We start from the raw sequence: 112378 nt of genomic DNA, 5'->3' as shown, positions 1-112378 counted from the left end.
TGAGAGCTGCCATGGGTTTGGGGGTGAACTTGGAGGGTAGAATGCATCGTTTAATCAACTGTCTGCTAAGTGCCCGGCAGTGGGCCTGGTCTAATAGCAGGGGTGGAGGACACAATCATGAATGAAACAGACAGGATCCCTGGCTTCAGGGAGCTTTCAGGCCACTAGAGAATACGGACCTCAAGCAATCCTCCCCAAATACCAACTCTTACAAACTGTGACAAGTATCATGAAGGAAACGTTCAGGGTGCTATGAAAGAACGTGGTAAATCTATACTGGGTGGGGGGAGGGGCTCAAAGGCCATTTGGAGAAAGTGACAATTACTATATTCCTGAGAACTGAGTTGAGGGAAGAGAATTCCACATAGAAGCAACTGTAGGTACACGCACAAAGACCCAGAGGTGGACGAGAACGCGGTGTGTTGGGAAAACTGAAAGGCAACCCGCGTCTATGGCTCTGAGTATGCTGGGGCATGTGGGCAGGACAAGACTGGCCTGGTTGGCTGGGGACGGTGGCAGGTGCCTTGTGGGCCATGGTAAGGAGCCTGGATTTTTTGGTTTAACTTTTTATATGGAAATAATTTTGAAGTTACAGAAAAGTACGAAGGGCATCCGTATGTCCTCTACTCCAAACTCATCTGTTAAAAATTACTTGTTCTCCCTCTATATGTAGTATATACATGTGACTTTTATTCTGAACTATTTGAGAATAAGTTGCGTACATCTTGTTCTCTTACCCTTAAATACTTAGAATTTCCTGCCCCAGTGCAGTACAGTTATCCACTTCACTAAATTTAACATTGATGCAATATGGTACCTAATTTACCATTCGCTTTGTCAATTGTCTCAATAATATCCTTGATGTAGTATTTTCCCCTCTAGTCCAGAATCCAGGTTAGAAACGATGTATTGCATTAAATTGTCATTTCTCTTTAGTCTCCTTTAATCTGGAATAGTTAGCCTTTGTCTTTTATGACATTGACATGGTGGGAAAATGCCGTCTTCCCCTTTAATAGAATGTTCCTCATTTGAGCTTTGTCTACTGTTTCTTCATGATCATATATGGGTTAAGAATTCCCGGCCGGAAGACTGCATAAATGTTGTCATGTCCTTCTCAGTGTGACAGCAAGAGGCACACCATGTCTGTCTACTCCTCCTTAGTGGTTTTGTCTGATTTCTCCGATCTCTAGTTGAAATTTTCCCCTCATAACTGATAAGCCGTCCGGGAGATACATTACAACCATGCAGCTGCCCTATTCCATAGATTATTAAATAGATGAGATTGACTGTCTCTTCATGATTCTTGCCTGAATCAGATCAGTCTTTATTACGATGGTTACAAAATGATGACTTCAACTCCAGGACTCCCTCCACTTGACATTCTTCTGCCTACTTATTTAATATTTATTATTAGTAGGGACTTTGAGATTTATATTATTTTCCAATAGTTTTATAGTTATTAACCTTACTTATTTTGGTGCTCAAATTGCTCCAGATCTGGGCAGTGGGAGCCCCTTAAAACTAGAAGCCTGGTTTTTATCCCCACTTCAGTGGAGTAGCATGATTCTGTTTGCACATATGACCACCTTTTATTGTGTGACAGTGTGTCGTAGGGGCACAGACATAGGGAGACCTGATGGGAAACTCTTGTGTAGTTCAGGAGGGAGACGTGGCTTAGACTGGGGCGGTGACATATTGGATGGAGAGAATGGATGGACGCTGGAGGAACTTTGGTGGTAGAATCGGCAGGACTTAGCAGGTGCGGGTGGGGGGTGAATGTGTGAGCGGTCAGAGAGGGAGAAGTTAGGAGTGACCGAAGTAGCTGCGGGGATGGTGGAGTCGTTTACTGACGTGGGGAAGACAAGCAGAGTAAGGGGGTCGGGTGGGATGGGTATTTTAGACAGTTGAGTTTGAGATGTCTTTGACATCTGAGTGAAGGAGTCAAGTAGACAACTGAATATATTGTTCTGGAGCTGACGAGAGAAGTCCAAACCAGAAGAAAATTTAGGACTGCCACAGATGGATGATTTCTGAATCCACGGTCCTGGATGAAATGCTGTGAGAGGGAAGTGTAGAGGAGAGAGAGGGGTCAGGCAGGAGAATCCTGAGGGAGTTCACTGGAGGTGCGCAGCAGGAGATGGCAATGGACGGGTCTGTGGGGTCAGATCCCATGGAGCCTGGAATGTCAGGCCAAATCCTGAAGGCTCTGGGAAAGCACTGAAGCGTTCTGAGTAGGGAAGTGAGTGACAGGGAATGATTTGAGTTTCAGAAAGATCGTTCTGAGAGCCAAGTGAGGATGATTTGGAAGGTCATGACAGTAGCTAATGCTACAGTTCTTTCTAAAGTAAATCAGTTTCTCTTTTGCCACTGGAGCTTGCTCAGATGGCCACATGCACCTCAATGTCCTCTCCTTGTCCATCTGGGCACAAAAAAAGATGATCCAAACATCTGCCCCAGCTGCTCTTATCAGTCCCAGGTAATGTGACAGCAAACCCCCATCTCCTTGCCTCATTTTGGCTGAAGGCTTTTTTTGGGGGGTGGGGGGTTTGAACCTTTTGAGCCAGGCAAAGTGTAGGTGTGCAGGGGATGGTCTCTGAGGTTTGTGAGAGTCTGTTTAGGGACCGTGATCCTCTGACCCAGCCTGCTTTGAGTTTAGCGTGGTCTCTGTCCCCCGGGCAACTGCCCATTTAAACCTGTATGTTGTCCCCTCCCCACACCCACACATGCAGGGGGAGGTGGGTCACGTCTGGAAGAACATCTCAGTGCATCCTCTCCTTAGCAGGGGTGGTGCTATGCAGGGGACCTGCAGTTCTGCCCAAAGGGTGTCAGCACCTGTTTGGATGGAGACACAAACAACCAAAAGCGGACATTTTAAGAGGCCAGAGGGAGGGGCAGATGCTCTGGAAGCCCAGGAGAGGCAAGATTGTTTCTAGTTGGAGAAATCAGGAAAGGTCCCCTGAGAAGGTGGCATTTGAATCAGGCCTTGAGGGTAGAGGATTATTCAGTGGAAAAGAGGAAATAAAAAAAATCAAAGTCCTGCGTCCCCATATTTTATTGACATTGTCAACACAGTCGTTATTGGTTGCATAAATATCCTGTTAGGCAGATCCTCCATTGTTAGTTCTCTGACTGTTGGAATAATTCATACCAGGCCTCGTGACATTGGCTTGGGGCTTGGGGCTGGGCAGTGGGGACAGAAGCAACTTGGGACCAAATGCAACTCAGGAATCAGTGCTTGAGCCCACCCGCTCATTCCTCCATTCAGCAAGACCCACCACATCCCAGGCCCTGAGGCTACGACGACAATGAGGAGGCCGTGGTTCCTGTTCTGAAGACCTCACGTCGCTAGAAAGGGCGTCACAAGTGGAGAGAATTTATTGTAGGGCGCGGGTACATGCTGCCGTAGAGGCACAGCGCATACAAGAAGCGGTGCTGACACAGAGAAAGCGACTGAAGGGAGCTGAGGCCTTGGGAGCAGATGAGTATATCAGGCAGAGTGGCACAGCGAGAAGTGGGGGAGGTTGGAGGACACACGTCAGAGGACCAAGTTCACGTGGAGCACAGCAACATACTTCTCTGTCCACAGGTCGGAAGGCACATCTCTCCTACTCTTAGGCTCCTGGGCATTCATTTTTTCTGTTTTCTATTTCAAATATTTCCTTTCCCATTTTGGGGGTGGGGGACTGTTTTATACTCTTTTCCAAAATCTCAACTTGCATGCTTAATTCATTTGTTTTATTTTTCTCTTTTTGACACTAAAAGCATTTAATGCTATTAATTATGCCTCTGCAGATAGCTTTGACTGTATCCTTTTTTAAAAATTATTATTATTTTCTAAATAGTTTGCTTTTTATCCTTGATTTACTTCTTGTCCTAAGGGTAATTTGAGATGGTATTTATGTTTTTCAATTTCTGAGTGGTGTGTTTTATGTAATTGTTAGTTCTACTGCATTTTGATCCGAGACTGACTTCTAGAATTCCCACTTTTAAAAATTTACCAAAATATTCTCTGTAGCTTAATATTTATTGAATTTTGTCACTGTCCATGAAACTTGAAATGAAGGTACACTGTTTTCAGGGTCAAAAGTTTATATGTTCATATCTTTTATGTCCTTATTTATTTTTTGATTATTTGTTTGGAAAACGTGTTAGAATATTTCCAATAAAACTGTTTCTCATGTTTCTTCTTGTATTATGAAATATTTGATTGCATGGATCTTTGTTGTTATTTAACACATAAGAAATTAAACCCCTTCACTGTGAAGTATACCTTTTATTTTTAATTTTATTTACTTTTTATTGAAGTATAGTTGATTTACAATATTGTGGAAGTATACCTTTTAAAGAGTGAGGTTAAGAGCTCATATTCTGGAGTCAAGACAGCCTGGATTCACACCCCAGCTCCACCATCTCTCAGCTTAGATTCCTTATCTGCAAAATGGAGCTAATAATGGTATTTCCAAGTTTGGATTTTTTAAGCACAAGCTGCCTCTTCTCTTTGCTTGGCCCTGCAATTTTTTTTTAAAAAAATGGTATTTCCCTTGTCTCTTGTATAGTTGTTGGATTAAATGAGATGATGAATAGAAAGCATTTAGAATGCTGCTTGGCACAAGGTAAGTGCTCAATAAAGCCAGAATTCACTGTTACAATCATTGTTATGTTGCCTGGCTGACCATTCCTGGCATTCGAGGCCTCTGTTGTGGAGAAAAGGTCTCTAGGAACCTCTTTCTTTTTCTCCATCCAGTAAACATTTGGTAAACAGAATGCTTCTTCATGCAGAACTTTAGAAGACATTGTGGGGAATTCCCTGGCGGTCCAGTGGTTATGACTCCGCGCTTTCACTGCCAAGGGGCGAGTATTCAATCCCTGGTGGGGGAAACTAAGATCCTGCAAGCTGCACCATGCGGCCAGGAGGCACTGTGGAAAACAGGAAGAAAAAAAAAAAGCTGACAACTTCCCAGCATGCAAATGCAGTGACACACTTTGGCTTTGATGGTGGGATCACTGGGTGAGTGTCAGTGGCCTGCTGCCACTAATGTGGGGGTGGGGAGGGCAGGTAGGACGGGAGAAGAGGGGGAGGACCCAGCCTTCCCTGGATATTGTATTGAACACTACTGTCCAGCCCTCAGAGCCTCACATCCCTTCCACCAGGGCTGTGAGCCGGAACGCTATAGGATTCCTGTCAATAGCTTCCACCTGCAACCTTCAGATGCTTGCCCTCAATGCTGGAGCCACCTTCCCCATGGGAACTTGCACGTCACCATGCCCTCCCTCCCCCAAGGGAGCTTATAGCCAAAGACTGGTGTGAAGTACAAAAGCCCAGCTCCTTGGCCTGAAGTAGGACAAACTCTAAGGTGTTATTTATATCCCAGAGCTGCTAACACACTTGCTAACCTGCCTACCTCACTCCCTTACTAGTTTTTCCTGGGAACACTTCCTTAATACATCACCTGTACTTTATTTATTTATTTATTTATGTTGGCTGCGTTGGGTCTTTGTTGCTGCGCACGGGCTTTCTTTAGTTGCATCGAGCAGGGGCTACTCTTTGCTGTGGTGCGCAGCCTTCTCATTGTGGTGGCTTCTCTTGTTGCAGAGCACGGGCTCTAGGCACGTGGGCTTCAGTACTTGTGGCACTTGGGCTCGGTAGCTGTGGCTCGCAGGCTCTAGAGCGCAGGCTCAGCAGTTGTGGCGCGTGGGCCTAGTTGCTCCGCTGCATGTGGGATTGTCCCAGACCAGGGATCGAACCCATGTTCCCTGCATTGGCAAGCAGATTCTCAACCACTGCGCCACGAGGGAAGCCCCCATCACTTGTACTTTAATCCTTGGCCCAGGTTAAGCTTCCGGGAGAATCTGACCTAAGATAAACTGCTTCACTCCCTCCTAACAGGAGGAATCCGGATGTGGAGAGAACATAGTAGTCAGTTTTTGTCCCTTTGGTTGCAAGGGACATAAAACCCCAAAGGTACTAGCTTAGACAAAAGGGGGGAGTGGTTAGAAGGATGCTGGGATTTTTTTTTTTTTTTTTTTTAATTTATTTTTGGCTGTGTTGGGTCTTCGTTTCTGTGCAAGGGCTTTCTCTAGTTGCGGCAAGCGGGGGCCACTCTTCATCGCGGTGCGCGGGCCTCTCACTGTCGTGGCCTCTCTTGTTGCGGAGCACAGGCTCCAGACGCGCAGGCTCAGTAGTTGTGGCTCACGGGCCTAGTTGCTCCGCGGCATGTGGGATCTTCCCAGACCAGGGCTCGAACCCGTGTCCCCTGCATTAGCAGGCAGATTCTCAACCACTGCGCCACCAGGGAAGCCCCTGGGATATCTTAAGTAATCACAAGGAGGAAATGAGTACACCTGGGCCACAGAAGCATCTGGAATCAGGACATTCTCTCCCCAACATATTTTTTCTTTTTGGCCGCACCACGTGGCCTGCAGGATCTTAGTTCCCTGACCAGGGATTGAACCCGTGCCCTCAGCAGTGAAAGTGTGGAGCCCTAACCACTGGACCACCAGGAAATTCCCCTTTCTCCAACTTTACTTATGCTTTTACTCATGTCTGCTTTATTCCCTGAGAGTTGTATTTCCAAATAGCTGGAAATGAGGCTGCAAAGAGCATCTCCACCTCACCTTCCTCAGCTCTGCCCCTGGTTTGTCCAGCATGCTACCAAATGGCCACAACTGGGGATAAGGAGTCATCTAGTCCCCATGAATCTCTTCTATTCCTAGTGAAAGAGGGGCTGTGACCAGAAGGAAGGAGGGGTGCTGGACACAAAACAAAAACAAAAACAAAACAAAAACCTAGATGCCCACCACACAGTTCTTTTGATGAAGAATGAAGTTAAAAAGGCATGGCTTACTTGTATACCCATGTTCACAGCAGTACTATTCACAAACCAAAAGGTGAAAACAACTCAAATGTCCATCAACAGATGAATGAATAAACAAAATGTTGTATATACATACAATGGAACATTATTCAGCCTTAAAAAGGAAGGAAATTCTGATACATGCTATAACATGAATGAACCTTGAAAACATTAGGCTAATGAAGTAAGTCAGACACAAAAGGACAAATATTTGTTATGATTCCATTTATATGAAGTACCTAGAATAGGCAAATTCATAGAGGTAGAAAATAGAATAAAGGTTACCAGGGGATAGTGGGAAGGGGCATAGGGAGTTACTGTTTAATGAGGACAGAATTTCTGTTTGGGGTGATAAAAAAGAAGTTTCAAAATGGATAATGGTGATGGTTGCAAAAGACTGTGAATATATTTCATGCTAATGAATTGTGCACTTCAGAAGGGTTAAAATGAGGTGTTAGGCAGTGTTCTCCAGAGAAACTGAACCAGTAGGATAGAAATATATATAAAGAGATTTATTATATGGAATTGGCTCGTGCAGTTATGGAGGCTGAGGAGTCCAGACCCAGGAGAGCTGATGGTGTAAGTTCCAGTCTGACTCTGGAAGAATCATGGAACAAAAAACATATGACACACATAAAACAAACAGCTAAATAACAGAAGTAAATTCTTTACCAGCAATCACACTAAATGTAAACCCTTCTATTAAAACACAGATCAGGACTTCTCTGGTGGCGCAGTGGAATCTGCCTGCCAATGCAGGGGACACAGGTTTGAGCCCTGGTCCGGGAAGATCCCACATGCTGCGGAGCAACTAAGCCCGTGAGCCACAACTAACTGAGCCTTGTGCTCTAGAGCCCGTGAGCCACAACTACTGAGCCCACGTGCCGCAACTACTGAAGCCCGCGCGACAAGAGCCCATGCTCCACAACAAGAGAAGCCACCGCAATGAGAAGCCGGCACACCGCAATCAAGAGTAGCCCCTGCTCACGACAACTAGAGAAAGCCCGTGCTCAGCAACAAAGACCCAACGCAACCAAAGATAGATAAATAAATAAATAAATTTATAAATAAATACAGATCAGTAGCTTGGATTAAACAAAAACAAAAACAAAACAAAAAAAACCCCAAGGATCCATCTATATGCTCTCTACAAGAGACTCACTTTAGATATAAGGACACAAAGAGTCCTTTAGAAATAAGGACTCACTTTAGATGAAAGTAAAAGAATGGAAAAAAAGATATTCCATGCAAGTAGTAACCAAAACAGCTCTGGATTGGCTGTATTATTATCAGAAAACATAGACTTTAAATCAAAAAAAGGTAATGAGACAAATAAGGACATTATATATTAATGTTTTTTGTTTAAACAGGGTATTTATTTACTTATTTATTTTTATTTATTTTTGGCTGCGTTGGGTCTTCATTGCTGTGTGTGGGCTTTCTGTAGTTGCAGCAAGCGGGGGCCACTCTTCATTGCAGTATGTGGGCTTCACTGTCGTGGCTTCTCTTGTTGTGGAGCATGGGCTCTAGGCACAGGCTTCAGTAGTTGTGGTGCGTGGGTTCAGTAGTTGCAGCACACGGGCTCTAGGTGCGCAGGCTTCAGTAGTTGTGGTGCAAGGGCTCAGTAGTTGTGGCTCACAGGCTCTAGAGCGCAGGCTCAGTAGTTGTGGTGCACGGGCTTAGTTGCTCCGCGGCCCGTGGGATCTTCCCGGACCAGGGCTCGAACCCGTGTCCCCTGCATTGGCAGGCAGATTCTTAACCACTGCGCCACCAGGGAAGTGGCTAAGAGGTTTTTTTGTTTTGTTTTGTTTTTTTAAAGGGAACGCTATTTATTTATTCATTTTTGGCTGTGTTGGGTCCTCGTTTCTACGCGAGGGCTTCCTCTAGTTGCGGCGAGCGGGGGCCACTCTTCATTGTGGTGCGCGGGCCTCTCACTGTCACGGCCTCTCTTGTTGCGGAGCACAGGCTCCAGATGCGCAAGCTCAGTAATTGTGGCTCACGGGCCCAGTTGCTCCGCGGCATGCGGGATCCTCCCAGACCAGGGCTCGAACCCGTGTCCCCTGCATTGGCAGGCAGACTCTCAACCACTGCGCCACCAGGGAAGCCCTGGTGAAGAGTTTTTAATTTCAGTTATTGTACTTTTAATTTTTAAAAGTTCTATTTGATTCTTTTCAAGTCTGCTTGGTCATTTGGTGGCGTTATTATTTCCTGCTCCTTGGCAGATATTTTAAGTCTATGTTTTATTTCTTTAAACATAATAATCAGAGGTATTTTATAATTTGGGTGTGATAATTCCAATATAGGAAATGTTTGCAGGTTGGTTTCTTCTTTTGGTTATTTCTCTGTATCCTTGGATATTTCTATCAGTATTTTCTCCTTGAAAACTTATTTGGGGGAATTTGTATTTGCTTCTGCCAGTGCCCAAACACAGGCAATCGACAGCCAATTTAAATTTACAGCTTGATGTTTTTGCTTTTGACCACACAAGTGAGGTGATCTGGAGCTACATATCCACCCCAGGGCTGGCTTGTCATCACAACTTCTCACAAGTAGTTTCTTCTCCCAGCTCCTGGTTTACTCCTGTTTGATCACGGCAGGGGGTGTCTCTCCGTAAGCACCGGGCAGACGCAGGGCTTGAATTTCTGTTCTGCGAAGCCTGCCAAAGTTCATCTAGTTTGGCAAATGCTTTCAGTGTAAAAGCAGTTTGTGTTCAAGTTCCTCTCTGGGTTCACACTTTCAGCTAGATTTTAGTCTGATAATTCCTTCTTTGTTCTTCAGTACTTTTAAGAAAATTTATTATTATTATTATTCCTCATTTGTATTGTTTTCAGCGAATAGATTGCTCTGAATAGCCTGCCATATTTACCAGAAAGCGTTCTATGCTTTCAAGCTTCAAAAAATATTATTTATCTCTTATCTTCTCTCATTTCCTCTCTAGTTCTCTTTGTCTTGTGTACTTCAACCTGTTGAAAAGGTCTTTACTTTCATTTTAAAGGAGTTTTAAGAAAAGTCAGAGATAAAGTGCCTACAGACCACCATATTTAACCAGAAGTCTCCCATTAACGTCATTGTTATATAATTTTTACAAATAAAATAATAAAATTCTAGAGGCTGGACAGGATGCTTCTCTCTGGTCCTGTCACCTGATGGCTAAATTTCAACTTGGGGGAAGGAAATAGTTGTTCCACAAGATGAGCCCTTTACTAGAGAGTAGATACCCTTCCCTCCCTCTGTCTTATCAGCCTCAGTCTTCCTTGCTGGACTGACTGCACACACCACTGCTCGCACCACTCCTTCCCCCGCCCCTCACCATAATCAAGATTTGGGGGAATAAAGATTGCCTCCGTGGTTTAGATTGAAAAGATTTCCCAAGTGATTCTGATACGACTTCATCATTAATTAGAGAATCACTGGGGTAGCTTACATAGGTGAGAGGAAGATTTCTTGACTCTCAACTAAGTTAACTGAACCCTGTTATGTGCTCTGATCACCCCTGTGTTTCTCTGATTGAAAAACTCCACCTGTAAATATTGATTTTCCCAAGACCCCAAGTCTGGTCCACCCCCGGCCTTTTCTATGTCAATTGATGGCGATTCCTTCCGTTGTTCAGGCCACAATCCTTAGAGTGATTCTTAATTCCTGTCTTTATCTCATATCCCATTTCCAATTTGGGGGGAAACCTTTTGGGCTCTACCTTCAAAATATATCCAGAATCTGACCACTTTTCACCACTTACACCACCACCACCCTGGTCCAAACTACCCTCATCTCTTACACACTAACATGCTTTTTTTTTTTTTTTTTTAACCAAGCTGCTTTTATTTTATTTTAATGTCTATCTATTTGTTTATTTATGTATTTGGCTGCACAGGGTCTTCTAGTTGCAGCATGCGGGATCTTTAGTTGCGGCACACAGGATCTAGTTCCCTGACCAGGGATGGAACCTAGCCCCCTGCATTGGGAGCACAAAGTCTTAACCACTGGACCACCATGGAAGTCCCTTATTTTATTTTTGGCCATGCTGCTCAGCTTGAGAGATCTTATTTCCCCGACCAGGGATGAACCTGGGCCCTCGGCAGCCTGAGGAGTGTGGAGTCCTAACCACTGGACCACCAGGGAATTCCCTAACATGCATTGTTGCAATTACCTTCTAGCAGACTTCCTTGCTTCCATCCTTGCACCTTCGATTGATTACCAACACAGCAGCCAGAAGGGTTATTTTAAATATGTCTCGTAATGTCACTCTTCTGCCAGAAACCCTGCAATGGCTCCCTATTTCAAAGCAAAAGCCAAGCATACAAGACCCTGTAAGATCTGCACTCCCTGTCCCCTCAATCGTTTCCCACCACTCTCCCTTCACTCACACGCTCCAGCCACAGTTTTCTCCTCGCCGTTTTTCAGTAATACCAGTCAGATGTTCCCTCTTGCCTTGGATACTCTCCCAGATAGTCCACTGGCAAACCGTCTTGCCTCCTTCAGTTCTTTGTTCAGATCTCACTCTTGCACTGGTGTCCAACCTGGCCACCTCGTTAATGATGCAACCTGCTCCATCTTACCTTGCTCTACTTTTTTTTTGGGGGGGGATGTTATTCATCTTTTTATTGTTAAATTGTAAGAATTCATTATTTATTATGACTCCAAGTCCCTTCAGATATATGAGTTCCAAACATTTTCTTCCATTCTGTAGGTTGTCTTTTCCTTTTTTTTTTTTTTTTTTTTAATTTTTTTTGGCCGGGCAGCACGTGGGATCTTAGTTCCCCGACCAGGGATCAAACCCGCACCCTCTGTGTTGGCAGCACGGAGTCTTAACCACTAGACCGCCAGGGAAGTCCCCCCTTGCTCTACTTTTTTTTTTTCCCCACAGCCTTGTCCCATCTTCTAACACACTACGTAAGGTATGATCTCCCCTCGTTAGAATACAGCCTCCAAGAAGGCAATAATCAGGTTTGCTCACTGAGCCCAAGCACCTAGACCAGTGTCTGGCACCCAGCAGGCGCTCAATAAATGTTCAATTTAAACATTAAATGCTTGTATTCCTCGCAATACTACTACCACCGAGAAGTATAACTAACAACATCGGGTGGTTTTTGGACTCCCACTACCTTCGCCCACACCTAGGAGAGCAGCTACTTCGAATTGGAAACACGGAATTTTCAGTTCACCAAAGTTCTTTCTCTGCTCAGCTTCTCGAAAGTGTATGTCCCAGGCTCACGGTTTCCAACCTGGGCGAGGTCCCAGTCCCCAGCCCCAGGGTCACGCCAGTGATTGTACCCGACTCATCCAACCAACCAATCAAAAATCGCCGTCCTTTTTTTCTCTTGCCCCCGTAAAGGACTTCGCTTTCCGATTGGTTGTGCCAAGAAGGGCGGGACGAAGCAATTTTGGCAAGGGGGTGTTTTACTTTAGGGCGGTTGCCTAGGTCACCGCCCAGCTTTCCGGAAGCTGAGAAAAATGGGCGGAGCGAGGACACCCCGCCCCTATTCACGACCTGGCTTGGGATAGATTCGCAGCTTGAGGGCCACGCCCCTAACGCGGACTCGCACCGCGCCCCAAGCGGTCTGCTGCTCCGGGCCGGGTTACGAGGAGATCCTGAAGGCTCCTCCCTGGGAAGGGGACCCCAAAGGCCAGGACACCTGAGCCCCGCCACGAGTAATCGCCCCGGCCCGACGCAAGTAGAGGTGCCTCTGCCGGCAGGAACCCCTAAGATCACATTCATTCATGCTACAGTGCGAGACCGTAGGTCTGGATCCAGGTCCAGTAAATTCCGAAAAACCTGGCCGGGGCCGGCACCTCTTCTAAACCGCTGTTAAAAGAGGTTTTGGATTCTAGATGACCTCCAAGGAGCCTTCCCCGACTGACAGTCCCTATTCTTCATGGAAGTCTCTGGGCTCCAGCTTCCTCAAGTGTAAATGAATAGTGCCCCGCTATGGCAGTCACTTGCTGTTTGGCCTTAGACAAGTTATAACCTATTTCTAGTCCTGTTTCCTCATCTTGACGTGAAGGGACTGGACTAGATGTTCTCCAAGGTCCCTTCTAGTATTCCTTCCTAGCTATGAAACAGCCCAGGTAACACGTATAAAAGTTCTTCATAAATATTTGACCCGTTATATAAATTGTAAGCAATTTACGTCGCTATCTTCTCATCCTCCTTACTTTCTGTACCCAGCGGTTCCAGGACTGGAGGAAGAGTCTAGGGTGGCACCTAAAAATGAAATACGGACTGTCAACAGATATGGAAAAGGCTGACTGCCTGCCGCTCAGGAGATGATGCTGGAGAGGAGGGTGGAATAATCTTTAACCCCCTCATTTTACAGAAGAAAAAACTTTGAGAAGAGCTGAGTCAGGCTGCTAATGGGAAGAACCAGGTTTCCTGACTTGACTCCATGATTGGTCCCTTTACACTTTACAGTGTTGGCAAAGAGAAGGCATAACTGTGTTAAAACAGGTTAAAAAAATTGTTCACAGAAATAAAAGCAGACGATGTAATCTGCAGCACTTCCCACTTTCATTTACTTAGGATTCCTCTCCTCCTGACATTTGGGGTGACTTACAAAGAAGAAACAGAGCAATAAAAAATAAAACAGAAGCAAGTTATTTCCGTCTTCTGCTTTTCCTGTCACTTTTGTCTCCTTGGAAGAGCTTCTCAACTTCTAATGTTCCAAACCCACCTTTGTAAGACTCTTCAGTGGTCACCCACCCACCTCCCAAAAAAAAGGGAAAAAAAAAAAAGCCAACTAAAACCAAAACCAAAGTGGGCCATTTATACAAAATGTCCAGCCTAGGCAAATCTACAGAGACAGAAAGTACATTAGTGGTTGCCTAGAGTGGAGGGGGTGGGAGTGAAAGGGCAGGGGGGAAATTGGGAAGGGGGCGGACAAGAAGTGACTCCTGATAGATAGGATGTTTATTTGGGGAGTGATGAAAACGTTATAAAATTATGGTGATGGTTGCACAACTCTGTGATTAGACTAAAATTCACAGAATTGTCCACTTTAAGTGAAGTATACAGTATGTGAATTCTACCTCAATTAAGCTGTTATGACAAAAGAGGCATACCAAAAAGCAAAACTAAAACCAACCAACATGTGCCTTTGCTTCTTCCCTAGGTTCTGTGTGTTTAATCCTCTCACTCTTAGGGGATCTGGGCCATCTGGCCCTGCAGATGTTTCCTGAATCTCCAAATGTGTCACCTCCAGGGTTGCCTGCCTCCTGCTCCTGCCACCCCTTCACATTCTGCAAGGCTCCATGTACTAGAAGGAAGCATGCTAGTTCCCCTGACCACCTGCTCACCCCCCTCCTCTGCCACCTCATTTCTTGGCCACTCTGGATGGCGCTGGGATAAAGAAAGGAAGGACAGACAAGGCAGAATAGAGGTGAGTCTTGCAGGAGATGGGAGAAGTGAGAATCGATCTAGGGCAAAATGAGAAGAAACAAAGGGGAATGTTGAGAAGGAAAAGAATCAACTTCACTTTTTGTGTTTTCTTTTCCCCCTCCTGGAATACTTCAAGGATAGCAGATAGCACCTGAGTCGCTTTCCTTGGTCTAGGTTGTCTTCTTTCTAGAGTTCTTGAAGGCAGCAGCAGACAGGCAGTCGTTACACATCTGCTTCCTGTCAGTCTTTCACATGAAAGCTCATCTTAGAGAAGTCCCCGCCCAGCCTCCCTCTCCAAAACTGCAACAACTTCCCTGACCCGGACACTTCCTAGCCCCCTTCCCACTTTGTTATTTGGTTTTTCTGTCTTCCTTAGAATTTAACCTCTGTGAGGGCAGGACTTTTTATTTTTTTATCTGTTTGAGTCCCTGGGTCTGGCCCAATGTCCTCCTCAGTCTCAGATTTTTTTTTTTTTTCTTTTAAAAAATTGAGCTAAGGGACTTCCCTGGCCATCCAGTGGTTAAGACTCCACGCTTCCAATGCAGGGGGCATGGGTTCAATCCCTGGTTGGGGAACTAAGATCCCACATGCTGTGGTGAGGCCAAAAAAAAGAAGAAAAAGAAGAAAGAAAGAAAAAAAATTGAGTTAAAATACACACAACATAAAATTTACCATCTTAACCATTCTGAAATGTGCAGTTCTTTGGTGTTAAATAGAGCCTCAGATGTTTGGAAGGAGCAGAGTGCTAAGCTCAGAAGCCCTGCAATCAACCCACATGGACTTAGCTCCTGGCCAGCCTGTTACTATGTGGCCTTAGGTGAGTTACTCAGGCATTAGAGCCTTGGCCTTCTTTCTGTGAAGAGGAGATACTCACAGTATTGACGCCATGGCCCTGGAGAGGCTGGAAGGCCATGGGTGTGAAGCACGGGGCAGTGCCTGGCTCAGAGGGAGCCTCAGTACATATGAACCATTGTTGTTATTCTAGAGCTTGGAATTCAGAATCAGAATCAGGTTGGGTTTCACTCACAAGGTCACATGGATACAGCTCGGTCCTAGATGTAGCTTTAGCTGAATCCTGAGCAGAGCCTCCAGGTTGAGGGGTCTGTGAAGTGCTCCTGGCTTTCAGGACTGAGTAAGCCTCTGCTCTCTCTCCTCTGGGGCTGCCTCTCCATTCCTCTGGGGCTTGGGGGAGCAGGGGGTGCTGCTTCCAGCCATGGGACTGGACTGAAACTCGGTATTTATTGCTTGTCTGGGGCACCTCCTTATGGCACCTATTTCCTTAGCCATTACCACGTGTCTGCTATGTGCCGGGCACTGTAATGGTTGCTAGGGCAGTGCAAAGATAGATCCAATTTAGACCCCATCCTCGAAGATCTTACAGTTCAACCAGGAGGATAAGGCATGTGTGACTGGGCCATTTATCAGTTGATAGTTACTTATTGACTGCCTACCATGTGCAAGATGCTGTATAAGACACTGATTCAGGCACAGCCATAGAAATCCAGGGGAGGGAGAAATGATGGTGGTTTAGTCATACTCATCTAACCTAGTGCCTGGCTTCCAGAAATGCTGATGAGACGGATGGGGTTGGTTGGATGTTTGGTTGTCAGGGAAGGTTTCACAGAATAGGAGAACAAGCCGAGGACATTGCTGAATAGAATCTACTCACTGGAGAAGATACTGCAAAGATATGGTCCTCCGGTTCATCTGAGAGGCTGTGAGGCAATCTAGCTGGATGTGAGGGTTCCTGTAGGGCAAGTGGAAAATTCAAATGGAAATAGGGTCCAAGAAAGAAAAGGAAAAGCATGAAGGATGCTGGGAGCTTACTCTCTCTGTTGTCTTTACACAAAGGTCCCTCTGGGTTTACTTTCCATTTGAGTCCTTTTGATAGAAACCCAGGAGCCAAAACCTACTTCTCTATTCTAGGAAAAACATCAGTGCAAGCACAACAGCTGATCCTCAGGCTCAGAGACAGGGAGGATTCGGGAGTGGACGGGACTAGGGTGAACTGGGAAACACAGCCCTATCTAAAAGGGGGCAGCCACTGCTCGGTTCAAACTAGATGTTGGAGGCAAGAACCTGGGCCGACTGTTTCCAGCTCTTTTGATGGATCGAAAGCTGGAAACCTGTTTGGTTTTTTCTTTAATGGAAACTCCCAATGTTAAGTATCAACTCAAATTTTGTTAATTTTATTTCTTTTTTGGCCGTGCCACGCAGCGCATGGGATCCTAGTTCCCCGGCCAGGGATAGGACCTGTGCCCCCTGCATTGGAAGCACAGAGTCTTAACTACTGGACCGCCAGGGAAGTCCCAACTTGAATTTTGAAAAGAAACTCTGCGACCATTGAAACACATTTTCCAACTGTAGCTACCAGTCTATAACCTCTATTTAGGGAACCAAGAGAGATCAGATTAGAAAGATGGGCTGAAGTGAAGTTTCAAATGGCCTTGAATGCCATGCTTATAGAGGTCTGACTTGAGCCTATAGACTTCAGTTTAATAGACTAAAAGGGTTGTTTGAACAGGGGAGTGGCTTGATGCAAGGGTTTCGGGGCAACTGGAGTAAAGTGGGGAAGTGTGGCATATGAAATAACAGGGGAAGCAGTCAGGATTGAAGGTTACTGCAACAACGCAGGTTTGCAACAATTAAAGCTGAAAGATGGTGGCAGTGGGACTGGAAAGATAGGTTGGGAAAAAAAAAAAAAGGCAAAGACTAACAAGATGATAAGGAAAAGATGGGGGAAGCAGAGGGGGTGGCAGGAGAAAAGATAACTGGGAGTTCCAACTCGACTTAGAATGAACCAGCTCTCTCGCAAAGAGAAAAGGCCAACCAGCTTGGTTTCAGGCCTGCTGAGTTGAAAGAAGTTAGCCTGATGCTAACCCACCACCCGAATGCTGAGCCGGTAATGAGTCCGCGGGCCAGAGCACCGCGGCGCGGTCCTGGCTCCGCTCCTGGCCCCCTGAGGGTCTGGGACAAGCCCGTTTATAAATTGACTTTATAAATCAGTCGCCTACAAAATGGGGGTGATGCCGCCGGCTTCTCAGGGCGGTTGTGGGCGTTAAGCAGGAGGCGGACGGGGCCGCACTTGGGAGCGGGGAGGAACGAGCGAGCGCATTCTTACCCCGGGCTCTGGAACGTTCGAGGTCTTGGGGAGAGGCCGGCGAGGGCCCCGGCGGGCGACCGGGCTGCTGGCCCTTCCAGGAGAAACGGCCGCCCGCCCCGCGCCTCCCCCGACCAGCCTGCGGCGGAGAGACCACAAGCCTCCGGGGCGGCCAAGTTCAGGGGCACCATCCCCCCACTCCCTGCACCCCGGGGGGCCCCTGGTCTGCGCGGGCCGGCCCTCCCCTCCCCAGCTCAGTGCCCCCTTTCTGGAGCCCTGCCCCTCCTCCCGTCCGCAGCTCATCCTCTCCGCGGGGAGGCCCAGGCCGAGGCGGGGTCCGAGCGCCGCAGCCCGGAGCCAGCCCGCCCGATTCCCGAGTCCCGACACTGCCGGAAGCGCATTTTCCTCCCGCCCCCAACGCGGCCTCTCTAGGAACCCGGGGTGCGGGCTTCTCAGTGGGAATAACCCCTTCGGCCCCGGCAAGTGAAGTCGGCTTCTGGAGGAATTGGTACACTTGCTCCCTGAGAAGGGCTGAATTGCCTGGTGCTCACTCTGGGGGACGTTTTGATGATTCTGGTGCCTAGATCAGGAGGGCGAAGCCCAACTGCCTGTTTCTATCCCAGCTCGGCTGAGGTCATTTCACCTCTCTGAGCCTTGGCTTTCTTATCTGCAAACATAACCAAGCTAGCTCAAAGGCTTGCTGTAAGGATTCAATGAATTAATACATGTAAGCACTTAAAAGTGTGTTTGACACATAATAAGTGCTCAATAAATGCTAGCCAACGTCATTATTATTACTATTATTACTGCTGTCTTTTTAAAAAGGTCTGTCGGTAGAGGGTCAGTTTTGTGACACAAGAATAAGGAACACGGTAGAGACAATAGTAAGGGCTGCTATTGATTGAGGACCTTCTTGCTAGGTTACCTACAGACCTTATCTCTATGGCCTTAGGGCAATTCTGTGAAGGGAGTATTATTCTTTGTCCCATTTTATAGGTAACTGAGTGTATGTCAGAGTCTGATTTGAACTCAGATCCCTCTGATTCCAGGGCACATGCTCTTCTTCTCCACACTGTGTCTCTGATTTTGAAAACTTTTTCTGGGAATTCCAAACTAAAGCATCAAAACAGACATGGATGTCTAGTTAGTCCAGAGCTGAGGAGGCTGTGCAAAATCACCTAATTCCTCCGACAGGACAAAAGTCAATAATGAAGGGTACTGCCCCAGGATGGACACCATCCTTGCCTAAAGAAAAAGATCTTGTGACCTTAGAAAGAAGCAAGTTGCGCGGATTCCCCTGGAGGTCCACTGCAGGGGGTACTGTTCGATTCCTGGTGCCGGAACTGAGATCCCACATGCCATGTGGTGCGGCCAAAAAATAGGAGAAAAAAAAAGCAAGTTGTAGACGTCCAAAGAAAGAAAGGCATTGAGCATACATTTTAAGGATAAATTAAAACCATGTTTTTATGTGCAAAAACGATTACCATCCAGCCCGACCTTTCACACACCCTGTGGAAACCTCAGGGGCCAGTCTGACTGGCCATTTCTTCCTGCTTCAACTCCTCAGGGTCCCTCTGGGCAGTTTTCACTGGGCTCTAGCACTTAGTACTACTAAAGGTCCTTAGAGTGTGTGGAAGCCTGGAGAACATGGGCGGCTGTTCTTTCTTCCTTTCATGCTCTAGGGATTTAGCAACTAGACAGGCATGCAGGAGAGCAGCCCAGGAGAGGGTGGGCCTGGAAGCTGTGAGTGAAAGGGGTGAGAGGCAATGGGAGATGAGGAACAGGAGTTGGTGGGCATCAACTTTCTTCCCCTCCGCCTCCCCATGTCCTTAGCCACGCTGCTCCCTCTGCCTGGTTGAAGCTTTGAGACAGCTAGACATTGTCCATCCTGTCGCTTCTGCGAGAAAGTGTGGGGCTTTCCCAGGATCACTCCACAAGTTAATGGTTTAGTCAGGACTGCTTAGGACACGAATATCTCATTTAACATACCCAAGGCAGGAAAAGGAGCGTGAGGCCACACTGGTACAAAGACCATACACACTTTCTCCAGTAAGGAAAACCATGTCCATACAATACAGGGGAGATGTTTTCTAATAAGATTTCTTTTACATTTTTCCTTTTCACTTCTTTTTATATTTTGAAAAAAATTCAAATGGTATAAAAGTGCAAAGCCAGCCGGCCTCCTGCCTCTGACTGCCCCATCCCCTACCAACATCTGCTGAGGTGAGCATGTTACCAATTTCTTATGTATCTTTCTAGAGATACTTTATGCGTATGCAAGCATCTCCTTGTAGAAAAACATAAAAATGATAGCACACTGTAGATACTTGCTTTTCCCCTGGCTTTTTCACATAGCAACATTTTTTTTAAATAAATTTTTAAATTTTATTTATTTATTGTTTCTGGCTGCATCGAGTCTTCGTTGCTGTGCACGGGCTTTTTTCTCTGGTTGCGGCGAGTAGGGGCTACTCTTCGTTGCGGTTCGTGGGCTTCTCATTGCAGTGGCTTCTCTTGTTGCAGAGCACAGGCTCTAGGCGTGTAGGCTTCAGTAGTAGTGGCACGTGGGCTCAGTAGTTGTGGCGCATGGGCTTAGCTGCTCCGCAGCATACGGGATCTTCCTGGACCAGGGATCAAACCCCTGTCCCTGCACTGGTAGGCGGATTCTCAACCACTGCGCCACCAGGGAAGCCCTCACATAGCAACATATTTTGGAGAATGTTTTGAGTCAGTTTGTACATAACTAGTTCATTTATTTTCACAGCTGCTGAGTATACCATTATATGGATACACCATAATTTATTTAATCTGTTCCCCTATTGGTGGACATGTAGGTTATTCACAGTCTTTTGCTATAAAAACAACATTTCAGTGCATATGATTGTGCATACATCTTTGTGTGCACGTGTCACCAAGCCTGTAGGATCTAGAAGTGGAATTGTTGGGTCAAAGGGTGTGGGCATTTTGAATTTTGATCAGTGTAGCAAATTTTTCCTTCCTCCAAAGAGGCAGTGCAGATGTATCCTCCTATTAATCATGTTTGAGAGTGTCTGTTTCTCCACAAAGTATATAATCAGACTATTTATATTTGATAACTTCTTAGGTTAAAAACAGTGTTTCATGGTTGTTTTTATTTGCATTACAAGGGGTTTTTTTAATAAATTTATTTATTTTATTTATTTATTTTTGGCTGTGTTGGGCCTTTGTTGCTGAGCGCGGGCTTTCTCTAGTTGCAGCGAGCAGGGTCTAGTCTTCGTTGCAGTGCACATGCTTCTCATTGAGGTGGCTTCTCTTGTTGTGGAGCACGGGCTCTAGGTGAGCGGGCTTCAGTAGTTGTGGCATGCAGGCTCAGTAGTTGTGCCTCACGGGCTTATTTGCTCCGCGGCATGTAGGATCTTCCTGGACCAGGGATCGAACCTATGTCCTCTGCATTGGCAGGCGGATTCTTAACCACTGTGCCACCAGGGAAGTCCCTGAGGTTTGTTTTATAACCAACACTGGTGAGAGAAAATTGAAACCTGACATTGGAGGTGTGAGATTTTAAGAAAGCATCATGCTGCTTTGAACTAAGTCACATCTGATCTGACTTGGACGAAGAGAATGAGAAAATTTGCCAATGAGCTCTAAGCCACCTGACTCCTTGGAGAAGAGGTACAAAAGACAGACAAATGAAATCACGATTTTCAAAAAAGGGGAAAGATATCAGTAACACAAACCAACGGCCAGGAATCTTGATGTTTAACTCAGCTGGAATTCTAAACCAGACCATCAAATGGATGATTTGTGAGTACAATGGCATGGTGTAGGGAAGAGGAAGGACAGTGAGTCCTATCAGACTGCAGTAATCACAGCTTTTACCTAACAGGGTGACCTTGGGCAAGCTACTTCATATATCTCTGAACTTCTACTTCTTCAGCATAAAATAGGGACAGTAATAGCCATGTGCCAGAGTTATGGCAAAAACTAAAATAACTCTTGGAAAATGCTTGGCACAAAAGATATCAGTGGGAGTTCCCTGGCGGTCCAGTGGTTAGGACTTGGGGCTTTCACTGCCGTGGGCCTGGGTTCAATCCCTGGTCCGGGAACTAAGATCCCACAAGCTGCACAGTGTGGCTGGAAAAAAAAAAAAAAAAAAAAGATATTAGTTAAAACGGAAGGAAGGAGGTCAAACCTGAGCCCTCTGAGGTTATAGGCCCTAGACATCTGAGAAAAGGGGAAGAAAGCTGGACAGATGATCTGGAGATAGAACAGCTGTAAGCCAGAGCAGCTTGATTGCCCCTGTAAAAGGCAGTCTTTCTCCAAATCTAGTGATCAGATCTCAAGGGTGAAAAACCAGACAAACAAAACCTCCAAATACTATCCCCCTTAAAGCTTGAAACAAAACCATCTTCTTATCAGTTGGGTATTTCTAGGGCCACCATGTTTCATTCTTTGTGAATGGCCCCTGGAGATGACAAGGAAGAGATACTGTGTATCTAATCTACCAACCCCAGAAAGCCCAAAGACGCATGTTGTAGTTAATCCCCTTATTGGGATTATGACTGGGATGTGTAATTTGTAATAGTGTCTTTAAAACCGGCTGAAGTTATGGCAGCCATGCTGCTTATCATGCCCCGTCGGGGCTTTGTTTGCCATCTGTCTCTGTGTTGGACTGGATCCAGAATTAGGGGATGGGTTGAAGACATGGCCCTTGGCATCTCAAAATGTCATCTTGATGAGGACTCACAGGAGAACTTTCTCCCAAACCTCATGTGAGTTTTGTAACCAATATTTGCTTGGGCCTCTAGAAAGCTCAGCAAATCTGTAACCCACTTTTAGTAGTTGTAAACAGAGCTTTATATATATGTATTGTATACCAACCCTGGATTCATGTTATCATTTCACCCCTTATTTTCCCTTTGCCATTTTATTTTTTATCTTGATCGTGATACTCTACTACTGCTACTGTCAGTAATTATGGCCAGCGTTTTAGCGGCTGTGAGGCTTACTAGCTGCCAGGCACCTGTTGCAATGCTTCAAGTCTTTGTTGAAACCAAGCAAGGTACAAATAAAGAAACAAACACAACTGCCAGATTCCCTCATCTCCCTTATGGTACCAACTTAAAGGGGTCGTTTTAATATCTGAGGCCATAAATCTTAGAGAAAGGCTGCATATCTTTGACTTCATAGTTCTGCTTATGAACCTGTATTTGGAAATAAACAGACCTACAAAGCAAAACAAGAACCTCTCAGCAGTCAGAAGGCATCAGTCAGGGAATTCCCTGGTGGTCCAGTGGTTAGGACTCTGTGCTTCCACGGCAGGGGGCCTGGGTTTGATCCCTGGTCGGGGAGCTAAGAGCCCACAAGCCGCTCACTGTGGCCAAAAAAAGAAAAAGAAAAATGAGTCAAATTGAAGGAAAAATATCAAATAAATAATAGTACAGTGGGTACCCAGATGTGGCAAAGATGTTAAGTAGAACTTAGGAATCCCTGAGGTCAGACCCAGACAAAGGTGAGGGCAGTTATCTAGGAGACACTGTAGTCAGGGAAGGAAGAGGTAGGATTTAGCTGGATTTCAAAGGAGAGAAGCCCCAGTCTTAAAGCTGGGAAATCCAAGACCCCCAGATCCCAAGATTTCACAGTTGATCTGTGGCCTAGAACATGTTATCTGACTTGTTTGAAGTCCCATTCCCTTGTGAGTAAAAAGAGGATGATAATACTTGCCTCTCAAAGGTATCAGTAGAAACAAATGCCTTCATGTGAATGAAAGTGTAAGTTGTAAAATGCTTACTCAATGTGAGCTACTATCAGGGCCTAGATTTAAGTTGGCTGGTATTTGATCAGGACCCTGCAGACAGACCAGACTCAGCTACGTGGACAGGAGGAGGGGAAGCGCTTTAGAGGAGGGGGAGGGAGTCAGGACTTGGTGAAAGGCCCAGAAGCAGGACAGCCCTTACTCTGTCAGGGGATGGGTGGGGTGGAGCCCTTGGGTGGGGATTACCTGTGAGGGAGGCAGAAAGGCTGTGTTAGGATAGGGCCAGGCCCTCCAGGGGTTTGAACTTCACTGTTCTACAGGCACAGTTCTAGGTTCCTTGAGGGATGTCAATGGTGGAATCAGGCTTCAAGCTTTTGAGAGCTTCCCGATTTTTTTAAAAGCATTTTAATGTGTGTGACAATATAATACTCTCCTCCATCTGTCTTCAGCCTCCTTTCCCTTGCTTAGGCCCCAGTAGAGCATTTGTTCCCAGGGCTGACAGGAACCTCTCCAGAAGGTTAGTCCATGCGTCACATATGGGTAGGAAATCAGTTGAATCGACTTAATCTGACTTGGATTAGTACAAACCTGAAAAGGAAATCAACTTGTTTTTGAATCCCACAATCTCCACTCCTAACCTTATACTCTAAATATTTGCCATTCAAAAAGTGCTTGTTTTTTTTTTTTCTCTAAATTGGAAATCATCAAACAGAACAAAAGATTACAAAGCTAAATCTTGCTCTTACTTGAGATTCTCAGTTCTCCTCCCCAGAAGCAACTACTTCCAGATACTTATGCACACTCCCCAGAATAGTCAAGATATACACTAAAGTTATTCACAGAGTCGGACTCTTGCGGTTGGAGAACATCTGAGCGACCATGTCATTTTGCAGAGGTGGTAACTGAGGCCCTGAAAGCTTAGCGACTAGAGTTAGTTCAGATCATACCTTAATGCAAATATTTGGTTTCAACACAGTATACAAAGATTTTGTTTCTCTTCATTTGTATTATATATATATATATAATATACACATATATATAATATACACATTTACTTAATATATAAGTTAATTTTATTTATGCAATGATATATGTGGTCTTCAGTAGCTTAATCAAAGTTATTTTAACTTTATAAAAATAGAAAAGTTCTGTAATTTCCAAAAATTAAAAAAAACAAACCATCTCTGTTGAGAATGAGGACCATGGAGTCATTCTGAGGGCAAACACTGCAGTGCCTTTGGGGAGACCCATGGGCACCAGATGGGCGGGGAGAAGTGAAGGACACTGGAAGCAGGACAGCCGCCTGGAAAGTCACTGTGGTAATTCAGGAATGAGAACCAGGGGGCTGCAGTGGCCTGGGGCAGGGAGATGGAAGAGGTGGATGGACTCAGCAGGGGTGCCATAGGCCTGAGGACCTACTGGCTAAGGGGTACAGAAGATGGCACCCCCCAGGCTTGGTATTGTGTAGGGAAAAGGAGCCAGTGAATCTGGGATGAGGGCAAAGTGGATGGGTCTGTTCAGCAAATGGAGAGAAAGAGCTAAGGCTTTGAGGACGGGGCAGAGCTGGGCAGCTAACAGCTAAGGATTTGGAACTGACCACATGCAACAGGAGATTTCTGAGGAAGAGAATGTAAAGGAAGGACTTGGTTCTGAGCCTTAGGGGACATGGTGGTCGGGAGGCACCAGGAGGGAAGGACTTGTTGTGACAAGGCTTAGGAGCCACCATTGGCTCTTGAGCAGTTCCTGCGTCTGGAATCTCAGACTCTCAGAGGTGGAAGGGACCTTCCAGGTCCCCAGACCCAGCTCTTGTCCCACATTTGAGGACCACATTCCTGAATAGCAGCTCCCAATATTCCCTGTGGGCATGCACATCTCCAGGGAAGAAGGCCCCATCTGTTCCTGGTGGCAGCGTCTGGCAGCCTTTCTGCCTGTGGTTAGACAGCTGTCCTGGTGACAAGGTGCCTGGGGTGGTGAGGTGAGTGGCCTCCTCCGGCTTCACCTTCCCAGTCCTTGCATCATGCCCTGAGAGCGTCCCCATCCATAGAGCAGGGGATTGGAGTGTCTAGTCGTGGCCCCAAGTCCTCCCAGATTACTCAGGACATGGTTTCCAGACTCCTGGCTCTCCTGCCCACCAGGCTGAGGGCTGTGCCCTCTGATGAGGAAGACTGAGGCAGACCTGGCTAGAGCTGGTCAGCTCCAAATTCTTGCATCATCTCATTTAACCCTCCAGTCCCTTGGAAACCAAGGCTCATCCTCTTTCCAAAGAAGAGGAAGTTAAATCTCCAAGAGGCAAAGTGAGTTGCCCAAGATCATACTGGCAGTGAGGATGGAGCAGGGTTTGGATCAGGATCTACCTGAGGACCTCACTGCTCTCAAAGCAACCTGGGCCTCGGGGCACAAGGCCCTGTATTAAGGGGCCATGTGGGAGGCTCGTGAGCTGTGACCAAGAAGAACATGGCGGTGGGTTGTCCATGAAAGGCGGGGAGTCAATCCAATCCTCATCCTTCCAGGAATCCCCCTGCCAGGAGGGTCTCCTTCATGGCCACTGTGCCATCTGACTATAGGCAACAGGACAGCACACTGTCGTCTATAGTCAGAGCGCCCTTTGCCTCCCTAGAAGCAGGACAGGAAACTTTCTGGAAAATGGCTTGGCCCACCCGGAGTGCCCTGCCCTTCCCGATTCCTCTCCCCAGCTTCTGGAGCAAGATGAGGAGAGAATGGCGGGGCTGAGAGGCTTACCCTGTGGTCCCAGAAACACATACACACACAGACACGGACACACACACAGACACACATACACACACAGCCAACCTGAGCCCTGATGGTTCTGAAGTCAGCATGCCTGGGTTTGAATCCATCTCTGTCACTAGTAAGCTGTGTACAAGTGACTGACTCTATCCTCAAATAATAATTATATTGGTTTCATGAGCTCTTTTGAAGGTTCATGGAGTTACTACACGTAAACCCTTGGAACAGTGCCCAGCACGTAGTGAATAATCAAAGGAACTACGTCAGCAGACATCATCCTCCTATTTATTACTCTGAACCTGGTAGACACAGATCAAGGGGTACAGAATCAATAGCTACAGTTAAGTGGGTGTTGGAGCATCAACAGTGAAAGATGATTAATATACTGAAACCACCTTTCAGCCTCACGGTTGGGGAACACAAGAGGAGTGACAAGTACTGTGACAAACTGGAAAGCCAGTGCCTCTCTAAAGAAGGAAGCTACCGCCCAGCCAGTTGTTGCCATGTGAAAATTTGGGTGATGTTGCCACATCTTTGGATTTTCCAAAATTTGAATTTTTATATGAAATGTACCAATTTTTAAATGTGGCAATTAATTCAGTTTAAAAAAAACCCCAAAACCTTGTAGGCCAAATTCAACTCTTCTGTGAGCCTCCAGGGTACAGCTTTCCTGTTGACTTACTGCCCCAGGGCCAGGTCAGGCTTTTGCAGCCCTGGGAGGGCAGAAGAGAGCCCTGAGGGCCGGATCTGCCCACAAGCCTCTCTGATCCCAAGTCGGCCTCATTCTCACCTGTCCCTCAGAGCAAAGGGGAGAGTGGGGATGTCTGGGAACGAATGTGATTGTGCAGTGGAGGCTCTGCCCAACTCTGCCCCATCTGTCCAGCCTAGGGATTAATCCAGAAACAGATGGAAGAGGCAGGAGGATGACTTCATTCCACGCACTGAGCACCTACTACCTGCCAGTTACTGTTCTAGGTGCAGTGGAGACAGCAGTGATTACAAGAGGCCAGGCCCTTGCCCCGATGGAGCTGATCTTAACCCCTGTGTGTGCGGGAGGGGAAGGCAGTGCCAGAGGTGATACATGCTTCGAGAAACAGAGCAGGGGAAGGGGGACCAGGAGGAGCAAAGGCCCTGAGGCGAGACTGAGGTGTCAAAGGTGACAGAAGCCAAGGATCAGATGGAGATATGCCTGCTAGGGAAGGTGGAAGGAGACAGCTCTGATAAAGAGCAGAGGCAGGGCCAGCAGGGCCTCTTCGGCTGGTCACACTCTCTAAACCGCAGATGTAGGCCCAGAGGAGTTGCGTGCCCTTAGTAATTTCTGACAGTTTGTTCCTCCCCTCACTCCCTCACATCTCTGGACAGATAGCCCTTTTCACATTCTCTCTGTGAATGTGATTTGTAATTCCTTTGTGTTTATCACACACACACACAAACACACACAATCAAACCCCTTGAGTTCTTGAGGGTAGAGAGCCCAATTTTTGTTCAGCTCTGAGGTCTCCCTGCCGTTATGTTCCCCACAGTGCCCAGAAATAACAGGCTTCCATATACCAATGTGTTAAACTGAAATAATGGCATGGTCTTAAGCACGTTCCCTCACTTCTCACACCTTAGTTTCCTCTCCTGTAAAATGGGGATAATCATTGATTGTGGTGAGGAGGAAAAGAGAAAAAGGCTATAAAAACTGGGGGCCTAGAAAACCTGGACTTGAGGCCACCAGGGTTTCCCTCTTGCTCTGAGCTGGGTGCCACTGGAGCTACTGGGAAACGTTCTTGCCCTCCTCCCTCCTGCCACCACGGGGCCTCAGTTTCCTCCTCTGAAGGGAGCTAACTGGGGAAGAGGGGCCAGCACACACGTCCCAGTGAGGCTGGGGCTAGGGACACAGGCTGCCACAAATCTCTCCTGGCTGCGCTGGTCCCCTCAGCCCAAATGCTTGTTGCTGTGACTTCTTATTTCACCTAAGCCATTTTTGGTCTGTAGGATGTTCCGTCTCCAGGTCTGTCCTGCTAGCCCTGGCTCCCACCCCACAATCCAGGCATCCAGGACCCATGCCTGGGTCTGAGTCCCAACAAAGGCAGGCCCCGGAGACCAGCAGCCAACAAATCTGAGATAGGGCTTTCTGGGAGCGGCAGGCGGAGCCCCTGAGAAATGGAGGGTGGCCAGAAATCCGGAGCCCCTCACTGGTATATCTGGGTTCCCCCGAGAACTGGCTTCCACTGGAGACGGAGAGAGGGGCGTCGTCTCGGCCACCTCCCTGCTTCCCCGTCCTCTTTTTCTCCCAGGCTGTGGGAGGCAAAGGGTTAAATCCCATAGAGCTGATGCTCTGACTCCAGGCTAGAGGGGCCCGGGAAGCTGGGGTCACTTCCTGCTCCGTCCCAGTCACCCTGAACTGGTCCCCGGGTCCTCAGCCTGGGATCACCCCTTGAGAAGGACCCCAGAGTCCTCGGCATCTAGCCCGCCCCCCCGAGGCAGGGCATTCAAGGGGTTAAGTCCCCTGGGGCTGGATTCTGCCTTCCGGCCTTTCCCAGACCCCAGAGCCGTGAGTTGGGGGCGCCTGGGTTCCCGGGGGGTTGGCCCGGAGGGCCCGGGACGGCCGCCGGGGAACAATGGGGCGCGAGAGGCAGGGGCCGGGCGCGGGACTGAGCCCCCTCCCCCGCCCCCGGGCCGCCCGGGTTAGGGGTGGGGGCCGGGAAGGGGCCGTGAGGGCCGAGGATTCTGGGAAGAGCGCGAGGGTCTGGCTGTGGGGGAGGGGAGGGCGTGAGCATTCTGGGAAGAGGGAATTCGGCCTGGCGGGCCGGGGGCCGGGGCGCCGCGGGAGAGCCGGGAATCCTGGGTGCCCCGGGCGGGGGAGGGGAGGATGCCAGGCTCGGGGTTGGGAGCCGGAAGGAGGGTCGTGGGGACCGGCTGGAGCAGAAGTCCAGGGTCCGGGCTGGTGTGGGCGTCGGGGGGCCGGGGCCAGGGTGGCTGTATTCCCGCGGCTGCCTCCATGTCAGGGTCACCCTGGGCCGCTCTCCACACCTCTCTGTGAGGCAGCCTCCTCCTCTCCTTCCCTCCCTCCCTCCCTCCGCAGTGGGGCTGGCCTGAGGTCGAGGCCGCTGCAGGCCCAAGCACTTCTTGCCTCCCTCGGTCTCCCCACTTTCATACTCCATGTCGGCCTTGTCATTAACCCCTTCCCTTCTACCCTGGACCGCTGAGTTTGAATTTCTCGAGAGACGATCATGGTACATAAATTCTTACCTGTCCTCAGCAAACACAGCAGGCCTCTTCAACATAGTCAGGCAGCCCCCAGCTTGGCAGAAGTCCCTGCTTCCACCTTCCCAAAGACACTTACAGATGGGGGTGGGGGATTCTCATAGCCTAAGGAGCTGCGGAGATGAAGAAATTCATTTACTTCCTAACATCTAAGTCCTGTCTCTCCTACTGCTGTTTGGCAGGCTTCAGCTAGCTCCTGCTTCACTTTGGTCACCACGCTGCTGCCTTCTCACAAGTCCTTGCACCACCGCCCTCATACACACAGTGGTCATCCCACATGGCCACTCAAAGCCCAGGCCCTCCCCAGGGTCTCTCTTAAGGGTCTAAACTTTGTGGGGAGTTCTCCTCCTAGCACTTAGCTCCTGTGGCCCTGTTCCCTCATCATGGAATCATATCACTGTCTCTGAAGTGACAGCTGCCTATGTTTTACTCTGAACTCCTGCTCCTCTGCTGCCATCCCCTTTAAAGGCATTGGACCAAACAGGTTTTCTAGGAGCAAGGGGCATCTCATTCATTCATCTTTCGTTCATTCAAAATTTACTGAGCACTTATTACGTGTTAGGGATGGGATACAGCAGTAACAAAAGATGGATTAGAAGAAGGGGTACCAGGATGGGAGTGGTAGTGGAAGGCTTCAGTGGGGCAGTACTCTGTTTCGAGTTCACAGCTACAGATTGTCAGGATCCAACCCCTCCTTTTACAGCCAGGGAAACCTCTTGATCCCAGGAATTTCTCCATCCCGTTCCCATGGCCAGCAGGCTCTGTCTGAGCTTCTTTCCCCAGCTGCCCACGTTTATGAGTTTCACATGACTTTCAAGGTCATTTCCCTCTCTTAGAGGCTGCGACAAGCCAGACACAGAGCCTGGCATATCTGGTCTTAGCTCTGCCACTTCCCAGCCTGTGACCTTGGAGAAATCTCCCTGGGCATTGATTTCCTCATCTGGAAAATGGACAACCTGATTCCTGGGTCTCCTCACAGGACTGTGGGGAGGATCGGGTGAGACAATGAGGACAGCACAGCAGGCACTGTGTCAGCTAGCTGTCAGCTGCCAGGTGGTCTCCACACACTCATCCCATCTCTCTTTTCCTTTCCAATTCCCTCTCAAGGTAGTTCCTGCAGAAGCCCCCGATGGCTTTAAACTGCCCCCTCTCCCTACCTCTGGCCCGAGCTTCGACCTTCTTTCTGTGCTTGGATAACGGGAAAGTGCCCCAGTCTTTTGGAGGGCCCTGTCCCCTCAGGGAAATCAGGGTGGTTACTTTCTTTTTTTAACTCTTTAAGTGTTCCAGGCAGTCTTGATTGTCTATGGGGCTCATAAGGAAAGTTTATTGGTCCCAATTAGCAGCCCCATTAAGGAGGAAAATTAGAGTCTTTAATGAACTTCCTCTGATTAGCAAAATAACAGGTTTCCCAGCCTCTGGGCATCAGAGGGGTAGGGTGAGAGCCTGCTTCCCCTGTGGGTGTCAGATAATACCTCCCCAGCCCCCAGTCTGGGTTCAAAGGGTTATGACTGATGAGCTTTTAATTACACTCTTAAATTCACCTACTTGCTTAGTTGTGATCTGAAGATCTGGAGCAGGAATCTGGCCTGCGGGGGCGGGGGGTGGGGAGGGGGGGTGGGCGCGGTGAGAACTGATGCCCAGAAAAATGGGGAGGTAGGAGACTGCAGTTCAGATCAGGAGAAATAGGGGCTGGGGGGTGGGCAGGTGGGGAAGTGGGGCTGGGGGAGTAAAGGAAGGCGGGAGGTCAGCTCCCATGGTGTGCTCTCTCCCCTCCCCTCCCCAGGGTCCCTGGAGCACTGGGCAGTCCTGAGTTCTGGGATGGAGCCCGAGGCAGCGCTGTGGGGCCCTGATCTGCAGGGTCCTGAGCTGAGCCCCGACGATGCTCATCGAGGTGAGGGACACAAGAAGGGACTGCGGTCCTGACAAGACAGTGGCCCCAGTTCAGGGAGGGGCGCAGACTCTGGGGGAAACCCAGGGGAGGGAAGTGACGCTCGGCCCGTGTTCTGAAAGGAAATGGGGGCTGGAGACTCCCTTTCTCTCTGTAGGTGCCGACAGTGGGAACGAAGAGGAGAGCCCTCAGCAGGAAAGTTCTGGGGAGGAGGTCATCTTGGGAGATCCAACTCAGAGTCCAGAATTCAAGGACCCACCAGAGATGCCCCTGGAGACACCCTCCCAGGATCCCTCAGTCCCCCAGGACCCCCCGGCCCCGCTGGGTCACTCCAACCCCTCAGACCACCAGACCCCTCTGGACCCCCCCACCCCCGAGGTAGTCCCGACTCCGTCTGACTGGACCAAGGCCTGTGAGGCCAGTTGGCAGTGGGGGACTCTGACCACCTGGAACAGCCCCCCGGTGGTCCCGGCCAACGAGCCCAGCCTGCGGGAGCTGGTGCAAGGCCGCCCTTCCGGGGCCGAGAAGCCCTACATCTGCAACGAGTGCGGCAAGAGCTTCAGCCAGTGGTCCAAGCTGCTGCGGCACCAGCGCATCCACACAGGCGAGCGGCCCAACACCTGCTCCGAGTGCGGCAAGAGCTTCACGCAGAGCTCACACCTGGTGCAGCACCAGCGCACGCACACGGGAGAGAAGCCCTACAAGTGCCCCGACTGCGGCAAGTGCTTCAGCTGGAGCTCCAACCTGGTGCAGCACCAGCGCACGCACACGGGCGAGAAGCCCTACAAGTGCACCGAGTGCGAGAAAGCCTTCACCCAGAGCACCAACCTCATCAAGCACCAGCGCTCTCACACGGGCGAGAAGCCGTACAAGTGCGGCGAGTGCCGGCGGGCTTTCTACCGCAGCTCGGACCTCATCCAGCACCAGGCCACCCACACGGGCGAGAAGCCCTACAAGTGCCCCGAGTGCGGCAAGCGCTTCGGCCAGAACCACAACCTCCTCAAGCACCAGAAGATCCACGCCGGCGAGAAGCCGTACCGCTGCACCGAGTGCGGCAAGAGCTTCATCCAGAGCTCGGAGCTGACCCAGCACCAGCGCACGCACACCGGAGAGAAGCCCTACGAGTGCCTGGAGTGCGGCAAGAGCTTCGGCCACAGCTCCACCCTCATCAAGCACCAGCGGACTCACCTGCGCGAGGACCCGTTCAAGTGCCCGGTGTGCGGCAAGACCTTCACGCTGAGCGCCACGCTGCTGCGGCACCAGCGCACGCACACGGGCGAGCGGCCCTACAAGTGCCCCGAGTGCGGCAAGAGCTTCAGCGTCAGCTCCAACCTCATCAATCACCAGCGCATCCACCGCGGCGAGCGGCCCTACATCTGTGCCGACTGCGGCAAGAGCTTCATCATGAGCTCCACCCTCATCCGCCACCAGCGCATCCACACCGGCGAGAAGCCCTACAAGTGCTCCGATTGCGGCAAGAGCTTCATCCGCAGCTCCCACCTCATCCAGCACCGGCGCACGCACACGGGCGAGAAGCCCTACAAGTGCCCCGAGTGCGGCAAGAGCTTCAGCCAGAGCTCGAACCTCATTACGCACGTGCGCACCCACATGGATGAGAACCTCTTCGTGTGCTCCGACTGCGGGAAGGCCTTCTTGGAGGCGCACGAGCTGGAGCAGCATCGGGTGATCCATGAAAGGGGCAAGACCCCCGCCCGAAGGGCTCAGGGCGACAGCCTCCTGGGGCTCGGGGACCCTGCCCTGCTGACCCCACCCCCCGGAGCCAAACCACACAAGTGTCTCGTCTGCGGAAAGGGGTTCAATGACGAGGGCATTTTCATGCAGCATCAGAGGATCCATATTGGAGAAAACCCCTACAAAAATTCAGATGGCCTCCCTGCACACCCCGCCCCCAAGCCGCCTCAGTTTCGAAACCCCAGGCTCCCTTTTGGAGGAAATTCCTATCCAGGTGCTGCGGAGGGCAGAGCTGACCCCCCAGGACAGCCCTTTAAAATGCCTGATGGGCAGGAGAGCTTCAGCCAAAGGCTGGGTCTGCTGTCCTCCAAGTCCTATATCTGTTCCCACTGTGGAGAAAGCTTTCTGGATCGCGCTGTGCTCCTCCAGCATCAGCTCACCCACGGCAACGAAAAGCCCTTTCTCTTTCCTGATTATAGGATTGGCCTAGGGGAAGGGGCAGGGCCCAGTCCCTTCCTAAGTGGAAAGCCCTTTAAATGCCCCGAATGCAAAAAAAGCTTTGGCCTCAGCTCCGAGCTGCTGCTGCACCAGAAAGTCCACGCCGGCGGGAAACCCCAGAAGGGTCCGGAGCTGGGGAAGAGCTCTTCGGTCCTCCTGGAGCACCTCAGGAGCCCGCTGGGGGCCAGACCCTACAGCTGCTCAGATTGTGGGGCCTCCTTCCTCGATCGCCTAGCCCTCATCCGGCACCAGGAGACCCATAGCCAAGAAAAGTCCCCCAAACCTGAGGACCCCCTCCCAGAGCCAGGCACCCTGTCCACAAGCCAGGAAAGTGAGGAGGAAGCCCCCGTCCCCACAGAGAGCAGCAGCCATGGGGAAGGCGGAAGCCCCAAAACCCTTTTGGAAGAAAAGCCCTATTTGTGCCCCGAGTGTGGAGACGGCTTCACAGAAGTCGCAGCCCTCCTCCTCCATAGGAGCTGCCACCCAGGGGTCACCCTGTGAAATGGGTCTGGAGACCAGGGGCCTCTCTCTCCTGAGAGGAACACTGGATCTCCCCAAAAATTATGTGGGGAAAGGAGGAAAACTCTATCAGATTGTAGAGAGGCAGAGGATAAAGAATGGTGGGTAAAAATAGTGCTTTTACATCAGTGATGAGAAACCCTTTAAAATTGTTGGTGGGAACCACTTATAAGGCAGTAGAGAAAAACTGTTGGGTTAGAAACCCTATAAATACGTAGGAAAAAAAAGCCCTTTAAGTCTGTAGCAGAAAAACCCTATAAACCATAGTGGATAAAAGCCCTATTAATTGTAGGAAGAGGTCCCAATATGTCTCTAGACAACCCTATAAAACTGTATTGAAATCCTTGTGAAACTATAGGGTCAAGGAAGTGCAGGGAATATGACAATGGCGTTGACTTGGGAGGAGTGACCCTTAGAAGGTGTAGAAGAACCTCCCATGAACTTGCTCCACAGCATTCTCTCCCCTTGGAGTATGGGAGGGAACCTCTCTCCCAGAGCCGTGGACAATTACACTGAGGAAACTGCTCGTCTGGGGAGGAGCGCGGGAATGGGGTGGAACCAGAAAAGGAAGAAAACAGGAGAAAAATAAGTGATGAGGAGCCCTCAGATCCACAGAGGAGAAATGACCCAGGAACTAGGAAGAGAAGGTGTAGCTCAGGACACTGGGGGCTCCTTGGGGTACGAGGGCAGTCTTAGATGATTGTGTGTGTGAAAGGAAGAGGCCCATGGAATTCCTAATCAGAAAGAACCCAAAAATGGGGAAGAAAAAAATATCCAGCCTTTTTAAAGGCTGAAGTTTGGGGTGCATAAAAGCTTTAAGTATAAGGAGACCAGAAAAATTAGGGAGGAAGAGTAGGGGGTTTGTTAGAGTGCTTTGAGGAAAGCAGACCAAGGTGGAGAAACTGTTCCGATGGAACCCAACAAACTCCAGGCTGCCCAGTCTTCCCTGTCTCCAGGAGCTTGTTAAACTGCAAGTACAAGCAGATCCCAGCTCAGGCCATCAGGGTTCCCCCCACCCCCAAAGCAGGCAGGACTCCCCTCTCCCCAGCCCAGCTGGGGACGTCTACTCTCAGAGGCCTCCAGGGATGGAGGGTCCCTCCTGCCACGTTCTCAGGTCTCACTGTCAGGAGGCTTCTCCTGAAATCTAACTGCCACCAGTCCTGCTGCAGTGGCAGCCCGTTTCCTCAAATTCTGTCCTCAGTCGGAGAGGGAGAACCGCTGCTAGTCGACCTCCAAAGAATAAAGCCCTTCAGAGACTCAAGGCCTGTGTGTGGTTAAATCCTCCCCAGACTTCTCTTCTCCAAGTCAAGAGAGCTATGTGTGGGCTCTCTGTGGCAACGAGGGACAGCAAGTTGACAGAATAGAGAGCTTTCATTAGCCAGCAACCTGATTTTAAACCTCACTCTTTCATCTGAGCTGTTAGCAAGGCTGCTGGCAGGACAAGCCAGCCTGCACACTGTGATGGGTGTCCAAACACCCCACAGACTGGACCGTGGGTCTCTGAAGAGTATATGGAGACCCGACCACCTGGCCACCTCACCCTGGTACCTGGAGCCCTCTGAGGTTGTTAACAACCCAGCCCGACTGTGGGCTTGCAAAGGGACAGATTCCACCCACTTGGCTCCTCTCCTCCTTAGCCAGAAACCTTCAGAGGGAAATGGAAGGATGAGAAACACACCCCCTGGCCAGGCTTGTCTCCAGTCCTCACACACCACACACAGTGACATACTTTCATTAACCCAGCCAAACCCGCTCACATGACTGCGAGTGTGTGGCAGGGGAAACAGACGGTTTTCTTCTAAAATGGTTGAAGAGAGAAAACTCTTGAAACATCCGTAACGAGAACCCCATCCCCTAACCCTGGATACCCTTAAAGAAGGAGAGGACTCCGTCCAGTGCTGGGTTCAAAGGAAGTGCCCACTGACCCCAAGCTGGCCCCAGTAACGCACTGTGGTCCTGAAGTAAGAGGACTGAGATGCCAGGTGAGGAGTCACATCCCTGGAGAGGGTGACCCAGCTTCCTACAAACCTGTGGAAGAGGCCTCTGATTCCACTACCTAAAAGTTCAAAAGGTGAAAGTCCTTCACCCTTCGTCTATCCTGTTCCCAAAGGGATGACCCTCAAATTCAAAGATCGAAATCTAGAACGCTGTAGGAGGAAAAAGGGAGGCCTGCTGGGGAGAAGGAAAAGGCAGGCCTTGGATGACTACGGGGAGACCCTTGTTAACACCTGCATAAAGCCCCACCCCACCCAAGTGCCAGGTCAGAGAGCACCACCGAGAGGGGAGAAGAAGGCTGCCTGCCTCTACTGACAGCATGGACCAAGATGGTGTCCCTCTGAGACTGAGGAAGAGGAGACGATTCTCCAAGCAGGTTTTTTTCCCTGTAAGATGGCAGCAAGAAAGAAACTTCAGTTGTAGAGACAAACCCCTTGTAAAGCTAGAAGCAGATCCTCTCAGAAACAGGTCTGAGGAATCTGTCTCCAGAAGGGTCCTGGAGAGCCCTTGGGGCTCCAGGGTCAGTCCAGGGGAAGATGGTCAGTGTGGTCAAAGGCCGACTGAAGGCCAATTGAGGACTAGGGTGTAGCATACGTAGTAGGATGCTCGCATGTTGTAGGGTGAGGGCCAGGGGTCTTGGCTCCGGTACTGAATGGATGATGTGGACACAATTAGTTGGGGTCTGGGGTTTCATAGCAAGAAAGGGGGCAGAGTCAGAGACCTTTGGGGTGTGACCTGTTCTCTGTTGCCCACCTCCCCAAACTCTTTTAGCTGGGTACTTTCCTCCCACAGCAAGCTACATCTTGGGAGGAACTAAGCAGGGAACCGGCTGGGGGAGGTGGCAGTGTCCAGAGTCCCTCTGACCAGCTCAGGCCAAGGCCCAGGGGTCGTGGCACTTTCCCACCAGAACTGGGTCTGGAAGGCAGAGTGTAGCCAAACCCTCCCGTTCAACTCCACGCAAGCCTGACTCTTAAGAAGTGCCCTCGTGGAGGAGTGCGACACAGGGTCACAGCGTCATTGGTGAAAGCAGAGGGGAGAGTAGAAACTGATCTGAGCTTAGGCTGAAACTTGAAACTGCTATGGATATGGAGGTCACAAGGGAGCATGGGCATGAATCCTGAATGGTGGGGCAACTCGAAACCATCACAACCAAGAGGTGGGTTCCATGGCACCCGCCCCTCAGGTGAGCAGCCCCGACTCCTTTGCCCCCGTGAGGGAAGCCCCACTCACCTGACTTGTCCCCCTGGAGTGAAGAGAGGCCCCACTTTTGAGTGTTGTGTGTCAATAACAGTGTTGTGTCACTGGTGGTCATGTTGATTAGTTGAAGAGAATAAAGGGAATAAGATTTCCCAGGTGTTTTCTGTCTTCTCTTTCAAGCCTAGAGCCGGCTGAGAGAGCCCGTCCTCTCCCAGGGCAGCTTCCATGTGTAACCTCAAAAGCTCAGCCCAACCCCAGGCCGCCCTTGCAACCCTCTTCCCAGAGGCCTAAAATCCCCATCCAGAGCTTGCTGGTGGGAGCCTGAGGGTTTATGGAGTTTTAAAATCTGCCCCCTTGGGAGACAGGGGGAGAAATGTGTTGAGAAGGTGGCAGAGCCAAGCAGCACGACATGCCGACTTCTGGATGGCAGCCTGGTGACTCTGGCACTGGCTGACTCGGGTCCAGCTGTGCTGCCCCAGGGAGGCCTCTCGGGCCCCAACACCCGCACCCTCCCCAGATGGCCACAAGGCAAAGTGCCTAAGATTCTAGTTCCAGAAGCCGGCAGCCACCTCCCGTGGTTCGCCTGGGTCCTGGACCTGGCCCAGCCCTTCCTCTGGACCAGAGCCTCCTAGACCCCGGGGAGAGGTGGGTGGAGACCTGGCTCGTCCTCTCACTCTCAGGATGTAGCCCATGAGCCCTCAATGTGTGGACAGGCCGAGGCTAACAGGAGGCAGCCATTTGCCTAAGATCTACTGCAAGGTGGTGAGGGAAACCAGAATGGCCAGGAGCAAGCTCTGCACCCAACCAAGCCTCTCCTCCCCCACCGCTGGGCCTGCCTGGGCCTGGCCTGGGCTCCACACTATCTGGGCCAGGCAGGGGTTGCTCCGCTGAATCCGCCTTGCAGGCTTGCCTCAGCGCTATCTCCTGAGCCTAGACCTGGCCATGGCCCCTGAGTGGCTGCTTGAGGTCAATACTTGCTCTGACCCGTTGCCTGCCTCTGCCCCAGTCTGCCGGGGGGCCCTGCCCCAGCCAGGAAGCTGTCTCCCCACCTTCCCTGTGCTTCTCTGACCCAGACTCCCAAGGCAGACTCAATTGTCTCTCCTTCCCCTTTTCCATCTGGAAAGCAAGGGGAGGGGGCAGTGGGGAAGGGGGAAAGAGAGGAGGGAATTGCGTTTCATGTAGAAGCGAGTAATGAAGGCTATTCTATATTCCCTGGGGACACTGAGGTGCCTCAGCACAGGAGGATCCTCAGCAAAGTGAGGGGACTACAGGGGAAGAACAGACACTGGAGCACACTGCTTCATACTTAGCAGAAGGGGCTGTGGATCCAGACGTGGTACCTGCCACAGCAGAAGGTCAGGAAACTGGCAGAGGAAGTGACCTGAAGGTTGAGGGCTGCAGGAACAGGAAATAGTAAGTGTAGAAGCCAGGGGTGTGGTGGGGGATAGAGGGTGCATAACAGTTAGGTGTAGGCTTAGAGCATAGTGGAGTGGGAATTGAGAAAAGGGAGAGAGCAGAGCCTGGAGTGTAGAGCATCCTGTTTGAGTAACTTGGGAATAAGGGCACCATTGGCGGGCGGTGTGGGGGGCTGGGTGTTAAGGAGAGTGACATGATCTTATCCCCCTCCCCCAACCCTGGCCACGAATGATGGTGATTTACCAGGTCTGGAGCTTAGGAAAGACAACTGGGTTGGAGGAGTTGGGCCTTAGCAGCCTAGCTGTAGCCATGGTCCTGGATAAACACACCCAGGGAGAGCAGTAGAGTAGAAAGGAGAGGGTCTAGCTTATAGGTAGAGGAGGAGGACCATGAGAAGATAAAAAGTATGAGGAAAAGCAGGAGAGTGTAGCACCACAGGGCCCAAGGGAAGTTTTAAAGAGAGTGGTTAATGTCAAATGCTCCCCTGGACCCTGTGGCCAATCACAGACAGTAGCCTTAATTCTGGCTAAAACACGTAACTTTGCCACTGAGGCCAAACATCTGCTTACCCCCAGAGGCCAGCCAAGGTCAAGATTCAGGAGGAGCTTTGGCTTGCCCATCTCAAGGGCCCAGGGCATCACACAGCCACTGAGGTTACTGGGGGTTGTAAAGGGATCAAACATCCTGAGTGGAAGGGCCTGACCAGCCCCTAAGGCAGATCCTCCCAGCACCGGGCAGGCTCATTGCAAACCAACGTTTATGGTGAGTTTACTCTGTTCTTCCTGCAGCATCAGTGCTTGCTCCTCCCACAAATTCTGGGATTTTTATTCCACTCCCTTGGTCTGGAGCTTGAGAAAGTGGTTTGGTGCCGACTTTATTAAGCATGGGGACTCAGAGATTTTAGCCCTTCTGGATATGGAGACTAGCCCAGGAGAGATATTTGGAGAGGTGTTGCAGTCACTTGCATTTATTAAGGAGCCCACGTGGAGATGACTCCCGGGAAAGAGGGTAGTGCTCACAGAAGATTGGCTGACTCCGAACCGCTCCAGGGCGCAGCGCTCCTCTCAGAGCCAGGCGGCATCTCTATGATGCAATATGCTGCGTTTTTTCCCACCCTGGCCACCACTGCCAGGGGCCACGGACACTTCCTCGACGGCCCGATGCCATCTCCCGCCACGGCTCGCGCCTCGGGGAGCGCATTCTCTGCCGCCAGCCCTGCGCCGGAAGTCACTGTAGCCCGCGTCTCCGTCTCCGGTCCGACCTGGTCCAACCGCTGCGGCCCCGCCGAAACCTTGGGCGCCAGGTGCAGCCCGAAAGCGGACAAGGCCGCGAGCCCCAGCGAAGGTGCGACCTCTGATAAAGCCGCAGCGTCGCGCAAGGGCGTGACTGCTGACATGTCGGCTGCCGCTCCCGTCGCCATGGCTGCAGTTCCAGCTCCAGCTCCGGCACCAAGCCCGGCCCAAGCGCGAGCCCCAGTGCAGCCTCGGTGAAGGCTCCGGCCGCGGACGCGACAGCACACTGAACCCACAGGCGCCGCTGGACACACGGTTCCCGAGAACAAGGCCAGTGGCCAGTGCAGGTCGCAATGAAATAAGTCACCCGCTGAGGCGTCCTGGCTGTCCGTCCGACGGGGAAGGGCGGCTGAAGCCACTGGGGAGAGACGGCCCACAGACTGGGTCCAGGCCCGCCTCTGGCCAGCACAACCGGGGACCCGGCTCTCCCCTCCGAGAATCTTGCCTACAGGTGCCAATACGGAACTACATTTCCCAGGATGCACTTCGGGGCTCCCAGCATCCCTGCCGCCAATGACTGCGCGGGCTGTAGCGAGCCCGCACGGACGAGGCCGGCAGAGCTGCAGAGATCCAGGGTGTGTCAGCCTTTCCCCATGGGAACAGGAAGGGCCGGCTGGCGACAGAGTGCTGACCAAGACGCTTTCTCCCTGCAGACGCGCCCCTCCCACGGGCCCAGTCTGGGATGACGGACGACAGTATAACCAGGTGTTGGGAGTGGGCAGGAGTGGGGTCTCATCTGTGCAGGCCCTCCAGGTTCACATGCCAGCCAGGGCAGCGCCGGGAACAAGTGTAACAGCCAAAATCCAGAACCACATTTAGGTCAGGAAGCCTGGCTACTCGGACTATAGGCTGAGGGTTGGACGTTTATTCAAAACAATTAACAGCCTATACAAGACATCTCTAGAGCAGGGGCTGTGGGTCCGAGTGGAGCCTTGCACCTCTCAGCAGCTCCACCTTCCAGGCCCCTGCATACTGCCTTCACAGCCCATAGTGTTTGCTTGGGCAGGCAGCACAGGAAGCATTGTGGGTATAGGCTCAGTCACAGGGTGTTAGATGAAGCTCTTCTACCTGGAATGATTGGAAGTTGGCCCAGCAGGCTACGTCTGTCCCTTTCCCCCTGGAAGTTCGGCCTCCACTAAAGTTAAGGCCACCAGGATGAAAGCAGGGTCAGGGCTGGGGACCCAGCGGAGCCCTGGGAAGCATCAGGTGGGTTTAAGTGGGGCCTGGGAGTGAAGTAGAGATTGGGAGGGGTCTGATTAGAATAGAAACTGATGATCTTAGTTCAGCACTCCCAAGATGAGTGCAAGGTGACTGCAGCAACCTTAGAGAGCTTCCCAGAAGAAGACAGTGCCCCAACCAAGGAGGTGCTCTTAGTATAAGACCAGACCAAAGAGCCCAAGGAACTCCACAGGAGGGAAGGTCTGCCCAGGCCTGGGGAGCAGAGGGTAAAGAAACTCCCTGGGCCCCAGAGCCCAGTCTCAGAGCAAGGAGCTGAGATCTGACCCACCCCTGCTCCTTACTTGTGGGTGTGTAAGCAGGTAGTGAACTTCCACTTGCGTGGGAAGTCACAGCCTGGGGAATTTCCCCTTTAGGGCTGGGATGGGCCCGTGGACTCAGTTGGAGAAGGTTTAGGGCCAGGTTCCAGGAAGTTCCGTTGTGTGCTCTGGGCCCCTCAGGCCTCTCACAGCAGACCTTTCGTGCAGGGGAAGTGCCCCCTAGGCTGTAGTTCTGACCTTGGGGAAAAGGTGAAACTGAGCTTGGTTAATCCCACTCCCACTAGCATGCACTGGGGCCCCCAAAACCAACTACATGGGGAGGGGCTGGGCCCACAGGGTCCGGAATGGAGGGTGGGGGCCACTGGGTGTGGGGTGGGGAGGGACTGGAGGCACAGCCCCCAGGGTCCATGGGTGTTCCAAAGTCCCCTGAGTAATGGGTTCAGCTGATGTAGACACGGTGGAAGTCATGGGCACCAAAGGCTGCGTTGCACTTGGGGCACTTCCTCTGGCGGGCCTCATAGCGGCCCCGTACACACTCGAAGCAGAAAACGTGGAAGCACTTGGTGAGGACTGCATCCTTCTTGCGGGTGTTACAGCAGGGGCAGGTCAACCGCGCCTGGGCAGGGCAAAGGCATCAGATCAGGAACAATCCTGACAGGGCCCGGATCCCAAGCTGATAGCAAGAGGTGGTCCAGACTAAGGCCACCACAGAGCAGACTGCACCTAACTCTCACCATAGCCCTAGGAGGTAGGGATAAGCACTCTCCAGATGAGGAAACTGAGGCTCAAAAGCCCAGGTTTCAAAACTAGAAAGTAGCACAGTCTAGACTCTAACCTGGATGGTGATGGCCAGTGGTCACATGTCCCCTCTAAAGGTCAATGACCCACAGGCTCCAACCTGAGCTCCTCTGCCCTGGGGCTTCATCTCTTGCCCCTCTGGCCTTCTCTGGCAAAACCCCAATCCTGGCTTAAGCCGACTGTCTACCTTCTCTCCACCTGCACCTGGTAAGTCACAGCTGGGCATGGCAGTGCCACTAGAAATCTGCTGTTCTCAACCCTCAATTGGGTCCATCCCTAGTGCTGCCCAGAGATCCTGCTGTGGGTCCCGGGATTCATTTCTCTCTAAGGAGGTTTTACAAATCTACTCTCCTATCTTGAAACTTCCCACCTGCCACCAGGTCTCACTTCCAACTCCAGACAGGAAATTCCCTCAACTCAGCATTCCCAACATTCATCCTCTGCCCTGCCTGAAATCCTAGCCCAGCCGCCACCTCAGCAACTCCCCACAAGCATCACCTCTTCCCTAGCTCTCAGAACCCTACCCATCAGCATGTGAGAGGCTGCAAAGTCTGCTGCTTCTCCAAAAACCCTTCCCTGCTCCCTCATGGCTGCCTCGAGCTGCCTCTGCCCCTTCAAGGCCAAACTGCTTCAACAGGTTGTCTATTTACTGACTCACTCTCCACCCTTTCCTCACTCCAGTAGGTGAGGGTCCAGGTGATCCGACCTCCACCTCCACCTCTGCCCAAGAACTCCCGCCAAGACTGCCAAATCCAAGAGGCATCTCTCAACACTTGCTTCATTTGCCTTCTTGGCAGTTCTGAGCTCACCCCTGCCTCCTTGAAACTCTTCCCCAATCAATTCCCTCTAGATCGCTCTCCTTCCTCCTAAGCTACAGGCTTCTCTTCCTCTGTCCATCATTTAAGTTTCCAGGCTCCTCAGGGGGAGTGACCCCTGTTCCGTGTCATGCCACAGACCCTCCCTGGGTGACCACAGTTATATGTGTCTTCTACCTTTGCCTCTGTTGACAATCCCCCACAAACTCCTGTCCTCCAGACCAGCCCTTTTGCTTTGAGTGCCTTCCCAGACAGCCTCCCAAGAAGTCCCACAGGCACCTCATCCTCAACATCCTTGAGATGTCGCTCTCTCCACACTGACTACAGGATACGCCAAGCAGCTCAACCTGGTTTACAAACCCTTCAGGATCTAACACTGCCCAACCCCCACCAGGCTTGTCACTCACCACAAAACCCATGTTCTGTCCTCCAACTACGACTGTCCAGCTCTGTCCTTTGTCAGCACGCCTCTCTCAACCAAGGGCCTCCACCTCTGCCTTTCCCTCTGCTGTAACCCTTTCATCCCCATTCATCACGGCCAACCCTGACTCACTCTTCAGTTTTCCTTTGGATGATATTCCTTCCAGGAAGCCTGCTGACCACCAGGGCTGTTAAGGGGCTCCCCTGATTTCCCACAGCCCCTCTGGCCTCTGCCATCACACTGCTCATCACTCAGATGGGAGAATTCCTTGGCTGCCTCCTCCAACAGACTGTCACTTTCAAGAGATCTGAGACCAGGTCTAGTGCCTAGCCCTCTCACACCTAGCCAGGAACTCTGCCTGGCACATAGTATGTGTACCATACTTGATAGTTATCTGATTCTCCACAACGGGTTCTGCCCAGGTTTTGCCATCCTGCCTTATTTCTGGGTTCCCCAGACTACCCACCAGAGCTCTCACCAACCCCCCATCTAAGATTCCTAGGTTATGTAAGATTCCTGGAGCACAACCCAGCCCCAAGGCCCCACCTTGTACTCCTTGATCTCCTCCTGGAGGATTTCATCGGCATCTGCGTAAACCTCCACCTTCCTCTGCTTCTCCAGCTTGCGCCGCAGCCGTGAGATGTCCTCCTGGGGCAGGAGAGGGGCTAGGCTGAGTGCAAGGGTCCTCAATCTGAACCTCCTGCCCCCACCCCGCCCCCACCCCCTGCCCGCCACACACCTGAGCCCTCTTGAGGTTGAAGCTCTCTTTCTCACGGGCAGCCCGGCTCTCTGCCAGGCAAGGCTGGATCTCTCGCAGCCGTGTCTGCACGTGCTCCAGCTGCACCTTCAGGTCCTCGGCCAGCTGAGCTGCTTCCACAGCCTGAGGTGGGTGGAACGGGGAGGAGGGGCACCGTTTGCCCGAGCCTGGGGAGTCAGGCATGTGGAGCCATGGCCCGCAGATGCTTGTGTCAACCATCCAGTGATTCCTGCTCTCGGGATAAGTCCAGTATCTTCACTGGAACTGGTTCTGGCTCCCGACCTCTGAACCCTCACCTCCTACTAGTCTACCTCATTCCCAACACTCTCAGTTCCTCACCTGCATAACGCTCTCTCCTGTCTTTGAGGCTTCACCGGGCTCCTCTCTCTGCTCCCCTCAACTCCCTCAACACACGTATTTTTTTCCTGCAACCCCCTGAGGCCTCAGCTCAAATGTCACCTCCTGAGACAGGCTGTTCTATTTTTCTTTCATCCACCTCTATTTCCTTCATAAGACACACTGTGAGTTCCCTGGTGGCCTAGTAGTTAGGATTCCAGGCTTTCACTGCCATGGCCCGCAAGCTGTGCAGCGTGGCCCTCCCCCGCCAAAAAAGACATGCTATGACCTGTAATAATGTTACTTTATCTGTGGGATTATTGGCTTGCTATCTGCCCCTCAAAACTGGAAGTTCCCACTTCCAGCAGGGCGTTCTTGTTCCCGTGATCTCCCCAGCACTCAGTGCAGGTCCTGGTATGTAGCAAGGGTATGACTAATACTGCTTAAATGAATGAGCCAAATGGAGAAGAAAAAAAGTCCAGGAGGGGAAAAAAGATGAAAGTCAATGTTAATCTTAAGCCTTTACCATAAGCTAGAGGAGTGACGTCACCAAGAGGGTGCCACAGGTCATTCCTAACTCTGTTACCCTCAGAAGAAGAACAACTACCACAAGCTAAACATTTCTTAGGTTTAATACAACTACATGACAGAGACCACCATGACCATTTCACAGCTAACCAATGCAGTGGTCAGGACGTGGGGCTGTGGAGCCAAGGAGACCTGGGCCCAAATTCCAGTTCCACTCTTGAGCAAGTCAACTACCTCCCTGAGCCTCAGTCTTCTCACTTATGAAAGGTAACAACGAAAACTGTTGTAGGATTATTTTCAGACTGAAATGTGACCAAGCATGGAAAGTCCTCCAGCACACAGTCTGGAACACAGTTAAGTGTCTGAGACATGAGCTGGGCTGTGAGATGAAGCAGAGCCAGACTTTGGCCCAGGTCATCTGCTTCAAGTTCTCTAGGCAGAGTCACAAAGTGAGGCTGTGAGCCAGCATCCCAGGTTACCGTCCCCTCCCATAGGTCTGGCCTCACCTTCCTCTTGTTGAGCTCCAGGGCCTGGCTGCGCAGTGTCAGCTCCTTCTCCACACCCCCGAGGCTGCCCTGCAAGGCCCGCTCTTTCTCCTCCAGCTTCTGCACGGTCAGCAGCTGGGCATCCACCTGAGGACAGGGGTGGGGACTCAGTGCTAGGGAGCCCCTGCCTCTCCAGCTCCACCCTAACAAGCCCAGGGCAGCCATACCTGGGACTTGAGGCCAAGAACCTGCTCGCCCAGCTCATCCTTCTCCTCCCGCAGTAGCTTATGAATCTGGTTGGCCTTGATCCGCTCTGACATCAGCTTAAAGTTGGCATCGTCCTTTTCCCGCAACTGCTGTAGCAGCCGCCCATTCTGCTCCTGCATGTCCTCAAAAGCCTGGCCTGTCACATCCATCTCTGAGAGCAGAGCCTCCTCCTCCTGCAGCAAGTGGGCAGGGACAAGACGGAATGTAGTAGATGGACGACAGTGGGGAAACCACAGGAAAACATGGCTGAGCAAAGAACCACAGAATGGACCCAGGCCATGTGCTAGAACAGGAGGTTAAGGGAATTTCAACATTCAGAAGCAAGGGGACCAGAACGGGGTTGCACCTGCTTGGTGGCACCCAACTTGCGTTGCAGGTGTTCTATCTGCTCCTCTGCCTGACGAATGCGCCGCAGGGCATCCTCATCCGCGATCTTCTTGCTCTCCCTCCGATCCCTCTCCTCTAATTCCCGGATACGGCTCCGTAGCTCATCGACCTATAACCACCAGAAGGAGGGAGCTCTCTTGTCACTGCTTCCTGCTGACCTAGGGCTCTGCTCTGGTTACAACCCCCCTGGGCAGCCTCTCTGCACACCCCATAGGCCCTACCTGCCCTCACCTCAGCCTTTGCCTTGCGTTCCGCTGCCATGAGCTGCACCTTATCCCGCTGCTCCTTGGGTGCAGACTTATACATGTCCAGCAGCAGTTTCATCTCCTTCTGACTTTCCTGGGCCTTCCTGGGGGAGGCACAGGAGGAAGGCTTGGTGAGTAGGGTTGGAGGCCACTTGGCAGGGGTGGGAAGGAGAAAGGAACAGGGCCTCACTTGAGCTCTGCTCGTAGACCTTTGAGGAGCTCTGACTCCTTCCTCTTGGCCTCCTCCACCTTGACTTTCTCCCGATCAGTCCTTGAGAGAGCTGAGGCTACAGATGGGGGTCCCAGCCCAGGCCCTTCCCGCTCCCGAAGCTCCCGCTTGGGTTTGGCCTCAGGTTCTCGGCCCCGGGAGGAGGGGCCCTGGGCCCCGGGGGTCAGGGCCTGGGCCTCTTCCTCAGAAGGGACCAGGTCTTCCTTCTTCACCAAGGAGGTAGTAATGGCAGAGCCAGGCATTGAAGCCATCTCCTTTCTGGCATCAGGGGCACCAACAGGGCCTGGCCCACCCTCTTCTTTCCCTGCAGCTGGGGCACTCAGGCCAGAGTCCTCTGGGTGGCCCAGGGTGGGGATGGAGTGGGTAGAGCCACTGGCCTGGGCCCGGAGCTGCAAAGCAGAGACAGAACAGGGCTGAGGTGAGACGTGCTCACTGGGGTCTAGCCGCAGCTTTCCCCAGGCAGCCCCCTCCTCACCTTGGCAATCTCAGCCTGCACTTCCCGCAGCTTCCGCTTGTATCGCTGAGCGTCCCCCTTTAGCTGGTGGTTGTGGTTTTGGAGGCTGCTGATCAGGTGGCGCATCTCCCGGTTGATGGGCCCTGGAAGAGGACAGGAAACCAAGGCTGGACTGGTCCCTGGGTTAGGGGCCCAGCCCCTCAGCGGGGGAAGAGGCAGTACCAGAGCCATCACTCTCATTACAAAGAAGATAACAACTGAAGCCTTATGTAGAGTGTGTGATCTCATCAAATAAACGAAGAGAATTCACCTGAACATAACTTGACACTGCCTATGTGTGTTATTTCTGCTAATACAGATTTTTTAAATATTTCCAAATTTCCTCTCGAAGGAACACATAACTAACTGTAAATTCACAGAAGTAAGTTAGTCCACTTCTTTTAACTTTTTAAACAAATATCATCTTCTTAGTTACATTTCCCTGGCATTTCTCATAATACTTCCTGTCTTCCCTCCCTGCTTTATTTTTCTTGGTATATTTGTCACAACCTAATACACACGTTAATTTTTTCCTCCTTTGTTGTCTGTCTTCCCTCACTATAACACTGCTCCACAACAGGGATTAGTCGTGTTTTGTTCACTGGTATCATCCCAAAGCCTAGAACTGAGCCTGGATCATAGAAAATGTTCAATAATTCTGTGAAAAATGAATTAGTATCTCAGAGAGGCACCATAAGGCCAGAGAAGCATGGATGAGGGTGAGAGCTCCCGTTCTGGCTGAGTCTGCTCCATGAGCCACCTCATCTGGCTGTAAGCCTCACTGCGCCTTTGAGCCAGGTGGTGTGGTCCCCATTTTCCACAGAGAGACGAGGCTCTGAGAGAAGAAAGGACTTAACCTCCTACATCTGGATAAGCATCTGGCCACACCAGGGGCCAGCAATCCCAGATAAGGCCCCACCTCAACCCTGTCCTCACCACATACCCGCCTGCTCGTTGGCCGCCAGGTTCTGTTCAAACTCGATGCGCAGCATCTCGTACTCCTTGCGTACCTGGGCCAGCGTATCCTCCAGCTGGATAACCTCTGTGCGCAGCTTCTTCTGCAGCCCCAGCTCATCACTCTGTGGGTTGAGGCATTAAGGACCCACACAACCCCTTAGCTACCGGCAAGCCCCCCCTACCTCAGGCCTCAGCAGCTCAGGAAGAATTTACTCCCAAGGGACCTCTGGCAGGCACATAGGGCCTCTGACACCCTTGACCCAGGAACAACCTGACCCTAAGGGTCTGGTCTTTACCCCTGTCCCCGGCCCCTGTTCCAAGGGCATACCTCCATGTGCTCAATGTGCCTCAGGTGGGAATTCTTGGTGGCCAGCAGCAGCCCACGGGCCTCGTCCAGCTGGGTCTTCACTTGCAGAGACTCATTGTAGAGCAGTGAGAACTGCGCCTGCAGCATTCGGTATTCCCCTGTCTCCCGTACCACCTCCTCAGGAAGGCTCCGCAGGGCTACCTAGGGGTAGGGATGTCCAATGGCAATCAGCAAAAGGTTTCAGAGCCAGCTCCTACCGTGTAGGCTCAGTACCCTCCCAGCCCCAAACACAGCTCACCTTGAGGCGCTCATTGGTCCGCACAGCCCCCTGAAGTTCGGCCTGCAGCTTCTCCAGCTCTGCCATGCGGCTATTGGCCAATTCCTGGTTTTCCTCCAACTCCGCATTCAGCATCTCAAACTGTGGAGTGGGAAGGGCCAGGCCAGGATGCATGCTTCCCTCATAGCCCCACCATATGCCCTACCCAAGCTCCCCTCTGCAGAGCAGTGATGTATTCTGAAGGCCCAGGGACAAGCCGGACCCAGGCACTTTCCTAAGGGCTCCCAGGCAAGTAGGAGACAACTCAGTACTGTCTGATCAGTGCTGGGAAGCAAGGCTTGTAACTGACAGGGGGTCAGGGAAGCCTTCCTGGAAGACCTGAAGAGCAAGCTGAGCAAGGGGAGACAGGGCCCAGTGACCCTGCAGCACCAAAAAAGTGTGCAACGACCAAGAATTGAGAGAGCAAAAGCAGGACAAGGAATGAGACAGCGGCAGCAAGGCCCTTTCTCAGCTAAACAACTGAGAATGCCAGTTGACTCCAACATACCCCAACATCTCTTTTCTAAGTGGTACTTTTAACCAGCTAATGTACGACCTTACCTAATTGTCAGTTACCCAAACTAGAACTTAAGCTCCATGAAAGGTTTAATTCCTGTTTCGTTCTCCAAAATGCCTGCTTCCTATACAGTACCTGGCACTTAGTGTTCAGCAATTATTTACTGAATACACATATGAAAGAATGAAATAAAGAGCACTGTGAGTAACGGGGAAAGACCTCCGAGACCACAGTTGGACGTCTGTCCTTAATTCTGAGGGAACGTTCAAGGGTAGGGTAGAGAAAAGGTTGTAGGAGGGACTAGGAAGAATGCTGCTGCTCACCTTCTGCATGCTGAGTGTGATCTGGCCCCCATGAAAGCCTGAGGAGCTCCCAGATACATAGTAGCCAGAGTTGAGCTGTGGAGAGAAGACAGAGGAACAGACAGGTGTGGAGGAGAGAAGCGAGGGCCCCAAGTACCCTGCTCTGGCTCCATCTGACCCAGTGTCTGACCCTACCTGCTCCAAGGCCTCCGCTAGGTGCTTATTGAGCTTTTGCTCACGCTTCCGCAACTTCTCAATGTCCCACTGCAGGTCTTCTACTGTCGTCTCCATCTCCAGCACTTTGGTCTCTGCAGATGTCACTTTATCCTGGAGCTCAGAGTACTGGGGACAAGGAAGGGGATAGGTGCTTAGATAAGAGACCCGGCTCCCTGAGATCCTCGGGTGCCCATCTAATCCAAACCCTGCCCTGGTTCTAATCCCACCCTAAAAGCCCAACTCCCACCTCCAACGAGATGCGGTGGTGCTTCTCCTGTAGCTGGGTGGCCAAGTCCTGTAGTCGTCGGTTCTCACGGCCCAGCTCCCGGGTGCGTGCCCGAGCCGCCTCACTGGGGGGCTCACTGTCCCCTGGGAAGGCAGGGCTCGGGTAAGAGCCAAGTCCAGGGCAATGGGTCAAAGTACTAACTCATTCTGGAGTCTGCTATGTGCCCAGTGTGATCCACCAGCTGTCTTGCCATTTTCTCATGACAAAGCCAGGAGTCTTTGTCCCCACTGCACAAAGGAGGAAACCAGCTCAGAGAGGAGAGCCATCTGCTCAGAACGCCCAGGCTGGACTGACAGAACTAAGGCTGGGAGAAGTCAGTCTGCCTGCAAAGCCTGGGCACTTGCTGCTATGCCTCGTGGATCAGCAACTGCCGCCAAGATTTGTGCACAATGCTCCCAAGAGGTCTCCAGCCACAAGGGGGAGGCTCCCCCAGCACCAACAACTCCTCCCACCCATCTCTCTAGAGCTCAACTCCAGGAATCAAAGCAAGAGCCACCATCAAGCCTAACCCTTCCCCTGAAAACATGGCTGATTTATTCCTTGCGGAACCGTGGCTGCCTCTGGGCCAGAAGCACTGAGGAGGGGATACCATGAAGATGCAAATGGAGTTGGACACCTCTGGGGTGGGGGCACAAAGAACTAACCTCGGCTGTATACTCGCTGACAGAGTTCCTCCACCTGGCGCTGTAGGCGGTCAGAGGCCTCCACGACACGGGACACAGCTGCCTTGGAGAATTCCATGCGGCCCTGCAGCTGCAGCTCCACCTCCTCACTACTGCTCGCACCCAGGGCCACCACAAAAGCCAAGGCTGGCTCACTGAGAGGTGGCCGCAGCTGCATTGGCAGGGGCTCTGGGAGGGACGGACAGACCCTCATGAGGATAATGGTAACAGTTACCACCACTCTGTACCAAGTTTCAGATCGCCTCCTTCAACTCTCTATAGCTCACTGAGTCAACATAACTAACACCTGTAATACTATGTTATCCCCGTCTTAAAAGTGAAATAACTACAGTTCAGTGAGGTAATTTCCTCAAAGCCAGAGAGCTACCAAATCACTTCCTCAGGGAAGGTCTTCTCTGCCTTCCCAAGCTAAACTATGTGCACACACACTTAATTCCCATTCAGAGACTCCTATACTTTTTTCTTTTGGTTTATAATCACTTTCTCCCTAATGGTTGGGGCAGTAAGTATTTCTTTCTTATTTTGTTTGTCTCCTCCAAAGCTACAACAACGTCAACTACACAGTCAACGTTTAATACTTTTTTGAACGGAGTATCAAAACATGAATTGCACTCTTAACCATGTCACTCAGATTCCAAAACGTGTGTTCTTACCCACTGCCCTTTGCTGCCCAGATATGAAATCAATTTGTGTGTGTGTGTGTGTGTGTGTGTAGGCAGAGAATTCAGTAGCCTAATGTCAAAGTCCCCTCCTCTCCAGGACCTTCCCCAGAACTTAATTAAGCTTCCCAGATCCCAGGGCTCTGGCCCTACCCCTCAGCTCCGATGTCCCTGGCTCTGTGAGAGGGGTCTCATCACGTGTTGGCCCCTCCTGGGTCCCAGGCGCCTCTGTCCCTGAAGACAGGTCCCCCTGGTTCTCATGGTGTCGGAGAAGGGCTTCCACAGTTTCATCCAGCTGAAGGGAGAAAGCACCAAAAATGTTATGAATCCCTCAGGTGCTTCCCAGCATGATACTCCTTTCCTAGCAGAGGAGTCTGAGGATTGGCAGCTGGATCAAGGCCAGGTCTTGGAAAGTAGAAGGGCATCCACCTGGGCCCAGTAGCGATTGACAATGAGGAGTGTGGCATCATCTGTGGCCTGCCGCTTCTCCAACTTCTCAATTCGTTCTCGGAGTTCATCTTCACAAGCCTGTCTCTGTTCCAACCGCTCTGCCAGTTTCTTATTCTTGAACTGCAAAACCTTCAAGTCCATCTCCTCCTACCAATGAAACAAAGGGGCCGAGGAGATGGTCAAGCAGGGACCAAGAACCCAATCACAGCAAGAGACAAAGAAAAGCAAAATGGAATGGGTGGGAGAGGGGAGTATCCCCAGACTAACTGCTAACAGGATTTAAAGAGGCTCAGACACCCACAGAGAAAGCGTCTCGGTTGTGAGGAGGGTCACGTTCTGCTTCTGCCTCTTCCTAACTCTGAAGTCTTTGACAAGTCACACGCCCTCTGGGAACCTGTTTTCCTATCTGTAAAGGGAAGGCAGATGTCGTGTCCTCGGTTTCTTTCAACAGAGTGTTCTGAAAAGTGGATCTTGCTAAACCTGGGGAACTGGGAGTAAGGTTCTGGACGACGTGGACGGAGAACAGAGATGGGAGTTCTGGCAAGTTGTGAGGCCTGAAACAGGAGCCCACGAACCGTGGAAGAGATGCCCCCAAGACGAATGGGCTCTATAAGCGTGGTTGTGGTCTTCTCCTCGCGACTCAGCTTCTTCTCTGGGGGCCCCGAGCCCCCATCGCCGGCGGCGCGTTTGTTGCCGGGCCCAGACATGGCCGCGGCGGCGAGGAGCGGCGCAGGCTCTCCCGAGGCACGTCAGGCAGACGAAGGCGACGCTTCCGTCACCTGCAGAAGACAGAGAGCAGAGATGTGGAAGCGGCCGAAGCTCCGTGGCCCCGAGCCTCCCCCGCACCCACCCTCTGGACCCCGCCCCGCCGGCCCCGGGCCCCTCACCGGCAGCAGAATCAGCCCAGCACCGCCATCTTGGACTCCCCTGGACGTCACTAGCCTCCCCAGCACAGAGCGCAGGCGCCACAGGCAGTACCGGATGTGGCGAAATCTTCTCCACTTCCTGTTTCTATTGGTCGCGCTTTGTCCCGCCTTTCGGGTCCCGTTTGGTGTCTTTCTGAACACCGCCTCTTTCTCTCAGTGATTGGCCAGTAGACAGTTTCTATGGTAACCGACAACACACTTCTACTCTTCAGTCCTAATGACATCGCCTGCCTCAGAATAGCAACTTTGAAGCGAGGGCACGGGGGCGGGCCTTGCAGCTTATTACGCACGCGCATTCCCTTCTCACTGATTGGCGAGCGCCGTACGCTTTCTCCCTTGCTCCAAGAACCCCCTTAGCAACGGTCACTGTTGAGACGGAGGAAGACGCCCCCAGCGGATTGGCTGCACCGGGCCTCTCTGCAGCGTAGATTGGCTGAAGCGTCGATAGAGGGCCAGGCCTTGGCAGCCACTGCCGGAGAACCGGCTGTCCCAGAACCGAGGCAGGACAGAACCTGTGGTGCCCCGCGGCACAGAGGAGCGAAAAGATGATCCGCCGGAAGTCCAGCCAATTCCAGGGACTGAAAATGCAGTCGGAGCTTGAACAGCACTACGAACTGCGGAGAGAACCCAAGAAAGACCTCAGATCATTGGATGAATCGGCCACGCGGATGGGAACAGGTGTGCATACCGAGTCGGGGACCGCGGCTTCGGTGAATGCGGATGAAGATCCTGCAGCCAACTTGTTCCCGGTGAGGACTGGACAGAGTGGTCCACTCATGAATGTTTATAAAAGGGTTCCCCAGCAGGGCGCCACCCGTCGTTATGCTTTCTAACGTTCAAGACGTTTCCCGGGCTGCCTTGGTGAAGAGACAGGGGTGTGTGACTCCCCCTGTTAATATGTTCATGAATAGTACTTAGGGGTCGCTGAAGCCTAGCCCGCCAGCATTGCTCGTAGCTTAGTCTTTAAGATGAGAAGGCAAGTTAGCGCGTTCTTAGGCCCGCTAGAGATTCGCAACGGCTCAAGAACTAGGGGCCATGAACAACACAGCTCTGCCTTTCCCAATCCGCTTTCTCTCTGCAGCCGCCACTGCCCCAGCCCCGGATCTGCATATGGTGAGTGTGAAGAGCTTTGGGGGAAAGTTACCCTTCACACTTGTATTATTCCTTTAGGGCTTCCCCACAATCCTGTCAACAGCGACGGTATCCTCAGTTTACAGATGAGGAGACTGAGGCCCAGAGATGCAATTACCCGAGATGACTAAGTCAGGTCTCCTGCTGCCCCAGTCCAAAGAGAGTGTGAGAAGAGGGGAGCCAAAGACTGAGAATGTAAATGTAGTATCAACGCCTCTATGGAGCATTGTACAAATGGGGACACTGAGGTTCACAGAGGGAGACTTGACCAGTTATACAGTAAGGGAGTGGCAGAGACCAGAACTCAAGGTTCCTAACCCTACGCTTTAGAAATGAAGAGGATCATAAGAATTCATTTTGGCCATACCCTCTGTTTACAGATGGAGAAAGTGAGGCCCAGATAGGGAAGTGACCTGCCTAAGGTTACACAGCAATTTAGTGGAAGGGCCAAACCTCTAACTCAGGTCTCTTGGTTCCCAGTCCAATGCTCTAGCCATCATAGCCCTGTCATGAGATTAATGCATAATGGCCACCAACACCTTTTCCCCTCTTTTCCTATGACAGGAAGTACCTGGACATCCATTCCATGCACAGGCTGGAGAAGACAGCCAACGTTGAGGAGATGAGGGAGTATGCAGGGGGAGCAGGGAGGGGAATAAGAGCTAGCTCTTGGGGAAGGCTTGGGGGTGGGTGGGCTGGGAAGGCATGAGGAATGCCTGGTTCCAAAGCCTGCTGTACACTAGTGTGGGGCGGTGAAGGGAGGCTCCGGTTGTCACTCATTCCTTCCTCTCTCCCTTCCAAGGGTGCTGGCCGAGCTGTTGGGGCTAGGCTCTCCTGCGCAGAGCCTTCGGGACGCCATCACCCTGGACCTCTTCTCCCATGCACTCATCTTCTGCCGCCAACAAGGCTTCTCCCTGGAGCAGACATCAACGGCTTGTGCCCTGCTCCAAGATCTTCACAAGGCCTGTATTGGTAAGAGGAGGCCCCCGAAGGCTTTGAGTCCAGGGGAGAGGAGAAGGCTGGCACAAGTGACCAGGGGAAGTAAAAGCAGGATTAGCACCTGAAATCTTTGTTCCGTCATCACTAGCAGCAGAATCACACCCAAGTTATTTCACCTTTGAAATCCTCTATTTCCTTATCTATAATAAGGCTACAGCACTAACATTAGGAAACTGTTCTGAGAAATATTATATATAATATATGTAGATATATGCACAGTGCTCAATAAAACAGCTCTTGCTTTACTCCTGGAACTAATTTTCTACAGAATGTTTAACGAGGGCTAAACTATGTATTTCTTGGTTTACTGTCCGTCACTTCCACTAGAATATACGCTTCTTAAGGGCAGGAACTTGTCTGGTTCGGTGCCCAGAACAGTGCATAGTGGGTACTCAATATTTGTTGCCTATATCTTTCTACTTCTAAAGCTCATGCTCAATAAGTAGCTGTTGAGTGACTAAAATGAATGATTATCAGGGAGGGTACTCACTGTCACATCTTGCCTTCCCTCCCAGCAACCCCCTTGGGCAACGTGGAGGAATGTTACCGCTACTTCACCAGTGTTCTTTTTTGCCATGGAATCAGGGTCAGTTTCACTCTCCCCCCAGATAAGGTCTAGCCCAGCCTCCCACCCTGTCTTACACACATGACCCTCATCTTCCTCTGAAGGCCACAGTGGGCTCTTCCTGCTCCTGGATTGCTGGGCACTTGGAGAAAAGGTGAGGGCTTCAGGAGGTGGTCAGTCCTCTAACTCCCAATCATCCCAACAGCGGCCCCCTTTCAGTATCAACCTCTTTAAGGAGGAACAGCTGCTGGCCCTGGCAGATTATGTGGTCAACACCTACTTCCGCCACTTCAAGCTCTACAAATACGTCTTCACACCCCAGGTACTGGGCCATGGACTACAAGAGGCCACCCCTCATCTCCCCCCTTTCCCTCAGTGCAGACGTCTTCCTCCCTCTTCCCAGGTGCGGCTGGATCTATCTTTGACTTACGTGGGGCTACAGGCACCCAAGCTCTGGCCAAAGGATGAGACGGGTAAGGGAGAATGCCGGGGCGAGGGCTGAACTGCGCTGGGGCTGGGGCTGAAGCCTCCTCCTGCCTTCTGGCTTGCAGAGAAAGAAGAGGGCGAAGAGGTGGAGGAGCAGGCAGTCACCCCAGAGGAGGAGGAACCGGAAACAGTGGTCCAGCCAGAGCCAGAGCCAAGTGAGGACCTGGAGGGGTTAGGGTTCCCTGTGACTTTGGGCAAGTGTGAAATGAAGGGTTTAGACCATATCAGGACTTCAGACTTTTTGTTTTAGTCATGGTGTCCTTTCTCCAAATGATTCCTTATGCAGAAGTCCAAGATGGCAAACAGATAAAAGCACAGCTGCTGGGGGTGAGGCAGGAATCCCAGAAAAGGATTATAAAACCAATGACAATAGGGCTTCCCTGGTGGCGCAGTGGTTAAGAATCCACCTGCCAATGCAAGGGACACGGGTTCAAGCCCTGGTCCGGGAAGATCCCACATGCAGTGGAGCAACTAAGCCTGTGCGCCACAACTACTGAGCCTGCGCTCTAGAGCCTGTGAGCCACAACTACTGAAACCCGCGTGCCTAGAGCCTGTGCTCCACAACAAGAGAAGCCACCACAATGAGAAGCCTGCACACCACAAGGAAGAGTGGCCCCCGCTCGCCACAACTAGAGAAAGCCCACGCACGGCAACAGAGACCCAACACAGCCAAAAATAAATAAATAAATAAATAAAAATTAGAAAAAAAGCCAACCCAATGACAATAGCCAGCACACATTTGACAACACTATGTGCCAGGCAGGCCCCATTTTAAGCATATATATATATATACTTTTTTTTTTTTTTGCCTGTGCCATGTGGCTTGCAGGATCTTAGCTCCCCGACCAGGAATCGAACCCATGCCCCCTGCAGTGGAATTGTGGAGTTGTAACCACTGGACCACCAGGGAATTCCCACATTTTACATATATTAACCCATTTAATCCTCTCTCAATCCTAGTTGCTAGGTGCTATCACTATCTGCATTTTACACAGAGGAAACTGAGGCATGGATAGGTTAAGTCACCTGCCTAAGGTCACAAGGCTACTAAGTAGCAATCCAGAAAATGCAGCAGCATAGCTACTCTGCCCATCTTTCTCTCACAGAAGGGCTGGCTGACATTTCCTGAATTGAAGCAACACTGCCACTAGTGTAGCTCCCAGGGGCACCCTGGAAGGTTGTGTTTGCCTGGCTAGGGGCAATCCCTCAGCCCCAGACGGCATCTCTTCTGACCCGTCCCTTCTTCCCTGCCCCTGCAGGCCAGGTCTCCGTCCTCCGGGCCTACATCAAGACCCAGATGAACAAGGAACTGGAGCAGCTCCAACAACTGGTGGAGGAACGGCTCAAGGCCAGTGAGGAAAGGCTCAGCAGCAAGCTGACCGCACTCGAGCGGCCCCTCCAGCTACCTCCAGGCAAAGGCAAGAACAAGACCAAGTGACCCCCAGCATCTTCCCCAATAAAGGCCTGGACCAAAGTGGCCCTACCCCGCCCCCCTCCTGAGCACCTTTCTGGGCTTCCCTGCCGAAGCCAGACACCAGACACAGGACGCTGGCTCTCCCTGGCGTGTAGCAGGTTTTATTGCATACGTGGCACAGGCAGCATGGATAAGGCCAGGCATGGCACTCTGGGTGGCTCTCTTCCACCTCAGCTCTGATCTCAAAGCCCTGGCCAGTCGGGGTAGGTGTACAGGGCTGGTCTCTATGATAGTTTGATCAGTGGCGGGCCTGGCCAGGCATGGGGGGGGCCTGAGGCCAGAGCCCAGAGGAGCTGGAATGATAAAAATCCTCCTCCTGGAGAGTTCTGCTTCCTGGGATTCCTCAGGGCTGAAGTACTAGCCCAGCACCAGCATGGCCTCGTCTTCAGTGATAGTAGCTGAGTCCCCCTCCTCTTCAGGGCCCATCATGGGAAAAGGCCCTGGGGGCCGGTGCTGGAAGAGGGCTGCCCGGTTCTGCTGCTCACCCTTCTTCACCCAGTGTCCATAGAGCCGGAAGGCACAGCTGTCAATGAGGCGCCGCACTGGCCGCAGCGCATAAGGGTCCCTCAACAGTGCACTCTTGGTCAGCGGCCGTACACGGTGGGTGCTTAAGGCCACCCGTCCAGCAGCCAGCACTGTCCACACTGCCACCTGGGAAAGGGGGCAGTGTGAGCTCCACTGGCACATCCACCACAAGAAGAATCATGGGACAGAGGAGCAGGCCCAGACCCTGACACTCTCAGGCTTACCCGGAACCGCTGGCGGGGGGTGAGGTTCCAGGGTTGGCTGCCTTCACAGCGCTCAAAGAATGGGTGCTGTAGGGCTTGCTCAGCTGTCAGGCGCTCCTCAGGATCCACCTGCAGCAGCCTCGAGATCTACGGGAAATGCCAGAGCATGAGGGGCAGCTCTTGGGCCTCCCTCCTTGCCCTCTCATGGCCCCAGCTCACCAGGTCTTTCACAGTGTCAGAACGGTCATCCCACTCAGGTGAACTAAACTGGTACTGGCCCTCCATGATCATGCGTAACATCAGGATCTGGCGTCGGTGCCAGAATGGTGGTGAGCCAGCCAGGAGTGTGAACAAGATCACCCCACAGGCCCAGCTGAGAAAGAGACCACAGGCAGGGAGGACTAGGTGAGCGAATGTGTTGAAGGACACTACACGAAGGAGGAGGGAAGGGGGAGACCAGAAACTCACAGATCGACCTCCTTGCCGTAGCCTGGGTGGGTTTCATCCATGGAGCACTTAAGGATCTCTGGTGCTAGATACCCTGGAGTCCCACACAACTCTGGGGAGAGAGGCCTGAGATTGATGGGATGTCACAGCCCCCTCAAGGACCCTTAACACCAGACCTCTGCTGGAGCCTCAACACCACCAGGGCCCCAAGTGTTCCCATTCTGCTCCTGCCTGCCTTCTGCCAAGTCTCGATATTAGACCCTAGCCCTGCTGAACAATTCAAGGACCCACCAAGGCTCCTGGTGGCCTTCCTGGGAAAACCTGATTTTTAGATTGACTTCAAGGTGCTATCCAACTGTACCACTTGCCTCCCCCAACCCTCCAGCCAACCCACTCCTTACACAACTTTTTATCACGTTTTTACATATATACACACATAGAAAACAAAACTTAAATCTTTTCTGCATTCCTTTCTGCCCAAATCTATTCCTCCTCCTATAATCTCTACTGCGGTTATTGGAACCACCACTCAACCAAGGGGAATGAGTAGGAATATGGGATTTCTTAAGGCACATTCTGGGTAAATTGTTTGTTTAAAACCCTTCCCTGGCTTCCCATCATGGCCTCAGGATAAAGTCTAGATTCCTACAGCACAGAGCCCTCCATGACTTGATCTAATCCTATATTTTTAGTTTCTTCTGGCACCAATTCTTCCATCCCAGCAATTTCCAAACTGTGATCCATGGCACACTTCCAAGAGATCTTAACAGGCCTGAATTGAGAAATTGAATTTCTCTTGGGAAATTCATTCCAACTCAAACTATTTACTGAACGCCTACCATGTGCCAAGCACCACACTAGACACAGTGGCGAATTTGATGTGCCCTTACCAAGCTCACCACCTACCAGAAAGCAAACAAATAACAGAGTAAGACAGGTATCATGAAGTGGGGGAGATATAAGAGCAAAAAGCAAGGGCTCTAACCTGACATAGAGCTTTAAAGTAAAAGTTGAATTATCCAAGCCAAGGGAGAGGCTGGAGTGGGCAGGGGCAGAAATGATTCAGAATAGGGAAGTGTATGTGGCAGCCCAAAGGGACACAAAGCACAGCATCTGGAAGATGTGTAAGTCCACAGATTAAGACCATGAACTCTGGAGTCACACTGCCCACGTTCAAATCACACCTACGTGACCTTGGGCAAGTCACCTCACCTCATTAAGCCCACTTATAAAATAGAGACACAAATACTATTTCAGAGCTGTTGAGAGGATCTAGAGAAATAAGCCATGTAGACTCAGCGTGGTGCCTTACTCACAATAAGTGCCCAGTGAATGTTAGCTATTAGTAAGTCCAATGCAGAGCCACTGAAGGAGAGGAAGTAGTATATTAAAGGCTCTGAGGAGTCTCACAGTTGAACTTTGTTTAGTTTTCCACTTGCACTAGAAACGGCTGTCACAACAAATGTGTGGGCACCAGGTGAGAAGGGCTGTCGCGCCACACCAGGCTCCTCATAGCACCTAAGCAGCACACTGTGGACCTGCCTCCGCCAGACCCCAAAGGCACAGCTGAGCCCTGCTATCCCTCGCTCCCTCTTTTTCCTCCTGCGACAAGCCCAGCCTCCCCAGGCCGAGGTCCAAGCCCCGTCCTCTGTGGGTCCCTACAGCTGAATCAGGTACTCCTTCCTGGCATGGCCCCTTGCCTGCTGTGTGCCATGATCTGCTCACTTGTCTGCCTCCAGGTCAGGAAGCCCACGTTGATTTGCACACAAGGCTCTGCACCCAGTGGGGACCTGGCAAGCGCTCAATGACCTTCCTTTCCTTGGTACTTGGGACCCAGTTCTCAGACCCAGCCAACCAGCCCCAGGCCTGAGCCTCTTTCCCTCCCAAGCCTCTCAGGGTACCAGGTCCCCTCACCTCGAAGCTTCTCGTCAGGTTCCAAGTGGCAGGAGAACCCAAAATCTGAAAGTCGGATCTGCATATTGTCATCTAGGAGAATATTCTCAGGCTTCAGGTCTCGGTGTACAATGTTGTTGGCGTGGAGAAAGCTCACTGCTTCCAGCAGAGACCTCATGATGGACCTGAGGGAGGCACAGTCTCCTTTGCTTCTCCCTGCCCCGCCCCACCCCTGCTCATCCCAGGGGCTGCAGGCTCAGCCATTACCTGGTTTCCTTTTCTGAGAGGGCCACCTTCTCTGTGAGATAGTCAAACAGCTCTCCCTTCCGCATCCTAAGGGATAGGAGGGGTTGGGAGATAGGTGCACCTCACAGTGGCAGCTGAGAAAAGCAGCCAGTGCTCACAGAAAATACCATGGAAAAGGCCAGTAAAGAGATCCCTCTGTAGACAAATGAAAGGGTCTCGAGACAGAGCACTCCAAGAGCGAACCGGATGTCAGGGGCACTTTGGCCCAATGCGGTGGCCGTCGAAATATCTGCACTGTGCCACAAGGGGGCTATTTTAGCAAGAATAAGTGCCTTGTGATAATAATCATTTACAGGAAGTCTGTGTTATCTGAGAATACACTCAAAAAACGCCTTTTGAAGTGAATCTATTTAGACCACGGACCAAAATTTTACAGTTAATAGTAGCAAGAAAGTTGAATGGGACTTTATTTTGAATTTTGCTTATTTTATCTTGTCTTTAAAAACTGAGGCTATAATTGCAACTCTGCGTCAATCCTTGAAATAAAGAACACATCAGGTTCCACAAAGTTGCATGGTGGTGTAACAGATACTTCCCACTTCCCCACGACTCTTGCAGAGGGTCATTTCTGTCTGAAGGCTTTGTAAATTTCTTCCAAGGGCCTCTCTTAAACATCTGGTATCCAAACCATTCTCTTTTGAAGTACCTTTGCAACTGGTTTGCATTATAGCACTGTATAATATCTGACATTCAGCTTTAGACCGACCAGAAAAAGAATTGATGGGCAGAGAGAGACTCCAGTGGAGGGTGTTGAACACCGGGCGACTGGTGAGGGAGAGTCAGTTTATAAGTGGTCAGCTCACGGATGAACACTCTCCTCCTAAAACAGGGTCTCATGAAGACCCTTTGTACTTAGCTGGTCACTATGACTCCTGAAGAACTTGCCTCAATCTGGGCACCTAGGGAGAAGGGCCAGAGCCCTGAGCTGGCAGGCAGGCCTGAGCGGGAGCAGAGGAAGGTGTGAGCAGGGTGGTCTTCAGCCCACTGTGCTGTAAGGCTGGGTCCATGCATGGAGGTGAGGAGGAGGCTTCTCGATTGGGGCCGGGAGATACTCACAGGTCAAACACCAGGAACATGAAGCTAGAAGACTCGTAGGAATCGATGAGAGTGACTGGGGAAAGAGGCAGAAAGGCAGAGAGACAGAGATGGAAAGGAGCAGATGCATATTAAAGGGCCTTTTCCACCCTGAGGCAGCAGTGGGCTGTTACTGGGAAGGAAGGAGAACCAAAGGAGGCAGTAGGGACCCAAAGGCTGGCCACACTTTGAGGTGCAGCGGAGCCAGGAGTAAGGGAGCAGAGGCGTGGAGGCAGTGCTGGGGGAAGTGGGCTGTGGGCAGGGCTAACAGGAGCAGGGAATGCAGCCTCACTGATGTGGGGGTGGCCGGCGACCTGGCGAAGGATGTGTGTCTCTCGCCGCGTGGCTTCTCGCACCTCCTCCAGCTGCTCAGGACTCAGCCGCTCAGCTGTCACCTCCATGATCTTCACCGCAAACTCACGGCCAGTAACTCGATGAACGCAACGGCGGACTACAGAGCTCACTCCTCTGCCAGAGTCAGACAACACACAAGTCAGGGCCTCCTACTCTCTCATTTCCACGCAGAGTAGAGCCTCGGCAGCCTCACACCCACTACGCCAGACTCTGGAAACCCATTTAGACAACAGGGCGAACTCCCAAGGAGCTCACCCTGGCCTGCAGGAGCTTCACAGTAGCCTCAGCAAGCAACCTGGGCACCCAGCAAGGTGCTACACAAAGCTCATAGGGCAGGCAGGCAGGGGTCCTGGGTTCCAGTCTCTGCCACTCCCTCCATGGGTGAGCCTAGGCACTGGGCCCCAGAACCTGTCCCTTGCCCTAGAACCCCACAAGGAGAAAGTGGGAAGGCTCCCTCCAGATTTTACCCACTTCCACGGTTACCCCCATCTAAATCCCAAAGTTCCCCTACAATACCTCAAGTGAAGGAGGCTCCAAATAAATATTGGGCCACTGACCAGAAGACCAAAGTTGAGAAGTAGGAGATCTTGGTTTAGGCCCCAAATCTGTCACTAATTAACCTCCAAGTGACCCACTGACATAATAAGGTCTCTGGGCTTCCACTTCACCTGCTCTGAAATGTAGCCAACAATATCTTGAAGGGATGCTGAAAGGCGTTAATGAGGTAGAGACAGGAAAGCCCATTTGGCTTTGTAAAGACAAAGTCCTAGGGAATTCCATGCGGTCCAGTGGTTAGGACTCCACGCTTCCACTGCAGAGGGCTCGGGTTCGATCCCTGGTTGGGGAACTAAGATCACACAAGCCGCATGGCACGGCCGAAAAAAAGAAAAAAAGACAAAGTCCTAGACAAGGATCTCCTTGCTTGGGCTCTGTCACCAACTCTGTGTGACCCTACAAGTATTTCAGGCTAAGGTGCAAATCTCTCCAGGATCTGACCTCATACCACATTTCGCATGCTGCTTCCCTGGCTGCCCTTCACACAACCTCACTGCTGTGCTCCCAGGGCCTCCTTGCCTTTATGTAACTCCTTTTGCTTGAAATGCCTGTCACCCACATCTCTGGTTCAATCAGTGGATGCAAACTATTGACCCTCCAGGCAAACACAGCCCACAGATATATTACACTCTGGTCAGTGCATTGTTATTTACAAGTCTGAATTCACATACCTTAGTTGGAACAAGAACGCTCCAGCTGCCACAATGCTCACCACTTCCTACTCTTTTACTCTTGGTCACTTCACAGTTTTCATTTTCTGCCCAACTACTAAGGGCACCTGAGTTTGAGGTCCCTGGTCTAATTATTACTCATCTTTTAATGAACCTCTGAGAATTTGTGGAAAGCTGGAGACCTCTGCCACATATATCCAACATTTTTATTATTTCGGGGCGGGGGGGTGGTCAAAGATCCTTTGAAGTCATAGAGCAAAGAATCCCTGCTTTAAGGCCCAAAATGAATGCTGCGTCTACCAGTTCTTTGTTTATTCTCCAGGAGGGAGGGGCCACTCCCTTCGCTGGTATCCTATAGCATTTTACCTGTAGGAGCATTCCCCTTTTTTTTTTCTTAATTTATTTACTTTATTTATTCTTTTTTTTTTTTTGGCTGCATTGGGTCTTCGTTGTTACACGCGGGCTTTCTCTAGTTGAGGCGAGCGGGGGCTACTCTTCATTGCGGTGCGCGGGCTTCTCACTGCAGTGGCTTCTCTTGTTGCGGAGCATGGGCTCTAGGCAGGCAGGCTTCAGTAGTTGTGGCTCGTGGGCTCTAGAGAGCAGGCTCAGTAGTTGTGGCGCATGGGCTTAGTTGCTCCTTGGCACGTGGGATCTTCCCGGACCAGGGCTCGAACCCATGTGCCCTGCATTGGCAGGTGGATTCTCAACCACTGTGCCACCAGGGAAGCCCCTACCTGTAGGAGCATTCCCTTTTAATTAAGCCTTCCTACTATGTGTCATGACTATCTACATGGGAAACCTGGGTCTTCAAAGTCCAAACTCTTCCTACTGATGCACCCCAGTACCTTGTTCTCTGCCCACCCCTTAAATGTTAAGACTTCCCCAGGATCCCATCCTTGGCCCTGTTCTCAGGCTATATACACTCTCAGTAATCTTATCCACCTCCATGACTTCAACATTCATGCCCAGATTGTCTACCCCACCCCCCCCAGCCATTTTTTTTTTTTTTTTGGCGGCACCACACAGCTTGCGGGATCTCAGTTCCTCAACCAGGGATTGAACTCGGGCCATGGCAGTGAAAGCCCAGAAACCTAACCACTAGGCCACCAGGGAACTCCCCCAGATGTCAGGCCAACACATCTCACTGAATGAATTGCTTCCCAAGGATCCTAGAGACCTCTCACTGTCATCATGACCACTGAACACTTCATCTTCCCGACACTAGCTCCTCAATTCCTGATCTCAATTAATAGCAATGCCATTCAATCCGACTCCCAAACTAGAAACCCTGGTGCCATTCTTGGCTTCGCCCTCTCCTCCACAATCTACCACATCCAACCAGTCCAGCCCATCTTGTATTATCTCTCAAATCTGTTTCCTAATACTCCATCCCCACCACCACAGTGGTCTCCTAACTGATCTCCCTGCTGCTAATCTCAACCACTGCCACCTATCTGCCACACTGCTTTGAGAACTAGCTTCTTAAAACAGCCCCAATCGTGTCATTCCCTGCTTAAAAACTTCCCTGTTTAAATTCTTTACTAAGTTCTGTGTCCCCTCCTTCCTCAGCAGTACCCCTAAAGCAACTGTCCTCTTTTTAAATGATACCTAATACTTTCAACCTTACAGTTACCTGTGGAATGCATTCAAAATTCTTGTTTTCTTTCCATACTGCCTCCCTATTACTTACAAGATAAAAATCAAATCCGAATTCCTTCATCTGTCACTCAAGGCCTTCACCAACTTCTTAGTCTCTTTTCAGCCTCATCCCTGGCTATAACCCTGCTCTTCAACCTTTGTTTCAGTGACTTATAACTTATCACCAATTTCCAGCTCTTTTAAAGCTTCAGGTCTGAAATTGGTACTCTGGAAAAAGTAATTTAGTTAGAGCGTGCAGGTAATTTACTGTGCAGGAAAAACAAGAGGGAAAAGGTAGAAGAGAGAGACGAGGGATGATGCTACCACAGTAATCTTGGAATGAAATGATAAGGACCCTACTCTCTGATCTGCCTTCTTCAAAACTGGTCTTTCTGTGCCCTTGGCAGTGGAACCACTGTTTTTACCTAAGGGCTCTTCCTAGCCTCAGTGCATCTTCCCTCACCTGGTCCTGAAACCTTGCAGCATCTCAGGACTTGGATCTCAGCTCTCTTCTTTTCCCAATATTCTCTCTTCCCTGTGACCTCCATCCAGACCCAGGGGCTTTTTTTTTTTTCAATTTTGGTCACACCACGCGCAGCATGTGGGATCTTAGTCCCTGACCAGGGATCAAACCCATGCCCCCTTCAGTGGAAGCACAGAGTCCTAACCATTAGACCGCAGGGAATTCCCCCCAGGGGCTTTAAATACCAACTATGTGCAAATGCTTCCTGCTACGCTGTCTCAAGCCTTGATTTCTCTCCAGAATTCCTGATTCCAACAACCTTTTTGACATCTCCATGTGCTATCTAAAAGGAGTCTGAACAAATCTAATGGTCACACCCCCATTGGATTTCCTGGCCTCAGCAGCATGTGTCACAGCAGACCACGCCAACCTTCCAGAAACATACTCTTCCTTTTTTTTTTTAAAGTTGGTGGTTTTTTAAATTAATTAATTAATTTATTTATTTATTTTTGGCTGCGTTGGGTCTTCGTTGCTGCGCGCGGGCTTTCTCTAGTTGCAGCGAGCGGGGGCGCTACTCTTCGTTGCGGTGTGCGGGCTTCTCACTGTCGTGGCTTCTCTTGTTGTGGAGCACGGGCTCTAGGCGTGCAGGCTTCAGTAGTTGTGGCACGTGGGCTCACTAGTTGTGGCTCACGGGCTCTAGAATGCAGGCTCAGTAGTTGTGGCGCACGGGCTTCGTTGCTCTGTGGCATATGGGATCTTCCTGGACCAGGGATCGAACCCACGTCCCCTGCACTGGCAGGTAGATTCTTAACCACTGAGCCACCAAGGAAGTTCCAAACATACTCTTGTGTTTTTCTTTTTAACTCACAGATGGCATCTCTATAGTTTCCCTTGCTGGCTCCTCCTTCTCTAACTCCTTAATGGTGACATGCCCCACGGTCTGAGCCTAGGCCTCTTTCACTACTCTACATTTCTCTTGCCAACTACTATCTATATGCTGATGCCTCCCAAGTTAACAGCTCTAGCCCAGCGCTCTTGCTTGAGTTCCAGACTCACACGCCCACTGGACAGCTCCAGTTGGTGGAACTCTTGACTTGCTCACACCTCCCTCCAGACTGATCTTCCCCAGTCTTCTTCATTTCAGTAAATGGTACTCAAGCACTCAAATCCAAACCTTAGAATTTATTCTTGTTTTCTTCCCTTTCCCTTGTGGTCCATATCCAATCCTTCAGGAAATTGTATCAACTCTCCCTTCAAGCCATCACCTAAATTATCCACTTCTCTCCATCTCTACCACTACCACTCTAGTCTAAACCATCACCATCTCTAGCCTGAATGAATCAGTAGCTTCCTAGCTGGTCTCTATGCTTCCATTCTTGCCCCTCTCCTATCCACTCTCCACATAAGAGCCAGATGATCTTTTTTAAATGTGATAACACATCTGTATTGAGCACTCACCATGTGCCAGGATGTGTCCTAAGAGTATCATATTAACTCTTTCCTTCCTCACAGCAACCTACAAGGTAGGCTCTTTTCCTAATTCTCCCATTTACAATGGAGAAACTTTGAGGCATAGAAAGATTAGGTTCCTAGGCCCCAAATCACAGAAATGTAAATCAGATCACATTACTACCCTACTGGAAACCACCAATATCACCAGAATAAACTTTACATTCCTTATCCTAGGGAATTCCCTGGCGGTCCAGTGGTTAAGACTTTGCCTTCCAATGCAGGGGGGTGCGGGTTCGATCCCTGGGGAGCTAGGATCCCACGTGCCTTGCGGCCAAACAACCAAAACATAAAACAGAAGCAATATTGTAACAATCAATAAAGACTTTAAAGATGGTCCGCATCAAAAAAAATCTTAAAAAAAAATTCCTGGGGCTTCCCTGGTGGTGCAGTGGTTGAGAGTCTGCCTGCCGATGCAGGAGACACGGGTTCGAGCCCTGGTCTGGGAAGATCCCACATGCCGCGGAGCAACTAGGCCCGTGAGCCACAACTACTGAGCCTGCGCGTCTGGAGCCTGTGCTCCACAACAAGAGAGGCCACGATAGTGAGAGGCCCGCGCACCGGGATGAAGAGTGGCCCCCGCTTGCCGCAACTGGAGAAAGCCCTCGCACAGGAACGAAGACCCAACACAGCCAAAAATAAATAAATAAATAAATAAAAATAAAAAATATGAATATCTGCTTAAAAAAAAAAAAATTCCTGGAACTTCCCTGGTGGCGCAGTGGTTAAGAATCCGCCTGCCAATGCAGGGGACACGCGTTCGAGCCCTGGTCCGGGAAGACCCCACATGCCGTGGAGCAACTGAGCCCGTGCACCACAACTACTGAGCCTGCGCTCTAGAGCCCACGAGCCACAACTACTGAAGCCCACGCGCCTACAGCCCGTGCTCCGCAACAAAGGAAGCCACCGTGATGAGAAGCCCGTGCACCGCAACGAAGAGTAGCCCCCACTCGCCGCAACTAGAGAAAAGCCCGAGGCAGCAACGAAGACCCAACACAGCCAAAAATAAATAATAAATAAATAAATAAATTTATTTCTAAAAAAATTCTTTATCCTGGCCCAAGGCTCTACATAATCCAACCTCTATTTACCTCCCCAACTTAATTTCCTCCACCTTTTCCCACTCTTACAACATTCTAGTCACTACGATCTTCTATCTATTGCTTGAAGAGGCCCTTTCCTATCTTGAGCCTTTGCACACGGCAGTTCCCTCTGCTCGGAATATATCCTGCCTCAGCTCATGACCTGTTCATTCTCATCGTCCAAGTCTCAGCTCCATTAATTACTCTTGTTCCATAACCCTATTTATTTTCTCCCTAGCACTTACACTGAACTTTAACTTGTTTTCGTGTTTACTGTCTCTCTCTACCACTAGAACATAAACTCCAGGAGAACAGAAACCTTGTAAGATGTTAAGGTGTGGGTCTTACATCTCCAGTGCCTAGCACAGTGCACCCAGCACATTGTACATGCTTAGGAAACCTTGATGAATAAATGTATCGGCCACTGCCTCTACAGGTGATGGCTTCCTTCTATTTGGTGTGTGCTGAACTCCTACTCATCCTTCAAGACCCAAATATCACCACTTCTGGGAAGCTGTGGTTTTCTGAGACCCAGCAGCACTTTTCACACAGCCTGATACTTTTTATACGTTCATGTGTCTCCTTCAGTCACATCACTTGGAGTACCTCCAGGGCATAAACATCTCTTCTACCCTCCCCATATTTACCTTTGTGTCTGGTACCCAGCAGGTGCTTGAATTATGTTTGTTGAACACATAAATGAATGAATTCGTGAAAAAATGGGGGCTGACCCAGAATAAGAGTCTAGCCACCAAATGTTCCTCCACTCACCACTGACCCTTCCCATTTAGAACTCTTCACCCCTCAGAGGGAACTGTGTACCCTGGCTAGGACCTGACCTCTCTGGACCTCTGTTTCCCTGCCGTGGGCTCACCTGCCAATGACGTCCTTAGGGTCGTACTTCTGGTAAAACTCCTTGGCCGCAGCCCAGTCGGGCAGCTCATCCTCCGGCCCCACGTCCAGCGTCATTTTGAAGTAGGTGGGGGCCTGTGTGGAGGAAACGGAGGGCAGTGAAGGCAGGGAGGCCCACAGGCTCTGAGAGGACGAACATCGCGGCTCGCGGAGGCGCAGCCCTTGCGGCTGGGGAGCCAGGATCCTGTGGGATGGGGACGGGGTGGGGGAAGGACAGGGACTAGGGAGACCACACGAAAGGGCCTTAGGGGTCGGGACGGGATGGCAAGGCAGGGAGGGGGGCGGGGGAGAGGAAGGGAAAAGGTGCGGAGGAAGAGGGGAAGGGGTACTCGGACTGGTGGCTGTTGCTGCGCAGGCGCACTTGGGCGGGCGCTGGGAGGGGGCGCGGGGTCTCGCGCGGGCTCACCCGCGGGGGCGGGGAGAGAAGTCAGAGTCGACGCGAGGCCGCCCTGTCGCCGGGTTCGCCTCTAGTCCCTTACCTTAGCCACAGGCAGTGCCGGCGACGACCTCAGGCCCCGCCCCCATCCTGTCCGCCAATGGCCAGCGCCACCCGAAGACTGAGGTTCAAACACCCTTCCGATTGGAAACTGGTAGTCCAATAAGAAGCCGACAGTCCCGAGGCTGGCGCGGGAGTTGGAGCTCGGAGTTACCTGAGGTTGCGACGCTAGGGCGGGGCTTCAGATACGGCCAATCAGGGCATGGCATCTGCTGGGGCCAGCAGGGGGCGGAGCTTATTGACCAGTGGGGCTGGAGGCCTGGAACGGGACCCGGAAGTTAGAGTTACCGGTAAGTGTGACCTCCGGGTAGCCGGTACGCGGGACTCGCTGCGCCTCCGACTCCCGGACTTGGGCATGGTCCCCTCAGTCTCTCAGAATCTCTATCTGAATTCGGCTTTTAAAAATATTAGCCTAGTCCAAAGCGCCTGCTTTGAGGGGCAGAGCATGCAACTTGGACCTCAACTTGGCTACTTGGTACGAGCTTGTACGAGCCACGGCCCGTCAGCCAGAAGAGGCTTTCTCGTCCTGTGGCTGCTCCGACTCTTGAATACCTCCAAAGCCCTAGTGCTCACCATCTGGGGTTATACATTTTCCCAGTCTTCCACCACCACCTCCCGAAAGCCTTGGGGAATATCACACTTGGTTCGAAGCCTACCAGGTTATGAGATTCTGCCAGGAGCGACTCACTTCATAAATCTCAGTGCACAGCTCAACCCTGGCATTCACTTACTCATTCAACAAATATTTATTGAGCGTCTAAGAGTTAGACTAATAGCAATGAAAAAAAATAAGGTCCCTACCCTTGTGGAGGTTGTGTTCCAGGAGGCAGAGAATGAATTCATTTAATCTTCTAACTGTCTTAGAAATGTCACTTTGGGATTGCAAGCATGTAAGAGGAGAAAAACGAATCCAAGTAACTTTTTAACAGAGTACTTTGACCTTATACCATTAATCTAAAGACAAAATAGTTGCAAAGAAATCTTGTACTTTACTTAGTAGACTTGTTGTTTGGTAGCATAATGGGATAATTATTTTGAAATTGAGCAAGTGAATAAACACTGATGTAGTTGGCAGCCTAGATTCTTACTGTGGGAATATGGAATCTGGAATAGGGAAAGGAGAGCACCTTATGATTGATTGAAATTGGAGGTATGATTTTAAGAAATTACTTTAGATAAAATTAGATATTTTCTAGCTCTAACCTCTGAAAGGGCCTAGAAGCAATAATGTCCCAGCAGAGTGAGCAAAGCTAGTGTCTAGATACTGATTTCAAAGTAACAGTCCTCAATAAAAGAAACCAGGGCTCCTTGGGAGAAATGGCCAATTCCCAGGCTGGAGCAGAGAAAGTACAAAATGAGCCTGGAATAATTTGTGCCAGAAAGCAAGTGAAGAAAGATGGGGACTTAGACACAAGAACCAGGTTGAAATCAGGGACAAAAATGATAATGAGACTGAGAGGGCTATGAGGGAGCCTTCTGATGTACTAGAAATGTTCTGTTCACCTAGGTGGTGATTACACAGGTGTGTTCGTGTAAAAACATTCACCATTCGGCACACATAAGATCTGTGTACTTTACTGTAAGTAAATTATACCTCAACAAAACAATTTAAGAAGCCTAAAGACAGTAATGGATATAACAAATTGAATTTAAAAACAATCTGAGACCATACTGACACTAAAAATTGTAAATAAATAAATGAAAGCGAAAAAGACCTTCTTTATAGTAGAGTGCCAACTAATAAGTATAGAAAGAATGATAAAGTTAAATCATCAACATTTTGTAAGCCTCAGAATAAATGACTTGGGCAAAATGGGCATTAAAGTTACTGGTAAAAATTTGCTGAGGTATTTATACAGATAACTTTTTTTTTTTTGGTAAATTTATTTATTTATTTATTTATTTATTTTATTTTTGTCTGCGTTGGGTCTTCGTTGCTGCACGCGGGCTTTCTCTGGTTGCGGTGAGCGGGGGCTACTCTTCGTTGCGGTGCATGGGCTTCACACTGTGGTGGCTTCTCTTGTTGCAGAGCATGGACTCTAGGCTCGCAGGCTTCAGTAGTTGCAGCACGCAGGCTCAGTAGTTGTGGCGCACGGGCTTAGTTACTCCACGGCATGTGGGATCTTCCCGGACCAGGGCTTGAACCCGTGTCCCCTGCGTTGGCAGGCGGATTCTTAACCACTGCGCCACCAGGGAAGTCCCTATACAGATAACTTTTTAATTACAAAGGAAAAAAAGTATCTTTACCTCTGCAGAAATCTGACAGACACTACCTTAAAATCAAGTTGTCAATGTTACCTCCACCAATAAAAGGGCAAATTGACATATGCCTCTCGATGTGATGTATTGAGGACATACAGCTTATGTAATATTTCAGCCAAAAATGCATAACCTGAATTCAGTCATAAGAACCCAAACTGAGAGACATTCTACAAATGGCCTCACCTCAAAAATGTCATGAAAGACAAAAAAAGAAAGGGTGAGGACCTACTAAAAATTGAAGAATGCTAAAGAGGTATGACAAACTAAATGCAGTTAAGTGTTCCCACACTGGACCCTAAAGCAAAATTGCTATACAGGACATTATTGGGACAACTGGCAAGTTTGAATATGGACTATATATTAGAAGATAATATTGTACAGATGTTAACTTCTCTGAATTATATAATTGTACTGTAGTTATGTGAGAGAATATCCTTGTTCTTAGGAGATATAGATCATGAGGTATTTAGAGATGAAGGGCCTTCAACTTACCCTCAAATGATTCAGCAGTAACAATTATGTATATTTAGAAAGATATAAAGCAAATGTGGTGAAGTGTTAAACATTATAAATCTAGGTAAGAGTACACGAGTTCATTGTACTGTTATTCTATAGATTTGAAATTTTTTCAAAATAGTTAAAAAATAGCAAGACCTCATGTAATCAGTTTGGGGAAATGGGATATTCTAGTTAAACTGAAGCTGCTAATTAATCAAATACTAGCTTTAAAAATTTTTTGTAAAAAATCTCTCTAAAATGAGTTATCCTGATGCCCAGGCAGCACCTCACACAAATTAAATCAGAATCTCTGGGGGGGTAAAGCTCAGGCATAAGTTACTTTTTAAGGCTCCCCAGGAGGTTCCATTGTGAAGTCAAGGTTCAGAACCACTGCTGTTTATATGGCTTCTACCCATTGTTGTAGTTCTAACCTCTGGACCAACAATGGATTCCCTTCACTTTTCCTTCCTGAAACACTTTGGAACACTGAAAACAACCATCATGTGCCCCTCCTTCCCCTTTAATCTTCAGTGTGCAACATCTCTAATTCCTTTAGGTGCTCTTTTGGTCTCTCTCTGCTGGTGAAATAACCCCAAAATTTCATTCCCAGGGTACATGTACTTCAAAAAACATGTACAAGAATGTCCAAAGCAGCATGATTCATAATATCCTAATGGGAAACGTTCCAAAAGTCCACTAACAGAAAATGGGTAAATTGTAATATAGTCATATAATGGAATACAATACAGTAATGAAAACTACAGCTACACCAAATATTGATCAATCTCACAAGCAATGTTAAGTAAAAGAAGCAAGACATAAAAAGAATACATATGATTCCATTTATATAGTGTTCAAATGCAGGCAAAACTAAACTACATTGTTAGAAGTCAGAATACTTGTGGGTAACAAACAGAAAGTTACCTCTGGGAAGAAACGAAGGTGTAGTGATTGGAAAGGGTATAAAGGAGGCTTTGGAGTGCTGGCAATGTTAAATTGGTTAAATTGACTGAATGGTGGTTTTTCAGATGTTTTCTTTGTGTTAACTTATTGAGCTGTATATTCTGTTTTGGATATTTTGCTTTATGTACCTCACAATTTTAAAAATGTTTAAAGTATTATCACAAGGCCCAAGATAAAGGATATGAAAATTCATTATAATCATACAAGTTTCTACATACAGGGTGGTGGTTGCTATTATCCAATCCTTTCACTCGTCTCTCAGCTCTGGAACTAACTGTCTAGGTTGAATTCCAGCTCTGCCACTTACTAGCTGTGTGACCTTGGATAATCTGTGCCTGTTTCCTCAACTATAAAATAAAAACAGTAGTACCTCCTACTGAGTGATTTTGAGGACTGAAGAAGTTAAGAAATATAAAATGCTTATTAGCACACAGCCTGGAATATAGTAAGCACTCAATAACTAGTAGCTGCTGCTACGACTTTTCCTCTGTGGCCTAAGGGTCTCTGTTGATAGGTAAGGGAGAAGCTTGGGTCTTTCCAAGAAGGGAAACTTCCAGAAGAAGAAGGAAAAGGGGGAAAAAAATCCTTTCCTCCTCTTGAAGCTCCTAGGTAAGGGGAGATGCAGGCTTCTGCCATCAGTCAGATGTCCAGTCTGGCTCTCACTAAGGGCCCAGGGAAAAGCAGGGGAAGAACAATTAGACAGGAGCATTTCGCCACTAAAAAAGATTTTTATTACAAAACAAATACTAATAAAATCAGGCCTGGGCTTCAACCCCACCTCCTAGAGGCCCCTAGGATGGAGGAGATTGGGGGGAATAGGGGATGGTGGGCACTGAAAGAACAGAGCAGGCTGACCTCCCCTCATCAGTCTCAGCTGCTGCCTCTCTCTTCCAAAGCCCTTTGAGAGAGGCACCATCCTTCCAGCCAGGAAGTACCATTGTTGGCACCAGACCCTAGCAATGCCGCATTGCAGGATCCAGGATGTCTCGGCTGACTCTCAGCAAAGGCCAGCCAGGGTCACTCAGCCTGGGCGATGGCGTAGGAGAGCAGCCATAGAAGCAGCGGGCCCAGAACAAGGACAGCAAGCCAGACGGCAAAGCTGGCCAGGATGAACCTCCGGGCCCGGGACCCCCAGTGCACTGCCTCCTCCAACCGGCCTGCCTTATGCCGCTCTTCCGCCTGTGGGGGCAGGTTTTTGGTTAGGTTCTCCCCCTGCTTCTGCCCCAAAATGCCCACTGCCCCACTCCAATCCTATATCCTCGTCTTGGCTCAAAATCTCACACCCAAACCCTCCACCTCCCTTTCCAGTTTCTAACTCTCATGTCTCAACTGCAAAGTAAGGTACCCACTCTGCTCTGCCTCCTTTTCAGGACGGCTGTTGTTTGCTCAGAAGATCACATATGGGAAAATACTTTTCATTTTATTCCCCATCCTTTTCTCATTTCAGATTCATTCAGAATTTGGAATTCTTGGCAAGAAACAGTGAGCAATCTTGGAGTATTTCACTCATGTCCAACCAAACAGCACTCCATTCTCATTAGCCCAATGGGCCTCATCTTTTTCATTAAGGATTCTTTTTATGATTTTGCCCTAATGAAACCCAGAAATTATGATGATAAGAAAACAGTTTGATAAAAATACAACTAGGGTCGAGGAAATTCCAAAAGGTACACGTGCGGTTTCTGTTAGATGTTTTGAAATGGTGAAGCCCTCTCAAAAACTTCATAGCTTCTTCTGAACTCCTATACATTGTTCTAGTTACTGCTCGGCTGCCCTGAGTCTTGCCCCTTCCCATTCTTCCTCTTTATAGGCCTTGAGAGTGGACCTTACTGCAACACAAATCTGACCATGTCATTCTCCTTTGCAAAAATCCTTGAAAGGCTCCCTAGTACTTCCCAGATAAAGCTGAAACTCCTAAGCACAGCACTGGAGGCTCTTGGGAATCTGGATCCTCTGGCTTCATCTCTCACTATTCCGTACTGGTTCAGTCATGCTGAACTAACAGTCCAGGTTGCCTTTGTATAGGCTGCCTGTGCTCCCTTCGCCTGGAATGCACTTTTACCCTTATTCACTCATCCTTTAAGATTACTTTCTTTTTACTCCCTTAGGATGCCTTTCCTGTCACCTACTCTATTATACACGTACATGTACTTACATACATATACATACACATACATAGCTCCTGGAATACCCTGTGCTTCCTCTATCATAGTACTGATGAGCTGTATTCCATTAATAATTACCTATTTTCACAGCCATCTCTTTTGCTAGACTGTGGGCCCTTTGATGGCAGGAACCATGTCTTATTCCTATTTCTGGCATGAGGCCCACAGCCAGGCTCTGGCAGGTACTTATTGTTTGATCAATGTAGATAGATCAGGTATACAGAACCATTGCCTTACTACACCCACACCCCTGCTCCCATAGGAATTGCTTTCCTCACCTTGATGGCAAACACAAGGGCCACGACTCCCAGGCAAGAGCAGCCACATATAATGCTAGTAGCTGCCAAGTAGCGGAGGCGGAGCGAGCAGCAGCGAATGGGGGATGGAGAACAAGCAGCTTCCGTGTTGCTCACCAAGCTCTCCACTGCCTTCTCCTCGTCCTCCATCACCTGTGGGCGATACAGTCAAGATACTTGTAAGCCCAACAACTGAACCACTGGTAGAGTCTTGCTCAGACTCTACCCGTCTCTCTGATCATGTCATGGCCTAGTCGAACTCTCAGGAATGCTGCCTTACCTGGGGAATTCCCCTAGTGACTCATAGACTGAGAGGAAATGTGTGTCTGGAACCCTTTTTCCTCAGCCTAAGGTTCCCAGTCTTTAAAGGCAAGCTGGTGTGAATGTAGCATTATCTGTATTACTTACTGTTTTGGCAAGTGGGGAAAAGCAAAATGACAGGTGCATGCTGAGAGGCAGTAGAAAAACACAGAATCTCAAAAACTGCTAGGAGTCTGAGACTACCCAATTCAGTGATTTTAAACTGTATTTCAAAGGGCCCTGAAGTTCCTTAGAGGCTGCCCTCAAATATTAAGGAGGAATCAGAGAATGGCATCCTAGGTCCTGTACTCCACTTTAAGAAAATCAGCCATTTCATGTGAAAACAGTCCTGGGGATGGGGGAAAGGAGGGGAAAAGTACCCATCTAAGCTCTCTTTGTAGCTGAGGAAACTCAACTTCAGAAACACCTCACCCTCCCCAAATCAGAGCTTCCCTTGCTATGCTCCCTTCCACTTCCTCTCTCCATTTTACCCAGGTCATACAATACAATCAGATTAACACCGAGTCCAAATGACCTCATAAGCCACACAGAAACCTGCATAATGATGCCCTACTTAATCATTTTTCATCTCCCTATTTCCCAAGCCCTCAGAGCCCTGGCATCAAACTGCCTTTCTACCTTCATCCCCAACCATTCCCCTTCACCCTAGACAAAATGAAAACATTTGCAGTTCTCAGAACACAAGTAACAAAGGATAGGAAAGGTTAAAGAGAAGAGGCAAGACAAGAGCCAAGAATGATATGTGCCACAAAGCTGCAGGAGAATGGATATGAGGAAAGAACTGAGATGAGGTAAACAGTACAGTCATCAGGGGAGAACACAAGGAGAGGGTCCAGGGAACTGAGATCAGAGAAAATGTAAAAACAAACGGGGACTCTTACCTGGCTATAGGCCTTGAGGAACTGTGAGTTTCGGCTCCTGCCTCAGGTTTGATTTGGCTTGGGTGGAGATGGAGCTGACTCAGGGCTCCAAGCCAAGCCCAGGGGTGGGGTTGGGTGGCCAGCCACCATCCGAAGAGCCCCAGAAGCTCAGAAGGGGGTGTGGCTGATTCAAACCAGTCTGGCTAGATGGAGTAACTGGAGGTAGAATGCCTGCCTTCTGGAAAGGGAGTGAAAGCACCTGAGCAAGAGGGATTAAAGCAGGGAAAAGTCTGAGGCATCAGATAGCTCCCAAGGAAAGTCCAGCAACCAAGGGAATAGAAGGGAGGAGAGGAAAAGTATGAGTCTGAATGACTTAAAATTGAAACTTTAGGGAAAGGTACCCTACCAGATAAGATTTGCCATTCTTCCCTCTTCTTGCGTGGAGATTTCTGCCTCAAAGATACATAATTCTGAGTTAGAGATCAGGTACTAGGGTCTTAGCAAGAGCAAGAGAGAAGAGAAAAATGATACCCAAGTTCCCACCCAACCCTCCACCAGACCAGAAAATCAGAAGCCTCCTTACGCGGATGCTCATACAGAAACTAAGTTTATTATTTTTTTCTTCTTAAAAAAAAAAAAAAAAAAAGAAAAAAGAAAAAAAGAAAAAAAACTCATTGTAGAGAGAAGCCCCTCCCCCTTCCCCTAAGGGTGGGGGGCTGTGAAAGATAGCTGGGGAAATCAAGTACAAGGGGGTGGGGACAAAGACTATCTTGCCACCCTTAACACTGCCCAGCCATGTGGGGTGGAAGGGAAGGGGATATGTGAAGAGCCCCGTTTCCATGACAACCAGTTGCCTACCCCCTACTTTGGTGGAAAGAAGGGAGAAGGCCCCTATGTCTCCCTGGAGGATTCCCCCCTCAAAAGACTTCAAGTAGTGGTTAAGAGCCAGGCCTGGTCATGGAGGGAGAGGGGCCATGGCAGAAAGCCTAGGTGAAGGGGGGCAGCCCACTCACGTCTTGGCTTTACGGCCTCTGTGACTAATGGTAGGGCCAGCCAAGTGGGAAGGGGCACTGCTGCGCAAGATACGCTGGTCCCCTTGGTTGGTGGCCCCACCAAGCCGGCGGGGGCCAGGCCGGCGCCGTGGGGTCCCATCCCCTTCCTCCTCCTCACCTGAGGCTTCAGCCTCAGACTCCTCTACTGAACCCTCAGGCCCCAGGGGACTTGGGGGCTGCAGGCGGCTCCGCTTTGCCAGCCCAGGACCACCACCAACTGGGGCTCCTGCCCGTTTGCGAGGCACCTTCTCAGTCTCTAGTGGGGGAACTAGAGACCCTGGACGCAGCCGGGTCGAGCGCAGTTTTGGAGCCAATGAGACCACGGGAGGTGTCAATTCTAACCCGCCTGGCCCACTATCCACTAAATCCAGATCATCCTGAATTACAGCTACTACCATGGACCCTTCACTCTTTCGTCCCCTCATTCCTTCTGCTTCAAGACGTAAGCGGGCCAGGCGGGTGAGGGGGCGGCTTCCATCCTCATCAGATGAACTACCCTCACTCTCCCCCTGGCCCTGGGGTTGCCGCTGCTTCCCCAATCCACAGCTCTCAAGGACAGAAGAGCTGTCGCGGTCCAAGACAGGGAGCTGGCTGGGCCGAGGTGATGGCGGATTCTTGGGAGGTCGGCCCCGCTTCCGCTTGGGTGGGGATGTTGAAATGGTGAGAGTGGTGACAGTGTTGGCGACAGTAGCAGTGGGACAGGCTAGGAGTGGTGGGAGTGGTGGCAGGGGTGGCGGTATCGGGAGTGGCTGTGTCCGGCTCTCTAAGCTGCCATCCCCTGGAGAGGAAATGGTCCCAGGAATGGGCAAATCTCGGGCCTTAGGGGGCCGCCCACGCCTTCTTTTCTCCACAGGTGATAGGATGACAGGCTCGGGTCTATGAACTGGCTGGGGTCCAAGAGGCTGGGGCCCAGGAATAAGCTGGGGTGCCAGGACAGGCTCCGCAACAATAAGGGTCTCAGCCCCAGGGACTGAGTCAGCCCCATTGGTTTTTCCCTTAGAGGTGGATGAAGGTGCCTCATCCACCCCTCGCCCAGCATCTGCTGGAGACCTGTTCTTCTTGGGGGGCCTCCCCCTGCGACGTTTCACAGCAGGAGGGGTGATGGCAAGTAGTGCCCCTTCTCCATTTTCTGGGCTGCCCCCACCGGTCAGCCCCAGCTCAATGCGACGGCGAGCTATGAAGGGCTGCTGGGTTGGGGTGGGCAGTGTGGATGGGGGAGCAGCTTCACAGGGACCACTGGTGGGAGGTGAGGATTCTGGCCCCGACATGCTGCGGGTAGATGGGCTTCCCGGGCTGGCACCAGTCTCAGAGACCCCAGGCACTAGGGTGCTGGCAGTTCCCCGCTGCTGTCGCCGTCGCCTCACCAGTTCCTTTTCCTCTACCACAGTCACTAGCCGTCCTGGCAGCTTGCGAAGCACTTTGGGACCTGGAGGCTGCCCTGGCCGACCAGCCCCCTGACCCCTAATTTCTACATCGGCACTGGTGCGACGCCGAGGGGGCCGGGCAGGCGAAGGACCCTCAGGTGTGGAGGTGGCCGAGGATGAGGTTGATGGGGCTGCGACCTCAGCTGAAACAAGTTCCTGTGGTTTCTCTGGGGTAGACGTTGGGGTCTGGGCCTCCACCAGCTCTTCTGAGTTCTTGTCAGCCTCCAGTGGCTCCTGAAGTAGCTCATCAGATGCTGCTGAGGGTGGGAGCTCCAGCCTATTGCTCTCACTCAGACACGTGGCCACTTCCTCACCATCAGGCAGCACTGAGAGGATGGTCGCCTCGGCAGGCTCGGGCACCTCCTGCTCTTGACCGTTGGGGACGCTGCCAGCTGCCAGGTTTGGGCTAGGTGCAGAAGAGGTGAGAGAAAGGTTCTTCTCTGACATAGGCAGGATCTCAACAGCAACTGGCAACAGATCCTTAGGGGGCACAAGAGTAATTGGGGAAGTCTCGGAACTGGCCATATCAGCCAGCTCCAGGGACTCAGTAGATGCCATTGCTTGTGCACACAGCTCTGCCTCAGGCCCCATGCCCAAGGGGAGGTTGGTGACTGGTGGGGAAATGGGCACAGAAGGTAGACCAAGCAAGAGAGGGGAGGAAGGAGTTAAGAGAGAAGTTTGGGCTGGAGGTGGGGTATGAGCTGGTGGAGGGGTACAGGCAGGAGGAGGGGTACAGGCAGAAGAACAAGAGGGAGGAATCTGTGCAGAAGGAAGAGGAGGAGAAGGCAAGATATGGACAGGAAGCATGGTTATTGGATTTGGGGCTGAAATGGGGATTGGGGCAGAGACTGGGGCAGGGACTGGGGCAGGAATTGCAGCAGGAGCTGAAGCTGGAGTGGGTCGAGGCCTAGGCGCTGGCCGGGGAACTCGGTCCCTGGCAGGGCTGCAGCGGGGGGGTGTGGAGGTGCTGCGGGTATGATGCGTGGATGTGACAGGAGTGTGGTTTGCCCCTTGAGTTTCAGCCCGGGCTCCACGAAGACGCTCACTGACGCGAGTCCCTGGCCTTTCGGGGGCCTTGGCCTTCTTACTGCGCCGGTGGCTGCCTCCACCAGTCCCACAGGAAACCTCATCCCCAGCCCCTGGCCCCTCCTCCTCCTCCTGGGGTAGGCGGAACACCTCCTCCTTCGCTTGGTCCAGGTCCTTGCGGGCAGCTTCCACTTGCTCCTACCAAAAACAGAGCCCAAGGAGTGGTCAGAGGGAGGCAAGCGGCATGGGAAGTGGGTGGAAAGCAGCCACTTTCCACTTTTATCCCCACCCCCATACTCACTTCTGCCTGCTTGAGCTCCTCTCGGCTCACCTCCTCCAGTGAGGCTTCCAGGAATTTCATGGCATAGCGCTCAATGGGAGTCAGCTGTGGGGAAGAGCAGCGATGATGAACATAGGGACCTGGTGCCCAGGGCCCATCACCCTTGATTATTTTCACCAGAGAAGACAGAAAGAAGGTCGCAGAGTCCAGAGGAAGGAGTTGTGGAGGGTGAGGTTGAGAACTAGTGGATCCAACACTGACCTGTTCTACAAGGGCAGCAATTTCCTGCTCAGCCCGGGACATCTCCTCATCTTCAGCCCCAGGCCGACCAGCCTCCTCTCCGTCAGCAGCAGGAAACCCATCATTCTCATTGAATTCTGCAAGCTCAGCCACCTGTTCAGCCTTGGCCTGGGTGGCCGCACGGATATCCTCTTCATCCTCTGCCCGACACAATGCCTATGAGGGTGTGGGGAAGAAAAACCATGAGAATTAAAGAACTTTACATCCTGTGATTTGATTCTGGCAAATGTTTGAGGCCGCGTTTACACCAAACCAGATTTAAATCAGAACTCAACTCTCTTCTGCGCCCCCAAAATTACCAAAGCAACACAGTGGTCCACATAGGATGGAACAGATTCAACCAGGAGTGCCACCAGGGACAAAATAACTGTTTTAGAGACCTCTAGTTCCACTTACTTTCTATTCAAGTCAGCCTCAAATCTCTTTAAAAAAGCAATCCCAGAAGTTTTGAATACAAAATAATCCACAATTCTTTTTTGCACTGAGATGCCTCATGACAACAGATTAACATATGATCATTCCCCTGAGGTGAATATCCAGGGAGATCACACCAAAGTCACTGAGGGAAGTAGCCTAGAGCATGAGAGGAAGGCACTTGGTAGGGGAAAATTTCTCCATGATAATCCACACCTATAGTTCCTAAACATCTGTCTACTTCTGAAAAAATACAGATGCCCAGACCTCACCACTCAAAATCATGATTTAAGTAGACTGTGAGATGGGACCCAGGAATCAATCTTTTTCAAAGCCTTCCAAGTGATTCTAGTATGCATTAATGTTTGGGAAATGAGTTTTACACCATATACAAAGCGCTTCTTACATCCACTATGCTATTTAACCTTCAGTTACTTCCTTCTAATTTAGCATTTCAGAAAAGTGGGAAGTGAGGCTCAGAAGATTAAATGGATGTGGCTTAACGAACACTATTAAGAAGCACTGTTGGGGCTTCCCTGGTGGCGCAGTGGTTGAGAATCTGCCTGCCAATGCAGGGGACACGGGTTCGAGCCCTGGTCTGGGTAGATCCCACATGCCGCGGAGCAACTGGGTCTGTGAGCCACGGCTACTGAGCCTGCTCATCAGGAGCCTGTGCTCCGCAACAAGAGAGGCTGCGACAGTGAGAGGCCCGTGCACCGCGATGAAGAGTGGCCCCCACTCGCCACAACTAGAGAAAGCCCTCGCACAGAAACGAAGACCCAACACAGCCAAAAATAAATAAATAAATAAATTTATTTAAAAAAATAGTAATAATAAGACAACAGGCCCATAACGAAGTTGCTTTAAAAAAAAAAAAAGAAGCACTGTTGGAGTTCAAACCTAGAACCGTGGACTCCATATCCTGTGTTTCTATCTATGAAATCACGTGAACCAATAAGCAATCTACTCACAACTGTCAAAGGCCAACTGTAATCTGGGAAGCAGAAGAAATAGTTCTTTCCCCTTGGACAAACTCAAAAGACTGAGAGACGACACACACTGCAACCATTAGCTCTACTCTAGGGACTGCCTACTCTTTTTCTGCGGCGGGATCTTTGTTCCCCGACCAGGGATCGAACCCGTGCCCCCTGCAGTGGAAGCACAGAGTCTTTTAACCACTGGACGGCCGGTGAAGTCCCTGCCCACTCTGTTTTCACCTGCTCCAGGATATGGGTCTGCTTGCTGGCCACAGTCTCTTCCTCATCTTCAGGGGCAGAGGGTATAGATGAGCCAGATGGTTCCTCCAGAGGCATATCAAACAGCTCTCGGATGGTCTGCTTTGGAAAGAACATATGAGAAGTGTCAGAGCCAACGGAATGTTGGTCCCAGGTCTATAGCTATGAAGCTGATAGCTCTTAGTAGTATCAGAAGTACCACTGGTTGAAGAGGCAGATCTGTGGAGGCCAAAGCATCCTTTTTAATAAGCAGCAGTAACTCCTACAGGCATAGCAGTTCTCTCTTGCACAGACTGGAAGATCTTAGTACCTGTTTAAAATAGGCTGTGGTGAAGTTGCCTCCCTCAATTGCCATGTCTCCCAACATTCTCTTCTGGTTTGCCTTTTTTAGGATGTTCTCTTCCACTGTCCGTTCACTGATAAGCCTAGGGGGTGATAAAGGACATGTATAAACAGCCAAATACATCAATAAAACCCTATTAGCAAAGGGAAAGTAAGGTAAGGGGAGACTAGGCAATACCTATATATGTGGACATCTCGGGTCTGGCCAATTCGGTGACAGCGATCCTGGGCCTGAGCATCCATGGTAGGATTCCAGTCGCTGTCATAAAAAACAACAGTGTCTGCCCCCGTCAGGTTCACGCCCACACCCCCACTCCGAGTTGAAAGGATGAAGCAGAATATGCGTTTGTCTGCATTGAATCGTTCCATCAAGGCCTAGAGGAAAAGGAAAAAAAGATAGTATTGGGAGACATATCCCCAAAAACAGACCAAGGCTTAGTGGGGGCCCCTCCTGGGACTCTGAGCCCTGGAAAAAGGAGACAGAGCTGAGGCGAGCCTCTAAGGGCCGGAGATGCCTGGGTTACCTGTCTCTGTTCAACTCTAGTAGACCCATCCAGACGCAAGTAGAGGTGGCCATGGTAGGTGAGAAACTGCTCCAACACATCCAGCATTCGGGTCATCTGGGTGAATATGAGCACCCGGTGGCCCTCTGCCTTGAGCTGTCGCAACAGCACTGCCAACGTCTGCAACTTTCCTAAAGAGATATGAAGGGGTACAGGAAGCTAGCTATAAACTGGAGTGGGAAAAACACAGCACTGGAAGCCTGTGTAGTTGAAAGATCAAGTTTTACGCCAGGGTTTCGATCAACCCAGGGGAATCAAAAATATTTAACTTTATATATTTTCTTCCCTTAAGGGTTCTTCCTCTTCAGTCTGCTCCTGTCTTGGATCTGACTTCTTTCAGTCTAACTAGGGGTAGGGTAATACAGACCCTCAGAGGGAAAAAAGAAATCCTCAATGGTGTATGAGCAAGAAAAGACCTTCAAGTACTACACTGAGTTATACCAGCTGCAGCACAAGCCATTCACAAGATAAACATCAACAAATCCACTTATGTCATAGCTCACTTGGATGGAAGGTCACTGAGATAAGAACCAGAGAGGCAGGATCTTATGAGGTTATCTAGTTTAACCTCCCATCAAACACGAAAATAGTGATTCAATCAGCTTGAACACTTTTAACAAAGACTTTCAACCAATCAGCTTGAACACTTTTAACAAAGACTTTCAACTCACCTATTCTGAATGGTTTCAAATGTTACAAAATTATTTTTTTGCTAAAATATTTATTTAACACATATTAATAAAAATTCTGCTGACTTTCTTATGTTCTAAGACATTTAAGAAATCTGCAAACATGTTACTATAGAAATACCTGTGCACAGTTGTGGCAGAAACTATTCACTACTGTCCAACAGCCATTCTCGGTTAACAGAACCCGATTAATCCTATGGACACCTGGCAGAGATCCCTTGATTCCCAGGGAAGACGCGCCCCAAACCAACCCCAGAAGATGAATCATTATTGTTCTAAATAAGCCACAGTTCCTTTTTCCCTTTGTCAGTGATTACTCTAAGGATGGGCATATGGCCCAATCTGAGCCAATGAATTCTGAATCAAAGTCAACTGGGAGGGCTCTCTTTCCCAGAAAAAAATGAAAGACTTGCGAGAAGTGTTTTGTTTCAACCCCTTGCTTCCTGCTTGGAGCATGGGTGTGCTCCCTGGAGTTATAGCAGCCATCTTAAGACCATGAAGAAATAACCATGAGAATAAAAAGATAAAAGCTAAGGATAGTAGGTAAAGTCCTGGGTCCATGAAGACACCACTAAGCTGCTAAACCAGCCATATACCACCGTTCTCGGCATTTCTCATTTAGTAAACAATAAATGATCTTGTGTGGGGCTTCCCTGGTGGTGCAGTGGTTGAGAATCTGCCTGCCAATGCAGGGGACACGGGTTCGAGCCCTGGTCTGGGAAGATCCCACATGCTGCGGAGCAACTAGGCCCATGAGCCACAACTACTGAGCCTGCGCGTCTGGAGCCTGTGCTCCGCAACAAGAGAGGCCGCGATAGTGAGAGGCCCGCACACCACGATGAAGAGTGGCCCCTGCTTGCCACAACTAAACAAAGCCCTCACACAGAAACGAAGACCCAACACAGCCAAAAATAAATAAATAAGTAAAATAAAAAGTTACCTGGATTAGTCCTTAAAAAAAAAAAAAAAAAAAGATCTTGTGGTTTAAGCCGTTGGTTGGTTTTCTGTTACCTGCAGCCAAATTCCTTCTAACCAATAAGATTCTATTCAAAAGACAAGCATCCTTGTTCAAATCTTTCCCCAAAACAAAATCTACTATTTACTTTTTTTTTTTTGGCCATGTGGCTTATGAGATCTTAATTCCCCAACCAGGGATGGAACCTGTGCCCTCAGCAGTGAAAGCGTGGAGTCCTACCACTGGACCGACAGGGAATTCCCCCAAATCTACTATTTATTGTGCAGTCTTATACCACCACACACCTTTCCCCATAAATCTGAAAACTCCACGCTGTGCTATGTCATTTGCCATTGTATCCCAAATGATGTAACAGATGTTCACAAAATAATCACTGAATAAATGAGTTAGCAAACATTTTCAACTTTCATCAAAGTCAAATTCATGAATGCCAAGAATCTATCATGAGGCCTACATTTCTTCATCTCACCCAGAAGCATAACCTAAAAGACTATCTAATGTTTAATGAAATCCACAGAGACCTTATGTACAGCATCCCTTTGATATAACAGTCTTCAGGCTAAGACAAGAAAAGAGGTCAAGAGACCCTCACTGGCCAATGAACTCACCGCAATCATACTGGATAAGCCTCAAGTCAGGAAACTGGGTACGCATGTTACACACAATACGGTGCAAAGGACGAGCCCGGGGCCAGAGCTCACGAGCCAATTGCTCCTGAAAGGCTGCCTGACGTGGGGCCAGCCAAGGAGGTGGGTGGCAGGCGTGCAAGGAAGGGGGAGGTGCCTCCACAGGAGGCATGACAAAGATGAACCTGTAAAAAGAAGGCAAGCAGTATAAAATATGGAACTCTGAATGGCCCCAGAAGTTAGCACCTTTACCAGCCCTAACCACTATATCCACTCAGAGGCCCCAAGACCCACTTCCCATTAAGCACTTAGCCCTGCCAACCTCTCAATGATTTCTGACAGCTGGTCTAGTCGTTGCTGGGGAAACAGTACAGCCTGGCGGGCAGCCTCGGTATAAGTCCAAAAGGTGGGGTGGCTGGGGCCAGGAGAACGAGGGCCGATGGGGCTGGCAACAGGTTGGGGCAGGGTACAGAAATCCAAGACTTCAGTCCCATACACGGGTGCCAGGGCCCCATGAGCCTCACTAAGTTGGAAAATCCGTTCCAGGCGTTCAGACCGCTGCTGCTTCCGCTTTTCCTCCAGAGAGTCCTGAGGATAAGAGGAGAAAAACACAGAAAAAGTAATCAGCGTCCTTATAGAAAACCTGGCAGTTCCTCCAGAATTAAACATAATCTGTGGAAACCATAAGATTCAAAAATACACTATTTTAGTTCTTCCAAATTGTCAATAATGGGAGTTATTCTTTTCCAATGTTAAACGAAATAACTTCTCTGCAAAAGAAAACTGATCTTCCCTGTATGCTACCAAAGCAGATGCCTGAATATTCAAAATTAAGATCCATATGTTTGACAGACTTATAGAATGGATGATTTGCGTGAGTTTTCCCATGTAACACTTAAATCCAGAACATCCAAGTTAATTTATCTTCTTGCAGTAGATCCAAAACAATTATTAAAATTCCTCCTCAAATCACTGACCAGGATACAGAGAGGCTAATCAAATCCATGGCAGGTTTCTGTCAAAGGTCAAACTGGAATGGGGTGGGATGGGAACAGCTAACCAGACATCTAGGTAACCCCGAGAGAGAAAAGTGGAGTGCCCTGGCTGACAGGATACCTGTATGACTTTGACCCAATTGTTTCCCATCTTTGTGCTTCCAGTTTCACAGGCTATAAAACCACCTCTTTTGTAGCACTTATCACACTTGTAGTTTTACATGTATAGGATTCTTTGATTAACATCTTCTACCCACTAAACTGTAAGCCCCTCACTGTAATCATCCAGTATCCAACTCAGTATCTGGCACAAAGTAGGCTCTCAATAAATATGTTATTAGAATGAACAAATAATGAAGGAGACTGGACCCTACAAGATGGTCCTGAAAAAAAGCAGTGTCCCAAATCTCCCTTCCTGACTGCTACCTTAAGCTTGACCTGTTGGCTCCTGGTGGTCTAAGTGAGGAAGGAAAGCATCCTGGCAGAGGGAAAAATCATTAAGGACAGCTCTCATTAAGTAGTAGCAAAGGAGACAATATTTGCAAATCATCTACCTGAAAAAGGACTTGTATCCAGAATATATAAAGAACTCTTACAACTCAATAACAAAAAGGAAAAGAATAAAATAACCCAACTAATAAAGGGAAAGGATCTGAATAGACATTTCTTCAAAGAAGATATACAAATGGCTAACAACCACTGAAAAGATGCTCAATATCATTAGCCATCAGGAAAATGCAAATCAAAACCACAAAAGGGACTTCCCTGGTGGTGCAGTGGGTAAGACTCTACTCTGCGCTCCCAATACAGGGGGCCCAGGTTCGATCCCTGGTCAGGGAACTAGATCCCACATGCATACCTCAACTAAGAGTTCGCATGCCACAACTAAGGAGCCGGCGAGCTGCAACTGCAGTGCCCTGGAGCCACAACTAAGGAGCCCCCCTGCTGCAACTAAGACCCGGCGCAACCAAATAAATAAATATTTAAAAACCACAAGATACCACTTCAAACCCACTAGGATGGCTATAATCAAAAAAGACAAATAATAACAAGTTTTTGGCAAAGATGTAGAGAACCTGGAACCCTCACAAGGGCTGGTGGGAATGTAAAATGGTACAGCCACTTTGGAAAACAGTTTGTCAGTTCCTCAAACAGTCAAACATAGTTACCATAACCCAGTTAATTCCACTCCTAAATTTACATCCAATATAACCGAAAACATATGAAAAGATACAAAATCTTATACATGAATGTTCACAGCAGCATTATTCATAACAGCCAAAAAGAAGAAACAAACCAAATGTCCCCCAATCAACTGATGAATAGATATATAAAATGTGGTATATTCATACAATGGCATATTATTCAACAATTTTTAAAAAATGAAGTACTGATATATATACATATATATATGTCAGTTATAGCATAACATGTATGAACCTCAAAAATATTAAAAGAAGCCAGTCACAAAAAACCGTCTATTATATGACTCCATAAATAAATCTACAGATGCAAGTTACTTAGAGCTAGGAGGGATGGAAAGGTCAGCGATGATGGCTAAGGGTGTGGGGTTTCTTTTTAGGACCATGAAAATGTTCTAAAGTTGATTGTTGTCATGGTTGCATAATTCTGTGAATATACTAAAAGCCAATGAATTGTATGGTTTAAATAGGTGAACTGTATGGTATGTGATTTATATCTCAAAACTGTTTAAAGAAAAAGGATCAAGAAGCTGCTACCTACTTGCAGAGCAATGAAAATTTTAACAAGACCATGGGGTTGCACCCTTGGGCTAGGATCTAGGCTCTCTTCTCTCTACTTCCAAAAAGCCAGACCAACCTGGCAGCATTAGAGAAAGACCAAAGGTGGAGGCAAGTGGCAAAGATGGAGGGTGGGGGACTGGGGCCGAGAATAAGCAGCAGCTCTATTATCAGAGTGAGAAAAAGACAAGAGGGCCTGGAAGGACTCACTAGATCTTTCTCATTATTAGGTCCTGGGTTATACTCTGAGTTGCAACTTTTATTTAACCAAATATATATACAACTATATATATGATAGAAAAAAGTGGCTACCAGAAAGCTCATGAAGGGACAGAGAAGAGTTTTTATTGCCCACTTAATCACCACGGAGGTAGAAAACTACAGCAAATGACCGTCAAAGTCAAACGCTCATGATCTTCAGGGAACTGTATTCCATGGTGTCCTTTCTCCCCTAGAAGTTCAAATACTTAATGGTGACAGTTTTAGCAACTGAGAAAAATCCTCCTGTCTCTGAGGACTGCCTCTTGTGGGGAAGAAGAGAAAGCAATGGAGTCAGCACATCTGTGTTCTCACAAGTTGTATGAATTTTAAAACATCATTTAGTAGGCTAGTTTCATCTGTAAAATGGGGCAATGAGATGCCAACACTAACTCAAAAGAGTAAGCAAGAACCAAAGAGACCAAATGTAACAAGTCTTGAACACATCAGTGAGTAATAGTTTTAAAAGCACATTATGTCCTCAATTACTCCTCTGTGAAAAGTAGGACATGGATTATTCTTCCCATTTTACAGGTAAGAGTAAAGGCCCAGGGAAGGGCTTTGTCCAGTGGCATTCAAGTATTAGGTCCACAAAACTAGGCTTTGTAATTTACCAAGATAAAGGTGACATTATTTTGTTCCATCCACTCTGTAGCAACACTCCAAAGAAATTCAATTTCCTGTTCCCTCTCCTTTGAGGCAGTAAAACTTACCAGATAGAAAGGGGAACGAGGTGGTGGTGGGGGCTGGCGTCGAGGTCGGGGACCACTGAACGAGGTAGCAGTGGAGGGAGGGCTGGGGGGACCAGAGCGTAATGTCAGTGTCTCAGGCTCATCCTTGGAAACAGGCAGCCGGGATACCATGGTGACAGGCAAGGGAGCGGCACCGGTTGCCGAAACCACGAGGGAAGATGCCTGGGAAGCTGGGGCCTGTGTTGAGGCTGGGGCCAGTGCCAGAGTCTGAGCTGCCGCTGGGCCCAAGGTGGGCACCGGCACTGGGGCAGGGCTCAAGGTCAGTGTTTGCACTGAAGCTGGGGCCAGGAGTGAAGCAGATGACGACACCGTAGCCAAAGTCAGTGTGTGAGCTGGGGCCGGGCCCATCGGAGAAACTGGAGCCAGAGGGGGTGCTGGAGCCAAAGACAACGTCTGAGATGGACAGAGTGGTGGTCCTGGTGCCAAAGACAGTGTCTGGGCTGGAGCTGGTACTAGGGATGCTGCTGGAGTCAATGACAATGTCTGAGCTGGAAAAGAACCTTGGGGGTTCCCAGTTCCCAAAGACAGTGTCTGAGATGGAGACGAGCCGCCAAGAGTGGATGCTAAAGCTGGGGGTAAAGCCAGTGTCTGCGTAGAAGCCGGACTCGGGAGAGGTGACGGAACTGGGGCTGGTACCATAGTTTGAGCTGATGATGGAGCCAACACAGGAGCTGGGGCTGGCACCAGTGAGGAAGCTGAGGCTAAAGGAGTTCCTGGAGTAGATGATGAAGCCAGAAGTGGAACCGAAGTCTGCGATGGAGCCAGGACAGGAGTAGGACCTAGTGATGGAGCCAGGACTGGAAGAGGAGCCAGAGAAGGAGCTGGAGAAGGAGCCAGGATTGCTGTCTGTGGAGCCACCATGGGAGCCAGAGAGGTGGCTAGAGCCTGAGATGCAGTAGGTGCTGGAGCCAAAAGGGAAGCCTGAGCTGGAGCTGGATTTGATGCTGCCGGAAAAGGACTGGCCAGAGCAGAAGCTGGCACCAGCACAGGTGAACATGCTGGGGCCACGGCTGAGTTCAACCCTGGAACATGTGAAGAGGCTGGAGCCAACAACAGAGGATGACCAGGTGCCTGAGATGGGGACAGGGATGGAGTTGTGGCCAAACCTAGAGTCAAGGCTGACGCTGATGGAGAAGCCCCAACTGGTGCCAAAGAGGGAGGTCCAGGAGCCGCTGAGACAACAGGTGCCAGTGTTGGAGTCACATTAGTCAACAGAGCTGGGCCCGAAGCCGAAACAGGCAAGGGGGCTGAGATGGGGATGGTGAGTGGAGCTGAGGCTGGGGAAGGAAGCGTTGTGCAGACAGAGATGGGGAGTGAAGATGATACCGGAACTGGGACTGTAGAAGACACAGGACTAGCAAGGGGAGAGGAGTTGGGAACTGGCATTGGAGAAGAGGCTGGCCCAGGGAGTGAGGATGGCACGGGGAGAGGAGAAGAGATGGTCAAGGGAGCAGCTCCGGGTGCTGAAGCTGTGGAGACAGAGGATAAGTTAGCCCCAAAATTCTTTTTTTGCTCCTTCTATTACCCTGTCCCACCCCTTCCCTTACCCCCAAGCTTCACCTGTTTTCCAGAAGACCTTCACTCCCACACCATGAGATCAAAGATTCAAGGAATCTAACAATTTAACATTTCCTTTCCCTCCAAAGTTCCAACTTATGTATCTTGGAATTAGGCAAGGGCTCAGCAGACCATTTGGGGGGCTAATGCAAATCAGTATACTGATAACGAAAGGATCTACTGTGACGTAGAAACCCTCTGGGCCACCCTATCTCCATTCCTGGCAAAAATTTTTGGCCTCAGCCACCTGAACTCACCACTGACTTCAGGCGTAGGACTGTGGACCAGCTTGAGAAGTGGCCTCACCAGAGCGGACGTGGGTATGGGGGCTCGGGCAGTACCCAGAGCAGGTGTGGGTAGCCGGCCAGGGGTTAATGTGGGGCGTGGAGTCAACACAGCTGGAAGCCCAGAGCTCGGAGGCCGGGGTGCTGGGGCCAACGGAGGAACAGGAGTCAGTCCATCCCGAGGGGCCTGTCTCACTACAATCTTCACCACGCCTGTATTATTCACCATGGTTGGTGGCACTGCAAGAGGAAGCTAGATTGAGGGGAAGGTAGAAAAGAAACAAGAGACCCAAAGGATGGAAGAAGTCCAAGGGCAGGAGAGGGTAGCAGACAGATATCAGAGATACTGGCAAAGGAAAACAACACTGAGGGAAGGCTAGACAGACAGTAGCCCAGGGCACGCCTGGAAGGACCAAGGCCAGCAGGGCTAAGTAAGTAGGAAGGCCAGAAGCCTCACCCTGGTTAGCAGCAAGCGGAAGGCTGAGGCCAGTGGGGGCAGGGGTGGTGCTGGGGGTCGAAGAAGGCAGCACAGAGACAGGGGTAGGGCCAGGGGTCGGGGCCACGGCCTGGATGAGGGCCACATGGGCAGGCTGGCTGATGAGGTGGTGCTGCCCCCCTGCTGACACCAGGTGCACCACATTCCCTGGGTTAAGGGAAGAGAGAGAGAAAGAAAGAAGCAGCTATCAGCCGGAGGAGGGCAGAGGCAAGAGAAGAGAGAAAGAACGAAGAGGGAATAACTTCTCCAGAATAAACTCATACCTATCTTGATCAAAAGACACCCTCCAACCATTCCCCTTGGCCCCACCCATCAAAAGGTAGGGAAAGAAACATAAAGGCTGACATCTGAAAAGAGCCACAAAAACAAAGGGACAAAGAAGAGGAGGAAAAAGGCAGGACAGGGGGTGGGTTTTACCTACTTTGCAGCGGGCGGGGCTGCCCCACAGCAAGCTGGCGCACCTGCGCACCAGTCAAAGTCAGCTTGTTGCCCTGGATTTGGAAGGTGAGAGGTTTGCTTCCCCCTGTACTAGCCACTGGCCGTTGTGCCAGTGAGGCTAACTGCCCGATGCTGACCACTTCACCTGCTATGAATAAAGAAGAGGCTTAATGTACATGGGGCTCACTCTGCTCAACCTCACTTCACAGACCTTCATGAGGCACAAGTCTCCAGTTTCTCCAACCCTCCCCCTCAACTTACCATGTTCCAATAAACTTAGCCTCCACCTACAGCCTTTGAGCTTTTGACATGCTACTCCTTCCAATCCCACCTGTTTGCTTTGCAATCTCCTTTACATCCTCTAACAGCTTTCCACCATACTGAGCTAATCACCACCTGCCTCCACTATGCTGCCCTTTTACCCCAAATAATTGTTTACTGGTAGGCTTACCACTATTTATTCATCTATGGGTCATCTCCCCAACTAGAGACTGTGAACTATTTGAGGGCTCTTACTTGATTATGAATTACCAGTGCCTGGCAAAATACCTAATATACGTTAGCTACCTAGAATTTGATACACTCATGGTCCCGAGCTTTTCTTCTCCAGCTCCATGGCATATAGGCTTTCCTCCCATCTCAAGTCCTTCACCCTCACAGAGCCCTGGCAACTTACAGGGCAGGCGAGCTTGCATATCAGGAGACAGGATGAGGCGCTGTGGAGCAGGAGTAGGAGCTGGCACTGCCGTGGTGGGAGCCGTGGCTGTGGTGGTAGAGGTGGTGGTGACAGCAGCAGAAGGGAAGGTATAGCCTGGTGGCACTGTAAGGGGCTTCAACAGGCTGGAGGAGCCTGGGGGTGGGGCAGGGCTCAGGCGAACAGGAGCAGGTGGGGCCGGCTTCAAGGATAGGGTTGGCGTGGGAGGTCGTGAGGTCCCACTCAAGACCCCCAGAGGGGATGGCATCACTGTAAACACAAAGCAAACACCTGTCAGATATACCTTGACTAAAGCCTCAGCCTGGTCCTAGAAACCTCCATACATAATCCCTTGTAGCCCATCAAACACCACACCCCGGTCTCCAACCCAGCTCCTCAAACCATTACTTCTCCTCCAATCCGAACAATCTGCCTGAAGTACCCTCCAGCATCCTGGCTCCCTTGCAACTCACCCTGGGGGAGAGGCCCACCGTTTGGCTGCAGTGGGGGCAAAAGAACAGGGCCAGGAGGCCGGGATGCCGGAATGAGTGGGGGTCCGGAAGGCGAGGCCGACACCATCAGTGGTGCTGGCAGCACTGGGGGGGTTGGGCCAGGGGTGGGCTGGGCTGAGAGCTCAGGGCCTGGAGGGGGTCGGACTGGGACAGGGCCCAGGGGAGTCCGTGGACTGTTCACCACCACCACTGTCCGGCCTTCTTGCTTGGGCATTGGCTGCAGCATCCTATGAGGAAAAAACAAGGGGATGGGTAGGGAAGGAGGGAGAGTGAAGAGTAGGAAAAGAAATTAATAAGGAAGATGAGGCAGAAAAACAGACAGATTATAAAAGCAAAGGAGGGAAAGGTAAGACCCAATGGAGAAAGAGGGAAAGAAATCCGATAACCAAAAAGCACAAAGCAAAAAAAAAAAAAAAAAAAAGCACGAAGCAGGGAGAGGAGGGAAAAAAAAAAAAATCAATGACAAACACAAGGGCCTCTCCCGAAACCATCTTCTGGTTATTCTATCCCCCGATCCCTCCAAGTATTTTTCATCCATCCATATGAACATTCCAGCCTAGCCTCCAACTCTTTCCTTTCCACCCCAATTCCCCCCAGCCAGCTGCAGCCACTTTTTTCTAGGAACCCACTTCCTTATTCCTCAGCCCTGGTACCTGTTGACCTTCATCTTGACTGGCTTGGGCCGGGGTGGGGGGTCAGGAGCAGTAGCCACCTCCAGCAGAACCCGGCGGGAAAGGCGGTGCTGGGGTAGAAATGTGTCAGCCTCATATCTAGAGACACGACCCTCCAGGCCAATGAGATCAAATCGACCCATGTCTATCCGCTGACATAAGAAGGAACACAAGAGCACAGTGTCAAAGGAGCCAATTTGGCAATGATTTCTTGGATATCACACCAAAAGCACAGACAACAAAAGAAAAAAACTGATAAATCAGACTGCATCAAAAGACACTATTAATAAAGTGAAAAGGCAACCCATAGACTAGGACCAAAATTATTTGCAAATCAGGTATCTGGTAAGAGGCTAACATCCAGAACACACAAAGTCCTACAACTCAACAAAAAAACCAAACAATCCAATTTAAAAACTGGCAGGAATTTCCTGGCGGTCCAGTGGTTAGGACTTTGCACTTTCACTGCTGAGGGCCCAGGTTCCAGCCCTGCTCGGGGAACTAAGATCCCATGGGTCCCACAGCGTGGCCAAAAAAAAAAAAATTAAAAATTGGCAAAGGTCTTGAACAGACATTTCTCCAGAGAAAACATACAATAAGCACGTGAAAAGATGTTCAGCATCACTAATCATTAGGGAAATCAAAATCAAAATCACAATGAGATACCACCTCACCTACTGAGACAGCCGTTATCAAAAAAACAGAAAACAGTGTTGGTAATGATGTGGAGAACTCAGAACCTTTGCAAAATGCTGGTAGGAATGTAAAATAGTGCAGCTGCTATGGAAAACAGTATAGCGGTTCCTCAAAAAATTAAAAATAGAATAATCATATGATCCAGCAATTCCATTTCTGGGTATATATACCCAGAAGAATTGAAAGTAGGGACTTAAACACATATTTGTACACCTATGCTCACAGCAGCATTATTCACAGTAGCCAAAAGGTGTAAACAACTGCCGTGTCCACTGATGAACAGATAAACAAAACGTGGTATTTGTCTCTAGGTATGTAAATGTATACATGTGTATACTCACATACATAGACACATACATGTATACACATACACAAAAACATGTACAACAGAATATTACCCAACCCAAGGAAATCCTGACACATGCTTGAAGACATTCTACTAAGTAAAATATGCCAGTCACAAAAGGACAAATACTGTATGATCACACATACATGAAGTACCTAAAACAGTAAGTTTATAGAGACAGAAAGTAGAATGGTGGCTGCCAGGTGCTGGGAATAGAGGGAGAATGGGGAGTTATTATTTAATGGGTATGGAGTTTCAGTTTAGAAAGATGAAAAAATTTCTGAAGATGGATGATAGTGATGGCTGTACAGCTATGTGAATGTACTTAGTGCCACTGTACCATATGCTTAGAAATGATTAAAATATTTAAGCATTATTAACATGCCAGGCAATTCTAAAAATATTAACACAATTCTCACAAACATACTGCAGGATAGGCCTTATAACCCCCGTTTTGAAGGGCAAGCAAATTTAGGGTTAAAGGTTAATAATTAGCTTGCCCAAAGTGACACAGTTAGAAAACGATGAAACTGGAATAGTGCTGAGGTGACAGGGGAAGTAAGGATGCAAAAGGTCAGACTCCAGCATAAAGAAAAGAGGTGCAGGGTTGGGTAGGGCCAATAACCTTGGAGGCAACTGCTTACCTGGAGAGGGTGGACATCAGTGGCCCTTAGCACCAGAGAGGCGGTGCTGAAACAGATGCCTGGAGTGATGAAGGGGGAGGTAACGGGTCGAGGGTCAAACAGGTTTGGATGATTGCAGACTTTTCGCAGCTGCATCAAAATGTTGATGACGCTCATGAAATGGCCCGTGGCTAGTGTCTCCTTAGTTCTGGGAGAAAGGAGAAATAAATGGGACATCTTGATAGTCACCTCAGCTCCATTGTAGGGTCCCAGGCCCACCCTCAGTCCTCCCTTACGTGGTCTGTGCCATGAAGTCATCATAGAGACAGCGCTGGCGCTTGGAGAGCCGGCAGCGGATAACATGCTCATATTTTTTAGGCATCTGCTTCTCAACATCCACCTTAACTCGGCGCAGCAAAAAAGGCCGCAAAACCTAAAAGCAAATAAGCAGAAGGCTGACAGGAGAACAGCGGGCACTATGCCCCAGCCTAGACCCTCTACCTGGGTCTTGGCCTGATGACCAGCAGAGCGCTGGCTTAGCCCATCAGTAAACTCTCATGGAGCCATGCAGCGTGCCGGGAACCAAACACACAAAGGTGAATCAGATGCAAGCCCTCCTCTCAAGGAATTTACTATAATGAAAAAGACGAACATAAAGATAATACCACAACACAAGAAGTGATAAAGCACTGAGGACAGAGCAACTAACTAAGCAGAAGGGATGAGTCAAACTACAGTTCCAAGGAGTAACTGTAAATTTACAAGATTGTGAAAGTAAATCCAGCCAAGAAGCTGAGAACAAATCTGTGGCACTGACAGCAGCACAGAAAACCAAAGGCAAATCTGAGATCTCAGGAGATAAAATCTGATATGACATAGTCATCAAGTTGACATGGAAGAAGTGAAAAAAGAGAAAATAAAGAAAGAGATATAGTCTCACTAAATCTAGTGTGGTAATCATTTCATGATGTATATAAGTCAAATCATTATGTTGTACACCTTAAACTTATACAGTGCTATATGTCAATTATATCTCAATAAAATGGGAACAAATAATATTAAAAATATTTTAAAATTTTAAAAAGGAGGAAGTATAGTTAAGACTTCTTGGTTTCTACTGATAGTGTGATTTACCAAAATGATGGTGTGACTGACCAAACTGGAGTAGAAATAATAGGCTATAAGGCTTGAGATGTTTGGCTTATAACAGAGTGAGTTCAAGAGGAACTTTCTGGCAGGGTAGGCGACAGCTGCCAAGGCAGGGCTGAGCCCCAGGGGGCTAAGGAGAGAGGGAAGTGCCCCCTGCATTCCAAAAATGTCAGGCTGAAGGCACCAAGCTGAGAGGGAAATTTTTATTGTTTTCTGTATAAAAATGTCCATCAGATGGGGGTCAAAGAGGTTGGGGGCAGATAACAAAAATAAATAAATAAAATTTTTAAAAAAGAGGAACTTTCAATTAAAGACGTTATCAGAAATTTAACTACAGGTTGAGTGGTCTAGAGAGTCAAGGAATTATATAAATCAGTATGCCGATGAGATAAGTAAATTGGGTGACAAAAAAAAAGTAAAGATCAGAATGCTGAGAAATGTTATTTAAAAGCTGGACACTGGACAAAGGAAGAGGAACCAGAGAAGACCAAAAATAAAAAAATAAAAAAAAATAAAAAATGAAAAGAAAAAGAGAACACAACAAAAATATGTAGTTGTGTAAAGTCAGTCAGGTAAAGAAAAACCCAAGCCAGGAACTGATCAGCATTATCATTCTACTCAAGGAATAAAAACAGAAATGCTACCATTAAAGAAAACAAGCAGAATGATGACTAAGATGAGGTCACTCAATCTGGCAATGAGTCAGTCACTGGAACACTGCAGCTTGACAACTGGGTAAATTCAGCCTAGCACTGACTTCCCTGTTCCTAAGGGTTTTCTGGGTATTGCCCTTAGTTCCTTGCCATTCCCAATGCCCTTGACAAACTGGTACAGGCCCTACCTTGTGAAGGCGTTTGACTAGACCTTCATTGTACTCTTGGCTGCCCTCAATCATGCCAGTTAGGGGATTAGAGAACCATTCTTTGAACTCGCGATGAGACTGGAAGACATGGGGCATCAAAAAGTGCATCAAGGACCACAGTTCCATGAGGCTGTTCTGCAAGGGTGTTCCTGTCAGGAGCAGGCGTCTCTGGCTGCAAAGAGACAGAGGGAATTACAGGGAGGATGGTCAACCAAGTCCCAACTGTCCAAGCATCCCACCAGTCAGGCCAAGTCAACCCTCCCACGAATCTCAGACATCTCCATCTCCACCTGTTGAAGTTGAGCAATGACTGCCAGCGCTGAGACTTGAAGTTCTTGATGTTCTGAGCCTCATCCAGAATGAGATAGCGCCAGTTCTTACGGCGGAAGGCCTGGTGGTCCTGCAGCACCAGCTTGTAAGATGTGATACACACATGGAAGGCATTGGGCTTGGTCCAGCCCTGCAGTATCAGGAGAAAGTAGCAGAAAGTGGGGTGAAAAGAAAGAGCAAAAAGAAGACATCCTAAGATCTTCAAGGGACAGAAATCAGGTTGGGAGAAAGGAGAAAAGTCCCAGGAGCAGAATGGGGTAACAGAAAGGGAAGGGAAAGGAACTCACTTGAGGAAAGGGCCTAAAAATATAGGAAACATCAATAGGGGAGGGGAGCAATCACATGGGGAAGCAAACCTGCCGCTTGAGCTTCCTCTCTTTCTGGGCTCCATAGTAAGTAAGGATTTTAAAGCTGGGGCACCAACGTTTCAGCTCCATCTCCCAGTTCAACATCACGCTGGTGGGGACAATGATCAAATGGGGACCCCAGTTACCTGTTTAGCAAAAGAATGAGAGATGTACAACACGGTGACTGCAGTTAATAATACTGTATTGCACATGTGAAATTGCTAAGAGAGTAAATCTTAAAAGTTCTCACCACAGGAAAAAACAAAACGTTTTGTAACTATGTATGATGATGGATGTTAACTAGTCTTACTATGATGATCATTCTGCAGTGTATACACATAGCAAATCATTATGTTGTACATCTGAAATATAGTGTTAAATGTCAATTATACCTCAGTTTTAAAAAATAAAGTAAGATTCGGAGAGATCTGGGGCAGAGGAATTTTAAAAAAGATGAGAGAGAGTAAGGAAATACAAACTTTGGGGTTCTGGAACTAAGGTATAAAACCCTGACGATTCTGTCCTAATGGCCCTTCCTAAGAATCCTAGCACCATAATACAAATGAACTTATTTACAAAACAGAAACAGACCTACAGACACAGAAAAGAAAATTATGGTTACCCAAAGGGAAAGGGGAGAAGGGATAAATTAGGAGTATGGGACTGACAGATACACACTACTACATGTAAAATAGATAAACAAAAAGAATTTACTACATAGCACAGGGAATTACATTCAGTATCTTACAATAACCTAAAAGGAAAAGAATCTGAAAAAGAACATATACATACATTATGTATAACCAAATCACTTTGCTGTACCCCCTGAAACTAACCGAAAATTGTAAATCAACTAAGTCAAAATTCTGGGGTGGTGGTGGTGGGGGGTTAATCCTAGTGCCTACAATGACCTCTCTATACAGTTATTGACCAGAGTCAATGAAGCTACTTAGCAGCAAGAGACTGTTTCACCGTGCTACAGCTGAAGTCATTAAATAAGCTTCCCAGGAAATTGGCCAAGGGAGACCCAAGAAGAAGGGCCCGGCCTAGTTACCTTTCTCACAGGCCAAGTGGGCAAGCAGGGAAATGGTCTGGATCGTCTTGCCTAGCCCCATCTCATCAGCAAGAATGCCATTAAGCTTCTTCTCATACATAGTAACCAGCCAGTCCAGCCCAATGTGTTGGTACTCCCGGAGCTGGCCCCGTAGGAGCAGGGGGATGGGTGTCTTCACCTAGTAGGTAGGAAGAGAGGTAACACAATGGAATTGAGGAATCTGTCACTGAGAAACAGGAGAGTCAAGATACGAGAAAGCAGGGGCTTCTCTGGTGGCGCAGTGGTTAAAAATCCGCCTGCCAATGCAGGGGACACGGGTTCGAGCCCTGGTCCGGGAAGATCCCACATGCCGTGGAGCAACGAAGCCCGTGTGCCACTACTGAGCCTGCACTCTAGAGCCCGCCAGCCACAACTACTGAGCCCGAGTGCCACAACTACTGAAGCCCGCGTGCCTAGAGCCCATGCTCCACAACGAGAAGCCACCACAATGAGAAGCCCGCGCACCACAAGGAAGAGTAGCCCCCACTCGCCGCAACAAGAGAAAGCCCGCACGCAGCAACGAAGACCCTACGCAGCCAAAAATAAATAAATAAATAAATTTATTTAAAAAAAAAAAAAGATATGAGAAAGCAGAAGCTTGGGCCTGGAAATACCTGGGTAGTGGCTAAGGTGTAACCCTTGGGCTGGAGACTTTCAGCTGCTGCAGCGATGTCAGTAATTTCTTTCTTAGGGCCTAGAGTGGTGGTGGGCCCTGGGGTGGGAGGTCCACTGCCCCCATCTGCCTCACTCTGCTCTTCGTCCCTGGCAAGCAAGTACTCCACCCCAAAGTCATCATCTTCCTCCTCTTCCTCATCTGCTTGGCTCTGTGATTGGGACTCCTCAGATTCCTCAGACTCAGATTCCTCCGATTCCGAACTCCCGCTCGTTTCTTCCTCTTCTGAATGCTCATCTTCCTCATCCTCACTCTGTTCCTCAGCAGAGTCTAAAGCACAGATCAAGGCTTAGTGTTCACCATACCTACTCCTCCAGTCTTGCCCTCCCCAGCTCTTGCCTCATGACCACACATTCACCTGACTGACTGCTACTATCCTCTTGAGTAGCCTCTTCAGCTTCTGTGGCCCCCTCTGCTTCACAGTCAGAGCTGTTAGCCTCAACTTCATCTTCATCTTCCTCTTCACTACTCCCAGAACCTGGGGCAGAGGCATCAGAGGCATAGGCTCCTGCATACTGCTGCAGTAGCTCCTCCACAGACAGCTCACCTGGAAGAGAAGTGAAGGGTAAGCCTTTACGTGCTTCATGGGGAAGAAGGGGAGGTCTGAGTGGTGCCAGTTCATTTTACCTCAGCTTCTACAGACACTGCTAGGCCCAGGTCTGAGGGGAGGCAAAAGAGTTTACTTTCAGCACCAGCTATTCTCAGCCAAGCCCCGTAACATGGGCTAGAACTGTGGATGGCCCTGCCTTCCATTGGGAAGGACGGTATCAATCTGAGGAACCTCCCCTTTAAGGTTCAGATCAAACATGGCCACTATCCTCTTCCAATAGTTCTTCCCTCCACTCAGTTCTCCCATCACTTTGTTCAAACTTCCATCATAACCAATCATAATTTTCTACTTATAACCATCTATAAATCTGTCTCTGTCATTAGATCTGGAGTATCTCCAGGAGGGATAAAAGTGTCTTATTCATTTCTTTATCTCTGGCATTCTGCACAGAGACACCAAGTGGATACTCAGTAAAATGTCTGGTGTCACCTTCTCGAGCCAACTCGCTCAGCTCCATGGCATGATCCACCTCCCCTTCCAACTGCTCCTCAGCTGCTATGGTATCCTCTTCATCCTCCGCTAGGAAAGAGAATGAACCAAGATCAATGGGGACAGAGGCTCAGAACACAGTCCAAGTGGAAGAGGTGAGAAAGCCTGAAATATTAGGTCCAGACAATTCAAGGGGTAAGAGGCAAGAGGACTGAGAACAGGCCTGACCTTCATCTTCATTGGCAGCAAACTCTTCATCATCCTCATCTGGATGCCAAGGCTGTTTGTTGCGCTGTGTGACAGAGGAGGGTGGGGGCTTTACCTGTTTGGCAGAGGATGAAAAAGGAGAAGGCCTATGGTTAGAGCAGCAAGAGAAAGACACAACGTTGAATAAGATGTCACAGAATAGTCTCTGTCCCACTGACAGTTGCCACTGACACAGTCCCAGGGCAAGGATACAATCAAGGGTTTTCAATTTCAATACCAGCTACCAGATCCTGGCCCCACTGCCCAGGGGAGGACCTGTGAAAGTGCTAGAAGAGAAACACAGGCCCCCAACACCAACCCCATGCACTCGGACACATGGAGAAACAGAAAGCTTAGGTCCAAAAGAGACTTCAAGGTTACCATCTCAGCTCCGAACCTACAAACCAGCAAGTGAGTATTAGGGCCATTTCACAGAAGCAACAAGGACCAAAGTTTTTCTTCAAGCTCACACAGCAATTCTAAGAGTACAGTACACTCTTCCATGCATCAGAAATCTGCCCATCTCAGACTGTAACTTGCCCCAAACCCAGGTTCTTTCCTATCCATCCTCAAATGAGAGCCCAACTGCTCAGACCAGGGAGGACTCCTAAAAATCACAACCAACCTTATAGACCGGAAGAACTCAGTCCTTAAGGCTCTCCCTTTGCTCCCACTCTGAACCCACCTTCTATCCCCTTCTGCCCATACCTTCAACACCTGAGAGGACTCTTCTTCACCACCTTCTTCAGGCCCATCTCGGGTGTCACTATCACGAGATGAGGGGGTTCTTGAGGGGCTGGAAGGCCCTCCTAGCAGCTGAGGGGGGAGGGAACGGAGCAGCTCTTCCAGTGGCAGTTCTCCCTCACGTCGAAGTAGCTCAATCTCACGCCTCTGGGTCTCTGCATCATTGCCTTCCTGTTGTTCTTCAACCTCAATCGTCTCCTCATCATCCTCTTCCTCCTCCTCTTGGGGTTGGAAGTCCCCATCTATAGCAGGAGAACAAGGTCACAAAGTCCACGGGGCCCTGCAAGCCACAGGGTGGGTTTTCAGCTCTGGAAAGGGTACATGAGGAAGAGTAACAGAGCTAAAGAGGACACACACCTTCATCATCCATCCGGGAAACTGGGGGTGGAGGACTAGAGGCAGCTGAGGAAGAGCCAAGGCAAGGGGAGGAACCAGCTTTGCTGGAGGTCAGTGGCTGGTTGAGGCTTTGAGACAGAAGGTCTGAGTACTTTTCAGTTTGCCCCACGATGAAGTCCAGGTGCAGGTCCAGGGCTTTTTTCCGCTTTTCCTCGAGCCGGGACTGTTGTTTGAATTGCACCACCTGACACAAGCATGAAACGGAGGGATCACCAAGATAATCTTTTACTCATGTATTCTTACTCAACATTTAGGGAAGCCTCCTCTATGCTAGGCCCTGGGCTGGCTTTTCAGGAAGGAAGAGCTAAACGACCTTAAGGGTGCGTCTGAGGAAAGCAGAAAGGAAGCACAGGATAGAGAAGAGCCAGCTTAGTCTCAGGCAGTGGGGAAAGACTTACAAATGTATCTGGAGCTGAATCTTAAAGATTAAGTAGGTGTTCCCTAAGTGAAGATGAGGAAAAAGGCATCCCCTGCAGCAGAAGAAGCATGTGTAAATGGCCACGGACATACAAGAGAATGTTTGAAGTGGAAAGAAGAAAAGGAACTGGCAGAATACAAGAATGAAAATATAGACAGAAGCCAGGTAATACTTAAGAAACAATTACAGGGACTTCCCTGGTGGTCCAGTGGTAAAGAATCCCCCTTATAATGCAGGGGACACGGGTTCGATCCCTGGTCAGGGAACTAAGATCCCACATGCCGTAGTTCAACTAAGTCCGCACACCAGCGCGCCTCAATGAGAGAGCCCACGTGCTGCAAACTACAGAGCCCATGTGCCCTGGAGCCCGGGCGCCACAACTAGAGAGAGAAAACCCACACGTCACAACTAGAGAGAAGCCCACACACCGCAACTAGAGAGAAGCCTGTGCACCACAACGAAGACCCTGACGCAGCCCAAAAAGATAAAAAAAAATAAACAAAATAATATTAAAAAAAAAGAAACAATTACAACTTAATAAATGAGAACAATTAACGAGAACTTTGATGGTATTTAAGCAGGTAAATGGCACACACATGAAAAAGCATACTGAATGGGCTGCAAAGGACAGATGGCCTAGGGGAGTCAAGAAGTCCTATTAGCAATCCCCAAAGGCAGGGCCCATATTTTTCCACTGTACTTCTCTCTTCCTCGTAGAACTCAATGCTTGAAAGGTCCAGCACGCAACAGAAATGTCATCAGAGTTGCATGAAATAATTATCCACTCTCTCAAGGAGAACTTTAGATCATTCCTGCTACCATGCTACCCACCAGTCAACCCCAAGGCATTTCCCTTTCCCAATCTCTGCTGCCTACCTTCTCCACATTGCTCCAAAACTGCCTAACATCCTTGGCCATGGTGGAGGCGATTCGGCGCAGCTTGGCCTGCTCCTCCCTCCGGGCCCGTTCCTCTTTCTGCCGCTGCTCCTCGTGGTGCCGGATCACCATTCGCACCACCTGTGGGAATGAGGTGAAAACACTCCAAGGCCAGACCCTTGGCCCGTCCCCAAGTCAAGGGTAAAGAGAAAAGTCAAAGTCAAGAAACCTGGGAAGTCAGAGCTTGTCTCTTGAGACTAGAAGCATTTACAAGCACTGTACACCATTATGTTTGGTTCCCTTCCAACCAACCTACCCATCAAGAAAAACCAAACCTGAAAACAAAATGGAAGGTAGTAGGTCCAGTTGAGGACATACCTTACGGGCCACACCCCGTTTCCAACGGCGCTCCTGAGCAAAGTCGGCAGAGAGCCACTGCATCTCCTCACACAGATAGTCCCAGTGGCCCTTGGGGCGGGGAGGCTCAGGCACTTTAGGCAGTCTCTTCAGTGACCAGAAACCCTCCTTCCGCAGCTCAGCAATCCGAGTCTCAATCTCAGCCTCCTAATGAGGAAGAACTAGGTCAATCAAGTTACTTGACATATACTTTACCTCATGACCATGGCTGAATCCCTGAGCTCTGACTACATACAGGCACTGACTGGACTGAGTGTTATATGCTTGTCTTGAGTCCACATACCAATCCTACGAGTTGATATTATGTGCTCTTCAGGTGAGCAAAAAAAAGATCAGGGAGACTGAGTGATTTACTTGAGATTACACAGATAGGAGGTGGTAAGTACTGGGAATTAAAAATAGGTCTGACTCCACACACCAGATTTCATGCTTTTTCCATTTTTTTACACTCCATACCTTATGAATATAGGCAAAACTTAGGAAAACATATCCCAAGGGAAGCTTCCCAGAGAACAAGGAAAGCATGCTTCCTTACTGACTCTAGATACAGTGAAGGGACCTTCACGGCCGCAGAATTCTACTTACACAAGAATATGTTCGTACTTAGAAATATGCTATAAAATCCAATTTACACAATCCTGTTTCTGCTTTTGAAAAATATTATTTTTATAAAAATGTACTTTTTTGTGGAAAATACCGAACAGTTATACACAAAAAGATTAACAGTGGTTAGTATTACAAAAAGATAACACTGTTTCTACATTGATTATATCTCATAAAAAAAAAATGAAAGCACTTGAAATTTTTATTTAAGAGGTGACTTATAAACTCAGGACAATTGCCCTCATTATTTTTGTCCTCTCCTGACAAAAACTAAATCAAAGGAACTAACAGCCACAGATAAGACAAGGAACTAAATGGCCTGATGGTCACCAAGGAAACACCAAGAAAGACATGGATATTAGACCAACGGCTCTCAAGTTTGAGCACGCATCAGAATCATCTGTAGTGCTTTTTAAGACAGTGCTAGACCCCATGCCTAGAGTTTTAAATGGGTAGGTAGAAGAAAGGTACGAAGAATTTGCACTTCTAATAAGTTCCCAAGTAATGCTGATGTTGCTGGCCCAGAGACGACATTTACCTCTGGTAAGTTTATCAGAGACTATAGAAGAAAAACGTGAAGTAGAAACCAGTAAATCTTAGGAGGCTCAGAGCTTACAAAGCACTTTTTTGTCTATTTTCTCCTTTAACTTAAACCTTTTAACAGCCTATTCACTATTACACCATCCCTATTTTAAAAAAAAGAAAATGAGGCTCAGAGTTCAAGCAACTTGCTCAAGATCACGTAAGTCAAAGCAGAGCCTGTATTGTAAATCAAAGATAAGGAAAGAAATGTAAAATACCCATGGGACATAGGCGTTCAGGGAAGAAGCCTCCTAAGAAGCCTCATGGGCCTTCCCAATACGTACATGCTTGGCCTGCTCTGCAATCTCAGCATGGCTCTTCTCCCACTTTGGGCCCTTGTTAGCCAGGTCAGCAGCCTGGGGTAAGCTGAGCCCCTCCAAGGGCACTGTGGCACCATCTGGGGGCCCTGGAGGTCCATCCAAAGAGGAATCTTGAGCTATATGCTGGGGGGAGATGCCACCTGCCCCACTAGAGGCTGGGGAACTGGATGAGGCAGGGGACACAGGATTGCTGCCTGTCATGCCGTCCGACACCATCTAGAAAAGGGAGAAATGATAGATAAGGTGAATGCTTAGCAGCACTCTACCATGGGTTTTAAGTACATGACTTCATTCTATCTCCACAAAAAAAAAGCTCTGGAGTAAGGTATCAACCTCATTTTTATAAACACAACATTTGGGATAAAGTTTTAATAAGGTACTCAAGATGGCAAAGCCAAGTTTCCAGTAAACATATGCCAGAGGAATTAGAGCCTGACATTTACACAATTCCCAAATTCAAGACTACTACTATAGCACATGACTTCAACTTTTAATGATCTTTTCAGAACCTCAATGATTTCACTCACATAAACAACTCCCTATTTTTCCCTCCTTTTCACAGCAAGTATGGCAGATTCACCCATGCAAATAAATCTAAGCTACCACCAAATTCAAAAAGCATCAAAAAGTCCAAGACCACCTAAACCTCTTTATGTTCATCACCAGTCTCGGTAGTTTCCTTTACTGGAGAGGTAAGAGGGGAAAGGGAGGATTGATCACTGTTCTCGAACATCCACCTATTACAAGGTACCGCATAAGCAATAATAAGTAGAGAACAAAGTCCTACTTAAATGTGGATAGTGAGGGAACTCATGAAATTCACTCTGGCACACAAGCCTCACAGCGTGCCACTCAAATTCCTTCCTCAACTAAATGAAGAAAGACATTATGTCACATAATTTCCCAGCTGCTCAGGAAAATAATATCAAACCCATAACCATCAAAAGCCTACTGTACGGGAAACCTAGGTCTGTCCAGTTTTTTAAAAGTCATGGTTTTCCCATAATTCAAAAAGAGTCATGTACCAAAATGTTCATTGCCGCTCTATTTACAATAGCCAGGACATGGAAGCAACCTAAGTGTCCATCATCGGATGAATGGATAAAGAAGATGTGGCACATATATACAATGGAATATTACTCAGCCATAAAAAGAAATGAAATGGAGGTATTTGTAATGAGGTGGATGGAGTTAGAGTCTGTCATACAGAGTGAAGTAAGTCAGAAAGAGAAAAACAAATACAGTATGCTAACACATATATATGGAATCTAAGGAAAAAAAAAAAAAAAAGGTCATGAAGAACCTAGTGGCAAGATGGGAATAAAGACACAGATCTACTAAAGAATGGACTTGAGGATATGGGGAGGGGGAGGGGTGAGATGTGACAGGGTGAGAGAGTGTCATGGACATATATACACTACCAAATGTAAAATAGATAGCTAGTGGGAAGCAGCCGCATAGCATAGAGAGATCAGCTCGGTGCTTTGTGACCGCCTGGCAGGGTGGAATGGGAAGGGTGGAAGGGAGGGAGATGCGGGAGGGAGGAGATATGGGAACGTGTGTATATGTGTAGCTGATTCACTTTGTTATAAAGCAGAAACTAACACACCATTGTGAAACAATTATACTTCAATAAAGATGTTTAAAAAAAAAAAAAAAGTCATGGTTTTCTTCTCCTACCTCCAGCACTCCCTCAGTATGAGAAAAGAATGAATACTACACACCATCCATAAGGCTTACCTCGTTCCAGTTCCAAAAGAAACCAAGCTATTCTCAAAGTACGCAGTCTTAAAAGCATTTTGTCACAAACCCCATTTCCAACCTGGCTTAATTCAACTTTTTTCAGGTAATGAGAAATTTCCATGCTCTTAGAGATCAACATTACACTAATGTCAAGTAGAATATGAGTATCCAACAGGCTTGACAGCCCACCTGAGCAGCAAAGATTCTCCAAACTCAGCTACCCAGGTAGCTAGGATCATGGAAACATGGCTAAGACCTGCCACATTCCTTCTGCCTCAAAGCCAACAGCCCACAAAGCAGAAGCAGAGAAGGAACCCTCCCCACTTTCAAACCTGTGTTTGCAAGATTGGGAGCTGAGGGTGAGCAGGGGAGGGGCTGCTCTGCATGGTCCCACTCCCAGGCTCCTCTTTGGATGCCTGAAGAACGACTGGGTCGTTGTCACCACTGCTGCTGGCCGAGGGGCTGGCGTCCGGCTGCAGGGCATGCTGGGAGCTGGCCTCATTCTGGGCCACCGGCCACCGGGACCCGCCTTCCAGGGCCCGGGGCCCACTAGGGCGTCCCAGCCTCCACTCAGGTTCACCGGCCTCTGGAGCACCTAAAGTAGGGTAAAAAGAGTAGAAATGGGATTTAGAAAGATTAAAGAATCTTTTTAAAAAACAGGGATAACACTAGCAAATAAAGATAACCGAACACAGTGATTATAGCTTATGTTTCTTGAGCATCTACTATGTGTCAAACACTTTACTGAGTACTTACTTGATGTGTTGTATAATCCTTACATCTACCTTATAAACCAGATACTTTTCATGCTATGATAAATGCTTAGTTCCTTCTACATACCAAAAACAGAGCTATGCAGAAAGACCACTGACATAAATGTAGTTTACATTCTAATATTTCCTCTGTTTTATAAGTTAGGAAATCAGAATACAAAGAGACCAAAAGACTTGCATAAGGTCACAGTAAGGAAGTAGGAGGAGGAGGACAAACCTAGACAGTCTGATGCCAAAACCAAGAGAACGTGCTACTCTCCTTGGTAGAGTCAGGGTGATCAGATCTTTCTCTCTCCATAGTCCCAGATCTGTTGTTGCACCACAATCATTATCTCAAACATCTTTCCCATTAGCATCAGCACATGAAATGGTATTTGAGCCCTCACCTGTGTGAGCTGAGACCACACCCCCTGTGAAAGTCTGTACTTCCACGGTGCCGCCGTACTGAGGGGAATCACGCCTGAAACAAACAGGGAAGAAAACAGCAGTGAGGAACTAATCCACATTTACCAACACTCATCAAAGCCTTCTTTACACCATCTTTTGAGGCTTTTAAATATACCCAAACCAGTTCAAAGGTGGAAGTGAATTACAGTAATAAATAAAAATCACATTTCAGAAAAATAAAATCAAACCATGTTTTGTGAAAACAGAATTCCCTAGTAACATGAGATTCTGGCTGGGGAGGAGAAGAAGCAGGGAAATGAAGTCCCCCAAACAAGTTTAAAAAGCTTAAGGGTAAAAGGCTCCAACTTCTGAATGGAGGACAAATTAACAAAGCCAAAAAAGCTGTCACATCCAGAAGCTCAAAAGGTGCTGGCTGCCTGGCAGCCGGCTCTCCTTTCCAGTGAGGGCTAAACATAGGAGGATCCACCCTTCCTCAGGGCAGGCCCTGCGACTCCGATACCTGCGCCATATGACACTTCCCCAAACACCAGAACTAGAGCAGGAGACCTTAGAGAAGCAGAGGTAAGGAAGCCCGAACAGCAAAGAACCATACCCCGGAAATAGGCAGGGTAAACCCACACAAGGCCCGGAAGTGTTTCCCCAGTGTTTAAGGAAATTCTTTAACCACGGTGCAGCCTTCGATTCACTCCACCTTCCACAACAGAGTCACTGGAATCGAGCTAACCAGAATCCAAGAAGCTTGAACTCTCGAGCCCCGGCTTCATTACCGTCTCCCAACCCGTCCCCACAGCCTGACCCAGCGTGACCCCTGACCTCTGCCCCAACTTGCCACTAGCCCTAAGATAGCCCCGCCCCCTCCTAGACTCCCACCCCACCCAACGTGCGCGACTGGGGGAGGGGCCCGCGCGTGCGCGCCTGGAGGCGGAGAGAGCCGGCTGCGCGCACCGCCCGGGGGCTCCCGCCAGAACCCAAACCCACGCACCCAAGGGTCGCAGGACTAGGAAGCCTCTCATCCCTGCCTGTCAGGGAGCCCCCACCACCAGACCGCGAAAAGCTGAGATAAGGGAGGGCTCGTGCCGCCAGGTCCTGGCTCCTGACTGGATATGGTGGGCGCGGGCCCCGACTATTCGTCCCACGCCCCCCTTCCTCTTCCCGCGCGCCCCTTAGGGGGGACTGGGGTTGGTGGGCGGGCAGGAGCGCACCTGGGTCCGTCCTCTCAGGGCTCGCTCGCTCGCTCAGGCACGCGTGCGCAGACGGGCGGGAGGGGAGAGAAGACGCGCCCGGGCCCAGAGCCGGCCGGCCTGGCCCCCCTCAGCCTGTCTCTATGGGCGCGCGCCGATAGCCTCGCGCACCGGCCCCGGGGCCCCGGCCGAAGGTGCGCGCGCAGCACCCCGGGAAGGTGGGAGGGGAGGCGGTGGCGGAAAGATGCGCGCGCAGTCACCCGTCAGGGGAGGGGGAGCTGTGGGGCGTCCGCCATCTTGTCTCCCTCTCCTTACCTGCGTCCTCGGGGGCGTGCGCACCACCCCCCTCCCGCCGAGGAGGGGGGGAGGGCCCCCTCTTGGCCGCCGCCTTCGCGGCCTTTAAATTCCCCTGGGGCCCGCGGTTACTGCCACCGCCTTGCTTCCACTGCTTCCTCTCGCGGCACAGAGATGCGGGCGGTGGGTGGGAAAAATGGGAGACGCTACTCGCAGCGAACCGCCACCGCCGCTTCCGAGGCCTCACCAAAATGGCCGCCGCCGTCTCGGCCGCCACCACCAACACCACCGCCACCACCACAGCTCACTATCGCTACCGCCAGCGCGGCCCGTCCTCTCGCGAGAGACAGTAACTGGAGGTTCGGGGAGCGGAGAGGTTCGCGTGCTAGCGTAGGGCGCTGCCCGACGCGCAAGGCAGGTTGGGAGGTGTAGTCCGCCCGGAGGCTCGGCGCTTGCCCCGCGGCAGAAAGCTTTTACCCTACACGGCGGAACCTGCCGTTGGGGCTGCTTTGCGGCTGCCAACTCGGATCGATGCACCCCACTTTTTTTTTTTTTTAATAGATCACCCAGAAAGCTGAAGCAATTTCTCAGGTACTTTCAGCAAGTTAGCAGTGGAACCTGGGCCTCTGGATTCCCACGACAGTCCACTTATGTAGAGCTGCTTCGTTTTACGCAAGGGTGGTATTCCCAGTAACTCCTAAGCACTTATGCCATCTGTTAGCCAACTTTTTAGGTTAAGAACCCCTTTGAGAATATGATACCCTCACCCCGGAACAGAATAATAATAATAACAGATACCTTCTATTAAGGCCACTTTGTACACTGATTATCTCTTTTAATCCTAGCAGTGCTCCATTTTACAAATGATTTGAGGCTCATAGATTAACCAGTGACAGAGTCCAGAACGAAGGTTCATAACCAAGCAGTCTAAGTCACAGGATACAAACACAAAATTTACCACCTAAAGCCCACCCTAGGAGCCAGGTACAGAATCCCAGATAAAGCTCTCATTCAGCTCCTCTTCATCCACTCACTTGAGCTCTTCCCCATTCTACTCAAAGAGTTGATTCTCTCTCTGCGTTGTTGATTTGAAGTCCAGTTTTTGTTACAGCAAAGACCAGGGGTTGAAAGCTCAAAAACCTAGGAGGACCAGGAAGGTAGTGTAAATAAAGCAAAGAGGGGCAAAATACATCAGATTCAGCCACAGGCTGTCAGTTTGCTACCTCTGTCCTATGCTGGAGCCTCAGGGCACACAGAAGCATCCAGGATGAATTGTTTGATTGAAAAAGTGGATAAGTGCCCATCCATTTAAGCCCAGTTCAAAATCTTTCTTTCCAGGCCAAGCTTACATATTTCCGAGACTCCATAGAACCACACTGAGCTCCCAAGAGATCTCAACATTTCTTGGCCTTCCCATATACTTTTTTATCCTTTTTCAATATTTTTCCTTCAGAATTTAGCTCAAGGGCCACAACCCCCAGATGATCTCTCTTGACTACCCTTAGTCTGGTTTAATACTCCTTCTGGCTCCCATAGCCTCCTGGGCTTCATAAAGAACTGATTGCATTGTATCTGGATTCATGGTCTGTCCACCCCACACCCAAAACTGTTGTTAACCCCTTGAGGGTAAGGACGTGGTTTATACCTGACAATTCACTATACCAGTCTCAGAAAGATTATTCAGGAAATTTACTAGTATTATCATACCTTATGAAACACAGAAATAACTGGTATTGGATATGTGAGCTCAAACTCAAGATAAGTCTAAAGTCTATCTTCCATTTTCATTGACTATAACCCTGGTCCAGCCACCGTCATCTCTTGGCTTGGATTACTCCTGACTGGGCCTCCCACTTCCACTCCTCTTTCCCTTTACTCCATTCTCCACACAGCAACCAGAGTGACCTTTTCATATAAATCAGATCATGATGCTCTCACACTTAAGATCATCTTAGTTCCCTTAAATGAAAATTATGTATCATGGTTTAAAATTCCCATAGGACAGACATTATGTTGAGCTGAAGAAGCCAGACACGAGAGTAAATGCATATGATTCCAATTATATAAAGTTCAAGAGCAGACAAAATTAACTGATGGTGATAAAAATCAGAAGAATAACCATTGGGGGAGAAAGATTTTAACTGGAAAGATGCACAAGGGGGATACTAGAAATGTATCAGAGGTTGGTAAACTATGGCCCAAAGGGCAAGTCCTGCCCACCACCTGTTTTTGTACAGCTGGCAAGCTAAGAATGGTTTTTACATTTTCAAATGGTTGAGGAAAAAATCAAAAGAAGA

The 112378-nt window shown here is 49.5% G+C and overlaps 6 protein-coding genes across 20 annotated transcripts; 2 read left to right on the top strand and 4 right to left on the bottom strand.

Annotated features, from left to right (window-relative positions):
• Window positions 1-10641: 10641 nt before the first annotated feature.
• On the bottom strand, window positions 10642-23292 carry LOC309613428 (uncharacterized protein). Of its 2 annotated transcripts, none has more exons than XM_082360238.1 (4): window positions 17348-17754; window positions 15896-15973; window positions 13008-13056; window positions 10642-11126 (listed from the first exon to the last, which is right to left on the bottom strand). In XM_082360238.1, the coding sequence occupies exons 1-4, from the start codon at window positions 17515-17517 to the stop codon at window positions 11094-11096; spliced, it is 330 nt and encodes a 109-aa protein (XP_082216364.1). In that variant the 5' UTR covers window positions 17518-17754; the 3' UTR covers window positions 10642-11093. The 2 variants fall into 2 exon arrangements, 1 of the variants encoding a protein (XP_082216364.1); XR_014235719.1 differs by lacking the exons at window positions 10642-11126; window positions 13008-13056 and adding exons at window positions 13338-14816; window positions 22529-23292 and having other exon boundaries at window positions 17348-21436.
• Window positions 23293-28026: 4734 nt separating this feature from the next.
• Window positions 28027-36998, top strand: ZNF629 (zinc finger protein 629). Of its 3 annotated transcripts, none has more exons than XM_082360223.1 (3): window positions 28027-28344; window positions 30841-30948; window positions 31084-36998. In XM_082360223.1, exons 2-3 carry the CDS (start codon window positions 30937-30939, stop codon window positions 33634-33636), a joined length of 2565 nt encoding a protein of 854 aa, XP_082216349.1. In that variant the 5' UTR covers window positions 28027-28344; window positions 30841-30936; the 3' UTR covers window positions 33637-36998. The 3 variants fall into 3 exon arrangements, with proteins under 3 accessions (XP_082216349.1, XP_082216348.1, XP_082216350.1); XM_082360222.1 differs by having other exon boundaries at window positions 28029-28344; window positions 31103-36998; XM_082360224.1 differs by lacking the exon at window positions 30841-30948 and having other exon boundaries at window positions 28030-28344; window positions 31103-36998.
• Window positions 36999-40404: 3406 nt separating this feature from the next.
• RNF40 (ring finger protein 40) lies at window positions 40405-52530 on the bottom strand. The gene is made up of 20 exons (XM_082360215.1): window positions 52392-52530; window positions 52080-52283; window positions 51484-51651; window positions 51208-51349; window positions 50357-50563; window positions 49674-49795; window positions 49406-49552; window positions 49232-49306; window positions 48374-48493; window positions 48097-48276; window positions 47755-47890; window positions 46794-46915; window positions 46280-46707; window positions 46076-46193; window positions 45804-45953; window positions 45418-45630; window positions 45212-45337; window positions 43824-43964; window positions 43631-43732; window positions 40405-41666 (listed from the first exon to the last, which is right to left on the bottom strand). Exons 2-20 carry the CDS (start codon window positions 52209-52211, stop codon window positions 41490-41492), a joined length of 3006 nt encoding a protein of 1001 aa, XP_082216341.1. The 5' UTR covers window positions 52212-52283; window positions 52392-52530; the 3' UTR covers window positions 40405-41489.
• Window positions 52531-52683: 153 nt separating this feature from the next.
• On the top strand, window positions 52684-57094 carry CFAP119 (cilia and flagella associated protein 119). 5 transcript variants are annotated; one of them, XM_082360231.1, is made up of 9 exons: window positions 52684-53179; window positions 53512-53543; window positions 54126-54191; window positions 54364-54533; window positions 55076-55146; window positions 55331-55447; window positions 55529-55598; window positions 55677-55766; window positions 56871-57094. In XM_082360231.1, the coding sequence occupies exons 1-9, from the start codon at window positions 52976-52978 to the stop codon at window positions 57047-57049; spliced, it is 999 nt and encodes a 332-aa protein (XP_082216357.1). In that variant the 5' UTR covers window positions 52684-52975; the 3' UTR covers window positions 57050-57094. The 5 variants fall into 5 exon arrangements, with proteins under 5 accessions (XP_082216357.1, XP_082216359.1, XP_082216356.1 ...); XM_082360233.1 differs by lacking the exon at window positions 55331-55447; XM_082360230.1 differs by having other exon boundaries at window positions 55331-55598.
• Window positions 57095-57164: 70 nt separating this feature from the next.
• LOC309613424 (phosphorylase b kinase gamma catalytic chain, liver/testis isoform) lies at window positions 57165-77105 on the bottom strand. Of its 5 annotated transcripts, XM_082360229.1 has the most exons (12): window positions 76985-77105; window positions 76600-76816; window positions 75380-75550; window positions 68680-68792; window positions 61826-62001; window positions 61516-61570; window positions 60421-60486; window positions 60175-60338; window positions 58282-58372; window positions 58033-58186; window positions 57835-57960; window positions 57165-57736 (listed from the first exon to the last, which is right to left on the bottom strand). In XM_082360229.1, the coding sequence occupies exons 3-12, from the start codon at window positions 75545-75547 to the stop codon at window positions 57443-57445; spliced, it is 1407 nt and encodes a 468-aa protein (XP_082216355.1). In that variant the 5' UTR covers window positions 75548-75550; window positions 76600-76816; window positions 76985-77105; the 3' UTR covers window positions 57165-57442. The 5 variants fall into 5 exon arrangements, with proteins under 5 accessions (XP_082216355.1, XP_082216352.1, XP_082216351.1 ...); XM_082360226.1 differs by lacking the exons at window positions 75380-75550; window positions 76600-76816; window positions 76985-77105 and adding an exon at window positions 69197-69295; XM_082360225.1 differs by lacking the exons at window positions 75380-75550; window positions 76600-76816; window positions 76985-77105 and adding an exon at window positions 69124-69203.
• A 52-nt stretch (window positions 77106-77157) lies between these two features.
• SRCAP (Snf2 related CREBBP activator protein) lies at window positions 77158-110620 on the bottom strand. 4 transcript variants are annotated; one of them, XM_082360211.1, is made up of 34 exons: window positions 110329-110620; window positions 108585-108658; window positions 107758-108020; window positions 105647-105898; window positions 104139-104324; window positions 103761-103901; window positions 102428-102650; window positions 102035-102312; window positions 101309-101402; window positions 101081-101170; window positions 100400-100588; window positions 99983-100311; window positions 99330-99507; window positions 98285-98421; window positions 97889-98058; window positions 97578-97770; window positions 95884-96020; window positions 95609-95795; window positions 93905-94074; window positions 93213-93478; window positions 92722-93009; window positions 92029-92193; window positions 91569-91754; window positions 91085-91351; window positions 89232-90739; window positions 85828-86093; window positions 85488-85690; window positions 83176-83345; window positions 82830-83026; window positions 82620-82734; window positions 82292-82411; window positions 80622-80816; window positions 80382-80465; window positions 77158-80278 (listed from the first exon to the last, which is right to left on the bottom strand). In XM_082360211.1, the coding sequence occupies exons 3-34, from the start codon at window positions 107809-107811 to the stop codon at window positions 77588-77590; spliced, it is 9729 nt and encodes a 3242-aa protein (XP_082216337.1). In that variant the 5' UTR covers window positions 107812-108020; window positions 108585-108658; window positions 110329-110620; the 3' UTR covers window positions 77158-77587. The 4 variants fall into 4 exon arrangements, with proteins under 4 accessions (XP_082216337.1, XP_082216339.1, XP_082216340.1 ...); XM_082360213.1 differs by lacking the exon at window positions 110329-110620 and adding an exon at window positions 110103-110209; XM_082360214.1 differs by lacking the exon at window positions 110329-110620 and adding an exon at window positions 109106-109124.
• Between the last annotated feature and the right edge of the window lie 1758 nt (window positions 110621-112378).

Source organism: Balaenoptera borealis, assembly GCF_965194805.1.
Source record: "Balaenoptera borealis genome assembly, chromosome: 16".
NCBI lineage: Eukaryota > Metazoa > Chordata > Mammalia > Artiodactyla > Balaenopteridae > Balaenoptera > Balaenoptera borealis.
The sequence above is the reverse complement of the archived record's forward strand: the minus strand, read 5'-3'. Positions and strand labels throughout refer to the sequence as shown.

Coding starts and splice junctions, on each gene's coding strand:
- LOC309613428 (XM_082360238.1), bottom strand. CDS start 17,517: ATGGTGCCCCTGAACTTGGCCGCCCCGGAGGCTTGTGGTCTCTCCGCC. Junction 13,057..15,895: donor TCTTTGCAGTATCTTCTCCA/GTGAGTAGATTC, acceptor TTTCATTTTTAG/GTGCCACCCTAGACTCTTCC. Junction 11,127..13,007: donor GGAACCGCTGGGTACAGAAA/GTAAGGAGGATG, acceptor GCTTTGAAATAG/GGAGCCATTGCAGGGTTTCT.
- ZNF629 (XM_082360222.1), top strand. CDS start 30,876: ATGGAGCCCGAGGCAGCGCTGTGGGGCCCTGATCTGCAGGGTCCTGAG. Junction 30,949..31,102: donor CCCCGACGATGCTCATCGAG/GTGAGGGACACA, acceptor TTCTCTCTGTAG/GTGCCGACAGTGGGAACGAA.
- RNF40 (XM_082360215.1), bottom strand. CDS start 52,211: ATGTCTGGGCCCGGCAACAAACGCGCCGCCGGCGATGGGGGCTCGGGG. Junction 49,553..49,673: donor ACCACCGCATCTCGTTGGAG/GTGGGAGTTGGG, acceptor CCTTGTCCCCAG/TACTCTGAGCTCCAGGATAA. Junction 43,965..45,211: donor TGGAGCTCAACAAGAGGAAG/GTGAGGCCAGAC, acceptor CACCCACCTCAG/GCTGTGGAAGCAGCTCAGCT.
- CFAP119 (XM_082360230.1), top strand. CDS start 52,976: ATGATCCGCCGGAAGTCCAGCCAATTCCAGGGACTGAAAATGCAGTCG. Junction 53,180..53,511: donor CTGCAGCCAACTTGTTCCCG/GTGAGGACTGGA, acceptor TTCTCTCTGCAG/CCGCCACTGCCCCAGCCCCG. Junction 54,534..55,075: donor TCTTCACAAGGCCTGTATTG/GTAAGAGGAGGC, acceptor CTTCCCTCCCAG/CAACCCCCTTGGGCAACGTG.
- LOC309613424 (XM_082360229.1), bottom strand. CDS start 75,547: ATGGAGGACGAGGAGAAGGCAGTGGAGAGCTTGGTGAGCAACACGGAA. Junction 61,571..61,825: donor CGCCGGCCACCCCCACATCA/GTGAGGCTGCAT, acceptor CTCTTTCCCCAG/TCACTCTCATCGATTCCTAC. Junction 58,187..58,281: donor TACGGCAAGGAGGTCGATCT/GTGAGTTTCTGG, acceptor TCTCTTTCTCAG/CTGGGCCTGTGGGGTGATCT.
- SRCAP (XM_082360211.1), bottom strand. CDS start 107,811: ATGCAGAGCAGCCCCTCCCCTGCTCACCCTCAGCTCCCAATCTTGCAA. Junction 100,312..100,399: donor GGATAGTAGCAGTCAGTCAG/GTGAATGTGTGG, acceptor TCTGTGCTTTAG/ACTCTGCTGAGGAACAGAGT. Junction 92,194..92,721: donor TATGCAAGCTCGCCTGCCCT/GTAAGTTGCCAG, acceptor CTTTATTCATAG/CAGGTGAAGTGGTCAGCATC.